General features: G+C 39.4%; 1 protein-coding gene across 3 annotated transcripts; it reads right to left on the bottom strand.

The window, feature by feature from the left end:
* Nucleotides 1-87,602: 87,602 nt before the first annotated feature.
* On the bottom strand, nucleotides 87,603-143,143 carry AP2A2 (adaptor related protein complex 2 subunit alpha 2). 3 transcript variants are annotated; one of them, XM_080344973.1, is made up of 22 exons: nucleotides 142,990-143,143; nucleotides 126,803-126,871; nucleotides 116,892-117,034; nucleotides 116,081-116,274; nucleotides 113,551-113,680; nucleotides 112,491-112,592; nucleotides 108,850-108,958; nucleotides 108,201-108,351; nucleotides 107,606-107,774; nucleotides 106,351-106,488; nucleotides 102,892-103,074; nucleotides 101,754-101,851; nucleotides 101,349-101,580; nucleotides 100,347-100,520; nucleotides 98,264-98,427; nucleotides 95,495-95,577; nucleotides 94,615-94,704; nucleotides 93,338-93,461; nucleotides 92,435-92,551; nucleotides 92,158-92,227; nucleotides 91,373-91,507; nucleotides 87,603-90,563 (listed from the first exon to the last, which is right to left on the bottom strand). In XM_080344973.1, exons 1-22 carry the CDS (start codon nucleotides 143,054-143,056, stop codon nucleotides 90,486-90,488), a joined length of 2,820 nt encoding a protein of 939 aa, XP_080201099.1. In that variant the 5' UTR covers nucleotides 143,057-143,143; the 3' UTR covers nucleotides 87,603-90,485. The 3 variants fall into 3 exon arrangements, with proteins under 3 accessions (XP_080201099.1, XP_080201100.1, XP_080201101.1); XM_080344974.1 differs by having other exon boundaries at nucleotides 108,201-108,348; XM_080344975.1 differs by lacking the exon at nucleotides 106,351-106,488.
* Between the last annotated feature and the right edge of the window lie 1,036 nt (nucleotides 143,144-144,179).

The following is a 144,179-nucleotide window of genomic DNA, read 5'->3' as shown; positions in this document are numbered from 1 at the left end:
TCACTGATTAATTAAGTTATAACTAGGATCACACTATTAATGTTTTGTTAAACTCCTTTATTAAGACAAGGTGAATGGATACTTGGAAGGAAAAGTTCCTGTGTACATGGCTTACTGGTTCAACTCTTCATAACTCATGGACCTCACACAGTAATAATTGCCTCTGTGTGGTATTTATGACCAAGATCAATGAATTAAACACGGAGGTAAAAAGTAATTTGTAACTCACAAGGGGGAAGACAAGAGCTTTATAGAGAAAGTACCAGATTCCAGAAGTGGTCTGTCCTCTGCCAGTAGATGGCATCATTACTTCTCCTTGGGAAAAGGCATCAAGGAAAAACAACCGCATTATCAACAAAAGCTATGGCCACCGTGTAGATATTTTTGCTCTTTTGTTTTCGCAAAAAATAGAATCCTTTGCCTTAGGCGCTGTTTTTGTATTCCAGTGGACAGCTACAGACAAAAGCAGGGCCATACACAAGCTAATCACACCAGGAGGCCGAGAGAAAGAGACAGAAAATACTGAATCTCACTGAATGGCAGACTAAAGATCTGGTACCATGTACCTATGAAAAAGATGTATAGAGAGAATTTACAGAGACAATCCTTCATCTAATTCAAAACCCATACACATTTCTGGATACTGAATAATTAGTTATGATGTTTTCACATGCAAATCTACTCTGTATATTTCTTTATTTTAATCTTCTTCTGCAGATGGACTCAGGCTCTGAATCACAATATTTTATAACAACACTTCTGTTTATACAAATAGATGTTAAATGATGCAGTAGTTCATTAATAATCCTACTAAACAGAACTACAGCCCCTACATAATACGTAATGGTATGGAGCTGTGTTAAGGAAAAGTGCATACTGGACATTAGGAAAAAGTTCTTTACTGCAGTCATCTGCAGGACTAGTTTGACAGAAGAATATAATGCCCTAGAACATAGAACCATATGAGACCTATTTTTTGCTACACTGAGACACTAATTCACTACTCAGAGAGAAAACAAGTTGTTTGTGATGTTTAAAGATCATTCAAGGCCAAAGGTGCTTGAGCAATCAGTTACATCTGTCTCCGCATACCAGAACGGAGTATCTGCAACTCCTCCCCAGACTTCCTGACTCCAGCGCTGAGCCACCTACAGGAACGGTTCTCAAAACTCACACAGTCTCCTGCCTCACAAATGAACACTCCTGCAACCACCATGGTTTGTCCCTGCAAATTGGGAGGACCCACTGCACAGATGGAGGCAGGAGTTGGGGCTTCCAGTTCTGCTGGGTAAGAACCAGATGTTTTTCAACAGCTGCAGCTGAGTGAAGGGATCTTCACCCATCATCCAAAAACACTAGCTGAGATTAGCTGTGCTCAGTTCACTGATTCAGTGCAGCACTGTGTTCACAGCAGCAGCTGCTTCCAGCTTCTCAGTGAGACAGTGTCCACTCCATAGGCAGCATCTCAGTCACCGCTTCTCCATTATGCTCATATCTCCCACACACACTGCTGGCAAACAAAGAACAGATGGTAGGTGACATGATAGATCAAATTAGTGGAGCTGTAGTAACTGACTGATGGAAAGGACAGGTAAAACACAGTAATTTATGCAATATTATAATTTATACAAAAAATTCTACAATTTAGGCAGCAGTTCAAGCTAATCTGTTTTACCTTGCATTGACTCAAATTAGGAACATGATTTTCAAAGATCAGCTGATGTGGGCAAATACACTGAATTGGTGAAATTAGAACCTTATTTCTAAACTGTAAAATTAAGAAGAAGGAAGCCCTCCCCAGCTTGGCATCCAGGCCAAGCAGCAATGTCACCTGATGCACTCCAGCACTCACATCTAATGGCTACCTCCTCTGCAGTGCACATCTCATCTCAATAGATATGAAGAAAGGAAGCACAAGGAGCAAATGAAAATGGATAAAAGGTTAACTGGAAAAAGTCCAACAACAAAAGCATCAATGTAGGCAGAAGGCCCATTTTCAACAGAGGATAAGCTGTGTCAGCCATCTGAGGATGGAGTTAATTAGTGGGGAGAGATGGAGCTTAAAAGCGTTATTCTAAGTGAATCTGATCAGAACACCACAACTTTCCTAGTGAAAATACAAATTCCTTTCCTACGGATACCATTTTCAGATACAGTTTTGTACAGAGCTCTCTCTCTAGTGGCAATGCCAACAAGCTTTGCAATCTTGGATGAGTCACTTCTCCAATTTTTACAGCAAAACTAGAGCCACTTGACTTCCTAGTCCTGTGAGAAAGTGCAGTGTACAGCCTTTACACTGTGTTTCAAAGATTAAACTGTTTGAATAAATATTAAGCAGTAGTATCCTGTCAAAATTCACTGGTAGCATATGGTGGGGCTGAAAAAAATAGAGACATTACACAGGAAATGGAAAATAATAGGAGGGAACTTCCCCTTGTAGGAATTTGTTGACTGAAGAAAGGGGGAAAGGACAGGAAGTCTGTGAACGATAATACCAGTTCCTCTTCATCATCATATTTGCTACATTTACTCCTGAGCAAGCCTAAAGAATACAGACCCAAGCTTGTTCCCATAGGAGGGTGACAGTTGCCAGTCTCGTGCCCTGTATGACCTCTTATTAGCTCCTCTGTCAGCCAATTGTACTGGCCAAATTCCAGAATTCTGGAGAGAAAAGGAAAAAAAAAAAAAAAAAAAAAGGCAATAAAACAGTCTGTGACCTCCAAAAGTTTGCTATTTACTTTTCTGCAGTAGTGAACATGAGCTGCTGATTTCCCATTGGCTTTTCATTGCATATATTCCAACATAGTTCAAAGTGGGCACTCAAAACAAGACACTGTGAACTACTGCATTGTAAAGCATGCACCATGATCCAGGTCACTCACAATAAACTAACTTGAGGGCACTGTAACTTATTAACCAGCTTTCTCTCCTGGCATTGTTCACAGTTCTACAGCCACAAAACCGCTGAGAGCCTGTTGCAATCACCAGCAGCCAACCTACCTCAGGAAGTTACTCCAGGGTACTATCAGTAGAAAAAGCTGGTTTACTCAGATTTCTTTGAAATGAAAGAATAGCTTCAAATATGGCCTATTAAGGATTCAGAATTAAGCTTTACAGACACTCCCCAAGTAATGATTTATCTTTCAGATTGAGTGCCGTGACGCATCTATTTAGCATTGAGAATACGTGATTTAATTTGGAGTCTTTTTCTTTAAATGATCATACTTAAGTTAATCCAGTTCGGTTTTGCCCCAGATAAATGGGAGAATAATGATGACTGGAAGGTTTTAAATTTATCTTTCTACCTGACATAGTAGGCAGAAGTACAGGATAGCTGCTTCCCAGGAGAGACAAACAAGTCTCAGAGGGGAAAAAAAGGACCATCAAACTGTAAAAGCAAATAATGCTGGTTGTGAAAATCATGCAACACTGCTGTACTGGTTAAAGGTGAGACTGACTTTGCTCCAAAATAGGAAATAACTCCTAGTCCCAGAAGGAAGCAAGTATGGAGCAGCAACACAATGACAATTCCAAAAGGCCAGGAACTCTACTGCCACCCAATGAAGTTATAATTAAAAAATGTAAGAATGTGAGCATGCAGAACTAGCTCAGAGAGTGAACTATAAAACACAGCAACACAGATGATCTGAAATGAAGATGGAAATAAAATGACATGAAGAAAACTTTCTGCCACACTTCTACATGTGCTGCTTTCCCTGGCATGTTACAGGTAGAAGTCACAGACGTCACACTGGGAGTATTTAAATAACACAGAACAGGATAATGTATTACACATAATTATCAGGAATAAGTTTTCCATTTCTTTTTAACAGTCAGTAAAATCTGCCATGACAGAAAAAAACCACCAAGATAAACTGCACTGATTTAATTATACAAGTCATTTCTTACAATGTAGCCCTCAGAAATGTGAAGTTCCAATTTCCTGAGGTAAGGATCAGTGAAAACAGATATGCACACAGAAGTAAACACTGTCTCCATCCAGAATCATCCACAATGAAAATAATATGTGTGAGCACATCTCTCAAGTTATTGGTTTCAGGTTTTAAGCATCAAGACCTGTAAGCATTTAGTACTTCTGTTTTTGCAAAGGACTGCAAGAAACACAGGAATATAGCCATGATCCTCCCATGAACCTTGCCCATGAACACCCTAGTCTGGTGTTGTGCAAAGTCCACTAGGATGTACAATTTAATCTTTTTTAATCTGCATCCAAGTATATGTCAAATTATAATAATGCTGATGAGTAAAACAGGTACAAATTCCAGAATTATTCCTGGTTTCAAATGACAGCATAATATAAAATTACTGAACTAGAATTTTGCAGGGCCAAATATATAGATCTTCCCACCACTCAGATGAGTGCCCTATTCCAGAAAGCTACAGGACTGTGCCTCTTTTCATTTGCTTTATTTCTGTTTCCAAGAAACTTGCTGTACCATGTCACAGCATTAAGAAGACATGAAAAAGGAGTATTGCTGCACGGACTAGGAGGCAGCCAAAGGGTGATCAGTGCACCCTGGTAAAATGTAGGAGGTGTGGATTTGTGTTCCCATGGACTGAGGAGGGAACAGAACTGTCTTTCTGATTAACTTATTGAAGAAAACAAGAGTTCCTCAGATTTGCTTTTGGCCACAAATCATTCAGAAGGCAGAAAATATTCAGGCAGCATACTGAGAATTTATCTAATGCCAACATACACACAGTCTGGTAATAGCAAATGACAAATGTTCCCATCAGTAAAAAAAAAACAGAGTTATTCCATGCTCTAGAACAGATTGACTGGTAGTGCTTGACACTATGAACAGTCATTCTGTTCATGTATTAGGGGTAATGATAGTAATTGGATAAAATGACCTTTTCTGTATTTTCCTGCATTTTTTCCATTATTCCCAAACTGCCATCACATAGAAAATAAGACACTGGTGTGGGTTACTGGTCTTATTAAACCACAAACAGGAATAGCAAAATATTGTTACTTTTACTATTTAGAAATACAATTTACAATCAAAATCCCATTCAGCTGAGGTGAGGTTAACATCAAAATCATTTCTAGCCAACAGCAAACAGCACAATTCTTACTAGCTGTCAGAAATCTACAGTCTATATTTTTCAGAAGCTGTAAACTGCCTTTTTTAAAATGCTGAGTAAGAATGCAGAGCATCTTGCTTGATTCTGACTAAGGTTTCCCCATTTACTCCATGCACATGGTACACACTGGGAAAAGTGTTCATGCTTGTCTGTGACCTATCTCTTCTAGGTGTGGTAAGACTGCTCATTGACCTACATTTAGGAGTTTCTTCTGTAAATTCTCTCACCTGCATTTCCAGCTCTGATGAATGAGCAGTGTTTTAGTTGATCTGCTGTATTACTTGGCAGGGGAGAGCCCATCCCATCTTCCACAAACACATGCCACAATAGAGTGTGCTCACTCAAAATCTACACAGAGACAGAGTTTCTCCATAAAACTATCATTATGAAAACAAGTACAGTTCTTGTATTTTCCTTTTTTGTTTTTTCTGTAAATAAAATCAGACTTTGCAGTTTAGATGACCAGGTTTGTTAGGGAAAATTAAACAATTTTATCATGTTTGACTCGCAGATTACAGAACAGTTGCTATCTGTTAAAGTTAAGGCAACAAACACATGGGGAAGAGGTTAAAACCCTGTCTCAATATCAGCTCCATATACCTAGTGTTGTTTTTAAGTTCTTGAAATGGCAAGAGGAATGACTCACCGCTGAGATTACTGCCATTTCTTTTTTAAATCCAAGTCTTATTTCTAGCTGATCTTCTTAAAGTAGTCTACATCTTGTAACAAAAACCTTAATTTATGAACAATTACAAAGCTACATAAGATCAGATATTAAAAAATGTAAGAGAGGGTGCTTGGAATCTAAGCAGGTATCATGAAAGACCTGCTCAAACTGTGAAGAACCTTAAGACAGAAACCCACAATCTTCTGCATGGCAGTGTGTACACCATATTACAGACACACAAGTCTTCTTTATTCAGTACTATCCAGTCGTCTAGAACATTCTTTCTAGATAGCATTGCACTGTTCTCTTCGATCTTTAGCCAAGAATCTAACAAATTCACTGTGGCAACTCTATAGTCCAGTTTGTGAGAGGTGAGAAGGAAAAAGTAATAGTCATTTGGGATTTCTTTTTGAAGTAACATGGCTCAAAAGCAGGTTTTAGTTGAGATTTGTTAAATTCATATTAATTTTTCAGGCATTGAAAAAACAGACATGAAACTCAGATCATGAACATGATTTGCTTAAGTAACATCATTGTGTCTTCAATTCACAAATATTTTCTTCTGACTAATGCAGATGTTCTACTAGAACTATATATCAGCTTCTCATGGCATTCCCTGACCACATACTAAATGAGATAATATCCTTATTCTACAACTAGCCATACAGACATCCTTTCTGAAAATGGTGCTTCCTCAGAAAGAGAAATTGCATAGGAATTTCCATAATATAGCTCCCACTCTATTTGGATAATTGTGATTTCCTAACCCATCCCAAATGGGATTAACAGTCACCCCATAAATCCCCTGCTATTTCAATTCACTAGTAGATACAATAGCAACAAATGGAAATGTTGCCTTCCTTTCCTTTGGGCTGATGGACCATTCTGGAGAAAACAGAATACAAAGATACTTTTTTGGTAGACAACTGACTCATTAAGTATTTTTCTAGCATTTGTTTTTGAAAAAAAGGGTTTATATACCTTCTACTACTGGTTTGGCAAAAAGGTATTCTGACTTCAACTTTTATATCCAGGTATTTAAATACACCATGTTTCTAAGATTTGTTTACGGTTGCATGGTTATACTTATGGTTTTGTTTTTGAAGTAATACTTTAAATTATATATTAATTGTATTTTTCATCTATATTTAGCCCAGTGAGGCAATGGAGAAGACAAAATTTTTTTAAAAAGCTAAGGATAGCACTCTGCCATAAATGAGCATCAAAGAAACTAACAAGTGATCCATTCAGATCACTTGATGACAAGGCAGTTCCTCAATTAATATGACACTCTTATTGTTTATGATAATAAATATATTAAGATGTTTATTTTCAGACCGATCTGATGATGGCAGTGAAGTAAACATCCCAATCCTGTTTTTGTCTTAACATTACTAGATGTCAAAGTACACAATGTATACTTATTTTCTGAAGTATTTTATCATTGTTTATTCACATTATAGCCTCAACATCTTTTATTTGTGATAGCATTTGGTTAGTTATTGGTTGGGTTTTTTCTGCATGTTTGGAAGATTTTTCATTACTTTTTAAGCTCTAAATTATTTTATCTCATAGTATAGATAGATATATAGAGATAGATGTTCACTAAACATTTAAAAAATAGAAATACCTAAATGCGAACCAAGGAAAAAAGTTTGTTGACTAAGGCTATTCTCTTAATGTTACTTTTGGCAAATTCTGATCCTTTGTTTCTTAAATTTGCCACTTCCTCCTTTATCATCCCTATTTGTCTCATTTTTCTTATAACCTCAGTTTTCCTTTTACAGTGATCAGAAATCACACTGGATTATATTCATTTTGAGAAAATATTGGATTTATGAGAGCAAACGATGTGTATCTACAGCCAGATTTTGCCTTAATCGATCCCTCCACCAGTGCACTCCAGTCATGGGAGCTATCCCACCCTGTCTTCATTATCCCAATTAAGTGACAGCCCTATAACCACACAGGCTTCTAATTTTGTTTGTTCCCCACGCTGCATTACTCAGTGTCGAGGCATTTCAGAGAAGTGCCCAAACATGCTGATTCCTGAGAACAGACAAGAAAGGTCTGACCATGAGGCTGTTCTGCAGGCACCACCTTCTTCACATATCTAAGCTCAAGATTTCACTGCAGCTGTGTTTTGTTGATTGCTATGCCACTCCAATTCCCACCACTTGGGCCCTTGGCTTGCCTACCCTCTCCCTATTTTTTTGAATTGATTTTTGAGGAATCAATCCCTCCTGCACTGTTTCTAGTCTAAATTTCTGCCTTCCAAATTGGCCAGCTTGTTGGCAAAGATGTTATTGCCCCATTCAGTCACTTAGATCCTGTCTCATAAGTAGCTGTGGACCCTCAAAGGGGGTTCCAATGTCATACAAACTGAAGCCCCGCTACCAACAGCAGCTGTGAAACTAGTTATTAGTGCACAGGATCCACTGAGTCTTACTCAGATGCTTCTCCTCGGTGGCAGAATCAAGGAGATCACCAACTCCATCTCGATGCCCTTAATTGCTGCCCCAGTGCCCTTCAGTCACAACTGCCAATATCTTTGGCACCTATGTGTAAGAGCAGTAGGGCCTAGTGGGTGGAGTAAGGCAAGCCTTGGTAGCTTCTCTACAATGTCCCAAATCTGAGCACCCAGAAAGCAGCAAACCAGGTCAGCAGATGGAAACTTTTGTCCCTTACAGTAGGAAGTCTCCAACCACGCTCACTTGTCACTTCCTTTTAGTGGTCCCAAGTGGCTCAGTGGCTCAGCGTCAGCCACTGGAGATGCTCCATTTGATGGCACTCCTAGCTCCTCATTAGCTGTCAGGACAATTAACCCATTCTGTAACTTCAAGGCATGAGGTGTCGGTGGAGCTTTTCTCCTGGTTTGAGAAGTCACTGCCTTCCAGCCTTTGCCATGATGAGAGTTTCTACCCTGCAAGTTCATAGGCAAAGGCTCTTCCTATCTCTCAGCTACAGTTGAAGGTTAAGGTTCATGAAGATGCAAGGTCTCAGTGAAGTTCCAGTTGATTGCTTTCACATCCTTTTGGATTCTGCACAGTTTGATGAGCTCCTCCCATAGCTCTTTCACTTGGAGACACATCTCCTCAACAGCTTCACAACCTTTGGCAGGACAGAAGATCAAGTGCCCTAGCCCCAGGCACCCTGTGCTGCCTCGGACTTGAGAAGCTGTATCCTTCTTTTGAAACTATCTGGGTCCAGGAGTCCAATAATGAAGAAACAATTAATCCAAAACTTTAATTTGGATGTAAAACAAGCCTTGATTCATTCCCCTTAAGACTTCTTTTTAAAAATCCAGATAAAGAAACAGAGGAATATTAAGAAGACATTTGTTAAAATTAAAATAATAGATCACATGAAATATCTAAAATCTAAAAAAACAAAAAACACACACAGAAAAAAACCCCAGGAAAATATAACTTTCACTGTAATTGTGTATTTGCTGATGAGATTTCTACAAATAACTTCCTCACTTATGTACAAGCAGGAATTTAAAAAATCCAAGCACCTATCACCAGGGTCACCTGCTCTTCAACTGCCAATAACGTACAGAGTAACAACTGGCTAACTACTCATCAGGAATGCACCAGTCATGTCTGTGTGGTTCTTGGAATGAACATAATATAACAATATCATAAATACGTGTTTACAAGTAGATAAATGTTGCTACATTACACTGGTATAAATCCTGGGGATGACTCCTATGAAGGAGTAGAGCTTGTTTGTGTATGTCAGGTCCAAATTTTTCCTGTCATCTGTAAAGTCAAAAGTGAAAACTTGCGAATAATATTTTCTAAGTAATTAATTTGTACATGAATTGAAGAGGAATTTTTAGACTTTCAAACTCAAAAATGCCCAAAACACTTTGTACAATTGCATATAAAATATGGGCAGTGCTTTTACTGTGCTGTCAAATGTGACAGCCATTCTGTACTCAGCAATATTTCAAACACCATCCGAATGCAACTATACAAATGTCACCTCTGCCTAGAGGACTTTACAAATGAAGCAATATTAATCAATTAAGGGACAGTGGAGTGCATGCAGAAGAAGCCAAGTCTACTTGAGGATTACAATAGAGAGTTCTGGGTGGGCAATCAAGTTTAAACTGCAAAACTGCCAAGACACACGGATTCTCTGTACAATAAAACGGATTTCCAGTCCCACATTGAGGGAAACTGAGAAACGTTTTCCTATAGCCAGACAAGAGAAAATTTTGTTATTCCATCATTTATCTATTATATGCTATTATACCATTTACCAAATAATTTTGACTTGTGCTCACAGAAATATATGCTTAGGTATGTGGGAAATCATGTACATATTTCCACTCCAAATTTTTGAAGATAGCATTTTCATGTGAATTACCATGACACAGAATGATACTGCTCCCCTAGGTCGCTTGATACGGGAAATTCCTGTCCAAGCTTTTCAAGCAGAAATGAAGACCCCCAAACACGTGAGCTAATGTTAATCTCAAAGGTCACTAAGTACTATTTTAATTACCTATTTATCTTGTACCCAATAGACTAGAAGAGTAAAAATATGTCTTGCCCCTTTACATTGTATGTACTTGCTATGCTTAATGAAAGGATTTTTTTTTCCAAATTAGCTCCTTGTTTGGTATATCAGACCTGCTACTCCTGCAGTTTTAGAGGTTTCCTTTCACTGGGAGGAATCAGCTGTATGGTACTACATGCTCTACTGAAGGGATGCTTTTCAGAGGGGGCAGTGCACATCAAATTAGTTTATTTCCATCCTAGCCCTTGCATACCGTATAGGTTTCTAAATTATGAAGTGTTTTAATGATGTCAACCTTTTGTTTTAAACTAATCCCAAAGAAACACAGTAACAGGCCACCATTCATGAATGTTGTTATTCAGAATGGCTGACATCCTTCTTATTTTTAAAGGAGCCAAATCTCAAAATGATCAACAGTTCCTCAAAGTTGTCACCACATATGAAGATATAGAAATTATTTTCTAACAGCATAAAGTTGTTCTCAGGAGAAATGACTGCAGCTCTGTGGTGACTTATCAGCCTACACAAAGGCCTACACAGCAGATAAAATTCAAAGCTACATTTAGCAACAGGAGCAGAGCACTGAAAGAAGATGCCTGCTAAATCAGGGTTTGCTTTTGGAAGTGATAAAGCAGATAGTCACTCAGAGTGACATATTTTAAAGGTAAATAAAACAACTGTAGATTAATATCTAATTTTCCATAGTATGGGCTGGTGAATGGCTGTTAATGGTACCCTGAGAGAGAGAGGTCCTGCAATAAACTCTTGTCCGTTGAACAATAAGTAAAAACAGATTGAGTTCTAGTGCTATCTTTTCCTTTGCAAGCATCCTCACCTTTGGGTTGTGTTAGGGAACAGACAGTTGGCAAATGTAGGCTTCTTCCTGCCTGGCAGAACAGTGTTAACACACTAAAGGAATAGTGCTGGTGGCAGTTACTAATGAAAATGGACAAGAGAACAAATGATAGCTCATTAACTTAAAGTAGAAGTCACTTTGCTATGCAACACAGGGAAAAGCAGAAAAGCCAGCTCTTGCAAATTAGTAACAGCACTTTAACATTTTGCAGGAAAAGCTCTGCATCCCATGATTTCAGAGCTAGGAATTCAGTCTAAGCTCTGTAGAAGACCTCTAGGTCTGGACCTTCTATGGAATATAGTTTACCATCTCTGACTGCTTTGAAAGTTTCTCTGCCTTGGACTAGAGGCATAAACATTTTTTCCTAATCACTAGCCTCCAGATGATTGCAGTCCTACTGCCTGGCATTTGGGCAGAGCATTTGTGCAGTAGGCGGTAGCAGAGAATGTTTAACATTTTTGCATGATCCAGAGCTAAGGAAGGCCTTGGCAAATGAAAGGTATGAGGAGAGCAAATTGGTTATCAACAATTGTTTGAAAGCAACTGTTTCAAACTAACTGGAACACTTGATATACAAGGTGAGATCTTGGTACTTCCTCTAAGGAATGTTCCCAGGAAATCAGAGGCAAATCAGCCTCATCTCAATACCTAGGAAGGTGATGGAGCAACTAATCCTGGAAGACATTTCCAGGCACATGAAGGACAAGGCAGTCATCAGGAGTAGTCAGCATAGATTCACCAGCAGGAAGTCACACTTGACCAACTTGGTAACCATCTACGATTAAATTACTGGCTTGGTAGATGAGGGGAGAAGAGTGGATATTGTCTACCTAGACTTCAGTAAGGCTTTTGACACTATCTCCCGTAAGATCCTCGTAGACAAGCTGATGAACCTGGCACAAAATCTACTTGGTGGACAGTAGCTAGCAGTGTACCCCATTGGTCAGTAGTTGGTCCAATCCTGTTTAACATCTTCATTAATGACCTGGATGATGGGGCAGATGACACAAAAGTAGAAGGAATGGCTGATGTGCCAGAGGGTTGTGCTGCCATCCAGAGGAACCTGGACAGGCTGGAGAAGTGGGCTGACTAGAACCTCCTGCAGTTCAACAAGGGTAAGTGCAAAGTCTTCCACAAGAGACAGAACAACCCCAGGCACCAGTAGGCGGTGGGGGCCACCCAGCTGGAAAACAGGTTTACCACGAAAGACCTGGGGGTCCTGGTGGGCACCAAGCTGAACATGAGCCAGCAACATACCATTGCAGCAAACAAGGATAATATCCCGGGCTGCACTAGGAAGATTATTGCCAACAAGTCAAGAGACGTTATTCTTGCTCTCTGTTCAGCACTGGTGAAGCCACACATGGAGTGCTGTGTCCAGTTCTGGGTTTCCCAGTACAAGAGATACATAGATATATTAGAGAGAGTCCAACAATTTGCCACAAAGAAAAGTAGGGGACTGGAGCATCTCACATAGATACACTGTTTAAGATTATTCACTAAGACCTATTTGGGTAGCACTTCATGAAGAAAACATAAGATCACTCTCACAGTGAAAGGAAAGTGGTTTTGTTGTTTGTTTGTTTGGTTTTTTTTCAATCCCACTCATAGCAAATGGACCCTGAATATAAACTTTCTGTTGTGCTGTTTCCATCCTTACAAAGATCATATTAGAGAGATAAAGAATAGTGTTCTATTTTCCCCACTTATTTTTAAATGGAAGTAGAGAAGTTGTTTAGATCCAAAGAGCCAAAATTAACTGGCCAGGCCTATTGAAAGTGCCAAAACCACCTCCTTTTAATTAATTCTTGTTTCAGATATGTAACACTTTAATCTGAAAGCTCTATTGTAAATTCAGCAGTTGCCCCAAAGAAATACTGCCAAAATAAGTCAAGCAGACGTTTTCTCCACATCTGCTCTGCTTCAGAGGGTTCAGTTAGGTCCTTCAAACAATATCTATACAAATATCCTGAAAATTTATTCAGATATCATAGGTAGAAGATGAGATAAACTTGGCTGTTAGACCAGCAATATATTAAAAAAAAAAAAAAAAAAAAAAACCTGTTTGGAACTTGCAGAGATATCATAATCTGGTATTAACGACACCGTCACTGAATGCAAGTCCTAAATAGTGACTCACTCACTGCTAGCAAGATGTAAACATACTCTATCTATTAATTACGTAGTTGAAGTCCTGGAAACTCAGCTAAGAGTAAACATTTTAAATTTTATTGGATTCCTTGATACAAAAGTGATGCTGGAGATTATTAACCTCAGAATCCTGGATTCCAGAGATAGCAAAGTGCCTGTTGATCTAGAACATATGATGTGAAGGTATCTTCTTAGCATGCTAGATTTTAATTACATCAAATACATGCTGGTTTTTGACACCACACTGGTAACTGGATTTTAAAGCAGAGCATATATACTTTTGATCAAAGTACAGCAAAAATTAAAGGAAAATTAAGACTAAAATTTGAATAATCAAAACCAACCAAATCAGCCCTATAGCTGAATTCAGTTTGATACACAGTATCTACATAAGTAACCTTTGTGTTTTATTAGTTTTTCAATTGTTTTGATGTACTTTAACAGAGTTTCAAAACTGCATGCCACAAATAAAGTTCAAAATAAACCGGGGAAACAGGGCTGGATCAGGTTTTCACTCACATGTAAGGATGTTGTGTCCTTCAAAATATAGACAGCTGTAAAGACAACACAATCTTTGACAGCTGTTACATTTTGTTTTCTACCAGAGGTACCAAATGTTTACCAAGAGGGTTTTTTTGAGACATCTCAATATTCTCATCATTCACAACCGATTTTAAAATGACAGTAGCAGAATTTGGTGTTAAAAATCAGTCAGGTTGCCATGCTTGTAGAGGAGAACAAACAGAAGTACTGCAGGCAGTCGTAACATAGGCAATGCTGAGACAGAAAACAGGCCCAGGCCTGAAAGTAACTCCTTTGGTTTCACACAGGTCAGAATACTGACAGACATTTCTACTTTGTTATAAAAACACTTTGGTATTTCCCAGTGCTTACATGCCATTCCCTCTTTGCTGTATGCAATAATGAGCTAGCCACAGTGCGCCAAGCCCCACCACACACTCCTTGAACCACTTACAGCAAGTGTCCCCTCATGATGGCTTCAAGGAGCTCCAACAAACTGACCCCAGACAATATGGGTTACAGGGTGATTACTGACTCCAAAAGAGGTGTCTGAGGAATACAGCAGAGAGATGTGGCTGCAGGGAGGTTTCAGAGTATGGCTTCCTTGGCCCACTCACCCTTCAGTGGTCAGGAACTAGTGAAGGAAACTCAAACTCAGGCAGCTCCCTATCTTCTGACAAAGCATAAATCCTCCTGATATACAGGAACAGGAGCTAGGAGGTAGACTTTAACACTAGCACTCAGCTCATTTTCCCATAAAACTCACCATCCAGGCTTTCTCTGGTATTTGCACAACTGACATGTCACAAAACACAGTACATGGCAAGCCATGTCAGTCCATCTCCCACTCAATTTTTCAAAGTACAAAGGACAGTACACAATTGGTCCGTTTGCCTGCAAGGTAGTGTGTATTTTATAGTATTCTGCCTTAAAAGGTGGGAGTGGGAAGGAAAGAATGTAGAGGAGAAAACAGCCTCCTCCTTCCTCATGGCAGCTGCCTTTTGTGTAAGGTACAGCTCTGAGGAGTGATGGGGATTTCCCTGAGAACACAGGGCATGCTCAGGGGAGGGAAGGTTCTGGTAGGGGCATGGGGTGAAGCATAGCTGAGCTGAATGGAAAGTGCTGTGAGGGAGCCTGCAGTATAACATGCATGGAGCAGTTGGAAAGGGTAAGAAGCAGATATGCCTTCCCAAAGGTGAGGGTCTTGATAGCCCACAGAGGACTGTGCAGAGGGTGGTTGAGGCCATGGAGGTTTGCTGAAGGAAAAATGTGCCCAAAGTTAAAAGGCTGTGCTGGGAGGATGCTGCAGATGGAGAGTTGTGTTTACAGTCTTTGCCAATTTTGTTCATTTTTTCCCCTGTTACTTTTTCCTTTATTTTTATTTATTTTTTTTTTTTTTAATAAAATCAGTCAGAGGCTTATGATTTAAAATGCTAATTGTTCTAGTCTGTTTTTCAGGAAAACTCACTTTTATTGAGAAGGCCGCTGAAAAGCCTTCACATAGTCTGACTCCGCTGACAAAAGCGCAATGCTGCAGGCTCAGATGCAGCTGGCTTTGGTTAAATTCCTGAGCCTAAGAGATAAAACCACTCCAGTTACCAAATACACCACCCTATGAGTCACAAACAATTGCTGAAAGATGGAGAATGTTACAGCAGATGTTTGCAATGATGGTAACTTCATAAGTCATTTCAAGTAAGACCACACTACCAGGAAGTTGGGTTTTTTCCCCTCCTAAAAGGAGCCTATGGATAGTCTAGAATCTATAGACATTTTAGATCATGAGGTTTGGATCATTTTGCAGAGAAACATTAAAATATTAAGTGATGCAATATATCTTGAGAAGTAATTTCTTAGTTTATCACTTTCTGTGTGTTTGCAGTAGTTCTGAGTTGTTAGGCCTAACTTCTGGCTAACACTTTGAATTCGCATGGCAGCTGGATGTGCTGCTTTTAACATAGCTAAAGTGATCGGCTGACTTCTTTCAGGATAGCCTGCCATAAAGTCATTTCTTTATCAGTTTATGGGTTAAAATGGTTTGAGCTCGCCAGGTGTTTTTTTTAATCAAGCACCTTCTTCATGTCTGTATGAGCCTACATTGCTGTTGGAACTTAGAGAGCAATTTTCAAGACTGAGTTTGTTTGAACATGCTGCAGGAGCCAGCACAGCACATGCATGATCAATTCTCTTGCTTCTACGTAAGCCTTTAATGAATTATCATTATTTAATGCAACATTCAGTAGTATGAGGTGTACAAATGGAAGAGTTAACTAGGTACTAGCACTGTATTTAACTCCACATAAACCACAAACAAGCTACTACAGTCATAACACAGGGTTGGTTTGTTTCTTTTTTTTTTTTTCCTCTTTATTTTTTATTATTTATTTTCCACTGATGAATGCATCTGTGTCTGCATCTGCATATTTTTGTCCAGTTAGTGTCAATGTTATTGGATGGTAGGCTTTCAGTGCTTCATGCCTCTCTAATTGAGCAAGGCTGAGAACAGCTCCAATGCCACATCAAAATGTCACAGAAAAAAAATCTTGGTTTGTCACATTAGAAATGAAAGAATCACATCTCAGTAACTTTTTACTATTTTTGAGTGCTTCTGCCTATTTTCGCATGTGTATCCATAGAATGTCACTGTCAGAGAGGCAGGGGAGACCTTCAGCATTTTTTCATTGTTTGAAGTAGAAACCTGGTAAAAATCGAGGGATTGAAAAAAATGTACTAGTCTAATGTTTGGATTTTGACTTTAGGCCATTATGAGTTGAGTTTATTTGATCTGATCCAAGGTAGATGCCATATAGCTCCAAACTTCTTAAAGCGGCTCAGAAGTTTGTTTCTCAGATGATTTCAAAGCAAGGATATCAACAAAGTACAGCACCATGTGGAATTTTGGAAACCAGTTTCCATGGAGTACTGGAAACAAAATGCCAACTAAAATGTGAATTTTTATTTGGAGGTGCCTCTCTCAGACTCATGATTTCATGAGCATCTGCTGTATCCTTACTGGTGGTAAGCTGGGCACTTGACAACAAGAAATCAAAAACCCAGAGTGAACTTCCATTTGTTTATTTTTATATTTGTATCCATTAAAGAACATTGTTGTAAATGTAGTGAATCATATTTATGTCACTGTTAAGATATCTGTTGAGTTTGATGCATGCTGACAAGAATTCTAATCATGGTCATTTAACTACTTTCTGCTGGCCTCTTAAAAATTTGATTCATCCAGTAGACAGTATTAAAGTGCTAAGTCTTGAACATCATACACAATATGATTTTTCACATCTTGTTAAACAGATAATCTTGAGAATTATAGTCTCAGGGATGCAACTCGGTGTAGCAATACAGACAGCAGTGTCCTAAGTGTTGTACTGCATTTATCTGTGAAATTGGTAAGAACTTTCATGCAGGGACAGACTATATAGGCAATAAATGCACCTTCAGCAATCCAGTGCTTTCCCTATTGGGCTTGCTTGTGTGAAAGCAATTGTAAATGAATGATCATATAAATGACAAATGCCCTTGGCACCAATTGTCAAGAGAATGGCCAAAATTGTATATCTTGTTTACTCCAAGATAAAGCTCTTTCCAAGTAAGAATTCCATGATACAGGTTGTCTTAAGCCAAGATCCTTGATGTGTTCAAGCATTGCCACATGAAGTTGTAGCAAACAGTAGAAATCCTCCATCTCCTAACAGCAGCCACTCCACTGGTCTCATTGCATACTCTCAGTACTTGCACTCCAAATAGGATGTTAGGAGAGAGATCTTAAAAAAAAAAAACTTCATTCAGTTTTAGCCACTGTAAAAACCACTGGAAAACATTTCCACTCTCTCACCAGTGCTGATTCATCATTGCAAGCATAACAAAACAGCTGACAACATGATTAGTAAAAGCAGCACAAGTGTTTTGATAGTTACTAACGTATTTCAGCTTAGTAACATTTTAATGTAACAGTTTGTAGCTAGCAGACCTCATGAAGTTTTCCTTTCTGCAGAAAAACTACCTCCATCTGACAGTGCAGGCTGTAATATGTAAGTACTCTCAGATAGCAGCTGTTGGCTACAAAAATTATTTCTGTTGTCTCTCATTGAATATAAGTCTACTAAACATCTTTCAAACAATGACAGAGCCTTATTTCTTGACTGGAAGAAACAGGGTGAGACCACATCTGGAATATTGTGTCCAGTTCTGGGCCCCTCAGTTCAAGAAAGACAGAGAACTGCTGGAGAGAGTCCAGTGCAGAGCCATGAAGATGATTAAGGGAGTGGAGTATCTCCCTTATGAGGAAAGGCTGAGGGAGCTGGATCTGTTTAGCTTGGAAAAGAGTTGACAGAGGTGTGACCTCATTAATATTTATAAACATGTAAAAGGTGAGTGTCACGAGGATGGAGCCAGACTCTTCTTGTGGACAACCAATGACAGGACAAGGGGCAATGGGTGAAAACTGGAACACAAGAGGTTCTGCTTAAATATGAGAAGAAACTTCTTCACATTGAAGGTGACAGAACACTGGAACAGGCTGCCCAGAGAGATTGTAGAGTCTCCTTCTCCAAGGATATTCAAAACCCGCCTGGACACCTTCCTGTATAACCTCATCTAAGTGTTCCTGCTCTGGTGGGGGGATTGGACTAGATGATTTTTTAAGGTCCCTTCCAAACCCTAACATTCTGTGACTCTTGGTGATTCTGTGTGACCTGGACATGAAGTTTTCAGTACATGGGAAATGGCAGCCAATGAGAAATGCTGCAGAGCACCTTCTCAGCAGTCCATTACAAGTATCTCATATATGTCCTTTGTTACATATGCTGCCTTCCCACACCATTTCAAATCCAGTCCCAGCCCTTATCTTTAGCAGACTCCCTTGTCTGAATTCAGTATTCTTAGAAGTCTTTTGGAAGCTCTGGAAAAAGTCTGTAGTCAACAACAATACTCTTCTAGCAAACTTGTAGTCTTATAAATAAGCTATCCTATAAGAGGAACAAACTTAACTTGTTACAGAGAGCCAGAGAGTACTGCCATAATGCTCGCAGTTTTTCATGCATCATGTGCAAGGCATTGGCCTCAACATTTCTATTACATTTAATGGTGTTTATAAAACACCAACTCTTTAAGCAAGAGCCCCACTGCAGACATCTTTCTCACCTTTGTGAAAGAATAAAAGATTGGACCAACACCTGGCAGACATGTAGTCTTGTTTCTCAGTGCATTACTGGAAGAAACTCAAGCAAGATCATAAATGTGATAAAGCAGAAGACAGGTATAGCAGTAGTAATTAGGAATGCAATATGCTGTTTGAAACTGAATTTGACTCAGTCCTCAAAATCAAGCTGTATGGGAAGCCAACCTTCCTATATGAATCCTAGCCAAAGTCAATAAGGATACTTTAAGAATTAAACTCCTTTGCAGCTGTATTTGTGGTTCTTGCAGAAGAAGAAAGATAACACAATTTCTTTTCTGACTGTATGAAACATCAGACATTACAACGTCTGCTTCTTTTTGAAAATCCAGAGGCTGCCAAACCCCAGAGTAGTGAGAAATATACACTTCCTCAGTGAGGGCAAGGAATACATGACATCTCCTTGAATCTGCACAATTTATAGAGGCATCACTCCACCACATAGTGAGGGCTTGTAGTAATCGGTGAGAGTATATGTAAACATCACAGGCTCCAGCTTTTCAGGTAAGATCAATGAAACACAAATAAATTGAGTTCTGCCTGGAAATGTGTGGAAGGTAAAGGTGATAAAAGAAAATCTAAAGCTCCATTTGTTTAGCTTTTTAGAATTGTCTTTACATTCTGCTACTTCTCAGATATGAATTTTCTACTGATTCTGAGGCTTGAAGAGTATTACCTTTAAAGTACATGAGAGTTTTATCATAGACTTCAGCAACCGCCAGAATTCATGGGTGTATTAGTTTTGTTTAATTAAAAATATATAAACACAGTAGCAAGTCAACTTGCCAGATTTCCCACAGGCAATTTCAACTTCTCATATGCCTCATATTCTCAACAACCAAGTACTCTGCTAACACTCTGTTGAGAAAATAACTGTGTTCTATACTGCTCAGCAGTCACAGGCCTTGGAACAACTGTGCTCAAATGGAATTACTGACATCATACCAGAATTGCATCAGTGGAACAAAACTGGGCACTGCATTTTTTTCAAATACTTTGGGCCACATTAAATGCTTTGATTGATCAAAGTTTTCAGTTCTGTATAGAGCTGTGACAGCAGCACAGTTCTCTGGACCTACCAAAAAAGGTCAAAAGAACAGCATAGGTATATATACACATAAAATATGTGGAGGTATATTTGTCTATGTGTGTGTATCTGTATATACAAATAATATGTATATGTATATCACAGAATGGTTAGGGTTGGAAGGGACCTCTGGAGGTCACCTAGTCCAACTCCCTGCTAAAGCAGGTTCACCTAGAGTAGGAAGGTAGTAGGAATGTGTCTAGGCAGGTCTTGAATGTTTCCAGAGAAGGAGACTCCACAAACTCTCTAGGCAGCCTCTTCCAGTGCTCTGTCACCATCAAAGTAAAGAAATTTCTCCTCATATTCAGATGGAAACTCCTGTGCTTCAGTCTGAGATCCTTTCCCCTCATCCTGTTGTTGGGCACCACTGAAAGGAGTCTGGTCCCATCCTCTTGACATCCATCCTTCAGATATTTATAAATATTGATGAGATCCCCTCTCAGCCTTCTCTTCTCCAGGCGGAACAGACCCAGCTCCCTCAGTCTCTCCTCTTAAGAAGGGTGCTCTAGGCCCCTAATCATCTTCATAGCCTGCTGCTAGACTCCTTCCAGTAATTCCTTGTCCTTAAAATGGGGAGTCCAGAACTGGACACAATACTCCAGATGTGGCCTCTCCAGGGCAGAGGGGCAGGATAACCTCCCTCAACCTGCTGGTCACAGTCTTCTTAATGCACCACAGCATACCATTGGCCTTCTTGGCCACAAGGGCACATTGCTGGCTCATGGTCAACCTGTTGTCAACCAGGACTCCCAAGTCCTTCTGTGCAGTGCTGCTTTCCAGCAGCTCCACCCCTAACCTGTACTGGTGCCTGGCGTTATTCCTCCCCAGGTGCAGGACCCTACACTTGCCCTTGTTAAACTTCATCAGGTTCTTCTCTGCCCAGTCCTCCAGCCTGTCCAGGTTTCAGCACAGCCTTCTGGTGTGTCAACCCTTCCTCCCAATTTTGTGTCATCAGCAAACTTGCTGAGGGTGCACTCAGTCTCTTCATCCAGATCACTGGTGAACAAGCTGAACAGGACTGGACCGAGTACTGACCCTGGGGAACCCCACTAACTACAGGCCTCCAACCAGACTTTGCACTGCTGATCACAACCCTCTGAGCTCTGCCATCCAGCCAGTCCATGTCTTCCATCTCATGTACAAATATACATTTATTTATACAGTAAGTATTAGCAGGTGGAAAATATGTTGAGTCTTGTTATAATAGTTATCTAGCTTATTTGGATAAGATCTTAGATGCTTTTAGCATCTTCTGAGGTATCAGCATATTGCACCTCAGATAGAAAATACATTTGGCAAATATCTTGTTTATACAGTGTTGTAGATACATAACATACATGCATGGTTTTGTTATTCCTTCATCTGCTTGTTCTTAAAGTGAACAATGAGAAACTAGAGATTTTTACTCAACAAATGAAGTAGCGGAACATGTACCTTAAAGGAAACAAATCTAGAGTAAAAGAGGTGGAGAACAATTCATTAAGAATACCCAATTCTAATTTTGCAATTACCTTAACAAAAAACGCAAGGGAGTAGTCATACTCACAAGTGTAAGGACTAAAATTAAATCTGGATCCTACCTAAGCTCTTTGAAATAGTTTGTTATGTTTGTCCTGTATATTTCCACATAAGACACCCACCACCCGACCCAAGGAGAGAAGATCCAAGCTTGAGACACTAAAGATATAACTACATGACACAATGCAGCAATTCAGTGCTATATTGTGCTTAGTTTTAAAAATGAAAAGTGAAACTGCTGAACTGAAACAGCCAGATAAAGGCAGTTTAATATTTAGTTCTCATTTTCCAGCTGATTCTTCATATTGTATTATGTTTAATCTTTGGTAGGAACAGCAGAGTATTAAAAGTGTATGTGGATTTAATTACACAGGACTTTCAAATACTGTGGTTTTTTCCCCATGAGAAAAACTGTTCTTACTGTAACAGTATGACTGATGATAGCATGTATATTTGATGCTATTTAATCATGCACAGAAGCAAAGATCTTTCAGGTCTGAATCTGCAGTATGTACTAGGGTGAAAATGAGAACAAAAATGCCAAATCGTTCTGCTGATGTCTTTATTCTACATGAAAATAAACATAAAATGCTGCCAGTCTCTCCATGCAGTAAAGTCTTACTACATTGAATGATCAGCTGACAAGAAGAGACATGACAGATGCACAACTGTCTGGGCCAAGAGGCCAAGCAGCTGTAAATAATAGTTGCAAGTTGCAGCTGCAGTTCCATCTTTTATTTGTACTAGTCCAAAGTAGAGATATGCAAAAGTGATCCAAGTTGTTAATTTTTGCTGCAAGAGAATCTATTATTTCTGTGAATACATTCTTCTTATGATTCTCGATACATAGTGCTCTCTGCCCAAGGGAAAAATAGCCATACTGTCCTTTGTTCTTGAAACTGTATGTATAAAAACTATCACTAATTCCTTCACACTTTTTACACCTTCATTGTTGTTTCATTCTGCCAATAGCTTCATCTCTTTAGAACTGGAGAGGTTTCCAAATTTCAGAATAAGATGTAAGTCATGTTTTTCAAATCTGTTCTATGATGATTCTGAAGTCTAAGAGTTTTGAGATGTTTTCTAAACCAAATGCATTAAAAAAAAAAAAAGGATCAGAATGTGTAAAGTAAAAGGTAAACAAAAGTATATGCTTGACCATATTATCTTAGCAGATATGTTATATTAGCATCAATGGGAGACTACCTGTTCTAAAATGTACACACATTAAAAGGCAAGTTAAACATGTGATTGCCACTGACTTCCTGTTCCCAGCTCTTAATATTTGTGTAAATACAGGTTTTATTTTATTTCCTTATCAACAGAGGTCAAAGTTTGTACTTAATGGATTCCTGGTTCACACAATACATTTGCTTCTTATTCTATATCTGGTAATAAAATCTGTCTGATTATTAAATTAATAGAACCGTAACAAGTGGCAAATAACTTTATTTTTTCTAAGTCTGGTTTGTACATGAATTACAAACCACGAATTATGAGTACAGCAATTAGGAGAACTTAGGCTGTTTCCTGTTTATCTGACTTAACGAACCAAGCTAGAAACATTTGAACCACAGCTGCTTTCATGTGCAATGCTTTCCTTTCCTTTTGCTGTATTGTATGGAGTCAAAATGCATGCTGTCCAGAACTACTGATGTATAATTAAAGGTAATTCCTAAATTTCCATTGGAAAAGGAATACTGCTTAACTGGTAAAACCCAAAAGCTGACCAAAAAAAAAAAAAAAAAGATCTGAAAAAGGATCTGTGTTTTCCCAAATTTTTGCTCATAAGATAAATATTCTCCATGCTAATACAACCTGGAGGAAAAAAATAGGTTAGAAACTAACAAAAATAAGTTGGTATCAATATTTTCTTTTTGGGAATAAAACGACCACACCAAGTTTGGATTTAGTTCAGCATAAAATCTGATTTGTCTCTAGACTTTGATATGAGGTCATAATGGATAGTTAAGAAATAGCAAGAAGGAATACCTTTGTTCTCTCTACTAGAAGCAAATGAAAATGGAACAATCAATGTCTTCCTCTACAGACTACTTAATCACCAGATAAATGTGGCTTTAAAAGATGCTGCACAGATTTTGTTCACAAGTATAGTGTTTGACAGAAATTTTAATTAAAAAGTCATAAACGAGCATCAAGAGATAGAAGACAAACATGAATAAAGGAGACATTCCCTCTATGGTTTATTTTTCCACAATTGTATCATTCTGTTCTTTTCTGCCAGCACTGTAGCTAAAATGACCAGAATTTAGGATTAAGTGTTATAGAATAAATGATGCAGCCCAGACTGCTCCAGAGGTCAGAATGCAAACCAGTTTGAGTTCAGCATCAGCAAAACAGAACTCAGGAGCAGAAGGAGGGAGTGTGGGAGATGAGAGCAGAGGGAGTTTGCTTTCCCTTTGTTCCTGTGCACAGGAAGGATAACAGGGTATCATGTCAGAGCACACTCTCACAGGGGTGGGCCTTGCTTGCTTTGTGTGTTTGCTATTTTTGGTTTGGTTTTTTTGTCTGTTTTACTCCAGAAACACTTCAAATATTTTTTTCCAAGTTTGCCTCCAGGACAGCAGCTATGCTTCAGAGAACTGGGAGTGCCAGGCTTTCTCAGCTTCTCATGTTGGCAGGACACAAAGAGTGAATGACACCAACTGAGGTCCCCACAGCTATAGTACCCAAGATATCCATCAAAATGAATGCCAGAGGCATAAAGCCAACACAGGGAGGTCTCAGCCATTGTCCCCAACAAATTAGAATTAGAAGTTAAGTACCAATTGATGAAGTCAATTTACAGCTTTTACGGGCATGTGTTTTAATTTTTTTCTACAGGGCATGTGTTTTAATTTTTTTCTACATTTTTTTTTTCTTAACAACTGCATGGGAAAGATTTGGCTTTACAGTCATTTAAGTACAAAAGTACTTTTGGAACAATGCAAGACTGATACTTTTTGAACAGTGAAAGAGTGCTGTTAGTTATTTCTTAGTTTGTATTCAGTTTCCATCTAGATGCAGTGTAAAACAAGAAATAAAATCCTCCTTAACACCTATGGCCACTCTCTGTACATTGCAATAAAAATAATGTACATTGTTAAATGAACTTTTATGTTCAAATATCTGTAGTCACATCAACAGTAGAGCTGGCTTCGAGTGAATGGCAGCCATAACAGTCTGCTCAATAGTATTTTTATGTGAGGTATCTCATCTATTTTGAATATCATATCTAATAAATTCCAGAATTATGAGTAATTTTCTAGGTACTGAGAAAGAGAATTCTCTTGATTTTGGTGACCAAAAGGAAAGCAGGACCTGTGAATTTCTACTAAAACCATAAGGTGGATTATTTAGTGTCTGAGGGCACAATCACACTGGGCTTCTTTTAGATACTGTTTGGGGAAGTTTAAGCATATGAAAAGTGTGAATAGAAGCAGTTAGAAAGTCACATAGAATGAACATAAATATCAGGGTATTCTACAGGTGGGACACAGGCTGAGGATAAGGGCATAGCTGGCTAGGACTTTTTGGTGAATATTTCTCAGTGAAAAAAATTTTGTTTACACAACTGGAACATTCTCAGAATATGTATCTATTTTATTGTCAGTTTATTTGGAAAGCATCTGGGCAGCAGGGGCAGCCAGCGGCTTATGTGGTACCTGCCTGCCTGATTGCTGGTCAGCTACTCTGACAACTAGACCCTCTGAAGTAACCTTTGCCTGGAGAAGTATCAGTGTATGAGGAACTGTTTCATTCTGACTTGACTAGTCATTCCTTCTTGTCATATGTTCACAATACTGAATTTTCTGGCCTTTATTTAAAGAGTTTTATGTAAAATAGCTGATACTGACTACTTGTCTTTCTTTAATTTTTCACTTAAGCTATTTTTTGTGAGAAGACCAAGACATAAAATATTCAGTATGTGTTACAGCATAGGAAAGTTTCCTTTTAACTCCTTTCCACTGTAGTAGAGAAATCAAAAATACTCCTTTTTTTCCCACAATAGTGCAAAGAAAACTTTACATGGTTCTTTTTCTGGTTGTTCATGTCCCGGACAAAATTCCCATCCACTCATTGTTTAAAGATCTGTTCATTCTGTAGCTAAATTCTGTTTATATTAATAATTCAAAAAATTTACATCAGAGATGCAGTCAGCATATATTCTGTTGTCTCTATGGGAATTCAGTGTTTCTGCCTTATACAGCAGGCATACTGTTGTTCAGTCAAAATCTTGAGTGTTACGGATGTGCTTCTGCTCTTGTCAAATGTGAAATTCTTTAAGGAAACCAAGACATTTCTGAGGAGCTTCCTCATTTGTGACTAATGCACAGTGTTTAATTTTCTACAATGTGATCTTTTCAAGATTTAAGAATTGATTAGAAATTAAAGGAAACATTGTCACACCTATTGTGAAATTTCTATCATATTTCAATTCTATTCTCCAATTTCATGTTTGAAGGACTCTTTCCGAGTCTGTGTTCATACCAGATATGTTCAAATATGCATATAGTCAAGGTATGCTAACAAGAAATAAACAGTGTTACCTTGAGACAGTCCAGTCTATAAAAAAAAAAAAAAAGAAGAAGAAGATTCCCTGGAATGTCAAACCTTCCTGCTGAAATTTTACACTCCATTTGATTGCAGATAGAAGCTGAGATTGCCCTGCCAGTCATAGTGAATGTCTTAGTCATCAAGATAACGCAGTTCTATTCAAGAGCCTGATTTTATCTAATTCTGATACAGCATTACTAAGATATGTTATATTCATTGTACATAAATGATGTCAGCATGAATATTCTAAGATGTGTTTGAAGGCCAGTCATATACAATGATTTGGAAGTTGAAGTATGTACGATTTTAATACTCATGTTAAACCAACATATTTTACAGTGATTTAAAATTTGAATGAGTTAGAATATCAAATATTTGAGCTCAAAAAACCTAAACAAACCAACAAAACAAACGAACAAAACAAAAAAAAACCCCAAACCAAACAAAACCAAAAGCAAACAAACCCCAACCACCAACAACAACAACAAAACAAACAAACAAACAAACAAACAAACAAACAAAGTTGAGCTGTTGTGTCAAACTGCCAGACTGTTATCAAGCTGTAGCCAGTATCTTTACATATCAGTAAGAACCAAGGAATCTTACAGGCACAAGCTTCTAAAGTACCCACAAGGGCTAACCAAATGCTGCATTTTGGTTTGACTCTTTATAAAGATACTTAGCTATTTATCCAAATATATGCAAGGCTGCTAAAATCATATACGAAGAAGGAGTATATTACTGGAAGTGGAATGGGTTTTTTAGGGAACTTCATAAAAGCATCAAAATATCCTAGAATTGATATGCCTGTAATTTCCTAAATGAATTAAACTGTGCAAGATGGTCTTTTAATTAGGTAAAATGTTGTGACTCTTTCAATATGCATAATTTCTAGCTTAACATTAATTCCTTTGACATTTCAAAATCTTCCAGAAGTACACATGATACTGGAAAGTAAATACCAAATACTAAATACCAAAATACTGAATCATATATATATACATATATATATACTGAATCATATATATGACCACAATAATCTCTGCTCACCTGTACAATGCCAGTTTCTAACCAGCAGTTATATTACTATTAATAAATAAGTTATAATTATGACATGGGAAAAAAACCCACATTAATTAGACATGTCATTCTCTCACTACAGCTTTATAGACTATTTTTCACAAAGCTTTAAGATATAAAATAATTCTCCACATACTGCAGACTTAGTCAGTTCTTGTAGTCCTGCAGCAAATGTTTGGTCTGGAGTCCCCACTTAAATGTAGTTGTAGATAGCTGCTTTTGATTAATTGTATTTACATCATCATGGGATGTCCTCATAAAATAACAATTTACTTGCTGAATCATAGGTATTGAGGCTGATACAGTGAAATTCCTTCCAGGATAGCAGAAGGCAAAATTTTTATCCTTACATCTCGGATGGAATAAATGTCAGCCAAGAACATTGCTACAAATATGGGGAACTAAAAACAACAATATTTTGGATAGTTATTTGTAATTGCTTTTGCCAGTATTTGCATTTCATGAGTTCCTAAGGTTCATATAATGGTGGCATTAAAGGTTTTGGTAAACATAAAGGCTATGGAGAAAAGCTTAAAAACATGGCAATGTAAGAGGAAAATTAGCTGTTAGGTGGTATATAAAGGTTTTGGTGCCTTCTCATGCATTACCAGGGATCTTAGTCCCATGAAGTGTCAGTCTGGTACCTTTCATAGCAAAAATGTTGCTCTCAAGCACCCAGCTCTGGAATGAGCAAGTCATAGAATGTGCATTGATAGTAACTGCTTTAATTTATTAGTGCTTGACAGAAAGATTATGTATATATGTAACAAATGAAAATAAACACCTGTTTGACAAGAGTGATTTTTTTTTTTTTTTTTCATCTTTTCTGTCAGAGGATGGCACTTTTCTGTATGACACTATCAGTGATAAAGCTTAAGTTATTAGGGAGTAATACAGTTCCTGATCTTCACAGAGAAGTTATTTCCTAAAAGTGAGAATAGTAAAATTCTGTTTTGGATTTCATTAATAAGAACTTAGAGCTGATTTGCCAGACATTAATGTAGTATATACAGTTGCAAAACTTTAATAATTATAGATTGATTGTACTATCAATTTAATTAGGCTATTTTGAGGACTTAATAATTTTCCACTTTGATCAAGATTTTCAGAAGTGACAAGTGATACGAGGTACTTATATTGACAACTTTTGGGAAAATGTCCTGTCTATTCAGAAAGCGTTGAGCAGTTATCATGCACTTTTAAAGTATATGAACTCCCACATCCTAGAAGGGAGCTATGTAAAAGTCACAAGATTTAAATGTTTGAGTCAAATGGCAATTCTCACATTATTGCAGTAAATCCTAAAAGTTCAATTATTTTAACTGTATTAAGGTGAAATTTGTGAAAAGTCTCTGTAAACAATAAAATGCTGCATCAAGTGCAACAGAGTCAAGGTGATGAGATTGTTCTTGTCTTATTTTGGGGAGCATTTTAATGCCAAATATTCACAAACCAGTTGAAAACATGGGATAAGGCAATGATCAGTATGGTCAAATTATTGGTGTAAAATTATTTCTTGAAAGTCTGGGATTTAATTAAATAATTTTTTCTCATCGAAAATATTTTTTCTTGAATTTGTTCATTTATTTTGTTTTGTTACAAGTCAGATGCAGAAAATTTTAAACTGGAATTTTGAAATTAAGGGTCACAATTCTACTATCAACAATCAAATACTTTACCCTTCAGTTGCTGGAGTAGGAAAACAAACAAACAAGCAAGCAAACAAACAAACAAAGAGCAGAGCATGGAAATAAGGCAGACCTTTGTTTCAGTTAAAATTTTATGGTTTTATTTTAATTACAATGAAGTTGACCCAGGGCTAAAATTACACTAAATGATGGTCACTGTCTCTCCTGTGCTTCTTCACACCACTCAGAAGGGATAACTCTGAGAACATGGTGAGGAGACAGTTTGCAAGCAAAGGAATCATACCAGAGAAGGACAAAACAATAGGAACCCAGGAAAGTAATGAATTACATAAAATAATTATTGCATAGGTGAAACAGAAAAGGCTGAAGAGATTCATATGAAGAGGTAATTCATACCTTTTATATTTTATGGGGAAAGTTGTCTTCTAATTAGATTATTTTTTCCTGAAGTAATTACTATGCTAGTGAAAATTGTCAGGATCAAGCAAGTATATTTCTTATTTATTGTGTCAGTTCAGTGGGGCAGTGACACAGTGAACACAACCAGTGCAGTCAGTGTTTCATCTCTGGTATGGAGAGATCCAAGTGTTATAACAGAACTGGAATTGATCTTTGGGGATGTTGGTGGGAAGGTGGAGATGAACTCATCAGAGTTGCTGAAGTACCACAGTGCAATAGCCTTTCCCATTTTGTAACACAGATTGCCCTCTGCCCCTGGCAGTGCTAAGGTCATAGGCTGAAGCTCAATTGTTACCCTGCAAATTCAGGAAAGCAGTTGTATTATGCCTGTGCTTGTACCATGGACAGCCCTTTTTACTGAGGTAAAGTTTATCATTTTGCTTAAAAAGTCACACAAGCGAGAGATGAGCGCAGTCACTCAGGAGAGCGAATAGAAGTTAATGAAAGAAGAATTAATTAAAAAAATCTGAGATTTATATCTCTTTTCATTCATTCCTTGCCAGCTGGTATCCACACATTCTTTCCAGAACTTCCAAAGTTCCTGCACTTCATTCTTCCACTTTGTGTACTGGTCCAATATTATTCCTCTGCTTATCAGATAGTAATCATAATTTGTGTATTATTTGTCTTTTTGAATATTGCTTCTGGGTATAATACCAAATTTGTTCAGTAAATGAAGTTAAATGTGTTTGAGCTGTCAGAAATAGAAGCCATTATAAAAACCTCGTAAGAATGATAACGAACTGGAGGAGGTTTATGATTTCTCTTTTCTTTCTAAATGACATTTAGGTGTGTTAAACTTGATAAAGAGGAGATCCTGTTTGGCGGGTGCTCTGCTGTTGCAATTTCTGAAAGCTATGGGAATAAGGGAGGGCATTGCAATTCTATATATAAAGCATCCAAGCTTGAAGAGGTGAGCTTACAAAGTGGCAGCAAAGGCGCTGCCCATTTGGAACAGAAGAGAGTACTAAAAAAACCTCTCCAGTTAGGGCATGCATCATGTTTCCGACAGTAATAGTGCTCATCTTCTGCAGTTTTCTGCAATCTGCTGGTAAGTCTAAGATGTCTGTCTTCCTCTTGGTGTATGATTTGAAGAAAAATATGCATTTATTGAAACAAAGTGCATGACTGTGGTAATATTACAACACAGGATGTTAAGGTCTTGCTCTCCTTTCCCTCAACTATCAGAATTAAGTTTACACATTTTCTTCTTCCTCACTGCATCTTAAAACACAACTGCCTATTTAATAAATATATGACGGAAATAGAACTATTTGTCTTAATTTTTTTTAAGAAATATGGTTACTGTTTTGTTGGGTCATTCCCTAAAACTGGTTCTCTCAATGCAGGGAATGTTTCTAATGGACTTACGTTGTGTTTCCAAGCTGCTGAGTGCCTTCATCTTTCAGATGTTCATGATGCAGTGGTCTCATGATGTCATTGTGGCAGCTGTGTATCTTCTGTGTAGAGTGATGACCAAACCCTTTTTCCTTTGTCATGCAAACTGCAAAAAGTATTAAGTATGAGCTATGGAATGGCATTAATTTTAATGAATTATGAGATAGAAAGAATCATGTGCTGGAAAACATGCAAATTATTCCACTCTAAAAATTTTACATGACTCTTAAATTATTCCTCCATATATTATTCAATATAATTAATTAGGTTTTTAAAGGGCTCTGTCTTACTGTTTTTGATCTAACCTATCTGAATATCAGATGACTGTGTAATTTTTTAAAAAGACTTGACAATAAATTAATTGGCTCTGTAAGTACTCTGCCTTCTTACTTATTCCTATAGTGTTTTCAGTGGATTCTTTGAAAGTGACCCTTTTTTGTCATGGTTTGTCATTGCTTGAGATAATGGTTTCATTTTATCTTTTCTTCATATTTGCTTCAATTATCAGTTGTTACAGTTCTGATTTCAAGAACATATTGCAAGCTGCTAAAAAGCATACTTCACTTGTTTTAATTTGAACAAAGTTAAATTTATTTCTTCTGTATTGTGTTCACTACATTTAATGAACCATATAGTTCAAATTGCACAAGGACATGTCTTGCTCTTAAATCACTGACTTAAACTGTAGCACTAAAAAGAATTAAAATATAAGCAACTCGACCCTTTCGTAGACTCTCAAAGCCAATTTCTAATCTCAGCTGTATTGTTATAAATCAAGTATAATTCCATTTACTGTATTAGCACTTTGGTAACCAAGATCAAGTCAAGTACCTGAATGTGGGTTCTAACCCCAAATGCAGATGCCTGCAAATTCTTAATCTACATGACTTCATATGTTAGATGAGTAGATGTATTACTATAAATACTAATATTTGAAATCAAATGGAATATTACTGTTGACCCCTTTTCAGCCACAAGCTTTATGCTCAAACTTGGCAATTACAAATAGGGTCTCATCTATAAAGGACTGTGTTATCTAAGATGGAACTTCAGTTAAATTTAAACATAAAAGCTTAAAAGTAGGATCTAGAAAATTCTTACAGAAATGTCTTCTCACTTTTGGATGTATCAACATTTTGGGACTTTGAAATGCCATAGAAGGCTGCAGACCACAAAAACAAATAGAAGTTTCATTCTGTCGAGTAAGCTTTTGAAATCAGATAATTTTCAGAGGCATAGCTGATCAATAAGACTGATCTGTATGTTCTAAAACTTGCCAACATGCAGATTGCTCAATGTTTTGAACTCTAGATCCAACTCTTGCCTCTTCAGAATGAGTTAAATCAGAGCAAGGACTCCAGTTATCCTCATCATGGATCTGCATTCAAATTCCATACCTTGAATCTGTCTCTAACTAGAAATGTAAATATTCATTGTAAGAGCATATGTTTGATGTGAAGTCTGATGGAAACTGGAAGACTCACTTCCTCTTTCCCTTGAGAACACAAAAAAAGCAGTAAACACATATTAGCCTGATTAAAACAAACAAACAAACAAAACAAAATAAAACAAAAACAAAACAAACAAACAAACAAACTACAGATTTTTAAAACCAGATTAAAACTGTTAGTTCTAGCTTTTGCTGAATAAGATATGCTCATTCATTGACTAAATTGAGGCGTCACCATTTCAGCTACTTCAATAGTCAAAACTGTGCATGGATCCTTAGGAGATGTTAATGTGCAGTTGTGATGTTTTTTCTTACTAAATATGTAACTAGGAAGCTACCTTGATTTATGCTGTTCAGACAAGATATTTGCAAGAGGCAAAGGGAGTTAATAATTTCATATTGAAGAGTAGTAATCACGAACATATGCAACTGATTACTAATATTTCAGCTATCTTTGCCGTTAAACTTCCTTTTAGGTTTATATAATTTACTTTAAAGCTTTTGTCTTTTCCAGAACTACTGACATTTCAACATTTCTTTTTGTTCCAAATGAGAAGATAAAACTGAACTTTACAAAACAAAAATCCTAGTGTATTTGGAAGTACATAAAATATGTCATTTCAATGTTCTAGATCAAATGGAAATGTTTTGTTTTCAGCCTTTTAGCTCAAGTGAAATACTGTGATAGAAGTCATTACAACATAAAACTGTATTACCCCATAGAGATATCTCATAGTAACTGTAGCATAGGAAAAAAAATGACTTACTTCTTCACAGTAATACATGCTCCCTGTCTGGATTGTATTGCTGTCATGAACTAGACAGACTGATCACATACAAACCTCACTTTGACAGATATAGTTCCCAAGGAAGCCAGGCCAACTAGAGTAGAGTAGGAATTGAAAGTAAAAGTTCCTCTATCTAAGAAAAGTGAAAGTCTGTTTAAAGTTCTATTGAGCTAATTGAAAATCAAGTAATTTCATGTCAACTCAAAATCATCCCATTTCTCAAAGGAAAACAGAATACTTGCAGAAATAGCCAAATGTCAGTAAAGATTTCAGTGACTAAGAAATCTCATTTACTACTAGGACAGCCTTTTCACCTGAAACTTCCAACATGGTTGCTATATTGTATACAGCTGCATGGGGCCATAGCACTTGCTGCATCTACACAATCTGCCATTTCATGTGGTTGTGAATAGTTAATAATTGCAAGGGTGATTTTACTTAAGTGTGAGGAAAATAATGTAAATGCTGATAATAACTACTGTACTGTAATTAGTCTAATAGTTTGATCTGACAGGATATAGACTGATTGGCAGAGAGTCAGTGAATGGCTTCACATTTGTTTTACTAGCCATTCTTAGAGCAAAATATTAAACTGGATTTCATATCCTTATTTATTTTCAGTATAACTCTTGCATACCTCTATGTAATCCAGGATGATTATTACACTCATTTTTTTAATCTAAACACCAAACTAGACATATTTGTAACATTTCATGGCTGGCATGCTTAAACTTGTGAATTTTGAGTTTGAAAAGCTCACAAATAAGTTTTGTAAACCAAACTGTCTGTCCTGATCTAAAATAGTTGTCCGTAAAGTATAAGACATTTTGTTTTACATCAAGCTCTCTAGATATATCTCACTTGAAATAGCATTTTAGACATATCTTCAATTCCTGCAAATTTAATATCCTCTGAAGGCAGCTGTTACACAATCCCAAATCCCATTAATGCAGTGGTTGTAGTTTGGAATTAAACTGTGGTGAATGCAAAACTTAAACTAACAATAATAGATTATTGATCAAATAGAGCTAGCAAAATCAAGGGAGTCAAAAAAGGCAGCAGCAATTCTAGGTGTAAAGAGTATTAGGTTGATAGCCACACAAATTGACTTTATTAATAATTTTCTGTGCTATACTCACTCTGATACGTGGCTCACTAGGAACTTAGAAGGACAGAGGAATAAGCATGCTAATTTCTGGAGATGCCTGCTGAGTTGCAGGCTGACCACAAAAGTTTTACTGAAACACTGGCAGAATTGCAAACAATTATTGGCCAGTGCTGATCAATTGTAGAAGACAAGGCAGTGTGAATAGGCTCTACAATGACTTTCTGATGAGTGTGTCAGACAACTGTGGAAGTTGAAGTGCTTGCCACGCATTGAGTACAGCAGCTAGCAATTCAACAGCTAATGAGATTGCTTTGTGCTGCTTCTTTCATGTGGAAATGTTCTTGGTTGGTTTATGAAGAAGTTATTATGCTGGTAACTTACTCCCAACTCAGAAAAAAAATGTTACATTGTACCCTTGAGTTTCATTTTTTGTTTGTAAAGCACTGACCAATTGAAATGGACACAATATCTAGGAAGCAGGATAGAGGGAGTACATCTCACTGAACTTGCCTTGGCATTTACACCACAGATAGCGACCTAAGGTTTTCTTTACCCCAATGAAGGGAAATAATTTCTTTGTGTATAATCCCTTTGTTCCATATTAGACACATGTTTTGGAAGTCAAATTGTACTCATCAAATTTGTATTTACTCTCACAGCCTGTGAAAAGAGTCAACTGACTGAAATGAATGTCATTTAAAGCTACTAGAAAAAACATTTGAAGTGGGAGCACTTCTGTCACCGAACTTACATCCTTGATTTATTTCCCTTCTGTCTAGATATTCCTTGTATACAATTCTTCCAGAGTAGTATTTTAGCTCTTAAAAGCTTAGATTAGTTTATTCAGATAACAACTTTTTCATTAAGTATTATTTCAACATAGACTGATGGGGCAGTTGGAGATGTCTGGATCTCAATTGCAAAGCAAAAGCATGCACTGAAACTCTTGTTCTTCACATAGCTCTCTTGTGCCTTAATCTAGTGTCACATACAAGGCAGATCCTCACCTGTTTTGCTACAGTCCTTGAAATACCACATCATAAATATTACCTCACCTTCAGCAGCACAGCATGGAACTGGCTAGAGAGTCTGTGACAGCTGGTGAGCTCCCTATGAGTTTTTATTCTCTTCAGTATATAAGGAAGAAAGAGAAGCCTGCAGAGCTGTAGTGTATATGTAGATATGTGTGTCGACTTGGCCTAGTTTATGTGATTAAAGAAACCTGCCATAACATAACTTTCCCTGTTGCAAAAAATCCTAAACATATAATAGAGAAGTGTATGGATTTACAGGATATTTGCTCCTGCTACCTAAGAAATGCTGGACCTGACAAACTTTAAGAACACGTAGCACATTTCTGAAGCAGCCCAGGTTATTTTTCTTATAGCTTGCTGTGGTTGTCACGTAGCTATTGACTCCACGAAAGCTCACTCCATGCATACACCACCTCTGGCATTGCACAGGGCTCACTGCTTGTAGATTGGCTGTGGCAGTCCTTTTCGACATCTATCTTACTCTCTTTGCACTTTGGACAGGAAGCAAGCTGCAAGGCAAAAGAACCTTTGGGCATGTCTGAGGACACAGTGCTGTTGTGCACATGATGTAGGTCTGGGTCTGTGACAGAAGAGGGACCATGTTGTATTCCACATTTGTATTCCACATTCTTTGGCTTCTCATAACCAGAACAGGCTTTGTGTAGAGGTGTTTGGAAGGGGGCAGGTAACAGCTTTCATCACTCTGCCTTAACATGAGCAGCAAAAGCAACAACTAGGCCTGAGGATTTCCCACTCTTCTCGTACAGATCATATGATCCATGTGAAGGATACATGGGATGTTACTTTTCCCATCTCATATTGCATAGGATTTCTGACAGCTTAGAGGATAACATTTTCGTGTTGTGTTTTTCCTTTCACAGCTTTTGAAGGAAATTATTGGCCTCATTTTTTTCTCCAAAAACAGAAAGAATCTCTTCAAAGAAGTAAGTGCCTGATTTGTACTTAATATTCACATTGCAACTATGAGTAACAACTACATTCAGCATCAGTTCTATATTACAGAAAACACCGTACAAAATACATAATAAAAATAAAGTCCTTGCCTCAAGGAGCGTATATTTTAAAGCATTAGTTTTAGAAATTCTGAATGAAGATTGTAAGCTTTACACTGATTTGAAAGGGCTTTAATGTGCCATTTTGAGGTTGTGATGCCTAAGGGCAGAATCTGTGAGCAGTTTAGTAGCCTTCCACATTTAGAAATTTGCTATTGAGGTTGTTTGTGTTATCTGTTGGATTTTCATTCCTGCAGATTACTCCCTAATATTATCAAAGAAATTAGGAAATTGATTTTTTTGATGCCGCAAAATCCAGGAAAAGGAATAAAGCTGTTTCTCTACATAGTGTAGGTCTATGAGATTATTTTAAAGACTGCAGTTTATAACAAATTCATGTGCAAGTGAAACATCAGAATATGGAATAGTTCTTCCTCAACTTTATAGCCAGCAGCCAGTGGGGAGTCAGTATACGAACAGATCTCTGCTTCAACATCCAGTTGTCCCAGCTGAAGCTATTGTTGCCACAGTTCTGGTAGTTTCTCAGTTTCTCTTAACTCCTAAGAATGGCTTGTATGCATGCACCAAAATCTGTAAGCAAAGCAAAGCAAAATTAACTCCAGCTACCTACTTACTGCAAATTTGTGCTAGTCCTTCTGATTCTAAAAAATACAAAAGATAGTAAGATCTTACCTGTGTAAAAACATGTGCCATGCCAAAGCACAAAACAATAACGTATTATAGCTTTAAAGTACTAAAAACTTTAACTATCAGAAGGACTGTTAGGAAGGTGAATATCATTAAAATGTTAAGTCATAATTAAAATGCTAACTTTTGACAGCAGTGATTCTGATATTTCTGTTACAAAGACATTTTGCTTTGGTTCAAAAGGAAGCTGGACAAGTAGTTGGAAGACAGAACAAAAGGGGAATAAGGTGACAAATTCCAATAGCCTCACAAAATTACCTGAACTGAAAAAAATTGGAGACTGAGAATCTGGGGAAGTATACATGCTTGACCTGACGATACTCTTCCCATGGGCAGTTTCTAAGTGATCACTGCTGGAAATAAAATATTGAGCTACATCAATCTTTGGGCAGAACCAATAAAACTTTTCACATTATCTTTTCTGAAGAAATGTAAGGCACTGACTTTTCAGTTTAAATTTAATTCAGTAAACATTTCATTTTCCACATCCATGGCAAGAATGAATAAATCGCAACATGTCAACATGATATACTCTGTTTTACAGGATGTACTGTTCCTCTGCTAATACAGGATACAAAAGGCTAGAACCCTTCTGAAAACATACAGTTTTCACTAGATCCTTTCAAAAAGAAATATCCTGGTATTCTGAACAATATTTCTAGCATATTCTATTTACAGACATTCTTACTAGTAATCCATAATCTTAATGTTTTACATTAAAAAACTGTGCTTTACTGTTGCATACTGTTAAAAAGCAACTCTGTGTACTCCAAAAGCTGCAGCATTTCAGTGGCTGACAATGAAGTTCTTAATATAGTTTCGGGAAAATGCAGAAGTGTAGAACAAAAAGAATTACATAAAACGCAAATTTATTATGATGAGAGGCATTTATTTAGGCAGAAGTCGCACAGTGGCTCAGATTAGGTGAATTCTCTTTCAGTATAAGCATGGAAGACCTACATGAAGTTCATCTTGAAGGCAAAAATAGCTCACTACTTGTTACCAGCCAAAAAAATAAAAAATAATCAGCAATTCATCTCTGTCTTCTTTCTATTCTTACAACAGTAGAGTAGGGCTATATACAAATGAAAGGAAAGTCCCTGAACTCAGAAGACAAATACACAATCTAGTTTTAAACTTTCTTGAGTTATTGACATTCGCATTTGCTATTTTTCTCTGATAAGATTTAAATAAAAATAAATACACCGAAGGTGCCCCTGTTGCACTCTGACCATTGTGCAACCCCATTTAATCATTCCTCAGCACACGCTGAAAAAGCTGGGCTTTGCTGGTCAGTATCACTGAAGCACAATATATTAAACTATCTGGAATTGGGCATGAAGGTCCAATGATAACAATTAGCCAATTCCTATTTTCCAGTCAGACGTTCTGCACAGCACAGAAGTATGGAAGAGGAATACTTTTTGACAACAGGTAACAGCTTATTGAGAAACAATGTTTTCTACGTGACCTGAATAAAAACAGTAACATTCTGTAGTCATTTGATCACTCTTTAAGAGTAAAAAATGTTTTGGATTCAAAGCAGCGATTATAAATTGCAGCTAGACCTTGCTAAATTTACCTGATACTTTGTGCTTCTAAGATTTATTCTAAGATACCTGAGCTTCATATAACTCCATAAACAAAAATAATTTAAAAATTAAAAATAATGATCTAAGTCTGGAAATATATAACCAAAGACATGATTTTACTTACTTCAATAGTTCAATCAGCTTCAGAGGGACTGTTCAAATGCTTTAAGTAGGTATAGAAATATCTAACCTCAAGTGCTGGAGTTATATCTCTTTTTTATGATTCATTTCAACCTCCTAAAATCTGTGCATTCAGATGAAAAGTGATTACTCTTCAAAAATGAAAACTGATAAAAACATTCTGTATATTTATAAAGCTGGCTGGAACTTTGTCACACAAACACAGAGCCAAAAAAAAAAAAAATAAAAGTGGCAACTTACAAGTTGTGCTTTGAAGACTGTCTTTGGGTATCTAATGATCTGACTGTGCAATGGATTATGATACAGTAATGCCACAGCTTGGTAAATATTGTGCTTGAGATGCTAAAGGTGTCTCCAGTAGGAAGCTGTTGCCTTTGGAAACAGATTGACCAGACTGAAATAAGAAGGTAAATCTTTATATTGCCCACAGAGGAGATGAAAGGGGTTTCCCAAGCTAGGGAGCTCTCTTCTTCTTATAGTAGATAAGAATAACACTCTGACTTCAACTATTGTATCACTTCCTGACTTGAGATAAAATTTTTAGGTTATAAAAAAGAAAAAAAAATAAAAAGGCTAAGATGTTGTTTACATAATTAATCTGAGTAGAAATTTACGAGATTGTCCTACTATTTGTATTTGAAATGGCAACCAGAAAGAGCAAATATGCTGCCAGGACACTTAAATCCATTTTTTTCTTTCACTTTTACAGTTTTGAGCAAGGATTCCTGTTCTACCTGGGGTGGAGGGCATTTTTCAACCTTTGATAAATACCAATACGACTTCACTGGGACCTGCAACTATATCTTTGCAACTGTTTGTGATGAAACCAGCCCAGACTTCAACATTCAGTTACGACGTGGCCTGGACAAAAAAATTGCAAGGATCATTATTGAGCTGGGACCTTCTGTGGTCATTGTTGAGAAAGGCAGCATTTCTGTCAGGAGTGTTGGGTAAGATTCTGTGATGAATGTGAAAGAAAATTTTTAAAGAAGGCCACGACTTATGTAGCAGTTGCACTAAAAAAGACTACTTCATATCAAAAACAAATTAACAAATTACAGAAGCTAGCACATCTAACTGGACTCTACTCTCATTTCTTCCTATCAAGCATTCACACTCTCTAGACAAGTATTTTATTTGCAGTTATTTGAATTGAGCTTGGAGTACGTTTCTGTAGGCAGAGACTAACCTTGTGAAAACAAAATATTTCTCACAGTGAAACTACAGTCTCCTAGATAATACCAATCTGCTTATGCTTATCTCTACTACAAGTACAGATGAAACAGCGCATACCCTTTAGTAGATATTAGTTGAAATTCCTGTGTTTTGCTCATTTGATTTGAGACTTAGATGACTCTGAACTCTCTGTACCAAAGATAACACACATACGGTACAAGATAAACATTGAACTACATAACTAACAGAGAAATATTTGGAAGGTCTTAAAAAGAAGTTATTGTGTATGAGACCACTGACTGTTCACAATATTCTAAGGATTACTATGTCCAGAAATAGCTGTTTTACTGAGGAATTACACTGATGGGAATCTTTGGGTTCTGCATCACTCATTCTTCTGGACAAATTGCTCCCATACAAGGAAATTTCTCCAGGGAAGTTTTCAGCTTTTTTATCAGACAGGCAGGATTGCATTTTTGTCAGTGAGTACATGCAGATATTGGAAGTAATATACCATTAATTGTCTATATCTTAACTATACTTACCTGTAGTACAATAACCATGATGACAAAAAGATAACTTGCAGCTATACCTTAATTTGGCAAACTGTATTTAGAAAAACTTATTTTATTAGTTTGTGTTCCAAGAAAACTATATAAATATATGGGCTTAACCCAATTATCTACTTTTAAAATTTTTGTTCTATGTTCATAGAACCATATGCTATGACTGACCTGCTCTAGTGTTGCACATAGACCTGCTTCAGGTGGAAAGCTGGCCTGGGAAACTTCCAAAGGTCCCTTCCAACCAACTCTTTCATGATTGTATCACATACTTACTAAGTACTCAGCAAAATACATTTGATCTTTAATGCTGTTAGTTTGTAGCATTAGAATTCCGCCACAAGGATGAAAACCTAATTCTGCTTCAACATTCCTGTTATGGGTTTTTCAAACCTGTCAGCTTTCAGTCATAGCAATAGTTCCTATATTAACAGGCTGTAGTCCATAGAAGCTCTTCAAGATAATCAACAATAGTTCTACCACACAAACTGTATTGTTATGAGCTCTTGAAACATATAACTATACTCTAACAAAACCAAGCCAAGCAAAGATGCCAAGTCTCATGCAAATGTTTTCACTAGTATAATCAGCGCATAACAACCTTCTTCTATGAAACTGCTGATATTGATCTTCAATCAACAGAAATTTTAATATATCTTGAAATGTTACATCTAGAAAGGAAAAAAATTCTGTATGATGTTGCTGCAGGTACTCTAGTTGTATGTGTATCATATCTAAAAAAGATAACTAATACTTCCATAATATTGGCATGATAAGGTCATTTTCTCTTCTCAACTTATTACAGTGTCATTAAATTGCCTTACACCAGCAATGGAATTCAAATAGCACCCTATGGACGCAATGTCCGTCTGGTGGCCAAGATGATGGAGATGGAGCTAGTTGTCATGTGGAACAATGATGACTATCTCATGGTTAGTAAAATGTTCTCATAAAGCAGAAGAGAAAATTCTCATTGACTTACTGGAATGACAAGATCTCTTTAGATTCAGTGGGTGCTTTTTGCATATGTTTACTATTCTGGTTTTTTTTCCCTGCTTCATCCATTCCTCTTGAAATAAACAACTTTGTTTTTTATACCTCCATATTCCTCTTACTTCCAGCATTTTTAGATAACTAAAGTCACCAACGTTGAGATTTATGAACACTCAAAAATTTTAAACTTTCCTATGGTTATTTCAGTGGCTACATATTTTGCTAAAGGGATGTTGATGGTTTTTTAAAGTTGTATAGAATTTAATAGTGTATGCCATAGTTTTGGAATTTCTACTGTGCTTCCCCTGGACATCTTTTAGTTTCAGATGTATGTTGCTCCTGCTACCACCTTTGTTTCTTTCCTTTTTCTGAATCTTTTCATGTTTTCCCTCCAAAATTCCTGATATATCTTTAGAGAAGAGGATACATTTTCTCAGCATGACCTGTGATATTAATGACACAAAATACACCTAATTCTAAATTGGTAAGATTGCTAAAACAGGGAGATTATTAATACATTTTCTGGGAGATTTACTAGCATTACTACCACATATGTGACAAGAAATGCTACTGTGATGGGTATGCACTATATTCTGCATATGTTCATATTATTCCCACTGATATAAGGTTTTCATATTAATTCATTGATTGTAACCAATAGTAATATTACCATTTTTCTCTCCAGAGCAATAGATAATTGAATAACCTTCTTCTGAAAACATATTTTCTTCCTGTAACCTTCAATTCCATAAGAGAACAAACATGAAATTTGTGCTCTGTCAACAAAGATATGATCAAGGAAACGACATCATTTAATTTTCTATTTTTATTGGCTCCTTAAAATATTATCCCCCTTCAATTCTCTTCAGACATCTTAAAATCTTATTCTTTCATTAAATAGAAAAAATCAGAACAATCACTATTTGCCTATTGGGAAAAATATATTACTGCTTCCAAAATTTTTCCTCCAATCAAGTCACTGAAATGAATGAGAATGATCACCTTTAATTGGATCCTTGAACTCAATTTGTTTGATAAAGGTAATGCTCTATAGATAATTTTTCTTAGGGTGATCCTTTTAAATTTTTTGTTTTATTTTATTTTAGGTTTTGACTGAAAAAAAATATATGGGAAAAACCTGTGGAATGTGTGGAAATTATGATGGTTATGAATTGAATGAATTTGTGAGTGAAGGTAAGATCTAAGGACAGGTCAGATGGAAATAGAGCTAGTTAAATTGAGTCAAGGTGGAAATTTAATACTTTACTAATATTGCTCTGCTCACTTAGTTTCAGAATTGAGTAAAGCACTCCCATGGTCACCAACATACCTATCACATTATTATGCTACACACTATCATCTGGTATGATGATAATATTGTGGGTTCCTCAGACAAGTGCTGAGGACCCTCTCATAGTTTAGAAATACACGGTAAGGGTCACACAACTTTCAGAATAGCAAAGGTTACTAGCAAGGCACAGTGAGGGAAATTATTACATTAGGCAGAAGCAAAAATGAGGTTATAATAAAAAGAACATAGTGGACAAGAACATTAACAACCCGTGTATCCAAATAATGGTGGATATCCAGAACAAAGTAATTGGTGTTGAGGACTTGACATCTGCACTACTTGTGGTTTGGGAGATTCACCTCAGAGTCACTCTGATGTCGTTTGCTGAGCTAATGCCCCTTAGCAGTTAGAGCTCATTACACGTGCTCTTGGAGCACATGTTCTGACTTGGTTTCATCTAAAGGAACTCTGTATGCCAAGATCACTTCATAAAAGAAATCAAATTGTATGGAGTGGGGAAGTTTGGAAGATCTGCTTTAAAACCACATTGTTAATCTGAACTACAGTGCTAGTGTGAAGACATTAAATTGCACGGTAAACTAATCTCAGGTCAACACAGCCAGATGCAGTTTTCTATATGTCTGACAGAAAAGTGTTCTAAAAAGTATACAATATTTTTTGGGTTGCGATGAGTTTAGCCTCACATGTAGCAGAAAACATAAGAATGAGGGATGAGGAGAAGAGGCATGAATTAATAGCTGGCAAAATGTGACACAGCTGGCAGGAAAATAGTAGCAGCTGCCATCATGTAGGATAGTAGTTGTGATAGACTGGGAAGTAGCTCAGAGAAATAATCAAAATGATAAAAGTATGCTTTACTGCATAGACTCCAGGTAGAGGGCAAAAGAGATAGTTGTTATCATTGGGAAGATTAATTAGTAGGACATTTTACAGTCAAAGAGTAGTATCTGAGTTTTGTTGCACTACAGCAATAACTAAACAAATTAAACTGGTCTTTTTCCTGACAAACTATAACCCTTCGATTTACAGGTAAACTGCTGGATACATACAAATTCGCTGCATTACAAAAAATGGATGATCCATCAGAGATCTGCCTGTCTGAGGAGATATCAATTTCCACTGTTCCTCATAAAAAATACGTAAGAAAGATCTTGGCTTTTCTGCAGCATGATTCTTAACAGAGTTGGAAAGCTAGATAGACATGAACAAAGGAGAGGCAGTGCTTTAAGAAAAATTATTTCTGTGAAAATGGATAAAGTCGAAATTTGTGCAGCATGATATGACAAAGAAAATGAGTTCTTTGCATTAAAATACATTTTGAAAAAGGCCTGTAGGCATTACTGAGGCTGGATTTATATCACTCATACAAACTTAACAGCATTTAGCTCCCAGCTTTCTGAAATTTCATGCAGGTCATCACAGGAAATTCATGGAAACTAGTGAAGATTTAAAGAGCTAGCAACCCAAGAATCTCTTAGTTTAAACATGAAGACTGTTCGTTTGCCAAAAAGTTTAGCTTTCATATCACAGAGGAGGAGCTAGCTAGAATCCTTCTGAGATTCTCCTTTTCGTGGAACAGCAAAGCATTACTTTTGTAGCATCTCTTCAACAAGAAAAGGAATAAAGAACAGGAGTTTCTCTTGGTCCTCTGAGGAATATACTTTTCTGAAGAAGTATTCACCCTGAAAAATTACTTTGCTCTGTTGAAGAATTTCCATTGGCTGGGAGGTTTAACATCTTCACATTGTTTCTCTTTGCAACCTTATACTTCAGTAGACAACTGATACACAATACAAACATAACAAATGTTTGCTCAAAGGGGAATGAATGTTGCTATCTTCCCATCAGAGCTGTTTGTCCTGGAACTGAAACTTCATGAGACAACATAATCCCTGTATGTAATGTTCTCAGCCAATTTTAGGAGGATTGATGGTACTTAAAGGATGACTTAATTTTCATCTTAATGAGAAGTGGAACTAACTCAGCATATCAAGTTCCTTCTATTTTACAAAGGGTTTTTATTCCCTTTTATTTGTAAATTTCTTGTGCATTTTAATTCAAATACATTTTACTAAATTGTAGGGGGGAAAGGCAAACAAACCAAACCGAAAATCACAACTAGCAGTGATATTTTATTGTGTTTTTCACATGGGAGAGACGTTACTAGGAACAATTTTCTTTCTCTTTTTATTTAGGCTGTGATCTGCTCTCAGCTGCTTAACTTGGTGTCACCAACATGCAGTGTGCCAAAGGATGGGTTTGTCATTCGTTGCCAGCTTGATATGCAGGACTGCAGTGAGCCAGGCCAAAACAATTGCACTTGCTCTACACTGTCAGAATATTCAAGGCAATGTGCTATGTCACATCAAATGGTGTTTAACTGGAGAACTGAAAACTTCTGCTGTAAGTTTAAATGTTTTATTCATAGGAGTTTGTACTTTGTTATATCATACACAAAGAGAGAATGTCTCTTTGTCATGAATCAAATAATTTTCTTAGGAGAACAACAGCACTCTTTAGTAAAACATTAAGAAGGAGAGCATGGAAACCTCAAAGGAGAAAGAGGAAGCATGAAACGTAAATTCTGTGTCTAGATCAGTGACCATGAAACAGAGAAACACCCACCAAGTGAAATCTCTTTAATTTCTCAGACTTCCAAAAGGAGGCTGTTCTCATAGTATAGTTTTTCCATTATTATACTTAGTGAATTAGCCAGTAAAGAGAGAGAACTTTCAAATGGCCTCTGAAGTCTTTGAACCTTTTTGCTAATAATTGCCATAGCTCCTTTTATTTACAGGTGATTTTCATTAGTCCATTTTCAGATACTCAGCCTTCATAATTACTGATTTAAAGCAAATAAGAAGCAAATAAGAAGCAAATAAGAAGCAAATCTTACGTTATTCTCCAAGCTGTACATGATTAGACACGTTTTTGGTTTTTTTTTTAAATGCCTCTTTGTTTTTACAGTTATGATTCCCTTTATTTTTGAATCTACCTGAAACTTCAATCTATAGTCAGTGTAATGCCACAGGATTCAATGTTTTATGAGAAAACACTGATCAGAAAAAAGTCAAAAGTAACTTAAATGGTTGCTATTTCTAAACCAACTCAGACACTAATTACCAGAGATGTGGCTCATGTCAAAAAAGAGGAGCTTTCAAAATGACCATACTTGATATAGCATTGTCCTTCAGAAACATATCATTTAATAATATTTTTATTTATCCATGGGTAGCAAATTCATAAAATAAATTGCTTTAACAGGAACATATTTCTCCTTATGCCTTGATTGTTATTATGTTTCAAAAGGCTCTAAGATTGGCTACCATTTCGATCTAAGCATAATAGCAAAATCCCAGTTGATTTACATTCCTAAATTCATTGTTTATCCTGCCACAGTCTGTTGTCTCACCACTGTTAAAATAGTTAAGAGGCCTTGCATCATTTTGCTGTGCCTGCATCTCCAGTGCTGTATTCTTTTATTCTCATCTTCATCTTCACATACTGGTGCCACTCTTCAATTATTGCTTTGTATTTAGCATTGAGTTTTCTTCCATTCTTTCCCCACAGTTACTGAAAACTTTCTCTACTAAGTTCCAATATTATCCCCAACACTTTAAAATTGTACTTCTTTCTAAAATATTTTTTCCCTCCCTGTTCTTCAAGATTATTCTTCTCATAAAAATTTGTAAGCCATTTTATTCTTTGGTTGGTCTGCAATTGGTTTTAATCCTTCAAAGTTGTAAACTCCTCATGGCATTTTATATATTCAGATGGATATTAGTAAGGCTCTGTATAACTTCACAGAACTGTACAAAAATTCTTACTAATCACAGTAAAATAGTAGTCTGGTTTTCTTCAAGTCATGGCAGTTTTCCTGTTGATGGTAAACCATTACTAGGACTGGTAGTAAACTGGTAAAAGACAAAGCTTAAAACAACAGAGAAAACTCAACTTGTAACTCTTGCTTCCCAATAAAAACCACCAAAACTAAGAATCTAAGAATTAGCAAATGAATGCCAAATATACAAAGGTAATGAATTTTTTAGTCTTTATTGTTTCTTTGTCAGCTTCAGTTCTACCTAACTCTATTTCCATATTTCACTTACATTTACTCTTTCAGATAAGGAAAAATCTCTGCTTGAATTTGTCACATAATAAAACATGTTCTGAGTTCCATGTATTAGAATTGCTAGGTAGCTGCATTGTGAAAAGCAGATAATGTCTGAGAAGCAGGAACTATATAGAAGATCAAGAGTTATAGTCTTCATATCCTTGAAGTACTATAGAAAATCCAATTTGTGGTATTTTATTAGGCTGCAATATAGCCTGTTTGCCTTTCTTCAGTCTTCTGAAAGGAGGTTCTAATAAATGGGACATGAAAAAGGAATAACAGCTAGAGTGAATATGATAGTAATGATGAATATTCAGATGATGAATTGAGCATTGAAGCAGGATAAGAGAAAGTTAGTGCCAGAAATCACAAGGTCATGTCCACCCCAGTTGGTAGATGATTCTTCTACGTTTACACTTCAAAAATCTTAACATTTTCACTGTTTGTTGCAGCTGTGGGAAAATGTTCTGCTAACCAAATCTATGAGGAATGTGGTTCTCCATGTATTAAAACCTGTTCCAATCCAGAGTACAGCTGTTCCAGCCACTGTACCTACGGTTGCTTTTGTCCAGAAGGTATCATTTCTGTATTAATCATATCCTAAATGACCCATACAAATGTTTTTGCCATATATCCACTCAAATGGAATAGCCTTCTTAATAATGAACTAGCAGTGCATTTCAAGGCATTGAACTGAAACTAGAACTGTCATTTCTCTGTTAACATAATACAACTGAAGTCCTGAATCGTCATGATACTTAAAGATCCTCAGGTCTGCTGTTAAAAGCATTTTCCTCAAAAGACCATGATATGTGATGGAATAATTACATCCTGCCCACTTCAAATTCTGTACTATAAGATAGAGTGCATGAGCTTAGTTAATTTCCTATCCCAAAGAGGTATCTAGCCTTTCAGGGCACAAGCAAGAGGTACCATACCTCACAGAAGTTCTGCAATAATACGGGCATTTTGTAAAATCCCTTTGAAATAGTTCAAGATGAACTTGCTACAAAAATTTTAGTTATAAATATAATTTGAATTGTTTCTTGAAATTTCAGAACTGAAATATCTTCCAAGGTTTCTGTGATGTGGGTATTTACATCAATATCATCATCTTTTTATAGTTGTCGAAAGTAATGTGTTGTGAGCCACATATTTAAAACTAGATTTAGTATTGCAGGCAATAGAATGTGTCCACTCTTCAAATTTTCCAACTTAATTAGAGTGTCATAGCAAATTAAAAAAATGAAAAAATGACATTCAATCTTATTGTTTCTTCAAATTGAGACAATTGTCTGCACTTTCATATTACAAAAAAAAAAAAAGTCAAATGTTGTTATCATTTGTAAAGGGTCATTTTTATTTTAATTAAGATAAAATGTCTTGCATGTTATATCTCTAAATATGGGCACTGTCTATGCAGGAATACCATTCTCAAGCTAAGTTTGGAAGGCCTTCAAGCTATAATAGAAGTAGTGCTAAGTAAGGATACAGAAAAGTATTTATTTTGTGTTCTTTGGCAGGAACTGTTCTTGATGACATCTCAAAGAATCGAACATGTGTTCATGTCAACCAGTGTCCATGTACACTGAATGGGAAAACATATGCTCCTGGTGAGACAATGAAAGCAGCATGTAGGATCTGGTGAGTAGCAATGGATACTTTCATAAGAGGATGGAGAGTATTCTCACCAAGTAATTGGAAACTTTAGCCTAACTTTTGGAGGGTGGCTGCAAATCTTTTATACCATCTCTGAGAGCACCTTCTTTGAGGGCCACAAATCATACATTTGTAATTGAAGATATACATGTCTCTTTTCCTGATTAATCTGTAAGAAGACAAATGCTCCTCCGGGCCACACAAAACAGTAGCATTTTTATCTCTTCTGTGAGAACTGGGGTAAAATCAGTACAAAACAAAGATCCGGTATTTAGTTTCTTTCTGGCAATCTCAGAGTTTTTGATCACCAAATCAGCACTAAAAACTGATTTTTCTTGCAGCAGAAAATAATTATTTAAGACAATATTTTTTTATTTTGGATTTTTTTTTTAAAGTGGATTTTTTTTTCCTGTTACTTATCTTGCTATCACAATTCTAATAAATAAAATAAAGGATAAAGAATGGAATCTGATCCTCAGAACTGTAACAATGAATGCACTTTTAATGATTAATCTGTTCAGGAAAGTTTATTGACTATACAAGAGTTCAGCAACTTTGAAGTAAGATGAACATAGAAAGATGAGCATAGAAAGTAAAAGGGAAAAAGTGGTACAAATGACATCTTCCATTACTACGAAGTAGCTGAGTTTTTACAGTGTAAAGAAAAGAAATTTCAAAGCAGTGGAAATGAGAGTTTGGTGTGTTACACTGTGTTCACTAATGGATTTTGCATGTTGATCAGCTACAGCAAAACCTCCAGACAGGAGGATCAAAACTTCTGGTAAACATCTGCTGGTAAACAGTGCCTGAGTATAACTTTACACAGAATTTCTTGTTTTCCTCAGTAAATGTACGATGGGTCAATGGAACTGCAAAGACTTGCCCTGCCCTGGAAGGTGTTCACTGGAAGGAGGCTCCTTTGTTACCACATTTGATTCTAGATCATACAGGTTCCATGGGGTTTGCACTTATGTTCTTATGAAGGTAATTTCCTGCATTCTAGAAACACACAATATCAAATGGATATATTTTAGCCTGTCTTTGATTTCCTATTGGAACATACATACATTTATATATGATATACATGTATTCTACAAATCATTGTTATTCTGACACTGACTTCCCTTTTCACTGTATTCCTCCAGAGTTCCAGCCTGCCACACAATGGAACCCTAATGGCTGTATATGAAAAGTCTGGTTATTCTCATTCTGAGACATCACTTAGTGCTGTCATTTACCTGTCTTCAAAAGTAAGTATTCCCTTCACAGGTTCCATCCAGCATTTCAGTAACCAGATTAGCAAAATAAATGCTTAAAATCATTGCTAGTGGCCTGAATTCAAAAATTATGGGAGATAGAATCTAAAGATATGTTCCAGTTCATGCATACACAGTAAAGATCTCAGTTGCCACATAAACTCAGGAAGTTGAAGTATTTCCAAAGTGAAAACTGAGAATAAAATGTGAGAAAAAGCTTGAATCAATCTTGTCCTATTATATTGGCCATTAACAATACAGTTGCTCAAGTTAAAGAACATATAAATAGCATCACTACAGATAATTACTCTGATTCCATATCCTACTCTTACAGGACAAAATTGTGATTTCTCAGAATGAACTCCTTACTGATGATGATGAACTTAAGCGACTACCTTACAGATCAGGTAAAGAAAAGGGAATATATGTAAAATCCAAATTACACCAAATGCCTGTTTTTACACAACCCAATATCTTTTACAATTGCCATAGCAGAAGTCAAAATCTTTCCCATTGCATCTGTCACTCTGTGGAGAGTTGTGTGTGGAAGAAGGCTTATAGACAGCATACTAGAACAATTACATATCCATTAAAATCCTTACTTTGCAGTATCCTGTGCATCAAAATCTCTGTTTTTAAATATCCTTTTTCTTTTAGGAGACATCACTATTTTCAGACAGTCCTCAATGTACATTCAAATGCATACAACCTTCGGGCTGGAACTTGTAGTTCAAACCTCACCTGTGTTCCAAGCCTATGTGAAAGTTGGATCACAATTCAAAGGCAGAACCCTAGGTAAGAAATCTAGTCCCCAAGTGAAGGAAAAAATGTGGGCAGTGTAAATTTGAAAGCTTAGTACTCATCCTTTAGGAATAAACTTTCTCATCTGGATTCAAAGAAAAAAAATCTGCATTGGAAAACCAATGTGCTAACAATCTGGTTTTTACTAATAACTTTAAAATTAAGCAAAGAAATTAGATGGGTGACATCTTTCATGTGCAGTATAATACTGTTATTCATGTCTTATGTGTGTCTTTTTCAATATGCACTTTACAACACAATGAAGGGGCAATGAATTAGTCTTTGTGGTCTCTAGATCTTGGAGTGCACTGTTCTTTGAATGCAGTGCATGATGATTGTAAATACAATGAGCCTAAGAATCTAAAAACTTCTCAGCTGATAACGACCAGATGAAGATGTTTATATTTATTGCACAGCAACTTTAGCCACAAAGGCATATCTTATGTTCTAATTATCTATAAGGAATTATGGGAAGGCTTTAGCTTTTTAAAAAGTATAAACGTATATTCTTTGTCATTATGGATTTTATATACATAAGAAAACACGTGTAACTGCAGAAGTATTTCATGGCCTTTCCTTTAAATTATTTAAAACCACTAAAAATGCCTTTTCTTCTGAAAACAAGACAAAAACTTCTGTATGAATTTGCCACTGAATATAAGTGGACAATCTTACCTTGAGAAAGCAGAGGCTCAGTGACCGAATATATATATAATCAAGATTTTCTGGCTGTTTGACCTGTAGTATTCACTGACACTCCATGTAGAACTTTTGAATCAGTGTTTTCACTATTAGAGAATGAAACATAGACCATTGTGTACATATTATTTAATTCTCAGCCATTCCTTGCATTTCTTATATCATTAGGTTTGTGTGGCAATTACAATGGAGACACTACAGATGACTTCATGACTAGCATGGATATTACTGAAGGGACAGCCTCCCTGTTTGTAGATTCCTGGAGGGCAGGAAATTGCCATCCTGCTTTAGAGAGAGATACTGACCCTTGTGCTTTGAGTCAACTCAACAGTAAGTAGATGAACCTGTTGTAACTGATCTCTCCATCTAGCTTTGTCTGGTACTTCCATAAGCCCATACCAAGGGAATGAGAGAGTGTGTGAGAGAAGCAGAGACTGAGATAATTGAACATCACTAATTCTGTAACCAATAAGACATTTTTGTTTTCTGGTATGTATATCTAGTGAAAGATTATCAGATTCCATTCTAGAGATCTGGGATTGACATGCTGAATGAGAAGGTTTTGGTGATATTTCCAGTAAAATTATGATGTCCATGGATGTCTTAGACCTATTCAGCAGTGCTGTGACTGAAATCCAGGCTTTGGCTTCTTGGGTCTCCATTGCTATTGCTCTTAAAACAAAAACAAAAACAAAAAAAAAAACCAAAACCAAAACCAAAACCAAAAAAACACACACACACACACACAAAAGGCCCTACTGAGCTGTTTGAACAAAAGTCCTAACAAGCTAAGAAGCTGTCCTTTTGTTCAGTGCATCATTGCCAAAAGCCCAGCTAGAGTAGTGTGTCCAGGTTTTTTAGTTTCTTTTTCATTTTTTCCATTTCCTTTTCCTAACATTCTCTGTTTAATGTCCATGATTTACTTTCATTAGAAATATCTGCTGAGACTCATTGTTCCATTCTTACTAAGAAGGGTACAGTGTTCGAGAAATGCCATGCTGTGGTTAACCCTATTTCTTTCTACAAGGTAGGTAATTATGACAGATGGTGTACAGAGGGAGTCCAAATATGAACCAGAATGTACTCATGTACAGTATCACATTCATTTTGATCAGCAATAAATAGAAGCTAAGGAAAAAGTGTGATTTTGAAATTTTATCTCCACCACACTGAAAGTCTGTTTGTTCACAGGCACCAGTTCCATTGCTATAAATCAGATAATACTTTTGCTCATGCTGCAGTTCTCCATGTCAAGAACTTTAACTATGCAAAGTATTGATTTTCCCATATACATAACTGATCTCATTATATTTGCCAATCTCCACAAAACATTTTGAAAACTAAAAATGAAAAACCACAAATAAACAAAGGTACTTTTTAGGAACTAAGCATATTTTATTCATGTCAATCAGGCAATTAATCTGATCTTTTAAATCTGTTTTAGTTAGGGAACAATATGTATTTTGTATTACTTAACTCTGCAATTCAGCATGTTTAGCACTTCCAAATGTCTGCTCACCAGTAAAAGAGTACTCTCCATGTATTGGGTTTCAGAGATGTGTCTACCAAGCCTGTAATTATGAAGAGACCTTTCCTTATATTTGTTCTGCTCTGGGATCATATGCACGAACATGCAGTTCAATGGGTTTAATCCTTGAACACTGGAGAAACAGTATGGACAATTGTAGTAAGTAACTGAACCAGCTCTTAATAGTGTGCCATCAAATGAATGCATGCATACAGGTCTATCTGTTTCCATTTAGAATATTCCCACGTTTGATTCACCTATGACAAAACTAGGTAAGAGCAAGAACATACTTTAAAACTACTTGTCAGTCATTAGAAAATAACTACTTATTGCTCAAGTAGGCCAACCAGCAGGTATAAAAGCTGTATTCCCAGCAGCTGCTGACTTCACAGATGCATCATAACACAACAAAAACCCCATAAATTATAAAGCAGTACTAAGATACTAAATAGTGTCCAAATCATCTTAAGAGTAATGAGGAAAGTAGTGAACAGAAAGAGGTGGAAAGCAAAAATGGGATAACAGATATCCAACTTTTGAATAACCTTCTAGTCTGTTTCAGAAAAGGATTGTTATTTTAAGACCACATGAAAAATATTATTCATATGGTTAAGGTGAGCATGTGGATACTTCCAGGATTTGATAATTAAGTGATGGAATAGACAGATAAATAACGCTATACTGCACCATAGATGAGAAAGAACTAGGAAAAACTCTGTTTGCAGACGTGATTTTGCTATTATGCAACTTAGACACAGGCACAGCTTTCAGAGTTACTCAAAAATACATTGGTATTTCTGCAAAGCTTCTCTTTGCATTATCTTATTCCAAGATATACACAGAAGCAATAAGATACTTAAACTACATAAAACTTCCAAAGAGCTACACAGTGAGTGTTAAGCTCTGATCTGCAATATTTTTTGCTAGAGATACACATCCACAGGAGGAGAAGCAATAGGAAGCACTAAGCATTCAATCTGTTGACACAGTATACGCAACACATTCTGAGCCACAGTTACCTTTCACAATTAAGAGGATAAGTAAATGAAGTTTAACATATACTCTCTTGTCTCGTTTCACAGCCATTACTTGTACCGGCAATCAAACATTCAGCTACAACACTCAGGCATGTGACAGAACATGCTTGTCACTCTCCAACCGGGCCCTGGAATGTCATCCAACTGACATCCCTATTGAAGGCTGCCATTGTCCTATAGGAATGTACTTGAACCACAAGAATGAGTGTGTACGTAAATCTCATTGTCCATGCTATTTAGAAGACAGAAAGTACATCTTGCCTGACCAGTCAACAATAACTGGTGGGATTACCTGGTAAGTGTGTCACATTTAAAGATTAACAAACTGAAAATGGAGATTAAGGGTCTTCATGTGTCTCTGTTGTGTGTTAATGGCAGTTAAGCTTCTAAGCACCAAGCAGCTGCTTGCTCATTCCACTTCAGCTGGATGTGGAAGGTAATCAAAAGAGCAAAAGCAAGAAAACTAATGGGTCAAGATAAGGACAGTTTAACAATTTTATTATTAATAACCAAAAATAAGCTTATTTAATAAGCAAAGTGTCAAGCACAATTAAAGCTATGTAATAGATTTATTTACTACTTCCAGTCAGTAAGCAGATGTTTAGACATTACCAGAAAGCATGACTTTGTCATACATAATGTTTTCTTGGGAAGACAAGTGATGTAACTTCGAACATCCCTCCTTCTTTACCTGAGCTTTTACTGCTGAGCCAGATGTTGTAGAGTATGGAACACCTCTTTGGTCAGTTGGGGTCAGCTGTCCTGGCCGTGTCCCCTCCCAGCTTCTTGTGCACTACCAGCTTACTGTCAGGGCAACTTGAGAAGCAGAGAAGGCCTTGACACTGTTCAGCAATAGTTAAAACGTCATGTTATCAACACTGTTTAGGTCACAAATCCAGAACTTAGCACCACCTAGCTGCTACAAGAAAATTAACTCCATTCCAGCCAAAACCTGTACAGTCTCCTTTACTTTTAATAGCTAATGTTTATTTTTAAGACATCTTTTTTCCCTTTCCTAAAATACAAGAATTCTTAAACTAACAAAAAGTATTCGACTTACCGTAAGCTTGGAAACATTAAGGAAAAACTTAGAAAAGAATAGGTGAGATCTGATTATTCCTTGTAGGAGAATTCGCCAACAGCATCTGGACAGCTATATACAAGAATAACTTGATAGGCTGTCATAGTAATGAAAGGCTTAGTATGCACTTTTAAAACTGATGGTACTGTATACTACAACAAAATGAAGAGAGGCAAGTTGACTCACATTCCATTTTGAAGGATGGGGAGGGGCTAGTAACATTTCCAGTGGTGAGAAACGTGATGCTATTTTGAAAAAAAAAATAAAATAAAAAAATCTTAGGAGAGAATTGCATTGACATTCCTTATTGGTTTTGGGGGTTGTTTTGTTTTATTTTTTGTTTTGTTTTGTTTTTTCCCTAGCTACTGTGTTAATGGGAGGCTAAGTTGCACAGGCAAACCTCAAAATCCTGCAGGTATGGGTCTGATTTGGCTTATTTTAAAAAAGTATTATTTTTCCCTGTGTTGTAAAATTGTTCCTTCACAATTTCTCCAATGTTTGTTTTTCTTCCTAGAAAGCTGCAAAGCTCCTAAGAAATTTGTGTCATGTTCTGACAGCTTGGAAAACAAATACGGAGCTGCCTGTGCCCCTACCTGTCAGATGCTGGCTACTGGAATTGAATGTGTAAGTTTGGCAGTTCTGGAATATTTATCCTCTTGAGATAAGAATGTTCTAGTTGTTACCTGGAACTTGACTCTAGTGAAATGAAAGGAGATATTTCTGCTAACATGATACAGTTAAACATCAGCCTTCTTTCCACAGTGTGGGCACTAAAAATTTACACATATTCAAGAAGTGATTAAAGGAAATAAATCACAGGAATTAATGAATTAAATTACATTAAATGAATAAACTAAAAATCCATTAAGGATTCTTAACTACATGGCTATCACCTCTGGCTCAGGTACTCTGTAAGTTGCATATCACTGGAAACTGATAGAATACATGTTTTATGCTTCCTGTTGAATTATTTCCCTGCTGATGGACATACAATGCTAGGTGGACTTCTGATCTGTCCTGATAGGGCTTTCTTACACCTTTATGTTAAGGGAACAGACTAACTGGAAGAATTGTAATAAGCTTCCTTGATACAAAGAAACTTCTGTTGTACTCTATCTGGAAGACTGGTAGCAACAAAAGATACATTTTTCAGAGACTTCAAATGCATTAAATGTCTCACACAATAGGTATATCTTACACCTTCAGTGAAACTAGTTTGATTAGTATGAAGAAAACCACATAACTGAAATCAAGTAAAAAACAGAAGTTATCATAGGTTCACTCTTGACACCATTTGCATACAAGAAAAAATGTATCTCATGTTTCTTTTCATTTTGCAATCTGTTGATCTTCATCAGATACCTACTAAGTGTGAATCAGGCTGCATCTGTGCTGATGGGCTATATGAAAATCTCGATGGCAGGTGTGTTCCAGCTGAGGACTGTCCATGTGAATATGGTGGTCTTGCATATGGAAAAGGTGAACAGATCCAAACCGAGTGCGAGATCTGGTAAGTATCATCCAGTTTTCCATTGTTGAACCTCTGTTTCACTAAACTGTACAGCTACATAACAAAAGCATTTAGTTGACAAGAAAGTAGGAAATGGCAACAGCTGAACTGAAGGAATGTTGTGACAAAGCACAGAGGTGATAAAAAGAAGCTTAACACTTGATGAAATAACAAGTGTTATGATATAAAAGAGTCATGGTACTGGCTTCAGGGATAATTTCTGCCATATGAATGTCCAGGAATATGGGCATCCAGTAGGGCCTGTAACTGTAAACTACATAAAGTCAAGGATTAACAGCTTCAACTAAATAACAACGAGACAAAATATTCCTTATTTTCTGTAGATAAAGGCAGACATGCCCTTCCCCCCCACTCCCCTGTTTGTTTCCATCTCTTTAGCAGCATTGTCAAAGTACTTTATTGCCTTTTCAGTTACTAATCTAGTATTAAAAAAAACACCACAACCACCCAAACTACACAGAACAGTGACATCTATTTTTATTAAAAGCAAATAAATGAGTTTCATATTCTTCCTTTTATGAAAAAAGAAAGCAGAAATGACTTAAGATTTCTTCATCATTAATTAATTTTCTAGGCAGTCCATAACTTTCAGTTATTGTTCTTAAATTAATTGTAACTTGGTCACAGTATACACAAGTCAAATTAACATCGTATCTATAAAAGTACGTGTATATAAAAAGAAGCAGGTTGAGATGGCATTTCTTTGAAGTCTAATAATGTTTTCTCTTCTTACTCCTAGCACATGCACAAAAGGCAAATGGAAATGTGCTCAGAAATCAAAGTGTTCCTCAACCTGTAATCTGTATGGAGAAGGCCATATCACCACTTTTGATGGACAACGTTTTGTGTTTGATGGCAACTGTGAATACATACTAGCTATGGTAATCTGCTTCTCACTGCTTATTTTGGCACTATTTTAGCATTAAGAAATACCTTGATTTAAATGGCTAATGAAAATATCCTAGGGTACATCTATAACTAATAGAGCACTTAGAATTTTTATAAACAATGTGGTTTCTATATTTTCCGCTTATTTCAATACTTAAGATGAAAAGACTTCCCAAAACACAGTTTTTCTCATGCAATTACAACTAATTTTAGATTGAACAACATGTATAAATAACCTTTGATAAGTACATATTCTGTACCAGCCAACTATATATTTTAGGGAAGTGATGTCAGTTTGACTACCAATCACCTCCCAGAATCAGAGTCATGACATGTTTAAGCTTTCTTTATGCTTTAAAGTCTTAGGTTGGAAGACTCCAGATATTGAGTCTATTGGAGTTTTGTGCCTTGTTGTTGTTTGTTTTGTTGGGGTTTTGTTGGTTTTGTTTGTTATTTGTTTTGCTGTGTTGGTGTTCTGGGGTTGTTGTTTGTTTGTTTGTTTGTTTGCTTGTTTTTAGGATGGTTGCAGTGTTAATAGACCTGCTTCCTCCTTCAAAATTGTAACCGAGAATGTCATCTGTGGGAAAACAGGGGTTACGTGCTCCAGATCCATCAGCATTTACTTTGGGGTAAGATCTTCATCCTGTTGCTATCCAGATGCATAGCTGTTTCAAGCCCACGTTTGCTTCCCTTTTGGAAGCTTTAGCTGTGTGTTTCAAGTAATGTCTTGCAAGTGAAATTTTAAACCTAGAGCTTCAGCTTTAGTAGGAATTGCCATTTTTTAACCCCAATTCTCATATCAACGTTTTAGTCCCCAAACTTCTTGCCTATGTAGAGGAAGTAGAATTTTGAACTTTACTGACTCAGCAGTGAATTGGTCAGTCAAAAGATACTGATTTCCCACCCTGACAAACTCAGGAAAATGGTAGTATAAAATTGAGGAATTCTCATCATGGATGATGAGCAAAACCTCTCCAGATTTCCCTAAGTCCAGGTAATACCTGCAAATCAAAATATATCCAGATCTTACCTGAGATATACCCGTGAAACTACAGCAACAAGCAGTTATCGTCATTTCCACTGCTGTGTAACAGTTTCCAAAATTGGGTAAGTTTTACTGTTCTCAATTCTATGAGACAGTAACGTTGGGCAGCATCGGATCACCTAAGAGTCCTTCATTATCTGACACAGAGAAGATTATGTGCAGCTGAGATTTTATCCCAAGGAACAGTCGCTACATGCAGTACACATTTGCTAAATTACTGACTAAATACTGGCAGTTTCAGCTGGTCAGTGCTGTGGTGAAAAGGTTTGTTTACTTAGGACCCAGTTTCATAAATGCATGCTTCAGACAAACCTTTTGGTTTGTCATACTTCCTCCACTCTGCTGGACACATGTAGATAATTATATTATTTCCACAAAATGCAGTCAGAGTGTTAACACACCTAACAATGAGAGTGGAAAAATTATAGATATTTGTTTACCTTGGAGATTTGCATACGCATATAAATAATGCCAAGGGAGTAAAAAAGCCAGTAGAATAGAATCATAGAATAGAATAAAATCATAGAATGGTTGGGGTTGAAAGGGATCTTTGAAGCTCATCTAGTCCAACCCCTCTGCAGTGTGCAGGGACATCTTCAGCTATATGAGGTTGCTCAGAGCCCCATCCAGCCCGACCTTGAATGTTTCCAGGGATGGGGCATGTACCACCTCTCTCCACAACCTCCTCCAGTGCTTCACCACCCTCGTCATAAAATGTTTCTTCCTTATATCTATACTGAATCTACCATCCCTTAGTTTAAAACCATTACCTCTTGTCCTATTGCGATAGGCCCTACTAAAAAGTCTGTCCTCTTCTTTCTTATAAGCTCCCTTTAAGTGTTGAAAGGCTGCCGATGAGGTATCCCTTAAGCCTTATCCAGGCTGAACAACCCCAGCTCTCTTAACCTGTTCTCACAGGAGAGGTGTTCCATCTTGGTGGCCCTCCTTTGGACCCTCTCCAACAGGTCTACGTCTTTCCTGTACTGAGGGCTCCAGAGCTGGACGCTGTACTCTAGGTGAGCTCTCCCCAGAGACAAATGCACATTGCCAGGTCATGTCCAGTAACCCCATGTCCGTCAGTAACCCCAAGTCCTTCTCCACATGGCTGCTCTCAATTCCTTAATTCCCCAGCCTATACTTATACCAGGGGATGTCCCGACCCAGGTGCAGGACCTTGCACTTGGCCTTGTTGAACCTCATGAGATTCACATGGGCCCACTTCTTGAGCTTGTCCAGGTCCCTCTGAATGGCATCCCATCCCTTAGGCATGTCAACTGTATCACTCGGTTTGGTGTCACCTGCAAATTTGCTGAGGGTGCACTCAGTCCCTCTGTGTTATTGATTAAGATACTAAACAGCACTGGTCCCATATGGACCCCTGAGGGACACCCCTTGTCACTGATCTCCATCCAGACAATGGGCCATTGACCACTAACCTCCATCCACTGAACAGCCCATCCATCAAATTCATATCTCTCCCATTTAGAGACAAGGATTTGTGGGGGGACTGTGTCAAATGTCTTACAGAATTCCAGATGGGCAACATCCATAGCCCTTCCTTTGTCCACTGATAAAGTTGCTCCATCATAGAAAGCTACTAGGTTTGTCAGGCAGGACTTATCCTTGGTGAAGCCATGCTGATTGTCTCAACTCACCTCCCTGTCCTCTATGTGCTTTAAGAGGTGAGGCCGACAGTCTGGCAGTTTCCAGGGTCCTCCTTCCTACTCTTTCTAAAAAAGGGTGCACTGTTTTCCTTTCCCCAGTCTCTGGGGACTTTACCCAACTGCTATGGCTTTTCAAAAGTAAGTGGGAATGCCAAGACAGTCTGTGGTGGCACAGCATCTGATCTTCAGAAATGTGACACTGAGTAAAGAAAATACTGAAACTTGATAAATTATAACATCCAGATAAATTTTCTTTCAGAATTTGACATTAATACTGCGAGATGAAACCTTCACTGTTTCTGGAGAAAACCCTGGAGTACGATATAACGTGAAAAAGAATGCTCTTCACCTGATGTTTGATATCATTATCCCAGGAAAATACAACATGACCCTTATCTGGAATAAGCACATGAACTTCTTCATCAAGATCTCCAGAGAAACACAGGTATTGCAGAACTTGCTCAGTAAACGGTCCTTCAACACAGATTGAATAGCACAATTGATGTTGGTTGCCTTGACTCTTTATGATAGAAAAGGTTTTTCAGAGGTGCTACTAGCAATTCCTTCTCATAATTTTCTTCAAAATGGCAGAGATTTTCACTAGAGGCTGACTTTTAAGTCGTTACACCACTGCATTCAGGAAATTTTTGAGCGAAGTGCTTATATTTTATACAACTGCATGGTGGAATTTGACCTCTAAATGATGACAGTTTACAGTTCAGAGGAGAAACACATTCATCCATTGATGAAAAGAACCTCATGCACAAGATACTAAGAATGTATGAGAGTACTTGTAGATCACATACATTACTATAGCACAAGAAACTGTAAGTAATCAAAAGGGAAGTTAATTGTAACTTGCTGAATTGACATTGCAGCTTTCATTTGATCTAGGAGACTATATGTGGTTTGTGTGGGAACTATAATGGCAACATGAAAGATGATTTTGAAACTCGAAGCAAGTATGTGGCATCAAATGAACTGGAATTTGTCAATTCTTGGAAAGAGAATCCTCTCTGCGGAGATGTATACTTTGTAGTGGACCCCTGTAGCAAGAACCCTTATCGTAAAGCATGGGCAGAAAAGACGTGTTCCATCATCAACAGCCAAGTCTTTTCTGCCTGTCACAATAAGGTAAGAATTGATTTGGTCTTCTTTCTATTTATAGGCATAATCTGTATTCTTCCTAAATGCTCACACACTGACACTTAATTTTCTCTTCCCCAAAATGTTTTAATAAAATATATGAAAAATATTTTATGGCTATATTTTAATAAAATATATTTTAAACGTTTAATGGCTCTCATTTCTGTTAATCTACATCATTTCACATTTGCACTTCCCTAGTCTTTTTGTAAGCACAAAAGCTAAGTATTAGCATAAACTGATTAGTTAAAAATATCAGAGTGAAAAAAAAAATATTTAAGTATCAGAAATTAGTCAGTCTGTTGATGATGCCGGATACTGACTGATGAACTATTTACCCTTTTGAAACCATTTAGTGTTAGTTAGAATAACAAATGAGAAGCCTGAAAACCGTTGTTCTCATCAGTAAATCAACAGCATTACTTAGAAGATGCAGATCAGCCCAAGAGCAAGATATCATCAAACCCCTCCATTTGTTTTAAGTTGCCCACTTTGTGGAAATGAAAATAGTGCAAAGTTCATCAAAGCCAGGCCTTCTGAAGGAAAATCTCCATCTTCAGGAGGTGAAAACAAGTGAGAAATGTAGATAATGTTGCAGTGCTCATGCATATCCCTGGAGGGTGTACAGCTGATGAATTTACACACTTGTACCTGAACAGATGGCGGAGTGTTGGGAATTTTTAGCTGACTATACATAATATGTTCAGGATTAGTATTAATTCAGAAATACATATCTGGCAAAACACCATCAGTTTCTATTGTTGATGTGAAGACACCTACATTCTTACTAAAAAGATCTCTCTGAAGAGGATCGTAATTACTTTGACAAGTATTTAGAGGAAATACTAGTTAGTCTCAGTGGACCACATAATGTTTAGCACAGAGAAAAAGACCTTCTTAACAAATAGGCACAAAAGAATCCTAGAAAATTCGTTACTTCATTTTCCAATGCAGGTGAATCGTATGCCCTATTATGAGGCCTGTGTTCGAGACTCTTGCGGTTGTGACATTGGAGGGGACTGCGAATGCATGTGCGATGCCATTGCAGTATATGCCATGGCATGCTTAGATAAAGGTATCTGCGTTGACTGGAGGACCCCTGAGTTCTGTCGTAAGTTTCTTTAAGCTCCCTTTAAACTGGTTTAAGGGATTATTATTGTTATTGTGTGTATATTAACATGGCAACATAAGTAATTGCTTAATAGGTACCTCCTAAATTGCCTTTTCTCTATGGGCATATAATCTACTTCAGTCAGCTGGGTTTTGAAATCTGTAGTTTTCATTTGTGCTAAATTAACCAAAAAATGATCTCTCTTTTTACCATGGAGTAATGAGAGAGAAAATAATGTGGTCACAGAAGGCAGGCTGTTTCTTCTGCTGCCACTATACAGTGAGCTGCTCTTCAGCAGAGGGAGTAATTGGTGAAAAAATATGTTTCATTTCAGCTATGATGAATCCACCTTCTGCATGGATGTCAAAGAAACAAAGACAACTGTGTTGGCTGGAACACTCTAAAACAAAAAAAAGATATCAAAGTGTTCCAGAACACTGTATATGGTGGAAAAATAAAGAGGATGAGTGTGTTACAAATCAATGTTAGAGTTGTCATTTGATGGTTTCTTTTCAACATGTCACTATATTATGCATTCAAAATTGTGGAAATGTCTGCTTAGTGTATCTACAGAAAAAGACACTGACTTCACTGGAGAGTCAGAAGCTATTATAAAAATTTCAGTGACAAAACTTTTTATTCCAACTCTTTATTAATTTTGTCCTCTCTTTAGCCCTCTGAAAATAACATTAATTTGAAAAATTCTGATTTCTCTCTTGCTTTTACCTTTTTTAGCTGTCTATTGTGAATATTACAATTCTCATCAGAAAACAGGAAGTGGTAATGCTTACTCCTATGGCTACAACAATGGCAACTGCACCTGGCATTACAGGCCTTGTAATTGTCCAAATCAAAACTACAAATATGTCAACATTGAAGGTAAGAAGCTATGCTAGTGTAAACCAGGAAACAGTAACATAGTAATTAATTTCAGTGCTGTCTTTTAAATCAGTGATATCACAGTTAAATAATAGTATTCTAATTGATGCTGTCTTTGAAGCAGTTTTGCCGATCTTTACTTTGTTACTACTGCTATAAATACATAATCAACTCAGTACCTGTACTATATCTAGCTCTATACTGAACTCAGCCTATCTTAAAGGGAAATTCTCTTGCATCAAATCAAATGAATACACTGTACTTAGGTAAGAAAACGTGGAGAGAACAGTTAATATTTTATTAGGCAAATGGATATATAGTTGGAGAAACAAAAAAACAAATACTACAAAGGCAGAACCTTCTTCTGAGGATGATATTGGAAATGTTTGCCTGAATAGATTATGTTTCAATTGGATTTCTTTTAATAAAAGAAACGTAAGATAAGAGGTTAAAAATAGTATAAACTAAATGCTGTCCTCAAGAAGTGTAAAACAAACTTATCTTCCCCTTTCTTCAGGCTGTTACAACTGCTCTCATGATGAATACTTCGACTATGAGAAGGAAAGATGCATGCCATGTGGTAAGCAGCACCCTATATGCTCATCCTCTTTCTCTACAGTAACTGGAAATCACAACTAAAACATTTGTGTGTTCTCAAGTAAGGTATTTTTCTTAGTACCTCTCAATTAATGAGTGCTGATCCAAACATAACTTTCCTTCAAAATAACCCTATTACTGTACTGCTAGCATGTAAAACATGGTAAATAAAGGAATGAAAATAACTAATTAAAAGAAGGATTAGGGGTATGGAATGTGATAATACAGAAGCTGGATGACTCTGACTGATTTTAGTTAGCAACAAGAAAAGTTGTATTTATTGTAACTGTGAATACTTTTCAAAATATGGGTATTCCTGAAGGTGTATCAGTGTGAGGAGCTGCCCCAGCAGAAGTGCATGTCTCATGTATTCAACATCTTTCATAAAAAAGGGAACACATAGAAGAGGATCAGAACTAGCTAATGTACTCTACTTAGCAAATCTCTTTTTAGATATTTTTTTCAAGTATTTTAACTTGAGATTTGTTACCATATGGTTTATTTATATGCAAACTTATTAAATAATGTTTTGGATAGACTCTAGCTACACAGATAGGATTTGCATGCAGACAGAAAAAAAAGTCAAAGACAATTTTTTTTTGGTACAGAATTTTAATCTGTGTAACCAGGATCTCAGCTAGTGACCTCATCTGCATGGAAAAAACATGCTTCCATTAACCCTGGAAACTGATGTGCCCTTAAGCATAAAAATCATAAAAAACACAGCAAAAACTTTGTTGTGTTCATTGTAATTATGAGATTATTTATTTGTCATTGTTTAAGTCCTTTCATGTGAAGTATACCACTGAAATATGTAATTTTAAGCGTTTCCAGGAGTGTCTCATTACTATAGCACAATCCTTTGAATCCAATCTGAAATTTGCCTTATTTGGAATATTTTAATATGCTTTCATTCAAAAACTTAACCTGTTCTACCTTTACACAACAGGAGAGGAAAGTACTAGTGCCACACCTGAAGTATCTTCGCCTTCAACAGGTTAGTTCACATAGTTGACCAAGCTAGTACTTACACACTGATATATGTCCTGCTATGTGTTTATGACATAAGCAATATCCTTTTTTACCTGAGGTAGTGGTATCACCAGTTTCACGTGCATAAGATGCAGTGAGGAAAAGTGACTTGGTATCACAATTATAATGAAAATTTTCCCAGAAATATTTGTTAGACATTTTAAGAAAAAAACATAGAAAGAAAACAGTGTTTCCTGAGTATACCTAGGCACTTCCAGATATCAGTAATGAAATATCTCTGTTATTGAATAAGGACTTCTGTCACATCTCTGATGAATATTGGGATTGAGCACACCCTCAGCAAATTTGCAGATGACACCAGACTGACTGATGTGGTTGACATGACTGAAGGATGGGATGCCATTCAGAAGGACCTGGACAAGCTCAAGAAGTGGGCCCATGGGAATCTCATGAGGTTCAACAAGGACAAAGTGCAAGGCTCTGCACCTGGGTCAGAATATCACCCAGTATCAACACAGGCTGGGAGATGAAGGGATTGAGAGCAGCCCTGTGGAAAAGGACTTGGGGGTACTGGTGCATGAAAGTTTGGGCATGACCTGGCAAGGTGTACTTGCTGCCCAAAAGGCCAATGGTACCTTGGGTTGCATCAAAAGGAGTGTGGTCAGCAGGTCAAAGGAGGTAATTTTGCCCCTCTACTCCACTCTGGGGAGAGCCCACCTGGCCTATAGCATCCAGCTCTGGAGCCCTTAGAACAGCAAAGACGTAGACCTGTTGGAGAGGGTCCAGAGGAGGGCTGTGAAGATCAAAGGGATGGAACACCTCTCCTATGAGGACAGGCTGAGAGAGTTGGCATTGTTCAGCCTGGAGAAGAGAAGGCTTAAGGGAGACCTCATTGCAGCCTTTCAGTACTTAAAGGGAGCTTATATGAAAGAAGAGGACAGACTTTTTAGTAGGGCTTGTAGCAATAGGACCAGAGGTAATGGTTTTAAACTAAAAGAAGTTAGATTCAGTATAGATATAAGGAAGAAACTTTTCATGATGAGGGTGATGAAACACTGGAGGAGGTTGTGGAGAGAGGTGGTAGATGCCTCATTCCTGGGAACATTCACGGTCAGGTTAGATGGGGCTCTGAGCAACCTGATGTAGCTGACGATGTCCCTGCTCATTGCAGGAGGTTAGGACTAGATGATAGATGGTACTGGAAAAACTTCACACTGTTGGCTGTGTGAATAATAAAATACAATTTCATCTCTGCTGTTATGCAGAAGTATTTATGCTAAATTCACTTTACAGTGATGAAGAAAAATGTATAAAACTTCTGCAAGAATTCCCGTTCAATGTATTCACTGCATGTAGTAGTAAAGGAATAGATGGATAACTTCTTAAATGTTTCATCTAAAAGTAAAGTAATGGTTTTTAATAGTAGTTACTTCTAATAGTTACTAAGACTGTTTTTACCTCAGAAATATTTTTCAATTTGTATAGATGTATTATAAATATATTATTAAGAATTATTTCTTATCCCTTAATTTTGTTTTTTTTCTCTTAGTAATAACTGTGCAGCCTGAAGTAATAAGAAGCTCTACTACAAGTACCCTACCAACAGTACCTAGTAGTTCTTCTGCAACTGCTGTATCAACTAAGACTACAAATCCAACAATAACTTCAAAAATCACAGTTCCACGAATTTCATCAGCATCACCTCCTGTCACAATAAAGTCAACAACTGGTAGGTTTTTTAGTGTTACTATCTAAAATAAATTTTAGTAAACCCACTCATACCTAGTTGAGATAGCACTCTACCAGGAAAGCATTGCAAGCTGGCTTAACATCCAGACATAAGACTGCAAATCACAAAGCAGGCTTCCATAAAGGAGTTTGTAAACCACAAATGCTCAGAAGTATAGATTAAAGTCACATGGAAAGAGGAAGGATATAGACACTATGTTAAAAATAAGACCAAAACTCACTTGTGTGACTCACCTGAGAAGCACATTTGAAGTTCTATAAGCAGTGAACCAGCTCAGCTCCAGTTGGATTTATTAGGTCAGCTTCAGCCTCCTCTCCACAACTGATTCAGTTATGCAGTCATATACAAGGAGCACCCAACCTAGTAACTCTGAATAATGTAAGCAGACACCAAAGCAGAATCACACAGGTATCAGTGCAGCAGCTTTGTCTAGGATTCTAGAGTCTTGCTCTCAGGAGGATGACTCCTCCAGCACAAATTACTTTCTGATTCTATGGCTTGTGGAGACTCATAATGTGAAGTTTCCCACCAACATGGACTTCAACTAATAAGCCATCCAAGACCCCGGCTATCAGGAAAAGCAGGGTCAAAAAGGGGTCCCACAGGAGTCAAAACACAGCTTCAAAAGCTGCCATCATGACAGATGACTTTTGCACTGGCACAAGGCAAGTCCTACAATATGATGTTATGTAGCTTCGTAATACAAATTACGGAAAGCTGAAACTGTGGTTGATTTGGAACATAGGAATAGCCAATGAAATTGTAATTTGGGCAAAACCCACACTGACTTTAGCCAATAAGTGACAACAAAGATAACCTCAAGTTGCACTAGGGGAAGTTTAGATTGGGCATTAGGAAACATTTCTTCACAGAAAGGGTTTTCAGGTATTGGAACAGGCTGCTCAGGAAAATGATAGAATCACCATCCCTGGTGGTTTTTAAAAGATGTGTAGATTAATTTCTTAGGGACATGTTTTAGTGGTGGACTTGACGATGTTAAAGTAATGGTTGGAGTTGATGATCTTAAAGGTCTTTTCCAACCAAAATGATTCTACGATTCTTAGAAAAATTATATTAAAATATCAAATAAAGAAAAAAACACAGAAAATTCAAACTAAGATAGATATTAGACAAAAGAAAACAAATCCATGTAGAGAAAGATTTACAAACTTATGAGAACATGAATGCTATCAATTACACAGAAAATATTCAGAAGTTTAAGGGTGAAAAGTGGATCTGTGGAATATGGGTAGCTCCTTCATAATTTACCTGTTTTCAATTATGAAATGAATTGATTACTCACATATTATTTACCTTTACTCTGAAAGAACATACTACATTAATTTTTACCCCACCAAACATGACTTCCACCATCACTACTCCTTCCATAACTACCTCAACAAAAAGAACCATGACCACTAAACCAAAGCCTAGACCTGTTGCCTCATCAACCACTCCTTCAGAGATAGAAGAAGTAAGGCTCACCACACCACCCTTCTAGACCACTTTCGAAAACGAAATGACAACCACCTCAATACCTACTCAAGCTACCGCTCACATCACAACTTTCAGCAAGCCTAAACAACAGTAGGTAAATATCACTTTTTCATATCCACCAGGTGAAGCCATTACTCACAAGACACCTGTCAATGTATTCCTTATTAAAAAAGGTGTCTTAACATCACAAATAGATAGGAAACGACATGGATGACTGAAGAAGTGTGATAAAAATGGAAATTCATGTGTTTTGCTGATGGAGCAAGCATCTGACATTGAAATATCATCTTAAACTTAACGTTTCTGTTTGAGGCTATATTCCATGCTTTCTCCAAATTTATGCAAAATTTCTCTGTGCTTCAAAGCGAGTTCTTGAAAACACGCAGATGGCAGAACATGTGTTCTTCCTTGCCATTGTAACAAATTACCCAAAAAATAAATATTAAAAAAAGGAAATTGTACTTGGGGATGTCAGACAACGACAGTCTCCTCTGAGGTTGTATTGTAATGTGAATTGCTAGGTTAGCAACTGACACCAGAGGCTAGGACACTGTGCAGGGGAAAGTCTACTGTAGTGGTAGGGCAGGTGTACACTCTTCTCTAATCCACATGTCTCACACACAGTACTGTCGGGGTGCACAAATCTGAGTGTCCTGGGGTGCACAAATATGGGTCTTCTTTAGCAATTTCTGGGTCTCCTGCCAGCAATTACAGCTTCCTCTAAGGAAGCATCCCAACCTACTTTAACTAGGAACCCTAGAAGCTCTTAACCATTACTAATATCCACTCTTCCTTACTTTACAGAGAGTGAGGCAAGCCAAGCAACCACTCTGCACCACCATGTCCCAGTAGGTAAGAGGGAGCTGAGGAACACCCTTGGCCTAAGACTCTGCTTCACTTCGTCCAGCTTTCCCAGAGGATGTTCTTGCCCAGTCTGGAACACCTTGAAGGGGAGACATGCACATCCAGAGAGGCTCTTCTTCCCTCAGGAGCTCCAGGAAGAAACAGGGACTGCTGAATTGTCAGAGGGCATCCTTTAGGCCCAGTTCTTGTCCTGTACTTTTTCTAGGGTGAAACCATTGCCCCATTTCTCTCTCTTGCCCAGAAACACTCACTGTGGTCCAATCCTGCCTTTCTTATGCCCACCCATAACCTGGGGCTTCTGCCTGACAATCGCCCACCTCCTTTGCCTTCCCGTCTTGCCTTGCCACTCTCAATCAACCTGTGTGTTTCTCTCAGTAGTTGTCACTCAGAGAAGACCAACAAAGCCACCTCTTGTGCAACATCTCATCACACAGAAAACCACACCTGCTATGTCTGCCAGCAGCACCACTGTCCCGAGAGAGGCCAGCCCCACCAGCAGCCCAGAAGTTCCACTGACAACGATATCTCCAAGCCCCAGCTCTATATTTACCACCTCCACCTCATCTGCTTCTATCCCCTTCTCAGCTGTGTCCTCAACACGGTTGAGACCATCACACCCTGGTAAGGCTCCCTACTGCCTTTCATGTTACTCTCCTTGCTTCTTCCAGGTCCACCATCCTCTCCTAAGCAGCATGTCCCTCATAGGCTTCAGTTTTGGTATTCATTCTCAATTCACACTGCCCTTGCCATAGGACTCCTGGGACCCAGGCAGCTCCTGGAACTTCCCTGCACACAACCCTAACTGCATTCTCCTCCCTTGCTGCTTCAGGGGTTTGGCTCTGGGGCACAGGCCTTTAGCAGGCTACACATATCCATGAGTTCCTGCCCTACAGCTAGCAACCAGAGATAAGCTAACACACACTCCCTCCCCTTAACAGTGGTTCCCCTAGAACACACAGTGGGGGGAACAGAAGGCAGTGAAACTGGAAACTCGTCTCCATTTTACACCTCAGGACAGTTTTAGGTGAGAGACAGAACACAAGGCATGTTCTCCATCCAATGGATGCCCAGGCTCTGGCACACCCATGGAAAGTGTGGTTCAACAAATGCCACCTCATTGGCCAGTGCTGACCCTGAGTGCTAAAGGGTCACCAGTGGAGGGTGGGAAAGAAGGTGTACAGTCAACTCCAGGCTAAAATTCTCCCATTTAAACCCAGCAGGCTCCACATGCCTGTGCTGTCTTGGTGTTGAACAGGACAACCTCATTTGAGGAGACACCACAACATGTTTTGCCTAGAATCCTTCCCAAAACTCAACCATTCTTTTCTCTCGTCCCTTTCTTTGTAGCAAGGGAGCCAACCAGAGCTAAGACTCCAACTAGTAAAGTAGTAACAGGTGAGTGCTCTGGTCAGGATAGAGCTAAGAGTCATCCATGACCTATGTCTGTCCCTTCAGTAGACTTAGTTTTCCCATGGATCCTTTCCAGCACAGTCTGTAGAACACAAATGGTAGACTGCCTGTCAACTAATGGAATCACACATGAACATAGACAAACCTCTTTCCCTCTCAAGAGCTCCAGGAGGAAAGAGAGAGACAAATTGCTACAGGACATCCTTCAAAACCATCACCAGTCTGCAATTCTGAGAAGCAGCAGAAAGGGATGGGACATTTTGGGGGACATAGATCTCTACATCTAGATTTAAAACAATCAAAATAAGTGGAACTTGCTCTTGCCTTTCTTGCCCATACCCTAACACAGATCATCTATCCCAGAACTACCCATGTGACCAAAGTGCTCATCATACCTTGTCACAACAAACCGACCTGTTGTTTCCTCCTGGCAGCCTTCACCCACAAAAAGATAACCATACCACACATTGTGCTGCCACTGACGACGCAGAAGACCACTCCCAGTGCATCCACAAGTATCACCTCCAAGACCTCTGTCTCCCAAGAAGCCAGACCTGCCACCAGTACAGAAGTCATGCTGACAAGGATATCAACAAGTCCCAGCTCTCCACCTGCCCCCAGCACCCTGCTAAGCACCTGGTTGCCATCAACTGCCACGTCCACAGTCTCCTCCACCACAGAACCAACCATCAGCCCCAAGCCTACAGCATCCACAACCTCCACAGTTAAAACCAGCCCACTGCCTTCGCCTGCATCTTCCCCCTCCTCAACTGTGTCTTTTACATGGCTGAGCTCCTCACACCCCGGTAAGGCTCCTTCCTGCCCTTCCCACAGCTTCTGCCTGCTCTTCCCAGCTCTCATGTTTTCTTCCTTCCTCTCATTTCTTACATCCTTCCTTTTTTTCTTTAGATCCACACACACCATTCAGACACTGGTTTGCTACTTTCCTTCACTCCCACTTTCCCACTTCCTTTGGCATTAGCAATTTGGTATGTTCTACCTTTGGCACGGCCCTGGGAGCAGGTCTCTCTCACAAAGCCTGGCTTGTGTGGAAGAGAGCAGAAGCTGCCCTGTCTTGTTCCTTGCTCCATGTACATCTCCTCCAGCGAGAGACAGCGGGTGCTTGTATGTTGGAAGGCACCCTTCAGGAGCTGACCTTATTGGCCTTTTGGGTAAAAGTTGCATGGGGAGGCTGAGGGCAGCAGCTGGAGCTGCAATCCTTCCTATCGCCCAGTGAGTATCATTGCAGTACAGCACTGCTTCTCTTGAACATGTCCCTGGCCTGAGACTTGTACTCACCTCCTTTGCCTTCCCCTCTTGTCCTCATCCTCAATGTACCTGTTATTTTCTACTGGCAGCCTTCATCCACAAAAAGACAACTGTGCCACACATTGTGCCACCACTGACCACGCAAAAGACCACTGCCAGTGCATTCACAAGCAGCACCTTCAGGACCTCTGTCTCCAGAGAGATCAGCCCTGCCACTGGCACAGAAGTCACACTGAAAAGAACATCTCTAAGTCCCAAATCTCTGCCTGCTCCCAGAACCTCAATAAGCACCCAGTTGCCATCAGCTGCCACTTCCACAGTGTCCTCCTCCACCTCAGCACCAACCACAAGCCCCAAGCCTACACCTACAACCCTGAAGCACAGGCCCTCTTCCACAACAACGAGTGCTCCAAAAGAATCCCCTGCACCAGAGTCATCCACACCCTCCACAGCCAAAACCAGCCCACTGCCTTCACCTGCATCTTCCCCCTCCTCCACTGTGTCCTCTACATGGCTGAGCTCCTCACACCCTGGTAAGGCTCTTTCCTGCCTTTCCTGCTGCTCTGCTTGCTCTCCCTCCCTCCCTCCCTCCCTCTTCCTCTGGCATCAGCACTTGGGTACGTTCTGCCTTTGCCACGACCCTGGGAACAGGTCTCTCCCACAAAGCCTGGCCTGCCTGTGTGGAAGAGAGCAGAAGGTATGTTGTCCCTGTTCCTTGAATGGAGACACATCTGAAGATGCTTCTCTTCTAGGAGAAGCAGAGGGTGCTTGCTTCTTGGAAGAAACCTTTGAGGTGCTGTCCTTCTACACCTTTTTGGGGGAGAATCCAGATAGCAGGGTGAGGGCAGCAGCCAGAGGCCCACAGCTCCCTCTTCCTCAGTCAATCTCATTGCAGCACAGCTCTGCTTCTCTTGCACATGCCCCTGGCCTGAGGCTTGTGCCCAAATCCTTTGCCTTCTCTGGATTGCATGGAGATGGCAGTTGGCAATGGCAAAATTAGGAGCCTCTGAGTAAGGATTAAGGGACAGACAAATACAGCAGAAGTCATCATGACTGTCTACTATAGGCTACCCAGCCAGGATGACGACACTCATGAGTTATTCTTTAAGGAACTAAGCAAAGCCTCCGACTCATCTGCCCTTGTCCTTATGGGGGACTTCAACTTCCCAGATGTCAACAGGGAATATTACACAGCTAGCACCAACAGGTCCAGAAGATTCCTAAAGCATATGAATGATAACTTCTTGGTGCAGGTACGAAGAGAACCAGGACAGGTGCCTTCCTTGATTTGATACTCGCTAACAGAGAGGGTCTCGTGGGACAAGTGGTGACAGGTGGCTCCCTTGACCTCAGCGACCATGAAGCCGTTAGGTTCAAAATCTTTGTTAATGGGAGGAAAACTGCCATGAGACCTCAACTTTAGATATGAGGAAAGTAGACTTCGGGTTGCTCAGAGAACTACTTAGTAAGATTCCCTGGGAAGAAGCTTTTGAAGGTGCTGGGGTCCATCAGTGTTGGTCATGTTTTAAGTACCACCTACTAAAAGCACAGGACCAGGCAATTCCAAAATGTCAAAAATCTAGCAGATGAGGTGAAAAGTCAGTTTGCTTGAGCAGGGATCTTCTTCTTGATATATGGTGAAAAAAAAAAAAAATTACATGGTCAGTGAAAGCAAGGTCAGATGTGATGGGAGGATTACAGAGATGTTAGTCGTCATTGTAGGGAGGACGTTTATGCTGCCAAAGCTCAATTAGAACTGAAGCTGGCCAGTACTGCGAAGGGCAATTAAAAAGGCTTTTTCAAATAGGTTAATGGCAAAAGGCAAACTAGAAATAACATCGGCCCATTACTTGATAAGCATGGTTACCTTATTGACAGGGACACAGACAAAGCCAAGACATTTAATGCTTTCTTCAGTCTTCAACACCAGAGATGGACTTGCGGACCCCCATAGCCCTGCGTTAGAAAACCATGGATGCAAGAACGATAAACTCCCAATCAATCTGGAACTTGTACAGGATTTGCTACTCCAGCTAGATTCCTACAGGTGGCTGGGCTCTGATGGGATTCATCCAAGGGTGCTTAAAGAGTTGGCTGATGACATAGCGAGACCTCCCTCTGTGATTTTTCAATGTTCCTGAGAATCTGGAGAGGTCCCAGATGACTGAAATTTGGCAGACGTTGTCCCAGTCTATAAGAAGGGCAACAGGGACAACTCTGGCAACTACAGGCCTGTCAGCCTCACCACCGTTCCTGGCAAAATCATGGACAAGATTGTTCTGGGAGTTATTGAAAAACATCTGAATGACAATGCAGTCATTGGTCCCAGCCAGCACAGGTTCATGAGGGGAAAGTCCTGCTTAACAAACTTAATATCTTTCTACAGCAAGGTTACTCACCTAGTTGACCAAGGGAAGCCTGTTGATTAGATCTTTTCAGATTTCAGTAAAGCCTTTGATACTGTCTCTCACAGTATTCTTCTGGACAAGATGGCCAGCAGACAGCTGGATGAACACATAATGCAGTGGGTGAGCAATTGGTTGACGGGCCAGGCTCAAAGGGCTCTAGTAAATGGGGTTATGTCAGGCTGGCGACCAGTCACTAGCGGGGTTCTGCAGGGATACATCTTAGGGCCAGCACTCTTCAATGTCTGTATAAATGACTTAGATCCAGGACTTGAGGGAATATTACATAAGTTTGCCAATGACACTAAATTGGGAGGAACTATTGACACTCAAGGGCAGAGAGGCCCTGCAGAGGGATCTGGAAAAATTGGAGGACTGGGTAATCACCAACTGCACAAAGTTCAACAAGAGCAAATTTCAGATTTTGCACATGAGACACAGTAATCCTAGCTGGACCGACAGATTCAGGGACCAGATACTGGAAAGCAGCTCTGCAGAGAGGGATCTGGGGGTTCTGGTCCATGGCAAGTTGAACATAAGCCAACAGTGTCCCTGGCAGCCAAGCGAACAACCGTGTCCTAGGTGCATCCAGCACAGCATTGCCAGCCAGGCAGGGAGGTGATTGTCCCACTCTGCTCTGCGCTGGTGCAGCCTCACCTGGAGCACTGTCTGCAGTTCTGGGTGCCACAGGATAAAAAGGATATAAAGATACTGGACAGTGTCACAAAGAGGGCTACAAAGTTGGTGAAGAGTTTGGAGGGGAAGCTGTATGAGGAGTGGCTAAAGTCACTTGGTTTGTTCAGCCTAGGGGAGACCTCATCACGACCTACAGCTTCCTCACAAAGAGACGAGGACGAATAAGGTTCCAATCTCTCCTCTCTGGTGACCAATGACAGACCCAAGGGAATGGCAGGACGATGTGCCAGGGGAGGTTTAGGTTGGACATTGAGAAAAGGTTTTTCACCCAGAGGGTAGAGGAGCACTGGAATAGGCTCTCTAGGGAGGTAGTCACAGCCCAAGCCTGGCAGTATTCAAAAAGAGACAAGACAATGGCCTCAGACACATGGTATAAACTGTGGTGCTGACATATGCAGGTACAGGAGTTTGAATGGATGTTCCTTGTAGTTCTCTTCCAACTCAGGGCATTATATGATTCTAAGATTAACCTCTTGCTGTCATCCTCAACGGACCTGTGCTTTCCTCTTAGCAGCATTCACCCATGAAAAGACAAGCATGCCATACATTGTGCCACCACTAACTACGGAAAAGACAACTGCCACCAGCTACACCAGCATCACCTCAAAGACCTCTGTCTCCCGAGAGGCCAAACCTGCCACCAGCACAGAAGTCACACTGACAAGGATGTCTCCAATTCCCAGCTCGCCGTCTGCCCCCAGCAGCCCCCTCAGCACCCACTGGCCATCAGCTACCACTTCCACAGTCTTCTCCACCTCAGCACCAACCACCAGCCCCAAGTCTACGTCTATGACACTAAAGCACAGGCCTTCTTCCACAACAACGAGTGCTCCAAAAGAATCCCCTGCACCAGAGTCATCCACACCCTCCACAGCCAAAACCAGCCCACTGCCTTCACCTGCATCTTCCCCCTCCTCCACTGTGTCCTCTACATGGCAGAGCTCCTCACACCCTGGTAAGGCTCCCTCCTGCCCTTCCAGCTGCTGCTCTGCTTGCTTTTCCCAACTCTCATGCTTCCTTCCATGCTACTCAAGCACTTGATTGCTACTTTTCCTTTATTCGCCCTTGCCCGCTTCTGCTGGCATTGGCACTTGAGTATGTTCTGCCTCTGGCATGGCCCTGGGAACAGGTCTCTCGCACAAAGCCTGGCCTGCCTGTGTGGAAAAGAGCAGGCAGTACGCTGTCCCTGTTCCTCGGTGGGACACATGAACATCTGGAGAAGCTCCTCTTCAGGGAGAGGCAGAGGGTGCTTGCATGTTAGATGACACCCTTGAGGGGCTCTCTTTGTTCCCCTTTCGAAGGAAATGATGGATGGAGAGGGTGAAGGCAGCAGCCAGAAGCCCACAGTTCCCTCTTCCCCAGTGAGTCTCATTGCAGCACAGCTGTGCTTTTCTTGCACATGCCCCTAGCATAAGGCTTGTGCCCACCTGCTTTGCCTTCTCCTTTAGCCCTCATCCTCAACAGGCATGTTCTTTCTTACAGCAGCCTTCACCCACAAAAAGACAACCGCGCCACACATTGTGCCACCACTGAGCACACATAAGACGACTGCCACCACCTCCACCAGCAGCACCTCCAGGACTTCTGTCTCCAGAGAAATCAGCCCTGCCACCAGCACAGTAGTCATGCTGACAAGGATGTCTCCAAGTCCCAGATCTACACCTGCCATCAGCACCCCGCTAAGCACCCAGTCACCATCACCTTCTACTTCCCCAGTCTTCTCCACCTCAGCACCAACCATCAGCCCCAAGCCTACACCTACAACCCTGAAGCACAGGCCCTCTTCCACAACAACGAGTGCTCCAAAAGAATCCCCTGCACCAGAGTCATCCACACCCTCCACAGCCAAAACCAGCCCACTACCTTCACCTGCATCTTCCCCCTCCTCCACTGTGTCCTCTACGTGGCTGAGCTCCTCATACTCTGGTAAGGCTCCTTCCTGCCTTTCCCACGGCTTCTTCTTGCTCTTCCCAGCTCTCATGCTGACTTCTTTCCTTTCATGTACCTTTCTTACACCTTCCTTTTTTCCTTTTGGTATGCACATGCCACACAGACATTGGTTTACTACTTTTTCTTCACTGCCACTTTCCCACATCTCTGGCATTGGCACTTGGGTATGTACTGCCTTTGTCATGGCCCTGGAAACAGGTCTCTCCCACAGAGCCTGGCCTGCCTGTGTGGAAGAGAGTAGAAGGAACACAGTCCTTCTTCCTTGGAGGGAGGAAGGACAAGGACTAGAAATTACTGGAGGGAGTTCAGTGGAGGCCTACAAAGATGATTAGGGATGTGGCACATCTTTCTTATGAGGAGAGACTGAGAGAGCTGGGTCTGTTCAGACTGGAGAAGGTTGAGAGCGGATCTTATCAAAGGTAATAAATATGTCAAGAGTGGATGTCAAGAGGATGGGACCAGCCTCTTTTCAGTGGTGCGCAACGGTAGGGTGAGGGCCAAGGATCTCAGACTGAAGCATAGAAGGTTCTGCCTGAATACAAGGAGAAATTTCTTACTTTGATGGTGACAGAGCATGGGAACAGGCTGCCCAGAGAGATTATATAGCTTCCTTCTCTGGAGACCTTCAAAACCTGCCTGAATACACTCTTGTTCAATCTACTCTAGATTAACTTGCTTTAGCAGGTAGGTTGGACTAGAAGATCTCCAGAGGTTCCTTCCAACTCCAACCATTCTCTGAATCTGTGATTCCAGAAGAAGCAGAGAGTGCTCGATTGTTGGAAGGCATCCTTCCTGCACTGTCCTTATGGCCCCTTTTGAGGGAGAAACCAGATAGGAGGGTGAGGGGAGCAGCTGGAGGCCCACACCTCCCTCTTCCCCAGTAAGTCTCATTGCAGCACAGCACTGCCTTTCTTGCACATACTCCTGGCCTGAGGCTTGTACCCACCTCCTTTGCCTCCCCCTCTTGCCCCGTCCTCAGCAGTCCTGTGCTTTCCTCTTAGCAGCCTTCACCCACAAAAAGACAACCGTGCCACATGTTGTGTCACCGCTGAGCACACAGAAGACGACTGCCATCACCTCCACCAGCAGCACCTCCAGGACCTCTGTCTCCAGAGAAATCAGCCCTGCCACCAGCACAGTAGTCACGCTGACAAGGATGTCTCCAAGTCCCAGATCTACACCTGCGCCCAGCTCCCAGTCACCGTCAACTTCCACTTCCCCAGTCTTCTCCACCTCAGCACCAACAACCAGCCCCAAGCCTACACCTACAACCCTGAAGCACAGGCCCTCTTCCACAACAACGAGTGCTCCAAAAGAATCCCCTGCACCAGAGTCATCCACACCCTCCACAGCCAAAACCAGCCCACTGCCTTCACCTGCATCTTCCCCCTCCTCCACTATGTCCTCTACGTGGACGAGCTCCTCGCACCTTGGTAAGGCTCCTTCCAGCCGTTCCCACTGCTTCTGCCTGCTCTTATCAACTCTCCTCCATCCATGCTTCCTTTCTTCCTTCCTTCTGGTTTGCTCATGCCACTCAGGCATTTGATTGCTAATTTTCCTTTATTCTCCCTTACCCACTTCCACTGGCATTGGAACTTGGGTCTGTTCTGCCTTTTTCATGGCCCTGGGAACAGGTCTCTCCCTCAAAGTCTGGCCTGCCTGTGTGGACAGGGCACACGGTATGCTTTCTTCCTTGGTGAGACATGCACATCTGGAGAAGCTCCTCTTCAGGGAGAGGCAGAGGGTGCTTGTATGTTAGATGACACCCTCGAGGGGCTCTCTTTGTCCCCCTTTTGAGGGAGATGACGGATGCAGAGGGTGAGGGCAGAAGCCAGAGGCCCACACCTCCCTCTTACCTGTGAGTCTCATTGCAGTATAGCAGTGCTTTTCTTGTGCATGCCCCTCGCTTGAGGCTTGTACCCACCTCCTTTGCCTTCCCATCTTGCCCCATCCTCAGCAGTCCTGTGCTTTCCTCTTAGCAGCCTTCACCCACAAAAAGACAACCGTGCCACATGTTGTGCCACCGCTGAGCACACAGAAGACGACTGCCATCACCTCCACCAGCAGCACCTCCAGGACCTCTGTCTCCAGAGGAATCAGCCCTGCCACCAGCACAGAAGTCACGCTGACAAGGATGTCTCCAACTCCAAGTCCCAGATCTACATCTGCCACCAGCTCCCTGTCACCATTGGCTGCCACTTCCCCAGTCTTCTCCACCTCAGCACCAACAACCAGCCCCAAGCCTACACCTACAACCCTGAAGCACAGGCCCTCTTCCACAACGAGTGCTCCAAAAGAATCCCCTGCACCAGAGTCATCCACACCCTCCACAGCCAAAACCAGCCCACTGCCTTCGCCTGCATCTTCCCCCTCCTCCACTGTGTCCTCTACGTGGACGAGCTCCTCACACCTTGGTAAGGCTCCTTCCAGCCGTTCCCACTGCTTCTGCCTGCTCTTACCAACTCTCCTCCATCCATGCTTCCTTTCTTCCTTCCTTCTGGTTTGCTCATGCCACTCAGGCATTTGATTGCTAATTTTCCTTTATTCTCCCTTGCCCACTTCCACTGGCATTGGAACTTGGGTCTGTTCCGCCTTTTTCATGGCCCTGGGAAGAGGTCTCTCTCACAAAGCCCGGCCTCCCTGTGTGGAACAGGGCAGATGATACACTGTCCCTGTTCTTTGGTGGGACACATGAACATCCGGAGAAGCTCCTCTTCAAGGAACGGCAGAGGGTGCTTGTATGTTAGATGACACCCTTGAGGGGCTCTCTTTGTTCCTCTTTTGCGGGAGATGACAGATGGGGAGGGTGAGGGCAGCAGCCAGAAGCCCACAGTTCCCTCTTCCCCAGTGAGTCTCATTGCAACACAGCAGTGCTTTTCCTGCACATGCCCCTGGCTTGAGGCTTGTGCCCACATCCTTTGCCTTTTCCTTTAGCCCCAATTCTCAATGGTCCATGTTCTTTCATCACAGCACCCTTTATCCACAAAATAACAACCTTGCCACACGTTGTTGCACCGCTGACCACACAGAAGATAACTGCCATCACCTCCACCAGCAGCACCTCCAGCACTTCTGTCTCCAAAGAGCCCAGCCCTGCTGCCAGCACAGAAGTCACGGTGACAAGGATGTCTCCAAGTCCCAGCTCTCCACCTGCCACCAGCTCCCTGTCACCGTCAGCTGTCACTTCCACAGTCTTCTCCACCTCAGCACCAACCACCAGCCCCAAGCCTACACCTACAACCCTGAAGCACGGGCCCTCTTCCACTACAACAAGTGCTCCAAAAGAATCCCCTGCACCAGCATCAACCACACCTTCCACAGCCAAAACCAGCCCACTGCCTTTGCCTGCATCTTCCCCCTCTTCAACTGTGTCCTCTACATGGCTGAGCTCCTCACACCCTGGTAAGGTTCCTTCCTGCCTTTCTCACTGCTTCTGCCTGCTCTTTCCAGCTCTCATGCTTCCTTTGTGCCTTTCATTTATCATATCCTTCATTTTTTATTTTGATTCTCACACAGCACTCAGACATTGGTTTCCTACTTTTTCTTCACTCCCACTTTCCCAGTTTCTCTGGCATTGGCACTTGGGTATGTTCTGCCTTTGTCATGGCCCTGGGAACAGGTCTCTCCCACAAAGCCTGGCCTGCCGGTGTGGAAGAGAGCAGAAGGTACACTGTTCTTCCTTGGAGGGAGACCCGAACATCCGGAGAAGCTCCTTCTCTAGAGACAGTCTGAGGTTGCTTGCTTGTTGGAAGGAATGCTTTAGTCACTGTCCTTATTCTTTTGGGGGAGAAACCAGATAAGAGGGTGAGTGCAGCAGCCAGAGGCCCACACCACCCTCTTGCCCAGTGAGTCTCATTGCAGCACAGCACTGCTTTTCTTTCACATGCCCCTTGCCTGTACTTGTACTCACCTCCTTTACCTTCTACTCTTGTCCCTCTCCTAAATAGACACTTTCTTTCTTCTCAGCAGTCTTTACCCACAAAAAGACAACCGTGCCATACGTTGCGCCAGCACTGACCACACAGAAGACGACTGCCACCACCTCCACCAGCAGCATTTCCAAGACCTACGTCTCCAAAGAGCCCAGACCTGTCACCAGCACAGAAGTCACACTGACAAGGATGTCTCCAAGTCCCAGATCTACACCTGCCACCAGCACCCCGCTAAGCACTTCCCCAGTCTTCTCCACCTCAGTACCAACAACCAGCCCCAAGCCTACGCCTACTACCCTAAAGCACAGGCCCTCTTCCACAACAACGAGTGCTCCAAAAGAATCCCCTGCACCAGAATCATCAGCACCCTCCACAACCAAAACCAGCCCACTGCCTTCGCCTGCATCTTCCCCCTCCTCAACTGTGTCCTCTACATGGCTGAGCTCCTCAAACCCCGGTAAGGTTCCTTCCTGCTCTACTCAGCACTTCTGCCTGCTCTTACTCTTCAATCCTTCCTTTCTTCCAAGCACTGCAGCCTGCTTGCATTTTCTTTGGTACTTGCCTTCCCTTCCTTCTGTGTTTGGAATTGGACAGCCTGGGACCTTGTGTAGTCATAGAATCATAGACTGTTTTAGGTCAGAAGGAAACTTAAATGTCATCTAGTTCCAGCCCCCTACTGCAACTGGCAGGGACACCTTCCACTAGACCAGGTTGCTCAGTCCAGCCAGTTCCTTATCTACTAAGTGGTCCATTCGTTGAATTCACATGCCTCCAGTTTAGAGACAAGGATGTTGTGTGAGGCAATGTCAAATACTTTGCACAAGTCCAGGCAGATGATCTCACTTGCTCTTCCCTTACCCAGCAATGCTGTAATCCTGTTTTAGAAGGCTACCACATTTGTCAGGCATGATTTGCCACGCATTCTTTGCCTTTATTCAATCTATGTTGGCTGACTTCAATCAGCTCCTTATTTTCCATGTTCCTTAGCATAGTTTCCAGGAGGATGTGCTCTATGATCTTGCCGGGCACAGAGGTGAGACTGAGCAGCCTGTAGTTGCTCATGTTTTCCTTTCTTCCCTTTTTAAAAATGGGGGCTATATTTCTCCTTTTCTACTAAGTGGGTACTTCACCAGACTGCTATGAATTCTCAAACATGATGGATAGTGGCTGAGCAGCTTCAGCCACCAGTTACCTCAGCATCCATGGATGCATCTTATCAGGTCCCATGAACCTGTGCACCTTCAGGTTCCTTAGATGGTCTCGAACCTGCTTTTCTTCTACAGTGTGTGGTTCTTCATTCTCCCAGTCCCTGCCTTTGTCATCTGCGATGTGGGCAGTCTGGCTAGGGCACTTGCCAGTGAAGACTGAGGAAAAAAAGTCATTGAGTATCTCAGCCTTCCCCATATGCCAGGTAACCAGGACTCACATTTCCTTCTGGAGATGGCTCACATTTTCTCTAGCCTTCATTTTATCATCAAAGTACCAATGGAAGCTTTTCTTGTTGCCCTTGACATCCCTGGCCACACTTAATTCTATTAGGCCTTTAGCTTTCCTAACTTAATCCCTGGTTGCTCGGATAATTTCTCTGTCTTCCTCACAGGCTGCCTGTCCTTGCTTCCATCCTCTGTAGGCTTCCTTTTTGAGTCTGAGTTTGCCCAGGAGCTCCTTGTTCATCCATGCAGACCTCCTGGTGGTTTTGCCCACCTTCCTCTTTGTTGGGAAGTCCTGGTCCTGTGTAATGGCTCTGGTTGGGATAGGCCTACTTTTTGTTCCTAGTAGTCTGGTGCTGTTTTAGCTGTGTGCCTCAGCCAGTGTTGATATCACGTAAGTGCTTCAGCTGTTTCTGAGAACTGCCAGCACAGCATCTACGTCTTCTCTGTTTATCCTTCTGCCTGCCAGGGAGTGGGCAAGTGGCAGGGGGTAAGATCTTGGGTGGGGACGGAGCCAGGACAACTGAGTCGAAATGAGTGACCAAGGAAATACTCCATACCACAGAACGTCATGCTGAGCAGTAAAATGGGGTAGATGGAAGTTTCTCTCAAGCAGCCATTGCTCAGAGGCTGGCTCAGTACTGGCTATCAGTGGGAGATGGTGAGTGATTGCCTTTGCATCACAGGGGTGGCTTTGGTTTGTTTTTCCTTTAGTGTCTGTATCTGGACATGTGTTGGTTTTTTTTGGTTTCGCACTCCAATTATGTCCCTGCTCCCGGTGAGGGGGAGTCAACAAGCAATTGGGTGCACACTTAGTATCCAGCCAGGGTCAAGGCACTGGTGCCTGGCACGCACATGGGCTCCGACTGCCTCTAAGCACGACAAGGAGGCTGAGGGCAAGAGCCAGAGGCCCACACCTCCCCATCTTGTCCAGCAAGACTCAGTACGGCACAGGGCTGCTTTTCCTGACTGTGGCCCTAGCCCATGGCTTCTTCCCACCTCCTTTGCCTTCCCCTTTTGCCTTCATCCTCAACTGATCTGTGCTTTCCTCTCAACAGCCTTCACCCACAAAAAGACAACCGTGCCACATGTTGTGCCACCACTGACCACGCAGAAGATGACAGCTGCCACCTCTGCCAGCAGCACCTCCAAGACCTCTGTCTCCAAAGAGATGAGACCCACTAGCAGCACAGAAGTCACACTGACAAGGACATCTTCAAGTCCCAGCTCTCCACCTGCCCCCAGAAGCTCACTCAGCACCCAGTTGCCATCAGCTGCCACTTCCACAATCTCCTCCACCTCAGCCCCAACCACCAGCCCAATGTCTACACTTATGTCCCTCACTACTTCCACATTTAGGTCTGCTGAGAGTGCTACATATTTTTCCTCCCAAAATACCACATTTACTCCCTATGGCAAGACTACATCAGTAATTCCTACCAGTATCTCTGCCAAGTCCACTCCAGTTTTGATCCCTTCTGTTTTATCTACAACAATTACTTTTGCTCCCAGTGTTATTACTACTGCTTCTACAGAGGCATTTAAAAGGACTTCTTTGCGAACAACAACATTAACTACTACCCGCACTACATCATCTCCTCCTTTTACCTCTAAACTTTCAACATCCTTGTCTTCTGTTGTACCATTAACAGTGCCACAAGGTAAGGTATATCTATATAATTTCCTACATCACGTTTTTGTTTTTAGCGCATCTTTTCATTAATGAGTGTATGAATTCTTACATTACATATTGTTTGGCTATGATACCATTTGTATGCATTGGCTCCATGTTTCTTTTTTTTTTTTTCTTTCTGCAGTTATTTTTTGTGGAGTAGTTGTCTGAAGTCTTAGATTTTATAAAACAGGTTCCCTGCGATATGCTGATATAAACATTAAAAAACCTGAGTTAAGTTGGATGACAGGATATGTATCAGGAGAGTCACAGAATTGTTTGGTTTTTAATCTCAAAATCTCAATCAAGTAGTTTATGTGGACAGGCTATATCTTCACTTACCCTGCAGTCCTGTTATATCTCATACACTGTTTCTGCACAGCTGAACATTTTTTGGTCTCTCTTCAGCAAGATACTGTTTTTTCTTTTCAAGGTACAGTGACATTTTTTTGCTCCTGTGCATAATTAAAATCTAATGTGTGACTCAAGGAATACCATATTCTATAATTTGCACAACTTCATGTAAAGGGAGGCACACAAATCAACATCCTCTCTTCTGGTTTTAAATTGAACTGTCCTACTGTAGTATCTACAGTATAGGAGCCAGTAACACCAGTGTGAATTCCCAAGAGATATCTATACATTTTTAACTGTATTCTGTGTAGGTAGCAGACATCTAGTTTCTAGTCCTATTTGAAAACAATGAGGCAGACGTTTTTTATTAGACACTTCCTAGGATATGAATTAACTCTTCCAAACATAAACCAGAATGACCTACGCACTGTTCAATCTGTGAATGGAAGGTGTGTTTCCTGTGTGGTTCCTTTTGCACATTTTGTTGTTCTAACCACTGTTATAGGTCCCAGAGAAGAGTTAACATCTCAGTTTCAGCTACTTCGCTTTCTCTTTTGAGCAAGTTCAACATACAAAGGAGAAACTACCTGGAAAGTGTACTTTGGCCATACGATACTGCCTTCCCTATTGCCTTCGCCACTGTCATACACCTATTTCACTGTCTGTTTTTTTCCACGTGTTTAATTCCTGAAGAAAGCGCAACCTCGTCACCAACAAGTTACAGCCTTCATTTGCCATATATTTTCCAATAATTAGGAGGGATATGTAGCATCCTCATAGGCCCACACTTCTGTAACCTGCTTAATAATGAGATTTGCATCTTTATCTTTGAAGCATATGTTCAAATTTTTTCCACAGACCTATATGCTATTTCCTTACTTGTTGGGAATCTTCACACAAAGTCCTCCACTTCATCATTACAATCAGATCAACTGAACCAGAAACTTTTCTCTAACAGCAACAAAAAATGAACAAAAAGTGGAACACCATGCTCAAGTCATCCAAGACATCACTTACCAAGTCTTACTCCAGAAGACTTATTTTTTACAAAGGGTCTCAGTCAGCTAAGGAAACTGTATTTGTGCTTAACTGCTACTCTCAAACCATGATTTGAGAATCAATATATGTATAAAAGTGGGTAGAGTCACCTCCGGCAGGACCTTTCATCCCTGTTTTCACTACTAACCCTGTCAGCAACTTGCATTTTCTTAGTTTTCCTCCATGGTAACTCTCTCATGCATCTTCAGTGCCTAGTTTAAAACCTGCTCTTGCTGTGTTACTTCTGACTTGTTAACTGTCTCATGCAATAGGAACAGTTTCTATGAAACTGAGCATGGATGCTTTTGGCATCTAACAAAGGTCACTCAAGAACACTAAGATTAATATCTGCTGTAATTTTTTCTTTTTACATTTGACAGAACATTGTAGAGAACTCAAATATGAAGAAAAAATAACTTACAAAGGCTGTTCTACAAATGTCACTTTAAGCAAATGTGAAGGATCATGTCCATCTTCAACAAAGTAAGGATAGTTGAGAGATTGTTTCTTTTTCTTATTTGGCCATCTGCAAGTGGTGATATTTGTCACCACCACTCCTTTATGAATTCAGGGAGAAAAATGTGGTTGGCATCTACCCAGCAATATTATGTTGCAGTAAAAGCCAGCTAGCTAAAAATAACACTGTCATCTATGTAGTGGGTGGTTTGGGGGGGGATTTTTTTTTTGGATTACAAATATTGGTTTGCAAATAGCTGAGACAGCAAAATAAGAAATTTATCTCAATTAAATATATTATGTTCTCCTAATAGTGTAGTTCAGGGATATTGTGTAGTTATAAGTGTGCTATCTTGGTCTGTGCAGTTCTGCATGCTTACTGGAGACTACCCATACAGGGAATCAAGGCTTCAATAAAACTAAATTCACTGCAGCAGTATTACTGAGTTCACAGTTATTTAGGGAAAGAAAAAAAAAAAATTATCTTCCCAACAATCTATGCAAATACAATGTTCAAGAGTAGGGAAACAATGAAGACTTTTGCTTTTGCAGTAACTACTCTAAATAAATCCTGAGGTGCAATAGCTGTCAGCCTTTGATAATTCAGTTAATAAGGCAGAAGCTCAGTGTACCTGAACTCCTGCGGTACTCATCATGAGAATTTAACACAGTCAATTACTGCACTGTTTGTAGTTCTGTATCTGACAGAACTGTTAGAACTAAGGGTTGTGCTCTTTCCTCTAACTGTTACACCATAAGAAAAAAAAATATTCAAATACTTGAAAAGCAGTAAGCCTAAAATGCTGTATAAAAATCCTGATTCTCCCTCTCTTCCAAACAGGTTGAATGTTGAGAAGATGACGGTTGACACAGCATGTGGCTGCTGCAGGCCACGTCAGCTTCTTAAGCAAGAATTCCAACTACCATGCCAAGATCCAGATAATCCTGGAAAAAGGCTCATTACAGAAATAATTGTATTTAGGGGCTGTGTTTGTAACTTTGACAGCTGCATATACTAGCCAGACCCCCAGATGGCCTCAGACACCTTTTTTTAAATTAAAACACTGATCATAATGTAATACTTCCCACTGTGACTGCTCATTGCCGGGAATTCTCTTGTATTGATTATACAGGATAGCCTTGCAGCGAGGCTTCCTGAGCAGCCATCTGGAATGTCAGTGAAATTAACTCAAATTATTCCTAATCAGGAGAGGGGTAAAAAGAGGGGATGCTGGGGGGAACTAAAACCAAATCAAACCAACAAAAAAACCAAAACAACAAAACAAAACTAAAAAAAACCCCAAACACCCACCAATGGATGGGCTAAGAATTGGGAGGGAAGATCATGTCAGAGACCAACCGGCCTTGCTTGGGGTGATATTTAACCAGAGGCTAAAAACTGGCCTATACACTGTGCAATAACAGAAATTTTACTTTCAAATAAAGTAGAAATAATTTAATTGCTAACTTATTTCTCATTATTTGACCAATTTTAACTGAAAACAGTCTGGTAGGTTCACTACACTTGAAGTAGGACATGTGGAATAGCCCATTACTTCACTTGGAAAAGAAACAACTGAGGTGACCCATTCCCTTTCCTTTGAAAGTGGACACAGCACTTGCACTTTACATCCATACACAGCTGCAGTCAGAAAGCAAGTTGCTACATGAACCAAAAGCTAGTTGTGAGTTGCATCCTTAATGTGGTGGGACACTTCTAGATGCATCATTAACACAGACATGTAGTAGCTTCTGGACACAGCAGAAATTTGCAGGGTAGTTCTGTGCAAGAAATCAAAGACTGTATGTGTCTAACACAGCACAAACAGTTCACTCACAAGCAATTTCTACTTGCTGCTAGTAGACATTCTTTATTACTGTGTTTGCAATTCACCTAAAGGTGTGAATGCATAAAAGCTCATAGTGCCCAGGTATTCTTTTTTCTTTTAGCAAGCTTTAGAGAAGTACTAAGAATCTAAAGCAGAGTTTGAGTGACATTATTCAGCACTTAAGATATTCTTTTATAGCAACAGCAACTTATTTTACAAGTCCTGCCCCTGTGTAATACAGGTGTGTGCTTCATAGCCTCAACCATACCCCACCATTACATCAGTTCACTGCAGCATGTAATACACTTACTGTTGTTAAACACTATAGGAATAAAGACTTTACATCAAGATTTTTTTTATTTACAGCAGAGTATTTTTAACACACAACCAAACACACCAACAAAAAGCCATAAACAAACTCAGTGGGGGAAGCAGAGATCTGTAGGCCAGGTAAGACTCAACTGAAGAGAACCCACTAGTAGTTTGCAAGAAAGAATTTACAATTACACATCAATTGTTGTTCCATAACAACCGATTTCATGCAAGTATTCTTTACACTTCCATGCCCCCAGACAAAAAAAGGACAGTTTGATTACTGTTCTAATCATTTATTTAATCTTAATACGTTCTTCTGATGAATATAGTCTAATATATAGTCTTCTATATGAAAATTCTCCACTTAATTTGACAGAACTTTGTTTTATACAAATAAGACAATCACCATAAATGTTACATACTGGAGTGTAGGTCAAGAATGACTATATGCTACCTGTTTTGCTATTCAGTTATTTTCACATGCCAATGCCTGAAAGTACTGCACTTAAAAACAATAACACTGTTTACTGCAGAAATTACGTTGTCTGCTTGACAGGATACATCACTTTGGTAAGTTAACCACCATTCACAAAAAAAATAAAGTATTTGTCCTTAATTTGTTCACTTTTCTGCTCATGGCTTCATTAAGCTGACATTTAATACAAGTGTGAACAGTCATAAGCTTAACACAGTCACCATTGAAAAGACACTTTCCCTTACCCCCTTCTTCCCACAGTCTTAATGCACATTTTAGCACAGCTTGAAACAAAGCAAAGTGAACTGAAGTAGTGCAGTGTGCTTCAAGGTGTCCTTTAATGAGGGCACTGAACATTTTCATGGGGGACAGAAGTACAACAGAATTTGGAAAAAGTGAGATAGAAGCTCCTCCCCTGTCTTTGCTAAGACTCCCATTAGTTCAGCACATCAGATTTTTAACATAGCAGCCAACAGCATGGTTAATATAACAGGACTAATAAAGAGACATATGGCATCCAGAGGACAAAACATAAGGCAGTCATTAGCATTTTGCCAACTGCCCAACCTGACTGCAGGATCTACTAATGAAGATTTTCAAAGACAATGCTTTTGATTGAAGAGTCTTGATTACCTACTCGAAAGGCCATAAAAGGGCCAACTGTTCAAGAGAACTTTAGCAAAAAGACCAGGTCTATGGCCAAGTTCTCAGTCATAACATCCATAGCTACCAGCCATTTCTGGGAGGGGAAAAAGAAAAAAAGCAAGCAAAAAAACCAATCAAACCATCAACCAACACAGACAACAATAAAACCCCAACATGTATCCCCCAAAATCTACACACCACAGCCAAACCTTTGTTCCTCATTTTTCATTTGAACTCACGTACAATCACTAGCCTTCACTCAAACCAAACTATAATCACCCAGTTCCATCATTTAACTCAAAACACTGAAGAAAAAAGCAAGGCACACTCAATCATGTAGGAATCCTGTCCTTTTCTGTGTACCAGGCAGCATGATAGGAGCCTCATTTAAATGTATTTTCAATATCATCACTATATCACTCAAAACCTTTATTTCATGGGCATACTTGGCCATATGTGTTGTGAGAAACCACTTCCAGGCTTCCTTTAAATAACCCTGAAGAAATCCTGATCTGAGGTTCAATTCTCACATCAACAGCAGCTGACTTGGACCACTGTGACCTATAGTATTCACTGACAACTGTCAACAGTTTACTGCACTACACCTCACCTGCTTTGTTTTAGCAGCCTTTATGCATCTCAAGGCTGGAAGAGCTGTGAGCCAAAGTTGTGCCTGCTTACTTCTGCAGAGCGGCTGCTAAGAGTTTGCTGATGTGGAACAATTTACAAAGGTTTTGTCTGTAAAAATCACTAAAAAAGCTGAACATTTTCAGGCTTTCTACCCTTGGCCTCAACACAAGTCTTTTATGCCATGCTAGATATTTTTGCCACCACTGACAGACAGGAAACTGTTCAGATACCAGTTATTCAACCTCAAGTTTCAACATTACTGTACAATGGGGAAAAAAAAACATTGGTTAAAAATACATTTTCATGCCTTAGCCCTTCAAGGGCCCATTTCTCCACTCTTCTCCTTTTATATAATGCCAGACTCTGTAGTTAATTATATCTCATCATTGGGACTATTACTTGCTAAGTCTGATGGAAAACAGAGAAAACAGAGTTTTTAACTTCAGTTTGATCAACAATGAACAAGCATGTACTCATGCACCACCTACCAGAGAAGCTCACCTCATTATTTGAGATAAGCCCAAGGATTAATAATAGCTTTTATAGTCAATCCACTTTCCAAAGATAGAAAACATTAAGATGTAAAGGATTACAAGATTAATACTTTAAGACTCTGGTCCTGTGGCATTCGTCAAATACAAAGATTGGTGACACTCAACATAAACGTTCCCTTGAATCAGACTCGCATCCTGGAATCTGCACTTCCATTTAGTACAAGACTTGTGGCAATGTTCAACTTTACAACATTTTGACTGTACATTAACATCTGAATTACTGAGCAGCATTACATTGGTTTCTTCCAGCTCAGAGCAGAGGGAGTACCTGTTCAAGCTACCAAGGCAGAATGTTACTAGTAATTTCCAGTTGAAATCCTTAGTTTCCACATCTATACCAAGTTCCCTTTAACAAGTTTAAAAGCCTGACCTCTGCAAAAAAAAAAAAAAAAAAAAGGAGCACAAGACAGCCACCCCACCCTTTGTGTAACAGACTAAAGCCATTTTTTATGTCAAAAGTCACTTCCCTGTACTGTACATTTTACAGTCTTAATTTCAAACAAGGGTCAAATTCTATTAAGGCAGGGAGCTGGTATTGGTTAACATTGCAGTACTCAGACAGTGATGTACAAGACATTTATTTGCAGTATGATGACAGTGATATAAATGGAAAAACCAAAACTGACATGGTTAATATTAAAACTGTTCTGAGAGCAATTCACATAATCTCTGAGACACAGCTTCTTTACTTGTTCGTAGTGTGAGCCTATACATCTGAAAAAGAATATAAAACATTATTTTTTAAACTCAGTTTGGTATTAAATGAATACACAGTCAATAGTGAAAGCTACCAGTTACCTCTTACTTGTTTTGTATAGATTTGATAGGAAAAAGACCTTGAGTTAAAAAATTCATAGGCAGTCAGCCACAGAATAATAGTTTACTCAAACCACAGGCTGGAGAACGTTTTCAAACCTTTGCGAAATACGATCGTTCTAATATTTTTAGGCTTTGACAGCAAGGTGTTATCCAAAATTTTTCTTTAAGAGGAGTAAATGTGGAAAAGTCTAAAGAGTCTCAAGCACCACATCTTCAGAAAACAGGAGACTTTCCACCTAAACTTATTTTTAGTCCTCAGCTAACTTTGATAAAAACTCTGTCCAAATGCTTGAGAAAAAAATATTCTTAACATTGTATTTGTTTGCTTTTGCTTATGTTTTCTTTTAGCCAACCATTCTTCTATTAATTGAAAATGGCAAGGGGAATTAAATTTAATCTTGCCTAAGGTACACAACACAGAAATATTAAATGTTTCCAATCTTCAAGTGAAGACGAGACTCCACGTGCAGTGTAGAATAACACAAAGATCTGTTCCAACAGGAAAGAGAAGTGCTATGAAGAAGCAGCTTACCAAACTGGGCCAGGATCAGCTGCTACAATTTCATTTCTTGTTGGGATTCTGCAGTCACAATTAGCTATCGCAATAGCAATTTCAAATAAATACCTTAAGGAGTTTCAGATATACACAGACATACAGTGCAAACAAGAACTTCTATTTAAGCTGTAGATACTTAAATGGATACCTGTGCCTGGAGGTTGGGTTCAAGGCGCAGCAAGCATCCAATCTGAGTAGTTTTTGTATGTATGATACCAGCGCCAACAAAGTTAGCAGGATTGGGATCTACCTCCTCAAGGAGGGCTGATCCAAAGCCAATTATCTATGAAAGAAACCCAGAAGATTTAGATGTGAGGACAGTGGGACACCAAGCACAGCACAGTCTACCCAAGCACAGCCACTACCAACTAGCAAAACAAGTAGGAGACTATTTTTTATTTGAAGTGTTCAAGACATTAAAGAATTAGCCTATACCAATTTTATAACAAGTTTTTGAAGTGACAGAGTGACCCTGATAATGAGCTGTTCCTGAAAAGGTTCTTCTTCAAAAGACCTGAGAAACAGTTACATTCAATGCAAGTCTCTCCTGTTTTTGATAAAGCCACCCTGTCTTACACTAGACACTTCTGTTTTGCCTAAGGCAGCCAGTTCGACAAAAAGTCGTTGGGTTGTCTTCTCTGACTAACAACTCTAGTTTAAATCAAGACTTGAATTATCTTCTAACTCAGTTTTAAGAACTGAATTGGTGTTTTCTTAAATAGCTCCAAGTTTCTAACTGCTATTGAAGACTATATCTAATTCAAGCCACACTGAGAAACAATCCATTCAACCCAGCACTGCCAAGGATTTGTTAGACAACACTGACTTACACTTTAACAGAATGATCCAACTGCCATATAAACCAAGATGAACAAAGTTTGCTTATATGACTACCCTTACACTAGAAATTAAAAACACCACGCTACCACCCACCTTTGCTTTTGTGATCTCTGCATCCATTGGGTGTTTCGCTTTAAAGATATTCTGTACTTCCTGTTTCGGACTGCAAGACAAGGCAAGATGAATACATGGTGTAGCACATGTATTATATACAGCATTGTTCAATAACAACTAATTATATTGGGAGAGTTTGTAAATCATGGAATTAAGTATAGGACGGGGCACTGCACCAGCTACATTCACAATAATATACCCTTCTTCCCCTGGCCCACCAAAAGAGCCCCAACCCCAAATACAGACAAAGTCTTACTTGCTCAGCTGCTTCCAACGCTGAAAAAAGTCTTGAGAAGACATCTCTGTTGGCTGGAAAAATTTATTCAGTGTGATGGGTAATTTTACTGAAAGATTTTGAAATGTTCCACCATACCTGCATGTGAAACAGAAAGAACACATTGTGTGCAGCACAGTGTCAGGAGCTGTTCAGCCTAAATCAACCAAGCAATTGAGGATAAACACTAAGGTGCAATTGTTTATGATTAAAATCCATCACCTGCAGATGTTATTTCTAAGATACAGTTTTAATCCACTGTTAAATAAATGTATTTGCTCTGTTAGACAATATATGAAAGTGAACTGGCAGAACTTCTAATAAGGATCTCTCAGTTTCAACATAGATTGTTATCCTTCTAGATAGCACCCAAAGGAGTGAAAATATACTCCTGTAAAACATTCCAGTAAGAACCAGTTTAGACTAGAATAACAGAATGTAGCCCAGAAGTCAAGATTTCCTAGATGATGATGTTGAATGGACACATGACTATTTTGGGCTGCATGCATTTCCAATCCAAGTTGTTCTTGGTTTCCAGAATGGAGAAGTTACTGCATATATTACTGTCAAGATTTCTTAAGCAAACAGGAATACTGCTGTTTTATACAGACAGTGGAAAGAGAAGTCATGCATACATTTTATCAGTTGCTGCTTCTTCATTAGTATTTTTTTATTGTTATTATTGGTTTTTTCTTTTTAAATTGCATCATTCCAAGTAGATTCCCCACCTCCCCCAGTAGCTTAAAGCTTTGATAAATCAATTTTTCAAGTAATTGTCTATCCAGGACGGCTTTTATGCGTCCATAATCTACACTTCAATCAGAAGAACAGGACAAATTCAATATCTTTCCTATATTTCACTAACATTTAAATCCTTTGTTTTACCTGAATTGAATGTTCAGGATTGGAGCTTCCATAAAGTCTGACACACATTCAATGTTCACGACCTGCTGAACCTGTGCACCTCCATCCACTGTGGGGTCAACAGGTTTTGTCTGAAGATTCAGGCATAAGAAGCAGTTAAAGAAACTGATAAATGAATTGATGACTTAAAAAATAAAAGGCAAATCCTCCAATAAGCTATATGAGGAATTAGCATCATGTACACTCATTCTCTATATCCAAACATCCAAAGCTCAATTCTTGTACAGCAAAAAACAGTATTGTTTTTGTTTAGTTTTTCCACATTGACACACCTAGAAGTAATAACCCCCACAACTCTCAGTTACTTGGATATTGGAAAGTTATTTGGAAAGACGTAATCAAAAAGGTATGAGTGCACAGACAGACTTCACAATAAAAACCACTGGACCATATAAAAAACAGCCTGGAGAAAAGAAGGCTGAGAGGGGATCTCATCAATATTTATAAATATCTCAAGGGTGCATGTCAAGAGGATAGGACCAGACTCCTTTCAGTGGTGCCTAATAATGGGCAATGGGCACAGACTGAAGCACAGGAGGTTCCATCTGAATATGAGGGAAAACTTATTTACTTTGATGATGACAGAGCCCTGGAACAGGCTGCCCAGAGAGGTTGTGAAGTCTCCTTCTCTGGAGACATTCAAAACCCACCGAGACACATTCCTGTGCAATCTACTCTAGGCAAACCTGCATTGGCAGGTGAGGTGTACTGGATGATCTCCAGAGGTCTTTTCCAACCCCAACCATTCTGTGATCTCATTTTGATGTGAACATTACAGTAACACTTTGAGTCAAACAAGTTTGATTACATAGTCTACAAAAATCGTAAACTTGCAATACCAAGTGTTAAGGATGAACTGTAAGTTAAGAGCTTATTTTACAGTATCATCATTGTGTACACATTTTTCTGCCTCCATCTCAAGTCTGAGGTTATTGACCAATGCAGGAATTGAAGGACACCACCGCTATACCTCTGCTACTTCATGACAGCAGAAAATGCTACAGTTACATTACATATTTATTCAGCCTATTTCCTCCTTATTTCAAAGTAGTATTTGTGTAACAAGACCCATCTGCTCAAGACTTGTTCTTTCTACAAGAACTCTAGAAAGTTATCAGCAAGTTTCTCATTTCTTCACATTCGAAGGTCACCATGCCTTGATCCTCGTTAACATTTTGTGCAGTATAAACCATAAAAAACAAGTAAGAACAGACACATGCTACTGCATTTAAGGATATTTGACTGCAAGTCATCTGAACAGATAACTGTTGGAGTAAAATTCAAGAACTGTGTTGACGTCTTATTACCATAGAATATGAACATACGTCCTAGAAAGAAAAGAATAAGAGAAAAAAATAATGAGATCAGAACTTTCATGCACATCACATGTAACCATATTGAACTACCTGTGCTTCATGTATCTAATACAGTGTCTTTCTACCTTTCTTTAAAACAACCTTTAATAAGAAGGCATAATTTACACGGTTTGTTTTACCAAGATATTTACAGCTCAAAATGAAATAACAGATTAAAACAAGCCATCAGAACCCTCTGTCTGTTGCTGTCAAACAGGCAGTTAAATAATCAGCAGGAGTCTTTCACTTGCTGGAGAACATCACTTTTTATGTAAAGAAGCTATTATTGTACAAGAAGCAATGCAGAAGGGGAGAAGCAAGCCACCCTAATGTTGGCCTGTGTTCAATTCCCAGCTCTTTCCTAGATATTTTCAGTATCTTGTACATTCATATATTATGACAGACATCTGAAATGTATTGTTTCATATATTAAAATAAGCTATACTATCAAGAAATAAAAACTGAGAACGTACTTGATAATCTTGGCTGTATCAGCCTTACAACTAGGTAGCAGGAGCTGGAGTGTATGGTACCACTTAACACTCCCGCTTCATCTCAGCTACCAAAACAACCAAAAAGTTTAAGGAAACAAGAACCCATACAGAAGCCAGGGACACACAAACAGTTAAGATCCTAAGACAGGTTAGGCCCGAAAGTCACATATCCCTTTTAAGTAGCTGAAAAGCAAGTACTATCCGCAACATCATGCTGGCATCAGGGCTGATAATGCAGACAGCTAACCACTTGACCTGAAAGCTCTTACCCAGGTTCTGTCGAAATTCAGATTTCAATCCAATTTGTAGCAACTGATTTTCAAATAAGACTCCATTATTTTTACACACAAACCTAGGGGAAGAGATAGAAAACGTGTTTTAAATTGAGCCATATGAAACAATATTTAGATCCACAAGATTCAGGGTTTACACAGAGGATGAAGATTGTGGTTAATCTAGAGTGCATCAGTCTGTGAGAGGCCTTTGCAGAAAACTACAGAGTTAGAAAAGACAATTTTACAACCAAAATCACCACTTGGAGAATACTAAAAGAACTTAAATTTCTATTTGATAGGATGTCTGAGAAACTACAAAGTAAGCCACAATATTCTATACACACACACAAACACACTGTCTATAAAGGACCAGGCAACAGACTAGGATTTTTCTTATTCATATTCTTGACAACTTCTGAAACTCATTAGGTTGGTGCAGAATTGAAAAGTTTGAAGCTTTGACTGTTTAAACCTGAAAGAAAAAAGAATCCCTTGTTTTACCATTTCTGTATCACATAGATCAACTGAGAGCTGTATTTTTTTTTCCATTTTGAGAGAGGAAGCCCATTTTGCAGTGATTTCAGTCCTTTCTGTCACCTTTCATTTAGAAGTGGAAGAGGGGGTCAGCATACAAGGCACTTAAAACACAATCCCAAATATTGGTATATTCGACAATTTACATTTTTCCTTTATTTGTGAATACTTGCAAAACTTAATATACAACTGGCACTGACTTATTTTAGAGCAGTGTGCGATAGCACTGACTCATAAAGGCAACTCTAACCTGTGTATTCATGAGCTTGTCATTAAATCCACAGCATCTACAAATGTGTTCTAGTCACAAGTCTGACAGTACATGTTTTTCTAGTCTTGCTGGTATTAAGTTAATGCACAATATAGTTTTGCTTTTAACTATATTCTGGAAGTTGCCCAGCCTTGCAAGGTTTTAGTGTTGCTTACTTGTGAAAAAGCTCATCAGCATCATGCACAGTATCAGCTGGTTCCTCAGAAACTACCTCAGATGAAGCCAGGTCAGGGCTAGTTCAGGCAGCACAAAGGAAGAAAGGCAGTAGCGACAGAGATAGCAGGAGTTAGTAAAGACAGCTTAGTGCTTAGTTATTTCTTTTACCTCCTTCCTCAAAACCGGCACTGCTGAGTTTAATGCATGAAAGATTTATTAGCTGCCCTAGCTCAGTACACCTAGAGAGGTTTTAGGCATTAGGCAATGTTTTCCCCCACTTCTCTCCCCCACCCCACCCCTCCCTGATTGTTAGGAACCAGCAATTCTTCCCAAAGACAGGAGACAGCTGAAGGTGTTCAGTAGCTTATAACTCTTGAAGAACCAAGTCCTTTTAGGTGGTTAATTGTGACAGCAAAAAAGTTTTAGTTCAAAACCATACGTGTAGATGTATATTAGCTACTACAAATAAGTGCTTTGAAGCAGAGGCCTCATCAACATTAATGGCACTTTAACTACAGCTGCACAATCAGCTCTTAGAAACACACAAGTATTAAGTGTAGGCAAGAATGTACAGGCACACAAAGAATGACTTACCCAAGTAACAGATTAGAAACAAAAGTGACAACAGCACTAAAAAGAGGCAGGAAACTGTAAAGGCAACTTCTCAGTATCATTAGAGAAGCATTTCATCATCTACAGACAGACCAAGGGGTTGGGCAATGCTATACTTTCTTCTGCAGAAAGAGAAAACTCTTTTAGGTAACTTTTGCTTATGAAGCTACTAGTATTGGTTTCTTTTTTTTTTTTTTTCCCCTCTTAGAACAAACTCTAACAAGCCTGTGTAGTTTCTCTAAGTCTTGGTATTGTGTAGCATGACTAAACATCACGTATTGCCTTCCGAGAGAAACACAGGATGAAGTCTCTATCACTGCAAAGCTGCAACAATGTATTGCCAATTATAAAATTTTGATGAAAGTCTCAATGATCCAGGCAGATTAGTTTCATTAATTATGACTTTTATATTAAGACACATTGCAAATCTGTTATGACTCATTTAAAATTTGGTCCTTGAAAACAGTAGCACGTTCTTTGGTCAATAAGATGGCAGATTTTTTTTTTTAAGACATTCAAAATTTTTGGGAAATAACATCTGAGTGTAGTCACTGGATTTTAATATTAAAGGGATTAATACCACATTGAATCTACACTACACTTGGTAACATAATTAAAATATTTGTGACAAATCCCCCCCCCTTTTTTTTTTTTAAAAAAAAAAAAAGCACTTGTTTCTTTTTTTCCGCTTTTCATGTCCATTTGTCAGACAGTAGCAGAACAATTTAGGTGTATCTTGAAATTCTGAGAACCAGTATTTCTAGATATAATTCATCTCACTGTTCCAGTATCAGCTTGTCATAATTGGAAAAACACAAGAATACTTTACAGAAATAAGAATAAATGTATTCACAATAGACCAGACAACCCTCAAATTCAAGATGTATTGAGATGTATAAGCAGCTCAGTTTAACAAAGAAGCAAAACCAGAATGAAAACTGGGCAATACTGTGTGGCTAATATACTCAGACTGATTACTATGGATTCAGTTTTTCCATAAGCAGAGGTCCTCAAAAAAGACAGTACATGCAGCATAGAGTTCAAAAACACCTCTTGCTGCACAATTACCACTGAAAAATACATTCAATAAGCTGGAACAAAACTGAAAGTTATCTGTATGTATTTTTTTCTCTAATCCTGTTCTAACAGACAGCTACCTCCTCAGATTCCTTACAGAGTAAAGTAATTACCTCGCAAAGTTGTCATCAGAACCAGGAGCAAGAGGTGCAACTGCAGAAGCTGAATCAGAAAATACATCCACCAGCAGGCTACCACTAGAAGACGGTGGGGGAGCTGAATTGGTGAGAGGGGCAGCACCCAGACCCAGCAGATCCGCAGATGGAGAAGGAGTAGACTAGAGAAGACAAGACATAGGGGTTATGCTGCACCAAAATTAAAACAAACTTGTCTCTTTTGCATAGACAACTAAGGTATAGCAAAGTGCCTCTCCCCACCCCAAATCAAACATTGAAGAGACATATGAGGCTTCATGAATGCAGTTACCACCTTGCATTTCAACTTCAGTTCATTTACAGATGTGGTTTTCTTTTTTTTGTTTTATTTCTTCGAAGATAATTAGGTCTATCTAATCATTAAATAACAAAACCAAAAAACACCCACAGAAACATCTGTCTAGATTCTAATTCTGCAGAAGACAGACAACTTTACCCCCCTTTTCTCTCTACTCCTTAGTTTCAAGGAAAATAAAGTACTGTATAGGAAATAAAATTCAAAAGTATCGCTTTTCTTTAATGTAGAATCCAGCAAGAAAGGCAGTGGCTTTTACACAAACCTAAATTAAAATACCACAACATCTTTAAAATTAACTATCAGTTTAGCCTTGGGTTTTTGAAGGTTCACAAACATTAGAAAAAATGTAAAAGCTAACCAGCAAAAAAGCAGAGCCTATAACTAGATCCAGTAGCAAACACTAGAGGTAGAGGTAAAACCTTTAATTTTTTGTCCTCTAATACAACAAATCAGGTATCCAGGACATAGAATCCTACAGAGGCCATGTATCCGCACCCACATCATGTGCAAGAACAAAGCATAGAATGCGAAATGTATTAGATATTTGCAGCCTACAATATATCAGATATGTTGAAGATGAAAATCATGAGATACATTTGGATTGAGTCTGAAACTTTGTTTCTGTAAGCCAACTCTAAGTTATCTTACAGTCCAAAGACTAAATTTGTTGTGATACAATGAAAAACTCCCTGGCAAAAAAAATTTCAGAAGTCAATTGGTAAGAACTACTGAAAACAAACAGCTGAACTCCAATTCTGAACATATTGTTGGCATTTAGACCAGGGTCACACCAAAGCCACTGATGAAGGTAACTTAGTAGAGTTTATTACATGGCTGCAACCCATAAAGAGAAGATTATAAAGCGTAACATAATTTTACTGCCAGACACCTCAGTCAATTTGGTATGCAAAGATTATTTGGCAACTTTTACACTAGAAAGGTATTTCTGTCCATTCAAAGATGTTATGCTTGGAATATCTACTCTTCCATACTGCAGTGACTAAAAGTTAAAGGATTACGCTTTAACAAGCTGGGCAGAGAGAATGCTACAATATTTCCTTCTCTTAGGTAATCTACTACTACGTCTCAAATCTAATTAGAAGTTACGCTAGCCATTAAAACCAAAACCAAGTATTATATTATGGGAACAATTCATCCTAGCAGCTTTAATTGCCAATAAAATGAGAGGTTTCAGCTCAGAAAAGAAACAAGACTGTGGCCTTGTCTACCATAACTAAACTCAACCAGTACTATCAAATAAACAGTAATGACATCACATATATTTAAGGACATCCATGTTATGTGTTGTCCACTTGTAATAAAAACAATACAACCCACAACAAGATTCACAATATCTACCATGTTAGACAAAGCAACAGAACTGCTGATCCTTTGAAATTCAAGTTACTCCTTTAAAATATGTTAATTTTATTATCTCACTTTCACTGCAAGGAAACTACCATTTCTAAATTTACAGCAATATGTTTCAATGTAACAACATAACCAGGATTCTCTTAGGCTGCAGACAGTTTGTCTGCATTTACGTAAGATTTCCAAAGGAAAAATAACACTCAAGCACGGGGGGAAGCAGCTCTATGTTGCCCTGCTACTTTACAGCAAACACCTACCATCTGGAATTTGAGATGAGAGGTTTTATTCCCCTAAAGATGGCATTTGAAGGAAACCATTCTTTTCTCACTTGTATGCCATCTAAATTAGTGAAATAACAGCTTTTAAACTCACAACAGCACTGGCATTGACAGAGGCAGGTTCAGCACTTCCATTCATATCAGAGCTCCTCTCCTTTTTGATTTCTTCCAGATCAGTAACTGTGCCTGGGCCTTTCTTCTTCTTGAGTTTAGCCAAAATAGAAGATTCTCTCTCTGGAAAGGGAGGCATTTCTTCCAGCACGGTAGCCTTATCACAGGAAAAAAAGTGTGCTGGTTAAATATACGGAAAAAGCCAAACCAGCTTTCAAGTCTTTGAAGAGTTACACCTCTATAGATTGCATAAGGTAAAAGCAAAAGTAATTGTCCACACAGAAAATGACTATGCAGGTTTACTGGATAGTGATGGAGTAGAGTTGTTTAAAAAAAAAAAAAAAAATTTAGAAGTACCTCCAAAGCAGTTGTCAAGAGAACATGAGCATATCACTTCTCTGGTACAATGCTATTAAATTAAAAAAAGTTTGATCATAGCAGTCCTTAAGTCAAGCAGACCCAGACTGAAACCACAGAAGACTTCAAGAGGATGGAGTTGGACTTAAGCATTTATTAGCTGTTAAGACTACATGTGCCATGCTCTGGTCAGATCTGAGAGCATCAGGTTAAATACTGCAAATTTCTAGAGTTGGGGGGGGGGGGGGGGGGGGGGGCAGGAAATAAAAAAATTCAGTACAGTAACAACTTCCCTGATCACCATCAAAGAAGCCCTCAAAACAAAGCAGTACACTTTTGGTATCTGAATACTACAGTACCTGGTACTATACCAGCTTTTACTGGCTTCCCAGCTCCTGATTAGCATGCTTTAATAGCCATTTATCCCACTAAACAAATAACAGCTTTGATTTTTGCTTTAAGATGACTGCACCTGAATTAGGTAGACTAAAAGAATCAGCATGAGCACTGTGGATCTTTAATTCTGCATAGCTATTTCTGAGCAATCAGATAACATTTAGCACACTTTACTTGTTGACAGAAGATACACGTAAAGACTTCTGCAAAATAATAAAATCTTTATACCTACCAGTATATCAGTACTGGCAATAGTACTGAGCCTCAAATACTCAACAGCTCTCTGCTGCAGCTCAACATCAGCATTCTTTAGCTGACTGTCACTACGTAGTACATCTTGAATTGTAGTTTTGATTTCCGGAAACAGGTTCACAAACTTGATGTAGGTAGACAGGAGCAGAGCTCGGGTAGGAACACTACACAGATGAAACTTGGAATGTAGCAAGTTGAACTGGATGAGAGGACTTAAAAGATGGGAAGAAAAATAAGTTCTTCAGTTTTTGCAGACATGATGATTCAACTCTTGCTAGTAATGCATTAAGGATTACTTGTTAACTGGCCTTTAGGAATACTGAACAGACATTACATTCTTTACAGAAAGCGTTACTACTTCAATTCAGTATTTCAACTGCCTTACCTTGATCTTGGATCACCTGCTATCAGATTACCAAATTCTCCCAAGATGTAGCCACCTACTTTTACAAGATTCTCATGGCATGCTGGAGCTTGAAGGGCCTGTAAGAACATATTAATAACCATCAATCTCTAGTCTATCAAAAGATCTTTTCTGTCACTTCCACGTCTAGATTCCTAGACTACTCTCCTGTAAGAGCAGACTATTTGTCTAGGCACTATAAAGCACATATAAGAAAAGCATGGTAGGTGGTATGACTTCAAAAAAGAATCTCTAACATAAGCATTACTTGCTCAAGAACACTCTTAGGCCCATCTAACAGCACTGTGGAGTTTTGAGGACAGATGCAGCTGTAAGATGTAAAGATATAAGGTTTGCCCCTACACCTTTAAGGGTGTCAGGAGGACATTATTAATGTAAAACTTCCAAGAATGTGCTGAAGTTGTCCAACAAAGATACTATCTTTATTGAGTATGAAGAAACCCATAGCAGTGATAAGTTCTGAAAGTCAGTTTAAACATTCAGGAAAGGAAAAAAAAAAAGCAAAAAAAAAGCTAGAAGCCCATATGAAGCAAATGTTTTCCTTTAATAGGTCAAATTCCAATTTTATCAGATCCTGAGCAGAAGGAATTGGGTGTATGTTTCCAGAAGTATCAAGTTATCACTCCAAGTGTTTTGGACTCCTGCATACAGGGGGAAAAAAAAAAAAAAAAAAAAAAAGCAAAAGCGAGGGGTGCAAAAAAACAGAAGCAGCAGCAAGATGCCCTGTAAAAGGCTTCTATTTTATGTACATTTCAGTAATTTTCCAGGTAACATGATTGCCTTACTAAGCCATGCATTCAATGCCACTCACCAAGATAACAGAAAACCCAGCAAAAGCCCTGCCCTCCCTCACCAGAACAGAACCAGGTGTATTCTACATTACTTAAGCCAAAGAAGCTTCTCATCAACTTAACACAGTCTTTGGCTCTGAAAATCTGTGCTGCTAGTTTTACAGTACACTTCAGCAGTGCTTTGTTGAAATATTAAAGATACTTTTACTCCTCCCTAACATGGGGAAGCATCCACACTTGCTAGATCACATTGTGTTTTCTTAATTCCTATCTGATTTTGAAAGTGAATTGAAAATAGTTATTCTCACCTCAAAAACAGTCTTTGCTGCATACCCTTGAACATCATCTCTGTTGATGACAATCTGAATAACTCGATACCACACTTCTTCGCTGACATAGTCACCAGCAATGCGAATCAGATTCAAGATGGTATCCACATACCAGGTATAATCCACTGCATACTTCTCAGCTAGAATTGCAACTTTCAGAACCTGAACACACATAAGAGAATAAAGACAGTTGACTAGCTTCTATTACAAGCTGCGTATCAAGATTCATTTCCACATAATCCCCTCTGATACCCCATCATATCCCAAAAGCTTCAGATATGTCAGTTTGCTCACTTGCTCCAAGAGCTAAAGTGAAAGAAGAACATTGAAATTCTGTGCTAGAACATGTCAGTCACCAGGTGCATAATGCTTTCCCCATAACATATTCAAATATGCTGCATCTGTGACTTTTCAACAATCAAGAGCAACTCAAACATTTTTTGCTTGCTATAAAAAAAAAAAAAAAAAACCAAACATCTAAACCATCACTGAGACACAACCAAGCAGGAAACTGGAGACCTCTAAAAAAAAGTGGAAACCCAGGCTAGCAGAGACAGACCAGAGTACCCAAAACATAGCTGACTTTCTCAGGTCATACTAAGATTCCTATACCCTGAAGCAAATAAACAGCATAGGAAGAGACTTATTCATTGTTTTTTACCAGCTGAAATTATATTGACCTATTCTTTTAAGAAGAGTAAGTTAAAAAAATAAAATTCAAATATCTGACAAATCAGGGTAGATTGCCAACAGCAACAAGATAGTACATGAGATAAATCAACTAACAATGTGTTCTCTGTTAACATCCAGGCAGTGGAAGGAGGGACAGGTGTCCTGGGAAGAGTATAGGGACACTGCCCAGCTGTGTAGAGATGAGGTCAGGAAGGCCAATGCACAGCTGGAGCTGAGCTTGGCGAGGGATGCAAAGAATAACAAGAAGGGCTTCCACAGGTATGTCAACCAGAACAGAAAGGTCAACAAAAGCGTGCCCACTCAATGAGCAAGACTGGCAAACTGGTAACAGTGTACAAGGAGAAAGCTGAGGTACTCAACTATTTTTTTGCCTCAGTCTTCACTGGCAAGCTCTCTTCCCACACCTCTTGAGTGCATGAACCATAAGACAAGGACTGCAGGAGCAAAGTTCCTCTCATTGTAAGTGAAGATCAGGTTGGTGACCATTCGAGGAATCTGAACATACACTAGTCTATGGGACTGGACAAGATGCATCCACACCCTGCCAAGCCATTCTCCATGATATTCAAAAAGTCATGGCAGTCAGGTGAAGTCCTCAGTAACTGGAAAAAGGGAAACATCACACCCATTTTTAGAAAGGAGGACCCTGGAAACTACCAATCTCTCACCTCTGTGCCTGGCAGATCATGGAATAGATCCTCCTTCAGATTGCCTTCAGTTATGCATACAAGGGACAGAAGCTTTCCAAAAAGTCAGTGCACTATTTTTTTCTGTCTCCAGAAAAAGTGGTTCAGGTACTCATTTTGTAATACTGTTCTTTGATAGCATATAATAGAGAAAGAAGCTGCTTTTTCCCAGTTAGTAGGATGGTAGTATATTTTGAGTTTGATTGTATGTCATAGCTTCCATCGAAACTGCTTCAAATACCCCAAGATCCAAGTACCCTGCTAATCTGAGCTATTAAAATACTGGTATCTTCGAGGATATAATACCTTAAATACTTGGGTCCTGAATCTGAAGAAAGTAATTGCCAAACCTCGAGAAATATTTTGTTGTAAAAGTTGATGTGGTTCAGAATATATGAGTATTTTCATCTGCTTGTGTTGTTCATTGATAAGATGAGAGGGATACGGATTTAATGGATGGACTGTTTGGTGGATGAGAATCTGTCTGGATGGTCACATCTGAACGGTAGTGGTCAATGGCTCAATGTCTGGATGGAAACCAGTGACACGCAGTGTCCCTCAGGATACTGTACTGGGACCAGTACTATTTAATATCTACATCGATGACACAGACAGTGAGATTGAGTACACCCTCAGTAAGTTTGTGGATGCTGCAGTTGACAAGCCTGAGGGACAGGATGCCATCCAGAGGGACACAGACAAGCTCAAGAAGTCAGCCCATGTGAATCTCATGAGGTTCAACAAGGCCAAGTGCAAGGTCCTGCACCTGGGTCAGGGCAACCCCCAGTATCAATATAGGCTGGGGGATGAAAGGATTGAGAGCTGTTCTGTGGAGAAGGACTTGGGTTTACTGGTGTGTGAAAGATTGGATGTGACCTGGCAATGTGCACTTGCTGTTCAGAAGGCAAATTGCATCTTTGGCTGCATCAAAAGAAGTGTGGCTAGCAGACTGAGGGAGGCAATTCTGCTCCTCTATTCTGCTCTGGTGAAAGCCCAGCTGGAGTACAGCAGCCAGCTCTGGAGCCCTCAGTCCAGGGAACACATGGACCTGTTGGAGAGAGTCCAGAGGAGGGGACATGAAAATGATCAGAGGGCTGGAACAGCTCTCCTGTAAGCACAGGCTGAGAGAGTTGGGGTTGTTCAGCCTGGAGAAGAAAACGCTTCAGGGAGACCTTATTGCAGCCTTTCAGTACTTAAAAGAGGCCCATAAGAAAGATGGGGACAGACTTTTTAGCAGGGCCTGTTTTGACAGGGCAAGGGGTAATGGTTTTAAACTACAGGTGAGAAGATTCAGGCTGGCCATGAGGAAGAAATTTTTTACTATGAGGGTGGTGAAACACTGGAGATAGGCTGGACAGGGCTCTAAGCAACCTGATCTAGTTGAGGATGTCCTTGCTCATTGCAGGGGACTTGGACTAGATGACCTTAGAAGGTCCCTTCAAACTCAAAGTATTATGTGATTCTATGAAGTCAAGAAACTTCAGCAACTAAGGAAGTTAAATAATTACCTTAAGTAGAGATTTTGGCTGCTATTCTAGGAAGGTCATTAAGTGAGTATTTCAACTTTTCCATTTTTTTTTCCTACTGGGAGGAAGGAAATATCATGCTTCTCTTTTAGCTCATTATAAGGTATTGTTTTGGAGAGTCCTTAGACTGAATATTCTCACAGCACACACTGTATGAAATTCTACCTACAAATAAGTATCACGCTAATTTTTGAAGCTATTTACAATTAACTAGACTAGGACGTAACTCTCAGATCTAGAGACTGCTCACTGATAAAATTTACTTCACTTTCTATATGCAATGCCCAAAGACTAAGATTAGCTTTTAAAATTCCCAGTTTCCAAGGGATTTTTTCACCCCCTCCCCATTCATTTAATCTAAATAAGAATATTCCTTCCTATTGGACTACAAACATAAGAGTTTTTCAACTTTTAGTTTTTAAACCACCATGAAAAAGAATCTGTGTCACAGACTACCCAGCATCCCAATCAATAAATGATACCTATGGTGCCAAGGACAGCTATGAAAAAATAAGGAAGCATAAATATCTCACAATTTCTTCTCTAATGGAATAATCAGCAGTCTCCAGATAATTCAGCATTTCAGCCACAATCTGTTGGGCATTGCTTCGGTCACACATTGCATATAGGAGATCTACAGCTCTTTGTCGTACACTTACATCTCTTTCAGTCTGCAAATGGACACATCGCAAAAAGTCAAGATAACTTCATCTTTATTTAGAAAGCACATGTAACTTACTGAAGAAATGAAATTTACTACAATCCACAGTCAAATTTAAAAGAAATACATTTTCATAATCTTTCAGATGCAGAATAAACTTAAATATACCCTTCAAACAAGCTATGAGTTTCTCATGTTATTCTCACTTTTGGTCACCTAGAAAAAGGTCTCTGGAGACTCAGACAGATTGATGCTTTTTGATATTACAAAAATTCACATCATCAGGTTTTGTTTCTCTAGTATATATATTCAAAGCTGTGCAAGTGCTGAAAGGACAGAAGAGTTTGTACAGAATACTCCTCTATTAACTAGGGTGAACAGTCCACTGTACACTAGGTAACTGGCACCACTGCCTACAAATGCATTAATAACTGGATGAAACTGTCACCATGCCAATGGGCATTTAGCTAACCGCAGGTTTAGTGTTGGACTTGCTTTCTATCAAAAGAATCCCAGCTAGATCAGATATGTACTTTAAAGTTAGACAAATGTATTAATAGACTACAGCATAAGTTTGGAAGAAAGCAACACTGACGTGTGCAAGTTCACATGCAAATCAGTCTTCCTCTTTTGACCTCTGCTTTTTCACATAAACATGGCCCGGGAATGTGTCTTTCTGGTTTCTTGACTTTGATTCTGCAGTGGAAGTTCACCTGCTGTACCGGTCCCCATAAAGCTACTGCAGTGAAGGAATAGTGTCTGATACCAGCAAGACAGTAATGAAACTGTCTTCCCAGCATTTTCCATTTAGAAATTCCACATTTTAAAAGAACTATTCATCTTTAGTCTACAGGTTGAGGAGATACCAAAGTTTTACATGAGGCACAGCTACAAGTATATTTACTAACAGGCTTCAGAGAAACTGAAGCTGACCTATATTGTTACCAGCACAGCATGATTTTGTAGGACTAAGGAAAAAACCTAAAGCAGATTTCTGAGAATAACTCATTTGGTCCCCAAGCATTATTACCTCAACTGAAGATGGGGGTCTTGGGGACATGGGGAAGAGGACACTGATGCAGGGATGAAGACAACACTCAAGACAGACTGCACACTTATATATTTACCTTCAATGCATTGATAACTGTTTCTATGTGTGTTTTCACAGCCTCATGTGAGAATTCAGAGCTGGCAAGCGTGCACATGCTTTCCAGTGCTAGGTAACGCAAATTAGTTTCTCGGTGCTGCAAGAACTGACCTAGCTGGTTACAGGCACGGACTAGTAGATTTGGCTCACTGCACAGAACAGGAGAGAAAGTGAAAGGGTTAAAAGCAACAGGTTTGAGAACACCAAATACAGAATACTATTTCTGCAGTGGAAATTTCTTAAAATGCCTCAAAGTGTCTGTGAAAATGCCCCACTAGTGAAATGAAAATTCAGCTACTGTGAACAAATAATCTCTGTTGGATTAGAGTGGTGGGGTCAATGCAACAACACAGCAGCAAGAAACAAAGCAATAGAAGTATGCTAACAGAGATATGGTTCATTAATACTGTTCAATTCCATTGCTGTGGCTGTCTTCCAATCTAGTAAGCAGCTTCATATTCTGTTCTCCCATTCTTCCCGTCCCAAGTAAAACTCCATTTAGCATTCAAGACAAATCCACAGCGTTTCACTTAAAATATCCTATCCTGTATAATACAAGTGTTGTCACTACTCACCTGTCATGATGTATAATTAAGCTTATTGCCTCAAACAGCACAGCATTCTTTGCATTTGAGTGTTGTACTTTTTTTGACTTTGGTGGCTCCTGTGCTTTGTTAAGGATAGTTTCCAGGCATTCTGTTAGACGACCACGTACCGCAGGGTCTTCTGGAGAAGAACAAGCCGTTGGACAACTTCACTTTGCTCAACACCCTAATCCCTATCTTAGGCCTCCCACCTTGCTAAATCTGAACAAACTGAAGTATTCTGATACATTAAAAACCGTTCACCCTTCTCCAACATACAGCTGGCAAAATAATTCTAAGCCACAGTTCTATTTGGGTGAGAACAAAATCCAAACGCCATCTACACTATAATATATTCCAAGATTTTAATACAGTTCGTAACATTAACTTTTTAAAATGATAGTTGCAACTGGTTTGTGTGATGCACACCAGATTGATGCATTGCTCTAAGCTACGTGGCTTTTTGAATTATATTGTGTTTAATTTTAACAAATCTGAAACACTTGAGTACAGACTTCAGTACCCTTGTCTTAAGACAACATGCTTGCGCTGCAGGTTATGGCAACACCACATCACAGTAGCTCTTTTGAGATAGTGTACTGCATAAAAGAAATGGCCACTGTTGTGATTTGTGCATTACCTGGAGGTGGATAGCACTGTAACAGCCTCAGAAGTTTCACAGATAACCAAGGAGCAGGAACAAAGTAGTATGTATAGTCCTGAAGATCTGTTGATGCAGAAGTTACAATCTGCAAAATAAGCAGACAGCATGTTAGCTACCATAGTTAAGTGATATGCAATCATGAGAATGACCCAAAGAACACCTTTGACAGAGGCTTCACCACAATTTTGGGTTTTTTAATAATGGGATGGCCTACACAACACCACATTTGCTGGCATCAGATGGGATTCAACTTTCTCAAAGAGGGAAGAGAGTCTTTTCTAATAAGCTGGTGGGGCTTACTGAGAGAGCTTTAAACTAGATACAGTGGAGGAGGATATCAGGTTTGCCTGTGACAAGCTGTGGAATGAGATGCCAAGGTCCTTCAGCTGGTGGCCATGAGACATGTTGGCCACACCAGAAAAGACTTGCAGTCTTATGTAGATAAGCCAGCGGCTCCTGAGGTAATAGAAGCCAACCAGAAAATACCAGTGAAATACTTCAGAGAAATTAAGGTGTGTACCTCTAAGAAGGTGACAGGGCCAACAGCCCACTGAAGTGCCTCTAGACTAGCACATGCAGCATGGGCAAAGAGGAGCCACTGTGCGGCTAAGAAACTAGGACCTAGTGGCCATTACTGAAATTTAGTGGGACAGATCCCATGACTGGACTGTGGCTATCGATGGCTATGGGCTGTTCAGAAGGGACAGGCAAGGAAGGAAGCATGTAGGGTTGCCCTCTACATCAAGAGAAGGATAGAGTTTGAAGAGCTCTCTCTCAAGAACAGTCATGAGCAGGTTGAAAGCTTATGGTGAAGAATCAGAGATCAAGGCAAAAACGGTTGGCATCTACTACAGGCTGCCCTATTGGGGAGATTACTGACAAAGACTTCTTAATCTAGCTACAGGAGGCATCACAATCACAGGCTCTTGTCCCACTGGGGGACTTCAACCACAGTGACATCTGCTGGAAAAGTAGTACAGTGAGCTGTAGGCAATCCAAGAGACTCCTGGATTACATTGGGGATAACTTCCTCAGTCAGATTATAGACAGTCCTATCAGGGGGAATTCAATACTGCACCTGATGGTCACCAATGCAAGTGAGATGATCTGTGACATCAAGACTGGAGGCAGCCTGATCTTGCACTTGAGAAGTTCATAGTCCTGAGGGATGTGTGACAGGCAAAGAGTAAACTCAAGACCCTGAATTTTAGGAAAGCTAACTTCCAGTTGTTCAAAGAGTTAGGCAACAGGACCCCCCAGGAAACTGCCTCCAGGGCCAACAGAGCAGAACACAACTGGAAAATATTTAAGGAGGCCTTCCATTGAGTACAAGAGCTTGTGAACCCCAGGTGTAAGGAAGTGCGTAAGAAAGACAAGAGGCCAGCATGGATGAGTCAAGACGTGCTGGTCAAACTAAAGGGTAAGAAGGAAATGCACAGGCAGTAGAAGGAGGGACAGGTATCCTGGGAACAGTACAGGGACACAGCCCAGCTGTGTAGAGATGAGGTCTGGAAGGCCAAGGCACAGCTGGAGCTGAACTTGGCAAGGGATGCAAAGAATAAAAAGAAGGGCTTCCACAGGTACATCAATCAGAACAGGAAGGTCAACAAAAGCATGCCCACCTGTCCTGGTTTTGTTAACAACAAGTTTCTCTTTTAGTGAATTTCCCTGTCAGCTAAAGTCTTCTTACTAACTGCAGTTTTCTGAAAGCTAGATACTTGTTTTGGTAGACATAGCAATGGTATGCAAGGTCATTGATAATTACGCATCTCCCAAGATGTGCAAGCAGGAGGTAAACTGAAACTGACCAACTGAGTACTCCATCCCATTCACATGATACTTCACATAAAAGTGGGAGATCATGAGGATCTCATCCCTTTTCCTTATGGCCGACATTAGGAGAAGACCTTGTGAGTCATCCCTGCAAACTGAGGCCTAGTGACAGACTGAATCCAGTTCTGGTTGGCTGCAGAGCCCAGTCCAGGACTCTGGATGCTGGCCCAACATCTGCCGGAGCAGCTGCTGGGACTTTCAAGATTGGTTTTGTATATTTGTATTATTGTATCTATTTTTATTAGTAGCATTAGTAAAATATTTTTAATTTTTCCAACTCTCTTCTCTCTGTCCTTCTTTCCCACTAAGGACAGGTGATTGGGAGGGAAAGGGGGAGGAGGAGGGGCAAAGGGAGAAGGGTGGGGGGAGGAGGGGGGCTAACAATACATCTACCACGGTTTATTGTCGCCCTGCAATCAAACCTTGACACCACTTGATGAGCAAGACTGGCAAACTGTTAACAGCGGACAAGGAAAAGGCTGGGGTACTCAACCATTTTTTTTTGCCTCAGTCTTCACTGGCAAGCTCTCTTCCCGCACCTCTTGAGTGCATGAAACACAAGACAAGGACTGCGGGAGCAGCGTCCCTCCCACTGTAAGTGAAGATCAGGTTGGTGACCACTTCAGGAATCCGAACATACACTAGTCTATGGGACCGGACAAGATGCATCCTCATCCTGACAGAACTGGCTGATGCAGCTGCCAAGCCATTCTCCATGATATCCAAAAAGTCATGCCAGTCAGGTAAAGTCCCTGGTGACTGGAAAGCACCAGCTAACACCTTCAGTAAGTCATACACCAGATCAAAGAACTTTCACAGAAGAGGTTTATACCCACAGTAAAATGTGGTAAGAATTAGATTAGGTTTAAAGGAGAATATCCTTATTCATGGATTTCTCCCCCCTCCCCCCCTGATTCTAGTGCATGTATGAGTTTGGCATTAGCTTTGCTCAATGAAACTAAGTCTTCCTGCTCCATTACACAACAGCTATGCACTTCCCTCAGTATTCCCTTACTTTTGAGTATGACACAAAATCTTCATATTTAAAAAGAAATTAAGTTCCTCTGAACTACAAGTAATTTTGGGTATAACACCACATAGATCTGGGTCTAAAATACATTTTTGAAGTAATACCCTCCCAAATCTTGCATAACTTCAAAACAGTAACATAAGTTTTCCAGTATGAAGACACTAACTTACAGAAATGCCTCTCCACTCCTCCCTGCACTCTCTGCCCCTGCTTAACTGCCTACACCCATTTACAGAATATCAAATGCTTAAGATTATTAACCTAGCAGCAGCTCAAAAGAAGGAATAGAAAGCAGACTCATCTTGGTAGAAGCTTAAATGAAGTTAAAAGTACAGGCTGTATTTTTGAGGGTTCTGTGCAGAAGTTTGCAGAAGTCTCTGATCCAGCTACTCTTTGGTGTTGTAGTAACAGAAAATGAAGATTAGAAACTGATCTATATCACAGGGATCCTTTCAAACACAAGTAGTTAAGAGAAAGACATCTTTTTGCTACATATACTTGGAGCATAGCAAGGACTACACCAAGAAAGTTTGGGCAAGCTAATAGTTTTCTGCTCTAGTAAGCAACAAGTATTAAAGGAGATCAGCTGAACCAGCTATATGAAGCAAAACTGAATGATCTTCACTTTTAATGGTACACTAGACTAATTCGACCTAGAAAGCTGAACATATAAGAAACAGTAAGATAACTTGACCTCAAAAGCTGAGTAAATTAAGCAATAGTGAAGTATTATCCTAGTCAGCATTGGACTCACTCTGCTTAATCTAGACACTGCCAAGGAGACTGAAGTTTTAAACTCTTCTGGGTTCTTCTGTGCCAAAGTGGTGATCAGACTTGTAGCTGCAGTAACCACACCCTAGAAGAAAACAAAGCAATACATTCAATTTTCTAACAGTTTAAGATGCTGCCCATTAACATCTTTCACTTCAATTATTTTTAATATACAACAAAACTAAGTTTATCCCTATGACAAAGCCCCACACTAAAAAGCCCTTACTTGGATAGCGGGTAGACTAACTACACATCTTCAAAATCCAACAGGGTTTTAACTAACATGGTACTGCCATGTTTGCAGAGCATTTAATGCTATTTTTGTATTAGCTTTGTGTCATGTTTGTATAGTATAACATGACAGAAAGCTATATTAAAATAAAGCCTGGATGCAAATTGTCTTATTACACAAGAGAAGCATGAGTAGAAGAAACAGGATGCAGCAGATAATCCAGAGAATTCTGGTAACCCAATGTGAAGAGAGGTCTTCGTTTAACACAAACATTTTATGTTACTGCTGAAGCATATGTCTTAATAGCTTTACTCTCCTAAAATAACTAGATGGAGGGGTGGGAAATAAGTTTCTTACCTAGAACAACAGGGTTTGCTGAACAAGCAAGATAAGAATGACAACACGGACACCACAGGACAAAAGTTCAAGCACTGACAAATCAGGCCTTGTGCTTTTTAGTGTGGGTCTAATCCTAAAAGGCCTATGAAAATTAGCATTATCCCTATGCAATATGACTTATGATAACAAGGCACAAGATCAATTTATTTACTGTCAGAGCAAAAGAACAACTTGTGCATCCTATTCTTATAACTCCAAGAAAAAGGTAAACAAAACTTTATTAAAAATTAATATATTCAGCAACTAAAAATGGACATCAACTCCTTCCATTTCCTTCCAGAAGCCTGAAGAAAACAGAAACCCACTTGCTTGAAAGACTTGAGAAGAAATAAATTAAGAGTGTATTTAACAGCAGAAGTGCCATCATTCCTTTTACAGTGTAGGCTTGAGAAGTGTAATGAAGCTTATTTACCAAGTGCTGGTCATTGAGGAGATGTACGACTCTAGATGTCCAGTCTCCCATAGGGACAAGGTCAGGAGAAGTTCTATATAAACGCAGCAAGCATAAGGCAGCGCTCTGCTTCACACTATCCATAGTATCTCTGCAACACATAAATATGGATTTAGAATATAGTGGTTAAGTCACAGCAATACTTGCAGGCCAGCATTATGCTAGTTTTTGCACTGACTCAGCACCCCTCATTAGGTAGCATATTTTCAACAGAAGTTGAAACAGAAGTTCACTAAACTATTCCTGTGTTACAGAATTTGTTGTTCTTAATATTTTCCAATGTTTAACTAGTTAAATTTTCAACCATTACGTATCTCCAGTAGCCTCTACAATGATTCTTTGACTCTTAGAGTGACATTTCACATTTCTTTTTATCAGAATTGAAACTTTATCATTAGATGAGCACAAGCTTCTTCCAAACTGACTCAAGTTATTTATAGTAGACTACATTATGCATCCAACCAAAGCTGGACTTCCTGATAGGGTCCTGCATATCAGATACAAATCATTAACTATTTAACACCTTCAGTACCTACAGATAGCATGCAAGTCGGCTAGCAAGCATGCCACCCACAAGTCTATTCACCTTGCCATCTGTGCTGCTGGCACAGAAATAGACTATTTTAAGAGCAGCATGCCACTACTCCAGTGAACTCCCTTTCACAAAGTAGTCAACTTAACATTTTGTATGTTGCATAAACAGTTTAAAAAGTGTAAAGAGCATTAGCACTGAAAGTTTTAAGAGGCAGTTTATACTGTGCAATCTTGGTTAAATGTTCAGAAACCTCCAAATTCCTAATAGAAGTTCAGTCCACCTATTCTTCATGAATTTACCAATTTTCCATGAGATCAAATTGTACCTCAGTTAAATAAAAAAAGAAATTCAACAACAAAAACCACAAACAAAACAGAAAACAAACAACAACAACAACAACAAAAACGAAACAAAATACTACCACCATCACCCACACACCACAAAACCAAACCTATTTCTCATCTCCCTCCAACTTATATTCAAATCAATGCAGCTATGCTAAAGTTGCAAATGTAACTGACAGTGCTCATTCTGCACAGGTCACTTAGATATGACTTGTACATATACATATTACATATATCCTCTTAGAAACACAGAAGGAATGAGGTCCCGAAGACTGACTGCAGAACACAAACACAGTTCAAAGTTCAAACAAGTCTGAACTTCAGGTGCTGTGCTTTGTCTACAATTGATGACCCCAAATGAAATTTTTGGAACTTCTTAAGGTTATGATATTAAAATTCATGACTCATCATTGCAGTGTTGTCTGCACTATGCTACATGGAGAACAGCACCCAGCAAGGGCAGTGCAGGACAGGACAGCAACAAGGCTGATATGCTGTCTCCAAATGTGCTTCCTCTCACAAGGAATTCCATGTCTGAGAAAGGTGGATTCTCTCCCATTTCCTTGACCAGACCCATATTGAGCATGAGGTGCTGGCTGCTTATTCTTCTCTTTCTGGCACATACTACATTTCAGCTCTGCAAAATAGTAACAGTGTTCAAGTGTGGCATTATAGAGACACTATTTCAAGAGTTCGTAACTATTTCCCAAGACTTTTGACACAACTAGATATCACATTATATTGTTCCTTGTTGCCAACTCAGACAGTGCACATAACAGACACAGTCAGAATTAGTGTTGCATAAGCAAACATTTCCAGCATTTGCAAGCTCCAGTGCTCGACATTTAGAGTGTTAATACAGTTCTTACACGTTACTTTTTTATACTAATGCAAGACATTTGTTTGTTATAAAACATGATCCATACATATTCCAAAACATTTCATATCTGTAAGAGAATTTAAATATACTGTTCACATTAGGACATTCTAAGTTTCAAAATAAATTAGCCTTGTAATCACAAGTTTCCTTTTAGATTTACTTAATTGCAGTTCCAGACACTTGCCAGGCCTGTACAGAAACTTCTAGCAACACAAAGGGGAAGTCAGGAAGTTGACAGTGACTATATGCCATTTACAGGAATTGTTGTTCACATGGCTAGTAGAAGAATCAAGAAAGCTCACACAACATAAGGAATGTGAGAATATTCTGAAGTCAGGACCATTTAAATAAGAGCTTCCAGTTTATATCAAGATTTGAAGTGTAAACACCTACTTAGGTTAATTCATTCTTTTCATCAGGAGATAAGGAAAGTAAAACATACACATTCCAGGGATGTTCACTGCCACATACTAATACAGTACAAAACCCTTGATTACAACACAAAGCTGTAAAAGCCTATTCAAGATATTTACACAGTCTTAATTTCCATGTTGTATTTATACTTTTACAAGCAACTCCACATTCAAGTATATCAAAGTACCTGCAGTTATTGGAAATTGCATGGCAAGCCCAGAGCTGTACAGCTCTAACCATGGATTAACTTCTGCAATGCAGCCACGCTGCTGAAAAGGTTTATTGGTGTTGTACGTGAAGGAGGCATATCATACCTACCCAGCTACAAGTATTTTTGGAATTTCTCCAGCAAATGCTTCTGCCATCTCCCGGCTACCCACATTAGCAATACAGTGCAGTGCAAGCCCCATGAAGGTGGGGTTGCGGCTGGCCAGATCATTCTTGATCGCATTGTTTATTAGGCGAATCAGCTCACTGTTAGAGTTCACTAGAACGGAGATGAAGAGATATCCCTGTGATTCAGAAAAAGGAAAATGAAAACTGATTTTAGCTGACTTATATTATGTTTTCTATTAATGCCACAAGTTCTCTTCCAATACTAAGCCTGTGGGCAGAAACAGATATTTAGATAACAGCATGAAGGCTAGAAAGATTAAGTGAAATAAACAAAAACTAGTAAGTTTAGTGTTACCCTAATTTATCAGTTTTTAAGTGTTTCATCAATCTGTTTCAGCATATACTCAGAAGATCATTTTGAATGAATGGGAGCAAATAAATCTGGCTTATTCAGACACTGGTAAGCTGCATGTACCTGATAAACACAACTTTTCCTAGGAAAGTTTGAAGAGGTATTCTGAAAATTAAAAGGTTACTTACCTTTTAGTGCAAGACTCAAGGCAGTTTCTTAACAGGAGTAACAATTTTATACAGAGTGCACATTTTTGCTTTTACAATTAGTACAAGTTTCCCTGTGCACAAAGGTGTGTAGATTTCAAAATCACTCTTAAATCCAAAATAAGGCTTGTGGGGGTGGCATGGGAGTAGAATGAAGCAAAGTCCTTTACAGGCTACAGCTGAGGTAGGATATTAGACAGAACAGCTTTTCTTTTATAGAGATTGAGTTACTCACAATTTGTTTCTCTGTATATCTATTGGAACTGAGCAGGTTTACAGCCTCCATGTGACCAAAGTCAATGTCATGCCCCAGGAGAAAGATGAAAAGCAGTTTGCAGACATATTTTTTCTTACTGTAACCATCCAGAGCCTTATCCCCTGGAAAGCAAGGAAACAAAGAACAATTAAGACCTATGCTGTTCCCATACCTGTTCCCTCCCCACCCTGGTTCCACTGAAGTACTTAATATCTTACAGTAACAAAACTTACAGTCATACCTAGAAATTAAGATTGACATTTGATTCACTATATATCACCCTACAGAACAGGAACAAACTGAGGGTTCAGCTATTACAGTACCTGAATTTCATTAATGTTAAATGTATTGTTTCAGCTTTTATTCAGTCTACAGTGAACAAAGTGCTAATTATCTCTGATTTAAAATACTACAAGTCTTTACACCATTCTGTGCTAAACACATGAAAGTGATCACAAACCAAAGGGATGTCAGACAACCAAACAACTCCTGGGTTTCAAAAAAGTTATTCCTGGTCACAGAACACAAGTAGCTTGTAGCTATTCCTAATGGACCAAGACAGAAAAAAATCAACAACACATAGCTCTGAAAAACCTGAGCTGTCACTGAATCAACAAGACATAATACTAGTTTTAAATATTTATCTAAATCTGAAATTCATTTAAGAAAAAACCCACAAACAACAAAAAAATAAAACCCCACAAGATTTCAGTGTTAATTCCATTTACCATTATCTATATCCTAAAGGACAGTCATGTAATAATGCTGTCACCTAGCCCCATAATTATCCTGCTATGTCCTTAAATTATTTTCTTGCTAATAGGCAGTACATATGTGTTTACTCAATTTTTATTTTCCTGTTTCTGTTAAAAGCAGCTATGTCTTCCATAGGTCTTCTCTTATTAAACCAAATATCAAACCTTTATTACAGCAAAAGGTCTTAACATACTTCCTGAAGTGCACCACAGCAGAGAACTTGACAAAATAAAAGCAGCAAGTCTTTTTAGAAAGACAGAGTGATAGAGGTATATACCCCAAAGCCTTGAAAAAATACACTGAGATTACCATGAGAGCTTTAAAGTGTTTGTAAGGTATTTGCAAGTGTTTCAGTTTTGTAAGAAAAATGTACCCTAAATAGATTGGGCCATATGTTGCAGTATTGCTGAATTTTAGAAGCTTGTAAAAGCTACATGGAACAGTGCAACTGCAGGCAGACCACTTCTGAAGAAACAGGCTAAATACAAACATAAACTTTTTTCAGAACATCCTCTCCATATCCCAATTCAGAAGAAAAAGGAGCACCCACTAAATCAAATAAGCCTGAATGCTAGAGAGTTCAGAATGCTAGAGAGTTCAGTCAGGGTAGCAAAACCTAATAGACCCTGCTGCCTAAAAGGCTATATAAGGTCCTTAGCCTCTGCATTCTGGGCCCAGAATAACTAGTCTGTCAGATCAATGTGCATTCCTTAGTGATGGGCAGTTCAACCAGAATAGCAGTGCATAAAACAAAGCTTCAATAAGATAGCCCTAAATCATTGCCCTTACCAAAAAGCTCCAAGCAACATTGCTTTTAAAACAATTCAGATTTATGTAATAGGCAGGTAAACATATAATAAAACCCCTTAATACTACAGAAGCTTCTCATTGCTCCTTTTCATCCACTGGTACAGAAGCAGGTTAGATTTTCCCATGTCACATGCATCTACAGCTCCCATAGATTTCACACTAAATTCATTGACTGTATAAAAACAGAAATCTTACCACTATAAACTAAATTTACAGTTTGTGAAGGAATGAATACTACCATCAATGCACAAAGCCATGTAACGTTACTGAATCAAGAGAAAGCATGCTGGCACACTGAACTAGATGATAAAATATTATGCCTATAGGCCACAACTATGTATTTTTGGGAGGTTGCTTTCTATTTTGACTCTAGAAACTTCTTTTACTTAGTTTTATTTCACCTGAGAAAACAAATTAAGCACACAACTATCATTTTAATATGGACAATGATACATTTCAAGTTTGAGTTTTTAGCCAGCTGTTGATTTTTTTTTTTTTTCCCTAACTGGCATACACAGTGTATCAGTTGCCACCAAAAAGAAACTTCACCCTAAAGCTATTTTTATGTTGTACAAAGAAGTTGCCTTCAGGTCCATACCACAGAAGCCAATACATGTCACATTTTATTTACATACATGAAACAGTGTTACTGACCGTACTCATGACAGTGAAGTCTTGCTACACTGGATCCTGTCAAGATCCTCTGAAAACAGCCAGCTCTGCAGAAAGCTGCCTAAAGACATGTTTTCTTCAAGCTACATTTACAGTTCACTACCATAAGGCAATTTTCCTGCTGAGTCAGCAGCCAAATGTATTCAGTGAAGTTTGCTTTACTAGACACCTGAATTAACATTACAAGAACCAGAGTGAAACATCCAGATGAGGCATGGGGAGAAAAGGGTGGGTTTCTTTCTATGTTATTTCTTTGGTTGGTTGGTTTGCTGTTTTTGTTCGGTTTTTGTTTTGTTTGCCTTTTCCCCCCTTCTTTGGAAGCAACATTGCCAGAGGGAAAAGTAGATATTCAGCCATGTCTGTATATCTGCTGTGGGCTTCAAACTATGTCTAGAGCAGCAAAGGAATAAAACCTTCAGTATTTATAACAGAGAAAATAAATAACTCCTGTTATACTATTTTCCCAATACAACAGTAGTCAAGAGCAGAAGTTTCCTCCCATCCCATCAAGGCAAGGAGACGGAGATCAAGGATCTTTTCTTGCCTGAGGACAGGCAAGAAAAAAAGGAAAAGGCAGAGCGATTCCTTTAGTTTTAAAACATTTTCCAGCTGCTTAAGAAAAGTTTATACAAGATCTTAGCACTTGATTTTCAGTTGGTCTTCTGCATAAGATCTAGTAGGAAAAGAAATAATCAGTGAATAAACTGGGAGGACTTTATATTATTCAGCAATAAGAATATACCAACTCAGTACAAGCCAGCTGTTTCCAGGTGACTGATTAAAGGAACAGGTGATGCTGGATACCGTTACCAGGTACTATCATGATTCACAGAAAGGGACACTAAATAAACTGAATGCGTTTTAGTCTTCCTCTAGTGGATGAGATCTATGTAATTAAGGACTTGCTACAGTATTTAGTAACATTAATATCATTTGTTGCTTTTCTCAGCCATACAGATACACCAAAAGGCATCAGAAAGTAGTTTTCACATGAAATTTACTCTAAGTCAAAAAAATCCCCAAGCAGTCTCCAAGACTGGAGTTCCCAGGAGTCCAAGAAACTGAATTGCAACTGGCTGTTAGTGTACAACCCAAAAGTCACAGGTATAAACCCTATTCTCTCATCTTATCAAATGGCTCTGGTGTTGACTTTGTGAGATGAGAAGGGAAGAAGGAATATAGAATTCTGCAGCACAATTACTTAATGAACAACATAAGCAGATGAAAGTACACATATATTCTGAACCACATCAACTTTTACAACAAAGTATTTCTCAAGGTCTGGCAATTCCTTTTTTCAGGTTCAGGACCCAAGTACTTAAGGTATCCTCAAAGATACCAGTATTTTAATAGCTCAGATTAGCAGGGTACTTGGATCTTGGGGTATTTGAAGCAGTTTCGATGGAAGCTATGACATACAATCAAACTCAAAATATACTGCCATCCTACCAACCAGGAAAAAGCAGCTTCTTTCTCCATTATGGGCTATCAAAGAACAATATTGTAAAATGAGTACCTGAACCACTTTTTCTGGAGACAGAAAAAAATAGTGCACTGACTTTTTGGAAAGCTTCTGTCCCTTGTATGCATAACTGAAGGCAATCTGAAGGTTCTCAACAACAGGCAAGCTTACAAACTAGGCCAAGTTAACAGTCAATAGGAGTCTTCTATAAAGCCTTATTAGTTCCCAGCAATAATAAAACATAGTCTTTACAATTTTATTTAATTAGCTGAGCAATTTGAAAAAAAAAAAAAAAATGAATATTGAGTATTACAGTCAAAGGTCTCACTGCAGTTGTCTAACTCCAGTTGTTTTGAAGTCTTGATTCAGATTCTTACTGAAATTTCAAGTTTAACTATTCAATTCCTCTCCCTCCCACACAGTGTTTACAGAGAGTTATAAAGGTAATGTTCAAAAACATTAGTAACACGTCTCACTGATTAAGTATGTGCTAAAATAGTACAGCTTCTCCCAGACTCAAGCAAACATCCGAACAAGGGCAGAAGGAAATTTCACATGTTCTGTTTATTGCAATACACAAGCATTTCTTTTAACTCAGCTCATTTTTAAATACTTTCGGGAACATCTGCAAGTACTGCAAATCAAGCCAGCAGAAACAGGAAGTATTCAGAACACACATCAGCAGGTTTTGAGCACAGTGGGCATTTCAAAGACTACTTGCTTTCCCTGAAAAATTTATTAGTCATTTTTCTATGAAAGAAATTATTAACAGCCAATCAGCAAATAGCACTATTATTAAGAAAGAATTATTACTTTCACATTTCAATGCATCACCTCTACCATTTCAATAGGGAAGTTCTGGTTTTCATTGCTCATAGATCTCTTTCAGACAGCTTTCCAAAGAGGAAAAAATGAGAGAGAAATGCATTATGAGACCCTTTGGTTCCCAGGCAGCACCAGGCAGTCTCTAATTCCCAGGCAGTCTCTAATTCAGATAATGAGTTAAAAAACAGCACCTGCTTCTGAATCTAATTTAGTACGCTTAAACAAACAGCCTGCTGCACAATTACAGAGCCTGCTACCAGCCAGAGGGGACAATCCTCTGAGATGGTCACCAGGGGTAGAGGGTAAGGCAGCCTGACAAGTCTAGTCTCACTAGCATCCAGACAGGTGGTTGCTATCTCAAAGACAATTTTAGCTTCTACAAGTGCAACAATGGCTTATACAAAACAGAACAGACAAAACCTTTAAGTGTTTCTTTGCATTCAGTATGCTTCCTTCTTAGGTTGACTCCAACCTATGTTCACACAATTCAGTGCTATACTGTATCAGAAGGCCTACTCTTAGCTTGGAGGCTAAGAAAAATGAAGTTGCTTTTTATGAATATATCTACACTTTGATAAAAGATTTGTCTTTCCACAAGAGTGATAGTTGAAACCCTCTAAATAAAAGGCTGAATATTTTTGGCAGGCAACCCATACAAATCCATAAGCTAGTATTTATTTACCATACTACTACCATCAGAACAGTATTACTAGAGCAGCCCTACAACTCAGGTGTGTAGTGTGTAGTTTGGGACAACAGAAGACTTGATCAAATTTGAGAAAACAAGTGAGTTGAAGAAAAAAAAAAAAAAGGAGAGATTATCAACTGACACTGGGGCCCTCCTGCACAAACCAAAACTAAGATACACTAGCACATCTGAAACGTAGCAGCCACTCTTGTAACACAAACCCTATTATGCAACCAGAATAAAACTAAAATCTAATGCCAGATCTGGCAAAAAAAAACCCCAAACATTCTTGAAAGAAGCAGAGAATAAAGTTATTTTGACTGCAGAAACAGCTTATAGATTTGTGGACAGTCTCATTAGTACACAAACTCTGCTATGAGAGATCAAAACAATGCAACAAATTAATAAACCAGATATTTTTTCATTCATTTATAAAGCAATTACTATTCTTGATAGCCAGACTTCTGGTTTGGCTCAAGCATGGGAGCAAAGTCAGCTTGGAGACTGAACACACTAAACAACAGGAATAGTATTTCTCCACTTCAAACTTAACTCCTACAGCTTCTGCTTTATTACACGGGTGTAGTTTCTCTTTACTACATGCATCTTATCTTACTTAACGCAGAAGCATTTAAAGCAACCGTCAAGGACACACTGACCTCAGCAATGCAACTTCCTCATGCTGCAACAAGAGACACAGTCACCTTAAGTACAGAGATTCTAGATTCCTTCTGAGCTTGGAGCACAGAAGCCAGATCAGAATTCAACACCATGGCGTACATTCCGTCAGTTCAAAACCAGTATGGCTTCTCCAGAGATGTACAGCCTCATCCCAGTCCGTTAAATACCAGGCTACCTAAACATAAGGCAGGTAACAGGCTTGCCAGCTACTTGAATGATAGAACAAAAGTAAAAATACTCAGTCTCTGGCTGTAACAGTACAAGAATATATCTTTCAGGTTACATGGGGTGGACATCTAGATACTGCATTAGAGTATGCTGAAGAGTTTAAAGATCCAGAGGAAGGAAAGGATACTTCTGGTATACCAGTCTCTTACACTAGTCTCAGGCAAGAACATATCTGTGTCAAGAGGCACTACTGCCAGCCTTGATTCTTACAGTCAGGCCTTTCCCCAGTTACAGAAATGCAGCTAGTCAAACAGCTGCATCTTCAGCCAGGTTAATTAACCCAGGACCCCAGTATTCCCCATAATTACTCAAAGGTCTCCATCTTAAGTTCATGGTCACACATTTGTCTTAATCCAAACAATTTAAAAACGTTTTTAGAAGTCAGAGCTACATAAAAAGAAACTGGGTTAAACTGAATAATCTTCACTTACACCAAACATAAAATGCACAATGAAGGTTTGTTTCTTTTCATACAGCCCTTCTGCAAGGAAGAACCCATGCAGCACAAAGCCTGTGTAGAATATCTGCAGCAGAAAGATACATGGCTATCATCTCCTCACACTCTCAAGGCCCAAAGCAGTTATAGGAGTTTTCCAAACTCAGTTTCTTCCAAACTATGATATAAGTCCAGTTTTTGTTCAGGCTACATCAAGTTGTTGTCTCCAGTTAAGTAAGGCTTTTCATGTAAAATCCATACAAATTCAGAAATAAAGTAGCCACAAAGAAGATCAGCTTCTGGGAAGGCTTCATCAACTTTCACTCAAGCTACTGAACAAGCACACATCAGTATTTATCTGAAACTATTTTAACTGATCTTAAAGGATGCTACAAAAGTTATACGGGCTAAAGTTATTGCACTACCTTGCTGAAAGCACCTCTGTTCTCTGATCATTGCCTGATTCATGGTTCTACTGAGCCAAAGATTCTTGTATCATTTCTCCCCTGCATCACAACCAGACAAGAATCTACTGTTCACATATGTTTAACTTTTTTGTACTTAAGCCATGAAATACCTTGCAAAACTGAGAAACAGAACTGGTTTTTTTATGGACTGTGCTATCAGCAGCTCTTTAAACTATGATTATCCAGTGATACAACACAGCTATCAACCTACCTATGTGAGCCAGAGAATGCCATTCTGACAGAATTCAGTTCACTTAGCACTTCATTAGTGACCAGTCTTCTTAAAGTTAGTAATACAGTGGCTTACACTACTTTATAAAGACATTCACAGAAGAGAACAGCAGAGATGAGCTAGAGGAAGTTCAGTGAGCAGGTCTGACAGAACCTCCTTCATGCTTCAAGCACACTGGAACATACAGTAGGCACTAAGGTTCTACAAGAGCTTCAATAACTTTTTTTTTAATGCCTTTTGAAGTTTTCATATCTTCAGTGCAAACTGAAGACTTGGTCTGATGAAAGCTTCCAGTTTCATTAGTGAAAAATTGATTAGGTTTTACAAACAAATTAAAGCTTGCCCATCAACCAATCAAGATAAAAACAGTGGTGTAGCCTGAACTTCAGTTGCTGAAAGAATTAGATTACTCTGCTAGTGAGACTGCAGCAAGCTTTCCAGCTAGGCCTTGACCTCTAGTTGGTCTTGATGGCAGAAGGGCATACCTGGAATAACTGTTACTGTATCTACAGGGAAAGTGACAAGCTGATTTCTAGAAAAAACTGTCCTGTCTAAACAATTAAGTAAAGAATTTAGGTGCTGAAATTAATTTCAGCAACAGCTGATAACCAATAATGCTGCTAACAGCAAGTCATTTTACAAGCACACACCAGCAGAAAACAAGCAGTCTTAGTGGCTGCATCTTCCAGATTAATCAACTTAGTGAAATTAGTTACAAGATCAAGTAACATGAAACCTCAGCTAACTTGTACAGAAACTTCTTAAACAGTTTTTAAACTAACTCAGTCTCTTGATCTGAAATAAAAGTGTCCAGTAGAGATCCTACTTGGAGATTAAACTGACTTATTTAGAGGTTACAATTTTATGCTTACATTTTCTAGGCAATAAGATGATCCACTTCAATCTTACAGCTGGAACTGAGAATAATGGCTCTTACCCTTGCATGCAGGTTTCTAACAGACCCTTGAGCTAGATGCCACTTCCTCAGTGTGCATGCATACTTAGTACATGAGGGCAGTACCTGCTGGTCAGTGTTTGGAAAACTGACATAAGTGGTCACCACAACTAGAAAAATCGATACATGTTTTAGACTTGGATTGGGTGATTGGTATAGAGCAGACTATGCAAAGCCTGCTACTTTCAGGGAAACAAACCAAGACACACTAGGAAAAAAAAAAAAAAACCAACAAAAAAAAGCAAAAGAAAAAGCCAAACAAAAAAAAAAAAAAAAATCCCCCCCCCAATTAAAAACAAATAAACAAACAAAAACACACCAAAAAAACCCACAAAAAAAAAAAAGCCAAACAAAACACACATACACACAACACAAACAAACAAAAAAAAACCCCAACAAAAATAACAAAAAACCACCCAGACTAATGTTAGTGTTAAATGGAAGCTTTGCAATGAAACGGAATTGAAAAAACAATGTGACAGCATAGGGAGGTGACTAAATGAAAGTTCCTTTTTCTATTTACCCTAGAAAAATAGCCATTAAAATTTCCACAGTTATACCCTACAACTGAAGTTACCAATCCAGTAACTTCAAGTATGTTGAAATTTCTAAGAGAAAAACATTAGCCATGGCTTCTAATTTAGATTTCTTAGCTTTTCTTGAGTGTCTTGCACTCTGGTCAATTTTTCCCTTCCCAGCTGTTGTTGACACTCAAGTTTTTGCAAGTCTTCATATGCCTTTAAGAAACATACCACTTAAAAAGTAGCAACAGATCCCTATGAAGTTAAGGAAAGTTATTTTGGGCTTTGCTAATGCATGGAGTATTCCAAATAGTCTAAGTCAGGATAGATAATTAAGGTAAACTGCTTTAATCCAAATACAGCAAATTCTAAAGCTACATATAATTATCTCCACACTGCAACACCTCATCTAGCTACACATACAGCTGCATATCTAGTCAAACAGAATGTCTACCACAGCCACTACTGGTAGAACTCCATTCAAAAGCATCTCAACTCCGTCTCAGAATCTTTAGAATTTGAAGCCACATACACAACTTGTATACAGTCACGGCACGAGTTTTACCATATGTTGTTTAGAAGTGAATTACTGCCTCTTGGAATGTACAAGGATGGAATTAGTCACTGCATATCCTTTGTTTCATATGAATAATTTGTACTGCTGTTGCTTATGGGAGTGGTCAAGATGTATGGCTTCATCAGCTACACATTTTAATCTTAATTCTGCTAGAGGACAGCCTAACCCATTGCTTCCATAAAGAAGTCAAGTAAGGGGGAAGATAGGGGAAAAGAGGAGAAGCTTAAACAGATTCCATCTTATTAGAAATAATTACATCCACCCATGTTTCTTCAAAGTAGCTCATGGCCTTCTGGAAGAAAACAGGATGAATAGTCGCATGGTTAAGAGGAAAAGTACTGGAAAAAGTTTTCTTTGATACAGGAGGGAGTTTTCTTCTGTTATAGCAAAGAGTCACAGGACTGTCAAGATGTTCTGTAGTTAAGAGAACATTTTCAATAGTTAGTCTAACAGCCTGCTCTAGCATTTGGCTTGCATCAGCAGTTGACAAAAAGTCAAAGTATGTAAAAACAAAACAAAAACCTCTAGAAGAATGTCATATGAGGAAATATGTATAGTTTAGTACGATCAAGTCACTTACCTTTAAATTTTGACCGAATGTTTGCTAATTCTTTATTTATTCTCTTTATCTCCGCTTCTTTGCTTTTGCCTGAAACAAAAAGAACAGACATCAAGATATTGAGCTTTGGAGAGCCCACTGCCACCCTAAGCTTCTCTCTACCCAACTATGCTGTGTGAACATGCAAGCATCAGGAGAAATTATTACTCTCCCTTTTAGGACTAAATGAAGGCAAGCATCGCAGAGGCAACTTAAGCATCACTTCATAGAGGAATTTGAGAAGCTAAAAGGATATAGCTGTTTAAAGAAGCTTTGCAGACTTTAGATAGTATCAGTCCATACAATTAATCTGAGATGCCTTTATTACTGACTTTCACAAATGCTTCAGTTTTTCTACTCCTTAAACTGGCAAGAAAAAACTTGATTTTACCTCAAATTTTATTACTAGGTAGACAGTGCTCTGGAAAAAGAAAAGAGTCCAGTAAGCACAATCTTATAAACAGCCTGTGTTATTCCTCACCTTAAAGATAAGCCAATTTACTGTTTCTGTATTGAATGGTCATTCAGTTCAACAGCTTTAGAAACACTCTTAACAGACACTGAAGAGGAAAAGCAGTAAACTTATGAGTAGCCCAAAGACTCAAAGACCTCAGACACATTGGATACATACATAAATTCAGACTTACAATATGCCCCATGGAAGTCACTTGAAAAACCAGAAGTATTTAAAATTCATATTTTATTAGGCGACTTTACTGCCTTAGGCTTCTCAGCCCTGTTTATATTTCATATAAATTTTGTATTACAATAATAGACATTAGGGTTTCTAGTGCCAATTCAAGTTAGATATTCAGACAAATAAGCTGCAGTTTAAATTCTGATAATGAAAGCTTATTGAAGTAATACTTGCATTGTCCAAACCAAAGCAGCTCTTTAGCATTTTAGGTTTTGATGACTGAGATTTCTACAGAGGTCTGGGTCCATTATCTCCTACAGGAGTAAGCACTGCGGGGTAATATATCTAACTCGGCCATTATTTCAGTTGCTTGAAGACTGAGGGAAGCAAATCAAGGCCACTTCAGCAATGCAGAACTGGTCACCTAGTTGTACTAGAAATTCAGACCTGTAACTACTCAAACTTTCAAGCAGTTTCCAAAACATCAACTGGCAGCAGAAAAAATACAACTTCCTTTACCAGCCTTTCAAAGCATCTCCAATCTTTCTTCTTTCTTCTACATAACCAAAGCAACAACTCACAACATTTAAATATCCTACTACATGTGCATGTCCAAACCTCCTATGTCACCCAATGACTGTTAATCACTCCTTTACCTTTCTAAAGATGATCTGACAGCAGGTCAGATGAAAAGTGATTAACTCACTCAAGTACACCAGTGCCTCAGGATAGGTTAATATAAAACCATTTAAAAATTAAGAGAATCTCACAGCAAGTACAAATTAATCTAGATTGTCATTTCTTGATTTGCACTCCAAAAAAAGAAACTGCACTTATATGTACTTCCAAAACCAGCTCTTGCATAAGCAAAAAACTCATTTATATTAACACGCCTGTAACAATGTCCACAAGAGTACAGACACATGGTAAGACTAGCACACTGTACAAATGGAAACAAATTAGGCCCAAAATAAAAGCAACTACTTCAGTTTGTCTTGTCATTTGAAGAAAACACCTACAGATTTGCTCGAAATTCATTTTTCCATTCTACAACACTGTTTTATAAGGGGCACTGCTCAAAACACTAAAGTGCAAGGTGCCTTGGCAGACACTGCACATGGCAGAACCCCTCCACTTCCCCCATACCCAACCCTGAAAAACTACTTACTTGTATGTACTTATGCACTTGCTGATTAAGAAGTTAGGCATTTTTGGAGCTCAAGAATTCACACCACCTCATCTAAAACAAGTTGTAGTTGCCATTTGTATGCATTTCTGTTTTCAGGTAAAGCAGGAGATATCTCCGCAGTTTTAATTTGACCTAAAAACTCCAGTTAACTTCTACAATGACAAGTCTAGAGAACAAAGTATACTTCCCTCAGTTTATAAGATGTATCTGTTGGGATCACAAAGTTTAATCAGTTTTCACTGGTATCATGCAACATCTTACAAATTTTCTTCTAATTTAACTTGCCAACCTAAAGTAAGCTGATTGCAAAGCAGCAACACTATTTACTACATAAATAAGCAGCAGCTTATACAATCTAAGGCTTGAAGTGTCTTCTAATATAGATTTTAGATTTGTCTTAATTGAATTATATTATTTGCCCTGTGCATATGACAGAGATACTCATGTGTTCGTGTCTAAGATACTTGCCAGCATTACAAATTCACTACTAGACTGAAGCAAGTCTCTTTCTCTTGTGTCCATATTCTACAAAGAAAGGGCCACAATAACATATACCAAAAGGTACAAGTGTTTACATAAATAAGCAGCACTCCAATTTTGCTAAGCTATCACTTTAGCACTCTTTTTAAAGACCTGAAAACACTTATTTTCAGTAATTCATCTGTTCCAGATGAAAACAACGATTTCAAAAATAATTAATTTTTTCCCTTTTACCAAGTGAAAAAATGCATCTCATTCAAACATTAGACCACTGAGTTGGCAGATTTTGTACTTGATTTAGATTAACGGGGCAGAGAACATTGACCTCAGCCTGAGATATAGCTAACCTGAATAGGATATTTATTTACTGAAGTTTAGAAGCTAGGTCCTTCTCCTATACCTTTAGGTTCTGTTTGTAAGGAAAGTGCATTGCAATATTTACTTTGAATTATTAGCAACTGTTTCTTTAACCTCAACAAGCATGGCAACAATCACTGCTGTTAAAAATGGGGGAAGATACAAGAGTAAGAAGTACATCTCAGCCAGTTTTTCTTAACTCAAGATGAAATCATGGCTGTATTTTTTTTTTAATCCACCAAAACCTCTCAGCAAACCTTTCAAGAAGCATTATGTATCCTTTATGCTCATAGATTATCAGTTATTGCTAGAAACTGGGTTCTTTGTGACCTAAGCAAGCAACTGAGCATTAAGGGAAGTCTGACAGAAATACCTCAGGAATTTGCAAATTCAGCACCTTTGGTAGCAATGGATTGCAGCCTCAGCAACACCAAAACAAAACAAAAACCGCCGCAATAAACAAACAAAACCAACCCAAAAAACCACCCCCTGTGCAAACAGCATAGCAGTGAGTTGACAGGAACACCCATATTAAACAGCAAATTCACATCTGACATCTTATTCTCACCTAAAGTTAAAAACTTGCATGGTATATGAACAAAAGCCTGTTTTGAATAATTCCTCAGGCTGTTCTATTTTGAATGTGGTATATAATATTACCAGACCTTTACCAAACATAAATAGCATAGCAACTAGCTAGTGGTAAAAAAGTTTAACTCCATACATTGGAATTGAGGTTGAATGATAGTCTTAAATTGTCTCCTTACTACTGATTACAGATTACCTGCCTGAAATTGCAGTTTTAAAGAGCAGCCCTAGCACACTGGGTGTTAATGTCACTGAGGATAGTCACATAACAAAGCTTATGATAACTCATGAGTTAAAACCTAGCTGAAGTATCTAAAAAACAAATTTCCTAAACGCCGGCAGCTATATCACACAGTAACCTTATTCAAACTTCATTTTTTGTTTACATTAGAGGATGACAAAGAAAAGCAAAACTTCACACTGGCAGGTAGCTTCAGTTTGTTCCATATACAGGGGAAAAGGAAAGTATCAAAAACGAAGGACCAATTTTAGCTAGATCTTCTGTCACACAATGCAGGTGTAGGAGAGGTGGGAGGACTGGGCAGGGGCTGTTAAACAAGAGGTGTTTGATTAACTAGGAAGTTTTCATCTCATTGCTCAGCCATGGTAACACTCACTGAAGTATTTCTGCAAGCACATTAAATTTTTATCAGCACTAGAAACACTTACATAACCTTAAGGATGGTTAAAAAGGAAGATGACTAGGTAACTAGAGCTGAGCCTGGCTACTGCTGTAAAACAGAACAAAATAACGTTTCTATAAATACATTAGCAACAAAAGGAGGACTAAGGAGAATCTCCATCCTTTATTGAATGCAGAGGGAAACACAGTGAGAAAGGACGAGGAAAAGGCTGATGCCTTATTTGCTTCAGTCAATACTAAGACCAGTTCTGCTCCAGGTACACAGCCCCTGAGTTGGAAGACAGGGGCAGGGAGGAAAATTAAGCCCCAGTAATCCAAGGGGAAATGGTTAGCAACCTGCTACACCACTTAGACACACACAAATCTATGGGTCAGATGGGATCCATCCAAGCGTACTGAGGAATCTGGCAGAGGTGATCACAAAGCCACTTTTGCATCATTTATTAGCAGTCCTGGCTAACCAGGGAGGTTCCAGTTGACTGGAAGTTAGCAAATGTGATGCCCATCTACAAGAAGGGCTAGAAGGAGGATCTGGAGAATTACAGGCCTGTCCGTCTGACCTTGGTGCCAGGGATGGTCATGGAGCAGATCATGTTCAGTGTCATCACTCGACACGTACAGGACAACCAGGCAAACGGGCCCCATCAGCAGGGGTTTATGAAAAGGCAGGTCCTGTTTGACTAACCTGATCTTCTTCTTTGAGAAGGTGACCCGCTTAGTGCATGAGGAAAAGGCTGTGGGTGTTGTGTAAAGCCTTTGACACCATTTCCCACAGCAATCTCCTGGAGAAACTGGCAGCTCACGGCTTGGACAGGCATACTCTCCACTGGGTAAAGAACTGGCTGGATGGCCAGGCCCAAGAGTTGTGGTGAATGCAGTGAAACCCAGTTGGCAGCTGGTCACAAGTGACAGTTCCCTAGGGCTCAGTATTGGAGCCAGTTCTCTTTAATATCTTTGTCAATAATCTGGACGAGGGGATCAAGTGCAGACAACACCAAGTTGGGCAGAAGTGCGACCTGTTGGTCAAAACAACCCCAGGCAGTGCTACAGGCTTGGGGAAGAGAGTCTGGAAAGCTGCCTGGCAGAAAAAGATCTGGAGCTGTTGATTGACAGCCAGCTGAACATGAGCCAGCAGTGTGCCCAGGTGGTCAAAAAGGCCACCAGCATCCTGGCTTGTATCAGGAATAGTGTGGCCAGCAGGACTAAGGAAGTGATCATCCCCTTGTACTTGGCACTGGTGAGGCCCCACCTTGAATCCTGCTTTCAGTTTTGGGCTTCTCATCATAAGAAGGGCATTGAAATACTAGAGAGAGTTCAGACAAGGGCAATGAACCTGGTGAGGGGCCTGGAGCACAAGTCTGACAAGGAAAAATTGAGGGAACTGAGGCTGCTTAGCCTTAAGAAAAGGCAGCTGAAGGAAGACCTCATTGCTGCAAGCAACCTGAAAACAGGTTGTAGCATGGTCTTGAGGGCAATTGGTCTGCCTCACTTCCAGGCTGTTACACAGCTCCCAGTTTCAAGAAATTATCAGAGCTGTATTTCAAGAAAATGTGCTGTAGCCAAGTTATTCAACTTGTAGTGGCTTAATAAAGGTCATGTCATTTATACAAACTGAAAGGTAGGACAGTATTTAAGCCAGAGCACAAGATTATGTTCCACATTAGTTCAGGCCTCATCCTTCTCACTTTCACTTATTCAAGCCTTTACCAGTTTAGTAATATTATGATTAAATATCCATAACACGATATTAAAAGAGGTGATTGCAAGCCAGTAAATTTGGGCTATTTTGCAGAAAAACACATATACTTGTTATATTAATAGCCTTACAATTCTAGTATACAACTGCAGTTAGTCATCTCCAAGATGAGTACCTGAGCAAATACATACCCCGCCACAACCGTGTCTGAGGTGCTTATGGGCAATTACTTCATATCTGGCAATTTGCCGGCACTCAGACTCCACTGGGCTGCCTACTGCCTTCATTAGGCAAGGTAAATTTAGTCTGTAGTGCATCATTATCTTTAATTACCATCTTGTTAACAAAGATAGACTAACAAACATCAAAAGTCACCCAGCTTTTCAGAGAACAAATTACTATTCTTAAATCCCCGAGTAATCCAGACTACAGTCAGAGCTTCAGTACTGCAGGAATAACACCTCCATATCTCAGTCTGGAGTTTTGCATTACAATCTACAGAAGCATAAGAAAACAGAACTTACAGGAAAGTGATTTGTTGAGTCCATTCATTTGAAGAGAACATTTTATACATTTAATACTACCTTGGCAGCAGGGTTGCAAGACTAAACAAGCACTTCAAGCTTGGAATTAGTGACCTGCTCCATCAAGATTAACTTGTTGCTATATTATAGGTTGTCTAAGCCAAGTTAGAGACACAAAGTGCACCCCATGCTGAATAACTAGAACTGCTCTGAGTTTTTAGCTTTCATACAAACCATTAGAGTCCAGTATCTTTCTGACCAAGTCTACACATTTATTTCCCAAAGGAACAGAGAAGCACTTGTTCTATACAAGCCTCTACACAAACACTGAACAGAGGAGATTTCTGGAGGCAAGTTCGCAAAAGACAGGTGTGTTGGCAACATTTAAGGAAAAAAACCAAAACACAAACACACAAACCAAAACACCACCACAACACACAAAACAAAAACAGCCTCACAGAAGTTGTAATGTTCCCAGTACTCATCTGACTCCAATCTGCTTATGGCCAGCAGCAGTGTAATTAAGCCCACACAATAATTCATTTATTTTGAATTAATGCACACGTCAGAACTGTTACACGATGTTACCTCTTCGCCTTACTTGCCCTGTGGCCATGTGACATAGATGTGCCATTATTAGCATGAAGAACTATAAAGCATGTTGGATATGATGCTCTATTAACATAAGAAAAGTTGGCCAGCATTCAGTCATGCTTCTTGAAGGCAAGTAGTAGTGTTGATTACTATTTTCAGTATTTCCACTTGTCTAACAGAATATGTCTCTGTTCACATCAATTATCGAACAGACCTTGGAGACAGGACAACTCCAGTTTTCTGTTTAGGAGAGCAGTTATACAAATACTGCCAAGGCTAAGAGAAGCAGCTTCTCCTCTAACTCCATAGTGGCTAGGAATGTCTACTTGAGAAGAACACAGTTCTTACACAAAAGATAAATTCTCAATTTTAAATATGTTGTTAGACATCTTTCTTGAGAGCTGTGAGTCATTGTTTTCCAAACAAAAATTTTTTTCTCTTTTGTTATGTTTTCATTAGCCTCTACATTAGAAACATCGAAGCTGATTGGAACTTAGGTGAGAGAGACACCACAGTAAGTGTGCCACTAGCTTCCCTTCAGCAAAAAATGTTTATACACCTTCATAATTAGTTTGATTCAATTATACAGTTCTGAAAAGACAGTAACTTCAGACTGCTCCTTAGCACTGCTCTCCTCCTAGCACACACATTCCTGCTACTACCTTGCACTGCTGCAGGTCAGTTAGGGAGCCCAACTGCCAAAAGCACGATTGGTTTACTTAATATCTAAAGGGTAAGTCGTATTGGCTTTAGTAGAAGTGATAACACCAGCAGAAGCCAGCAGAATACATGACCAGGTAGAGAGGTAGTTCACCACGTTCAAACACACTTCAGTTGGCATAAAGCAGTAAAACTACCCATTTGCCTTTCCTATTGCTAAAACAACTTACAAGCACAATTCTAATATTACACCGCATTCTTCAACCTTGATGTGTCAGAGGACACAGAAAGAAACTGTTTGAAAGAAGGGGTCCAAATCAAAAGAAACACTAGCATCTCTACAGTAAAAATGATGCAAATATCTATAGGAAAATATTCATTTAAAAGTAATCAGTGCACCCATCCTTGCCTTCGTGAAAGAGCTTTTACAATACTTACATCTCATCTCAATAAATTAAACCACTACGTTTACCAGTCAGCAAAACAGATACTCACATTACAACTCTAGAGTATAGATTAGCCATTTGCTATGCAGATCCTTAGCTTCATCAAGTAAAACATCAAATCCATGCTCCAGCTCTCCCTGGTCTCTCAGACAGATGGTTATTTAACACAGCACGGAAACAGACCAAGACAGGGGCAGGTTACACAGCAATACATTAGAGTGGTCTGTTCGCTGTATGCTTGCCCTCACAGCTTGTCTGCATAAATTCCATATGCTCACTAAACTATCTACAGTAATACTACAATAGAGGTGCAGTTTTCAGGTCTGAGTATATCTGAATGACAATCCTTGTGCTATTGTTTCCAAACTCACTGTGCAACTAATCCCAAGAAAATGCTATAAAAACCCTGTACCTTCACAAGATATTAGTATGGCTTCAGTTTTGTTCAGAAATAGGCCAATTGAAGACTGTAGAACAAGAAGCTTTTTCCTTAATGATGTATTTACATCCTGTGATGAACAAAAGCAGGAGTGCATGCTGTCCTTTCACAAAATACATCCAGGGCCAGTTCTGTTTAATCTCTGTATCAATGACCTGGACAAGGGGATTGAGTGTGCCCTCAGTAAGTTTGCAGACAACACTAAACTGGATGGGAGTGTTGATCTGCTGGAGAGTAGGAAGGCCATACAGAGTATCTGGACTGGTTAGATTGATGGGCTGAGTCCCATGTATGAGGTTTAGCAAGGCCTGGGTCCTGCACTTGAGTCACAACAACCCCAGGCAGCACTACAGCCTCAGGGAAGAGTGGCTGGAAAGCTGCCTGGCAGAAAAGGATCTCAGGGTGTTGACTGACAGCTGGCTGAATATGAGCCAGCAGTGTGCTCAGGTGGCCAAAAAGGCCACCAGCATCCTGGCTTGTATCAGGAATAGTGTGGCCAGCAGGACTAGAGAAGCGATTGTGATACTGTACTCAGTCCTGGTGAAGCCCAAACTTGAATACTGTGTTCAGTTTTGAGCTCCTCATCATAAGAAGGACATTGAAATACTAGAGAGAGTGCAGAGGAGGGCAATGAAGCTGGTGAGGGGCCTTGAACACAAGTCTGATGAGGAACAGTTGAGGGAGCTGGGGCTGTTTAGCCTGAAGAAAAGGAGTCTGAGGGGAGACCTAAACGTTCCCTAGAAGTACCTGAAAAGAGGTTGTAGCATGGAGCATGTTGGTCTCTTCTCCCAAGAAGCAAGTGATAGGACAAGAGGAAATGGCCTCAAGTTGTGCCCGGGGAGATTTAGATTGGATATTAGGAAAAATTTCTCCATGTAAAGGGTTGTCAGGCATTGAAACAGGCTGCCCAGGGAAGTGGTGGAGTCACCATCCCTGGAGGTGTTTAATAGGCATTTAGACAAGGTTTTTAGGGACACAGTTTAGTGCTAGAGTTAGGTTATAGTTGGACTCAATGATCCTGAGGGTCTCTTCCAAACAAAATTATTCTGAGAAAAAAGTACCTGTCATCTTGAAGATCATGAATGGCACAAAGGCAGTTGAGATTTTTGTGCCTTCAGACATTCTCTTGTGATTAGATATCCATTACTACAGAGATCGGTGACCTAATGATCCCATTTAAGAAACCTGTAGTGTACATTTTCCAATATTCTGCACAGTAAGTGAAGTACTCTCCACAGAACTGACTTCATTCTTCAGTATGCTGCTAGAGATTTGTCCCTATAACGCTTCTCATGAAACAGCAGGGAATCACAGGCTTTAACGTAATCCAGTAATCCATTAACTCCTTGCCCTCGTAAGGGAAGGGAAATAAACACAAAAGAACACACAGCAGTTTCCAAATCCTATCACAGTTCAGATTCTCTAATTACATCAATTTAATAGATGTTTAATAATTTTAGGTGTCTACTATGGATGGTTTTTTTTCCTAACTAGGCACAAGTTAAGAAGAACACTACAGCTCAAACTGTGATAGTAACTAGGTAATAGGGTCTAGTTTAAGACCAGATCTTTCCCCAAATGTACTGAAACCTTACAGGAAGCTCATATCTGAGTGACTTTGATATACAGAACATCTATTTAGCAGTTTAGTTGACAAAAGAGAAGCTTTAAGCTAATAAGATACACAAAACCAGAAGTGCAAGGTTAGACTACTACATAGAGCAGCTCTTCCTCCTTCTTGACTGAGCAGCATTTATTTAAGTAGTCATTTCCTTGAACAGTATTTTCACACTGTCCAGTTACACTCCCTTCAACAGGGTAAGGTAGTGTTTGCACTGGTTTAGCACAAGTCACTATGGACTCTTTCCTACCTTAGTTCATGTTCAAATAATAGAGGAACAGTTTGAGGCTTACCTAAAGTCTCCTAGTTTATCTATAATTTCTAAACTACTGTTTCAGGGCCTTAGAAAGAATATCCTATATGAGCTTATTAATTGATGCAGATACGTAACAGTCTCTACAATAGTCCTTAACTTCCTTTTACCATTCCTGATGGGCAGTCTTTATCCTAAGGATTTCAGATTCACTAGATGTTATATTTTCCAATGTCTCTAATGGAGAGGTTGGATATCCCCTGAAAGAGATAGTAAAGAACTAAAATCTTATCTATTATCATTTTTGCCTATTCTCCTCTTCTCTCAGCCAAATATGAACAAATTCAACCAGTGTTAAAAACAAACAAACAAAACCAACACACACCCCCCTAATGCAGTGCCCCAAAAAACCCCAGTCCCTCAGTTCCATGAAACGACCAAAAGAAAGCTAAGACAGAGAAGCCATGGGTAGAACACATCCTCCTCAGATTAATTTGATGCTAATTGCGTCTTCCTTAAATCACTCTCCCACAAATAGTAGCAAGTGATGAAAGACTTAGTGCTTGTTATAGCTCTAAGCAGGATGCTCTTCCTAGAATTTTTTCAGGCACCAAACCGTCCACATTGGATGAGTGGCCAGAAAAAAAACCAAGCTATATGTGCACAACCCATCCTATGTGAAGTTTGTTTCACTGTGCGGCTGTTCTCACTGAGAACAAAACTCTATACATAGCCACGTGGTCACTTAATTAACGTGCGTGCCCCTCCCACATACACAGGTAATGTGCTCAGTTATCTACCATCCAGTCAAAAGGGTGATCATCACACGAAAAATTTCATGAAGTAGCCTTTTTTAATTCCCACTTGCTCATCTGTAACCTGATGCACCAGTTCCAATTCAGAGGAGCAGGGCTAGTGAAGTCAGACTTCAAGAGGCTCAACACTCTCCCCATCCAGTACAAAGAAAAATTAATACATCAGTGAGACTGCACCTGGAATATTGTGTTCAGTTCTAGGCCCCTCAGTTCAAGGACAGGGAACTGCTGGAGAGAGTCCAGCACAGAGCCACGAAGATGATTAAGGGAGTGGAACATCTCCCTTATGAGGAAAGGCTGAGGGAGCTGGGTCTCTTTAGCTTGCAGAAGAGGAGACCGAGGGGTGACCTTATTAATGTTTACAAATATATAAAGGGTGAGTGTCACGAGGATGGAGCCAGGCTCTTGTTGGTGACAAACAATGGTAGGACAAGGGGTAATGGGTCAAAACTGGAACACAGGAGGTTCAACTTAAACTTAAGAAGAAACTTCTTCTCAGTAAGGGTATCACAGCACTGGAACAGGCTGCCCAGGGGGGTTGTGGAGTCTCCTACTCTGGAGACATTCAAAACCCACCTGGACACATTCCTATGTAGCCACATCTAAGTGTTCCTGCTCCAGCAGGGAGACTGGACTAGATGATCTTTTGAGGTCCCTTCCAATCCCCAACATTCAGTGATTCTGTGATTAAGTTCTGTAATAACGAGACAGATCTTTGTTTAATATATTTATTGGGTTTTATTTAAAGAAGAAAATACAGCCTGAGGAGAAAGGAACAGTATCTTGGAACAGAACATATACAGAAACATTTGGAGAACAAACTAAAGGGATCCTTCCTCCATCTGTCCAACTTTTTAGGTGACACTGAAATGGTAAGACAGTTATCTAAAGCAGTGAGGGAGATGAACTATCTTGTCACCAAAGCCTATGGCAAAAACAGTTTTTGCCTGCATGTAGAGCGATTTCAGCAACCCCAGAGTAGATGACTTCCTGATTTTACAGCAGAGGAGGGATGTTACCAGAGGTACAGCTAATATTGTAGTAGAAATTCTTTCCACACTACCACCTCCAAAAAAAAAGGAGAGAAGCAAGCTTTCCTAGTCTTCAGGATGAATAGCAGATAATACCATTGTTGCAACATAATAGTTTGAGTGACAAATTACTTAGAAGTACTTCACCACCAGATAAGCATAAAGCTATTCTCAAAAAACTTGAAAACAGGCTCCTCATGATGTATCTGTCAGCTAAGACAGATGAAGAGTTTATAAAGCAGCATCTTGCATAGGCTAAATTACTCCATCAGCTCTACAGTATATGCACACACACAAAAAAGTTTTAACATAGTCTTTAAAAATAAATATTTCTGGCATGTCTCCATATGCTTATAACACATGCAGATTTAGTTGGGTTTTAGTTCATGAGGCACTTCATCCAAGCAGTGAAAAGGACTCTTCCTGACCTGAACTCTTAAGTCTGAATGGCACTTTAACAAACAGAATTCAGAGCTTTACAGCACCACTACCACCACAGTTTCCGTTATGGCATGCCAACACCTTGCTCTTTTCTCAGTGGGCCCCGTTAACTAAGTGCTAGTTAACTAGGTTATCTTAACCAAGTATTTAAGTACAGCTTTCAATCTACAGTTTTCTTGTCTCTTCTCCAGTGTCTAGGAAAGATAAGCTAAAAAGATATTTGCTGTTAATATTTCAAACGTTATAAAACAATCCAACTAAGCAAGTTTCTAGGAAAGCCCATAAATCTACTGGCAATAGGACCTCCATATGCAAAATACAGAGCCTACAACAAGAAGTCACCTGAAACAAAACTCTAGAGAGCTATCAGGAACTACAGGATAATATATTTTCTTATAAAATCTGATTTTTAAAATTCACTTGGTATTTGTATGGAAAAGAACGTTTTGCTCTGAAAAAGTTACTCAACATTACAGTTTTGCAGAGACTAGAGCAAAGTCAAAGCATTAAGAAGCACTTTTACCCATTAGAATATTCTACAATTTCTGCTACAGGTAGTATGTTGACTTTTTTTTTAATGAAAAGTTTATAGACTTGAGAAATCAGCATATTTAAGCAGACTTTTAAAGTCACGTAGGAAGTAATCCTTATACTCAGTCATATGTGACACAGAAGCATTTAATACACAGATAACCCAAGTGTCAAAAATATGCATAACCATTGCAGAAGTGACAACCAACCTTTTAGCTATTAAAGACAGACTGGCAATGTGAGCTGTTCATTCACTCACAATCAACTAGAGATGTAAGCACTGAAAACTGCTGTCAAGTAAGACTTTCTCAAAGCCTGGAACAGACTGGTAAAAACAGGCAAGAAAAGCATCACTCCCAAATCAGTAATATAATAAGAGAACTGTAAGTGAATCATGCATTATTTAGTGCTGTAGTGCTGCAGATATCGCAGGTACAAATGCCCAAGAAATAAGATTTGATGTAATAGATAAGACAGTCTAAATGTACATAAGTATCCCCCTGAAGTTTAGGTTATTATATTACCTTGAAATCACATGCTGTGCATACACCTGAGCAGTTAGTACACAAAAACTGCATTTTCATTATTCAGCAACATCTACAATGCAGGTTACCTATCTGTGCAAAATCTTTCAGAAAATAATAATAAAAAAAAAAACACACACAACACACACACAAACATACCCCAAAACCCATACCACATTTCAACACCACTCATAATCTGGGAGGGCTGTAGGCAAACAAAAAATATCAGGCTCTTATGGTAGCATTACAAAGGATAAACACATCCAACAAAACCAAAATTAAGACTGACATTCAGAACATCAGCAGGCATTTTGCAGATCAGTGCAACTGCCAGATATTTAGTCCAGTTTTAAGGCTAGAACAGAGGCTGAGAACTGCACTGGGTGCCTAGCTTCCCTCCCACATCAGAACAGGAACATTTTCTTAAATTTACAAGTCAAAAGATTCTGTTACTTTTTGTTCTTGACAAATACCTAGCTCCCCACTCTGAAGAGGGGAAGATGAAATGGAAGCCAATAGCAGTGCCTGCAAAGCAGAGTCTCTAAAGAGTGCTCTCAAGTATTTTGGGGAATCTTAGTCAGCATACACCAGCCCACAGTCAGCTGGCAACACTCAGAGCTCCCTTAAAGAAAAAACATTCAAATGCCATTAGACAGCTATTTAGAAGCTGCATAGATCACCTACTAGTGGGAACTACCGGGTCTTTCACAGCTATTTGAAATACGTAGTTTTTCATTATGAAGATAAGAAAGATACAAAAGTAACTAGAGCTCCCAGATAGGTGTCTAGACAGGGACAAAACATTTGAGAAATATCAGTATTTGCTTCAACAGCAGAAGTTTCTAACGTTTTATTTGTTGCACAAATAAGCTACACATTTGTCACTCTTGCAGATGCTTACACCACGAGAGATGATTGTCTTGTCATGCAGTCTGGACAGAGAGGTGGTTGTTCCATCAGAGTTCCCACACTGCCTATGCACTGGTAGGCTTATGGAGAAATAAGTAGTTAATTGGTTCTATCCTACTACCTTAAGTCTCGCTACTCTACATCTCTAAACATAGGTTAGGAAACTAAGAGCTTGAATGTTCCTCTTGTATTTCCTTCTACTAGATTCCACTGAAAACAAGAACAGACAAATGTGTTAACTGACGGCAAGACATAAGAGACATTGCAGAATAAAAATCATACTACTTGTAGCTAAATGAATGAAAACAATCATTAAAACAATAGCAGGTAGATGCAACAGCAAGTCTTAAATGCTATGACATCAGATGAAACTGTAACATATGCAGCTTGCATAGAATACCAGAGCGCTGGAAAATTTCCAGTAAATAGTTGGGCCAACCAAAGTACAAGAGCATTCACATAATCTTGAACTGATACACATTTTATAAGCCTTCTTCTACACGTACAAGAATGAATACCAAAGAAACCTAAGGACCTGCAATGCTGTTCTGAGAAAACACTGAAACAGCTTCTGCTGCAAGGAAAATTAACAATTTTACACACAAGGCTCCTGTTTACATGGCTAGAAGTCCAAATCACCTGAATTCAGTTTCAGGAAACTCCATATTTAAACAGTCTCATTTTATCAGTATAATTTTCTCCCCAGCTTTTTGTATTAGATGTCATCAATATGAAGACTTCTCCAAGCCAGTGTGGTTATCCTAATACCAGTCTAGCTAGAGCATCATAATTTGCACTAAAAAAAAAAAAATCTCCAAATCCACTCTTATCCATTAGAGAAGAAACCTTACTGCTTTTAAAGTAGCCTTAAGTCATCTAGAGAGACATACAGGTGGACAAAATGGAGCTGTTTCATCACACCAACCACAGTGACCTTAGCCCTTCCCCAGGCAATTCCTGCCACATCATATGCTTAGATTTCTAACTCAGATTAATATTAAACTGCTATGACATGCAAGTCTCAGTCAAAAAGAAAAGCTAAGCACTGAGGTGTGCCCCCGGACATACACCTCTCTCGACCCCCAAGCTGCAGCACATTTGTACTCCTCTCTGCCCTGCGCTCACAGGCGTGCTCTCTTTTCCCACAGGGGGGGCACTTACTTGAGACCCTCTCAATTCCATTTTTAATTACACAGATCCTAAGAGCTAATTTTAAAGCAAATTTAAGCCAAACCCAGGCATACTCACAGAAGGCCTCACTCTCAGGCACCCTTACAGAGGCCTGCTTTCCATCCGTGACGTTTTGAAAGCCGTTCACGGATTTGGAAGGAGACCAAGAGACGCCTCTCCAGCCCGCTACATGCTCACGCACACCCTGAAGACACACCGGCTGCGCTTCAGCGCCTTATAAACAACGACGATGGCGGACACCAGCCCCTCGGCATCCCTTTCCGCCGGGGCACAACAACGAGCGCCCCTCCGCAACGACAGGGTGGGGGCGAGGGAGGGAAAGAGAGGGAAATACTCCAATCAACCCACCCAAAATGAACAAACCAACCCAAAAGCACAGTGAAAAGCCTTAGGCTGCCTCCCCGCCCGCCGCCTCCCCCCAGGGCGCGTCGCCATTTCGTGAGTCAGGAGTGCTCCGAGCAGCCCACTGCGGGGCGGGGGAAGATGAGTGCATTGGGGCAGGGATTGAAGGAGAGAAGCCTCAGACCCATGGGTCAACGGCCCACGGCAACAGCCGGCCCAACCAGGCCCCAGCCCCACCGCGCCTCAGCCGCGACTCACAGTTCCGGATATCGGAGATGAAGACCGCCAGGCCCCGCATCCCATCGCCCTTTGACACCGCAGGCATCGTGGCGCGCGATCACGGCCGCCCAGCGACACGTCGAATCACCAGAACTAGCACCACCGCCGCCGCCCGCTCTCCCCGCGGGGCTCTTCAGGCCGCTGCCACCGCCGCCGCCTCTGCAGCGCGCAGGCGCCGGGACGGATCCCGCGCCCCCGCTGGCGCCGGGCGCGCGGCGCTCTGGCGCCACCTGCCGCGCGGAAGCGGCGGCGCTGCCGGGCCGCTCCTCCCTCCGCTGCTGCTGCTGCTGCTGCGGCTGCGGCGGGCGGGGGCCCTGCGCTCCCCACCGGGTATCCCCGCAGGAGCCCGTGGAAACCTGCGCCCCCGGAGCGGTGGCTGCATGGAGGCTGGGCCCAGAGATAGGCAGCGCAGCTGTTGGGACGCGATTCTCGGTCACCACCATCAGGAAAAACGGGCCCAGGCCGACGTGAGGGGCAGCAGGCAGGCGATCCTGCCCTGTGAGGGGTCGGCAGGGCGGCTTCAGCCGCTGGACCTGCGTGTGAATTAATCCATTGCACGCTCCCCGCTCAGGAACGGCCTAATCCCTCCCTCTCCGCGAGCTACTAATCATCCAGAAGCTGTGCCTCAGGCCTCCAGCTCAAAAAGGGCCGCAAAACAGTGCATGGGATCTACCTCAAGTACTCAGCGGAGTCACTCACAACATTTGCAAGCCCAAGAACTACTATATGCAGAGCCATCCTTTGTCACATATCCCTTGTGAGCCTGCCCTCAGTTGCGTAAGTGATGAGGTTGCTCTGTGTTGCATGTGGCGATTCACACATGCAAAGCCAGGGCCATGTGTTTCTCATGAAGGCTGCAAACATGCGGAGTGACACGGCCCCATGCCGCATCTGCTCCTGAGGCTGAAAACATTTCAAGGTTAAACTGTCTTTAAACATGCCAAAGAGGTAGGACTGCACAGAGCATTTTATCTCATCAGCTGAAAATAGATTCAAAGGGTATTGAAACTGGCCTAGTCTGCCTAACGAAAAGTATGCTGAGTTGTGGTTGTAATGCAAGTGATTAGTATACTTGATGGATAATAATGACCTGTAGAATCATGAGGTTTAGGGCTACTGGAGATGAATCAATCATTTTGTCTGTTTTCCTGTATACTTCAAGCCATTTC

Source organism: Nesoenas mayeri (assembly GCF_963082525.1).
Source record: "Nesoenas mayeri genome assembly, chromosome: 5".
NCBI classification, from domain to species: Eukaryota; Metazoa; Chordata; class Aves; order Columbiformes; family Columbidae; genus Nesoenas; species Nesoenas mayeri.
The sequence above is the reverse complement of the archived record's forward strand: the minus strand, read 5'-3'. Positions and strand labels throughout refer to the sequence as shown.

What these genes read in the sequence shown, in the direction of transcription:
- AP2A2 (XM_080344973.1), bottom strand. Translation starts at nt 143,056, where the DNA reads ATGCCTGCGGTGTCAAAGGGCGATGGGATGCGGGGCCTGGCGGTCTTC. An exon ending in CAGCAAAGACTGTTTTTGAG is followed by an intron (nt 101,852 to 102,891) that starts GTGAGAATAACT and finishes ATGTTCTTACAG; the next exon opens with GCCCTTCAAGCTCCAGCATG. An exon ending in GCAGGTGATCCAAGATCAAG is followed by an intron (nt 101,581 to 101,753) that starts GTAAGGCAGTTG and finishes CCATCTTTTAAG; the next exon opens with TCCTCTCATCCAGTTCAACT.